The 124,426-nt window shown below is 35.2% G+C and overlaps 1 protein-coding gene across 5 annotated transcripts; it reads left to right on the forward strand.

Annotated features, from left to right (window-relative positions):
* Nucleotides 1–3,611: 3,611 nt before the first annotated feature.
* Nucleotides 3,612–113,435, forward strand: CNOT2 (CCR4-NOT transcription complex subunit 2). 5 transcript variants are annotated; one of them, XM_008004005.3, is made up of 17 exons: nucleotides 3,664–3,712; nucleotides 41,860–42,002; nucleotides 58,385–58,442; nucleotides 69,194–69,316; nucleotides 77,578–77,644; nucleotides 87,930–88,077; nucleotides 88,788–88,970; nucleotides 91,270–91,349; nucleotides 93,924–94,049; nucleotides 95,882–96,006; nucleotides 96,935–97,055; nucleotides 97,164–97,320; nucleotides 100,578–100,639; nucleotides 100,729–100,778; nucleotides 102,566–102,666; nucleotides 104,620–104,764; nucleotides 112,289–113,435. In XM_008004005.3, exons 3-17 carry the CDS (start codon nucleotides 58,422–58,424, stop codon nucleotides 112,373–112,375), a joined length of 1,596 nt encoding a protein of 531 aa, XP_008002196.1. In that variant the 5' UTR covers nucleotides 3,664–3,712; nucleotides 41,860–42,002; nucleotides 58,385–58,421; the 3' UTR covers nucleotides 112,376–113,435. The 5 variants fall into 5 exon arrangements, with proteins under 5 accessions (XP_008002194.1, XP_008002196.1, XP_008002195.1 ...); XM_008004003.3 differs by lacking the exon at nucleotides 58,385–58,442 and having other exon boundaries at nucleotides 3,612–3,712; XM_008004004.3 differs by lacking the exons at nucleotides 3,664–3,712; nucleotides 58,385–58,442 and adding an exon at nucleotides 3,974–4,542.
* Nucleotides 113,436–124,426: the final 10,991 nt, after the last annotated feature.

The following is a 124,426-nucleotide window of genomic DNA, read 5'->3' on the forward strand; positions in this document are numbered from 1 at the left end:
TTAACAGCACTTATCTAACGCCCACCATGTGTGAAGGATAAAGTAGTGAACAAAACAGGTGTAGTTTATATTTTTGTAGGGTGAAGGGAGGTATGAAATAAACAGTGAATAAAGAAGATAATGATAAATTATAAATGCTATTAGGAAAATAGAGGGGCACGTGATTGATAGACAATAAATGGGAATGGGAGCTATTTTAGATAGGGTGGTCATGGAAGGCCTGTCAGATACATTTGGGTTAACCTGAAGGAAGAGAATGAATGAGCCATATTCAAGACAGTAAAACCACATCCCAGGCTGAAAAAAAATAAATAAAAAATAAAAAGCAAGTGCAAAGTCCCTGAGACAGAGTATCAGGTAAGATTAAATTCAGTTGAGAACAAGAGACCCCAAAATAGTGGCTTTAATAATATAGACATTTACGAGTGCAGGGCTGGCATGGTGCTCTCATCCACAAAGTCCCCAGGGACCCTGGTTTCCACCAGTTTTGCCATCCCTAGAATGAGAGAACCTGCATCAGACACAAATTGGCAGCTAAAGTTCCAAGATCACATCTATAGTCCACGGTACAGGATAAAGGAAAAGCCGCATTGAAGGTGTACACCAACTATCTTTTAAAGATGGTTTTACAAGTGTGCCACATGATACAATGCTTATATCCCATCAGCCAGCACTATTACATGGCTACAAGAAAGGCTGCAAAATACAGTCTTTGTTCTGGGTAGCCATGTATCCATGTCTACTACTATGAAAAAAATGGAATTTTTGGGGACAACAGGCTCTGCTACGGACTACAAAGAGCTCAGCCCACGACAGAAAGGAGTCAGTAAGAAGGGTGAGAACAACTTCCCGTACTGCTTCCTGGGAAGATGGAGAAGTGGGCAGGAGCCAGATTATGCAGTCTAGAGCTATGGTAAGGAATTCCGATTTCATTCTGTGTGCATAAGGAAGCTACTGGAGGGTTTTAAACAAGGGAGTGACATAACCTAATAACATTTTTTAAATGATTGCTTTGGTTGGTATATACAGAATGGTTTGAATGGGAAAATTTTCATGAGGGTACAGATAGAAAGTGAAAGCAGCTAGTGTGGATATTGCTGTGGTCCAGCAAGAGATGATGGTGACTCCCAAGGGCTGTAGCGGTGGAGGTGATAAGCAGCTAAATTCAGAACATATTTGTTAGGCAGAATTGATAGTACTGTCTGATGAGCTGTATGAGTGTGAAGAATCACAGAAAATTCCAAGTTTTATTCTTGAGCAAATAAGTGAATGGTGGTACTATTTATGAAAATCAGGAATTCTAAAGGAGCAGGAGATTTAGGGAATGAACAAAGGGGATTCAAATGTTGTTTTAGACACATTAGAGAAGCCTGTGCTTTTTATCCCTTGCTATGGCAAAATTTTCAATACCATCCATACTTTTCTAAAAATGGGTGGCCTCCTTCTTCTACAAGTTACACACAAACTCATTCTTCCCTTAATAGGGTATTTTTTTCCCTCAAAGTCTGTAATTTTTAAATAAAGTGTACAGAGAATTTAACATAACACATATTTTGGAAATACACAAAACATGTACCTATTAGTATGGACTACTTTTCAGGTAAAAGAAAGAAATCTATTAAGATAGTCAAAAGAAAACCAAACTACCAAATGGGCAAACTTGATTAACATTACCAATAAAAATGAACTTTCTGATGCAACAGGATAATTAAAAAAATGTAGCATCTATTCTTATAGTAAGAATAGTAACTCTTATAGTAAGAATTCTTACTACACAAGCCTTTAACAAATAGCTAGGTCATTAAATACCTAGAGTACCCTCTAAGGTAGGTATTAAAATATTTTTAACAAATTTATAATAGATTTGGCACAAATAATAGGACAATGAAAGGCTTGTTCTTCAACATGGCTTAAAGTGAATTCATCCTAAACAAATAGTGTTCAGTGAGTCAAAGTAAGTAGTATCAAATATTGAGAGTAATAGTATCAGTGTATTTTCTCCTAACACTCCCTAACCCACACGTTTATTATAAAAATGTTTGTTGTTCTATCTCTTCCAGTAAAATACTCAAGGTAATAAAACTCTCAAATCAGACTTACACCCTCTGGAAGTCATTCTATAGAGGTATAACCAATCTTTTAACACACCATCTTATGGTTGAAGATGTTAACATGAGAGGAGGAGAAAGCAGAAAGAGGAAGGGACTATTTGTAGAAGACGGGGAGAAAAGAAGGAAAGACACCAATGTGTTGTTCCTCCTCGAATTTTCCTGAAGTGAAAAAAAAAAATGAAGTAGAATGTTTGATGAAATGAATAACCAAGCAAAACATTTTCTGTCTACACCAGTACCACTAGGAGTTGAAATAAATTCACACAATGTCTGTTATGTCAAAACACCTTACCTTCAAAAACATGAGTTACCTTTTATTTTATAGTATGTTGTGTTTCTTGCTATTTCTTAGTTTTGACCTTCAATGATAAATTTAAATCGGATTACAGTGATTCTTTTGTAAGGAAAAGGTGAATTTTTAAAAGAAACAACCAACTGAAGTAGAAATTTTATTTACTTCAAATTAACTAATTACTCAAATAGAAAAGGACAATTTTCACATTATGAAGCTACACAATTCCAAAACACACATGCAGAGGCTCTTTTTAAGAACGAAATGTCTAGTAATTACAAAAAAAGTGAAGAGTTTACAGACATACAAAGAAATAAAGGGGAATTATTGCAAAGAAAACAAGTTTAATTTCACTTTGAACGACAACGATTTTTCCGGAAAGCAGATACTTCACTCCTTTTAAGTTTCCACCCAAGCCACAATAATTTCAAATGGTCTTGCGGATGACCCAGCTGGTCACTCTTGTTTATGTGGAGACTGGGGGAATGAGAGTCAGAAAAAGTGCTATAAACCTAATTTGGCTAGAGCAAGTTCACACGACACGACCGTGCTTTAAAAACTTGCTCTCCATTATGTACTTCCTTCCACCAGGTTGGAAAAAAAAAAAAAAAAAAAAGGTGAGGATGGTGAGTAAATACACCAGTGGTTTCATCAGAGGGGAACTCACTACTCAGAAGGTGACGGTGACGTGGTGCCGGTCCCTGAAGTACGCGCACAAGCTCTGGAGGTTGCGGGAGCTAAGGGAGGAAACAGGGACACGGTTAAATTCGCCCAGGTGGCGGGAGTGAGGAGGGGAGGAGTGAGGAGGCGGACGTGCGGGGGCGGGGTGTCCAACACAAACACAAACACAAACACGAACACGCTCAGCATCCCCGGGGAGGGCGGACTGAAGCCACCTCACCATTCATCGCCCCTGGACCCTGCGGTCCCCCTCGGACTCAGGGCCAGAGCCCTCTGCGAAGCAACCTGGCCCCAGGAAAACGGTAGCGGCCGCAGAAGCCCCGCTCTCTGTAACGGCCGCGGAGGAGCAGCAAGCCTCCCTGTGAGTCGATGGGAGACAAGAGGGAGCAGCGGTGAGGGCCGTAGGGGAGTGAAGCGCCTCTCTCCACCTTAGAAGCGCGCTGGAAGCGGCCTACCCACCCCATCGCTGGGGCTTTGCAGTCGCCGCTCCCACCTTCCGCCGCCACCCGGAGGGAAGCCGGAGCGACGGGGGTCACGGCGGCGGTCAGAGGGTAAAGGTCTTGCTCCCAGCAGCCTCCGCGGTGGATACGTCGCCATCTTGGATCCGCGGGACAAGAAAATTCATGCGGTGAGTTTTTGGCAAATTTTCGGAAGTCTGGCAGCGGGGCGCGCGGCGGGGGCGGCGGATTCGGGGCCCCTGCAAGGCGGGGGAATGCCCCGGGGCCGGTCCGGCCGCGCCCGGGCTCCGCCGGTAGCGTCCCGGCCCGCCGCTTCCCGTTGCTTTTGTCTCGGCTCCAATCGAGAGAGGGAGAGCGGAGCGGGCGGGGAGGGGGGGTGGCGGCGGTGGAGGGAGGGAGGGGGTGTGTATGGGGGTGGTGGTGGACGGGACGTAAAGCGTCGCTGTACTCGGGCCGCTGCAGCAGCAGCTCCAGATCCTAGGCCCGGACCCATCCGCGAGTGGCGGGGCTTCCCCAGACTCCACTCCCCTAGGCTCCCGCCAGCGCGGAGGAGCCGCTACCGCCGCGCTGCTTCCTGGGGGAGAAGAGAAGGCGGCTGCGGCCGTGGCTGAGGAGCTCGAGCCCGCTTTAGACGGCTCTGCCGCCTTCCCAGCAGCTGGTGCTGTCTCTGGCTCCTTACATTCTCAATACACGTATATCATCTGCCAGTTATGTGTATTTCTGTTAGTGTGTGTGTAAGTGTCAGATGGGAGACACTGGACTGGCTAACGGGTGTCAGGAGCCTGCAGGCCCTGGGATACCGAAGGCTGTGCATGGTGGAGGGAGAAGGAATGCAACTGCGATGCTGCCTCTGCCACCGCACCAGGAAGGTGAAGCTTCCGTAGTGTCGTAGACTGAGTCCGGATGGTCCTGGGGCGGCGGAGGAACCACAGATGCTTCTGTCTGTGAAGTTGCAAGCCCTGGGTTTCTACTTCCGCAGAGGCCTCCACCTTTTGCTGTTGTAGGTCTCACTTAAAAGTTTCACAGAAGAAAAGAGTAGGGTTAAAAGAGGCCTTTGTAGTTCTTAATTGAGGCACTGTTGTCTGTCCGGGAGAAAGCTGATGACTCTTGGTGACTGTGGTCCTTAGCAAAAGTGAATTGTAGTTTTCTTTTATACAAAGTATTTCCAAGGTTTTAGACTTTATATTTATTCCAGGCCTGTAGGTACGGTATTACCACCACAAAAGTCTTACATAAGGGTACCACCCTCTCAGAAGGAACCTAAACATCAACTTCCTTCGAATCCTTGGAGACATCTTCACTTTTCAACATCCGGAAGACTGAGTGCAACATATTTTGTTTCATTTTCATAAAACTCTTGGTCAGAGAATCCCACTCTTTTTAAAATCGTTTGGGCAGTTCTTCGTAATTAAGTACACTGATTTGAACCCTTAGATTCTTGGCGAAATGGTAAAAAGTACTCAAAGTCAGTTCACGAGGGAGGCCAACTTGAATTTAAGGTTCCAAAGTTGAACATACTTCATGCTTGATATTAGGAATTTTTAGAGCTCGGAATCATAAGTGTGACTCTTGATTTCCATTTTGAAGCAAGATAAGTGGAAAGAATAAAGTATGGGGTGAGGGATGAGATAGAAATTTTAAAGTGTCCATATACATACAAGGTTTATGTTGAGTTTGGGAATGCTTGGCGTAATTGACAACAGTTCTTTCCAAACGCCAATGAATGTGTCTCTTACAATTTTGTAAGATTGCGAATTGATAGGGTTAAGAATCATAGTGGGCTGAAATGGTTAAGTGTCTATATTCAGAGCCCAGTTCATTGAAATGTTTTATAATGGACCAAGATAATTAGTAAGCTCTGTATGTTGTTTGTTTAGTTTGTAGTTCTTTTATAATGTTAAATCTAAAGAAAAAGAAACACAAAATACACTTAAAGACAAAACATGTTCCACTCTACTCACTTATTTCTTGACTTTGTAAGATCCTTATTGTAGAAAAGGTATCTTTCTCTCATATTTTCTGAGAGCTTGAATTGTAATAGCTTTTGTGAATACTTTGTATTTTAGAGAGGAAGTGAGAAACACTGCTAAAGTTTTTTTTTTGTATCTGAATTAGTGCTTCATCAATACAAATAAGTTAATGTAAACATTTGTTAGCAGGAATCTTTTTTTAAGTATACAATGTAGAGATATCTGTAACCTAATCTGATCTCAAGGAATGAGAATTGCCTGTTTAACCAAGCAACGAATACAGCCTATACAATTTTTCAGTTTCTATAATACTTTAATTTATATGGTGGAAAAGGAGGGCAAAATGCTTGTGTGTGAGTGATTTATATCCCCAAGTACCTGATCTTGAAGATAAAACTCAGAATGTGGCTTATCTTCTGATGCTGGGCAAAAAACAAAAACAAAAAAATTCAGAATGATACAACTTCCCATAAACCTCCCTACAAGGACTAATTACCTTTGTTTTTCCTTTATAACTTTGGGTGTTGCACTTTTTGATTTTTCAGAGATGCTTTACAGTTATTATAACCTGAAAATTATTTGTTCAAAAGTAAATAAAATTTTCAGGTGTATGAATAGATTTTATTAGAAGTGCTTCTAACCCAGTTCTCATTTGTATTCCTTTAGTAGATACTGGTATTAAAAGTACCTATATTTTGAAAGACCATTACAGAATTTTTTACAACCTGTATAAGTTATAGTTTTATGTTTTCTAGTGACAGACTTCATAAGATTTTCTGATAATATAAATAGAATGTATGCTTCACATGTATATGTGAAATAATGAGTAAGCATTAATAGACTAGTGAAAAACACTTAGCTTACAATTTATTTTTTTGCTCTTTAAAAGCAATGTTAAACAATAGCTGTTTTTTTGTTGTTAAAATTTGTTAAAATTTTCCTGAGATTTCAGGAAAATATACAACCAAACATTTATGATGTTATTTGTTACCTGGATCTGTAGGGGATTTTGTAACACAAAGAGGCAAAAGATCCAAGGTACCAGGTAGGGCAGTTTAGGGGCAGAGTTAATATGAGGTGTACTGTAATGTTTGAGTGGAATTACATACAGTGTTAATCAAGGGATGTAGTGGTATGGTAGAACTTATTCTGCTTGATGATACAGGTGACTGTTCTTCCTTACTAAGAACAGTTTCTACCTGTGATACTTAAAGGGATTGAATTTCACTGTGACTTATACCAGATATTTTGAAAAGAGCTGTGCTAAAGTTGATGTCGTTGTAGAAAGTTTGCCTTGAAGTGGAATGAAAGTTAGGGTTTTATTTCTTTAGTTTTTCTGTTTAACATCCTTTGATTTCTATTTTAGAATTCAACTGTTATGACTAATCATGCTGATGTGGCTTGTTCATTTATTTACTTTGTCTATACTATTAGGAATGTCCTGGAAATAGAATTCATAGTGTGTTTTCTGACAGCTTGTTCTCTGAAATACAGATGCAAATCTGTTGGTATCCGTTGGTATATCACTTGGGGGTGTGCTGCATTATAAAGTAATAAAACAGTTTACGATGTTTACTTTTTGTCAAGAGCCCATGACATGTAATATGGAAATACAAAAAATGAATTATTTAGGGAAAAATGGGAAATTTTTCGTTTTCTGGGCACTTTAGTGTTTTGTATGTGCTTAGACTCAGGATCTAAGTCCACTTAGATATATAGTTAGATATTTTGGACTATTTGCCACTTAACCCTGAACATTTTCCTTTCCTTATTCTTTTTTTTTCTTCTTCTTTGAGACGGAGTTTTGCTCCTCGCCCAGTCTGGAGTGCAATGGCGCGATCTTGGCTCACTACTACCTCCACCTCCCAGGTTCAAGTGATTCTCCTGCCTCAGCCTCCTGAGTAGCTAGGATTACAGGCATGCGCCCGGCTAATTTTGTATTTTTAGTAGAGACGGGGTTTCACCATGTTGGTCAGGCTTGCCTCAAACTCCTGACCTCAGACAACCTGCCTGCCTCAGCCTCTCAAAGTGCTGGGATTACAGGTGTGAGCCACCACACCCATCCTATTCTTTTTATTCATGTGTATGTTATTGCATGTATGTGGGGGGGGGGGAGGGTGGTGGTGCATATTTTATGTATCTTTCACTTCTCTGTTGTTTGATGAACTTCTTCCATACTCCTCTTTGGTATCACTTTCTTCATAAATCTTTCCTGACTCCCCAAATCTTTCTGCTGTATTGCTTTTTAGTCTTCAAACTTCTATTATAGAATGTCACACTGTATTGTAATTTACTGTCCATCTGGACTGGGAGCACCTGAGAGGTAGGGCTTTGATTTGTTTATGTTCATGTTTCGAATGCCTCTATAGTGCATAATACTTAGTAGGTTCTCAATACGTATCTATTAAACTGAACTGTTGCTAGATTGTCATTTGTCAGTATTGTTTCACAATCCACAGATCTGAAGCAACAGATTGGAAAAGTGGTGGGGAGAATGGCATCCTGTATTCCTTCACTTTCTTGAATCCTGTCTTACAGTTTTGCTTCTTAATTACATATGGAAAAATAGATAACTAGCTTCTTAGAGAACTGTGTGTTGAGTTAGTATGGAATTAGGGGAGGATGTTAGTAATAGAGTAATTAATACCCTGTTTTGCTTCTGGCAGGATGTTTAGGTCTGTATTTCTTGCTGTATTTTGTCTGGTTATGGCCATTATTTGAAGGAGATATTTTGTATTTGTCTTTACAAGGTAACCTGTTTACCAGTACTTACCCATGAACTCCTATTAGATTTGGGGCTTCTGAAGTTAGATTCTGTTTTTCTCACCTTTTTCCTCTTAATGCCTGGCCCATTGGTTAGTAGAAAGCAGGATTTCTCTAGTTTGAATAAAATTGCCCTTATGGAAATAAGGTGAGATGTGTCTTATTGGAGGTCCAAAATTTAAAAAACTCTGAAAGTTGATCATTTGTTTAGTTTTGTTTTGAATAAGCAAGGTGAGAAAATATCAACTGGAATTATAGCTGTGAATCTGATTATCATCTTTCTTAATCTGATTTTCCCACTTCTTCATATGGAAATGTTCACGTGTTTGACTGCAGGTGTTGCCATTGGCAGATGTTATGTCATATATGATACATACAACATTTTACCTTTCTCAAATCTGAAACGGCGATTTTGAGAAACATCTGGCCTTTACAGGTTTGTTTAAGAGCTTGTGAGCCAGTTTTGTGCCCATTTTAGAGATGTCGAAATCAAAACAGGATAGATGACTCCCAGAATATCATTTTAGTAGATATGCTAATATTGATAATGATTTTAGGAGTATTATGTCTTAATTGCCTGTATATGTTCCAGAGACCTTTTAGTGACTAAGAGCTGCTAAAGATACAGAGTATATATTTTTAAAAAGGGAATATGATCCAGTACTCAAGACACTAATCCTTTCTCTGCCTTTTCTGAATGGGAATGTCTTTCCTTATATGTGAGTAGATGAAAATGCACATTTAGTAAGTTTTTACTAAAACTTATCATTAGTAAAAACTAATGATAAAATGAGTGAGAGAAAATTATGTGTCTTGGCAATTTAGGTAACAGTGAGTAGACTTGCTTGTTTTTCAAACATATTGATATACTATTTTTCCATTTGTGTATTCAGATGTTGTAACAGCTCCAGTTTGTATTAGCATCTGGACAAAACGTAATGACTGATTATGTAATACAATGTGTTTGAGAGAGGAACATTTGGTTTTGTGTCTTATCTGGCAAGAATGTGCTTTTGTATTATTTTCTACTTTGTAAATTATAATGCCTATCCTGCATGTAAATTTTGTATTTAGTTTTCTGCTTGTAAGAATCTTTCATAGGTCAGTAAAATAAAATATTAGGTTTACTGTGCCATTCCAAGCACCTGACTACTTTTGGCTTTGCTACTTAATATTTTAAAAATGTTTTACAGCTTGCAGAGAGGACTTTCATTATCTTAATTTTATATATATTATTTAAAATAAGTTTAAAACTTAACATTTATGTTTATAAACAAGCTATTTTGGTCAATAAGAAAATTAGAAGTTGGGAATTATGAAGGCCATTTTCATCTTCAGATTGTACTCAGAGTCTAATTTCTTTCTCGTTTATTTTAACGCTACTTTATAGAGAAAATCATGATTTATTAAATAAAATAGGTGTTGATGGAAGATTTATTTTTGTTTGCATCTGATCATCTTGCAGATCCTAGATATTTAATCAAATTGATACAGAAGTTTGAAAGACAAGCAGCAGTAGGAAATTTTTGTTTCAAGCTTGACTTTCTGGCAATATACAACAGCTGCTCATTTTTAAAAATTACAAACATTCATTGAGAAACATTAAAAACTTGAAAGCAAATAGTTTGTTATAATGAGAATAGGTAATAACATATCATTGATGCTACATTTTACATACTATTGCACCATTATTCTGAGGTGGTCATATGCTGAACAGATTACTGGACAAAGTAATGCTTTAGGGGTGTAGTTTTTATGGGAGTGAACATGTCTGGCCTGAAATTAGACAAAAAATTGGAGCCATAATCTTTCTAATCTATGCTTAAGAGAAATTCTAGGTATATTTATAAGTATGTCAGGCCAAACTTTATTTAGTACAGCCAAACTGGTTAACCTGACATCTGAGATAGTCTTTAAACTGTTTAAGTTTGGTATACAATGCACTTGTGTGTGTATATCACTCATCCTAAAATGGATGTATGTGTGTAAAAAAATTGTAATCCAATGCTTAAATGAATTTGTGAAGCACAAATTAGTGAAACACTAAGGTGTTTCATATCATAGTTTGAAAATCTCTGTGCTTGATTGCCAAACTCACTTCCAACAGTAAAATTCTGTGTATTTTAAAAGTTCTTTTTCTATTCCCTGCACATGCGAAACTCATGTAATTTAGCTGTTTTTTAGTAGAGTTTGGGTAGAAATTGTTTATTAAATTAAATTTAAAGTTTAGGCTCTGCTGGTTATATGTTAGCACTCTAGATGTTTTCAAGTAAATCCTGTAGTAATTTAAGTGTTTAGTCTCTGCTCGACATTCTTATTGGATATATGATGGTGATTCAGACAAGTCTCCACCTTCATTAACCTAACATTCTGGAGGAGGAGACAGACAGTAAACAAATAAATATAATTTCAGCTAGTGGTAACTTAGGAAAAAATAAAGGGGGATAAAAGTACAGCGATTAGAAATGGAAAAAAAAGAGATTAAGTAGGGTGATGAGAGAAGACTTCTGTGGAGGTATCATTTGAGCAGAAACAGAGAAAGGAGTAAGCCATGCAGAAATGTGGTTGAATGCTTTTCCAGACAGAAGGACTAGAAGGCCCTGAGATAGGGTCAAGTTTTGCATGTTTGAAGATAAGAAATTTCATCAACAATTACTTAGTGCTTTCTGCATAAATGGGGGTAAGCTCTAAAGGGGAGAAGAGATGATTAAAGCATAATAATCTGTGTCTTTCAACTTCTGAAAATACCATGGTGGACCCAGTAATCTGTAATAAGTTTTATAAAGAGCAATAGGGAAGAGGGATTATTTTTTATTAAGGTGCCTTGAAATTGTTTTCTACATCAGATGAATTGTAGGGTTTGGGGGTGGTCTGTCTGGAGTACTGGAAAATGACATGAGAAAGCAAACTGAAAACTTTCCTTAATTCATGTGTTTATGTAGAATAATAAAACCTATACTTTTCTCAGAAATTAGTAATGATTTTCATGTTTAATTAGATTTCCTTGTACAGTCCAATAAATGTTACTATGTGCTGTGCACTATTATAGTTGCACTGCATAATTCCTCAAGTAGCCTGTAATCCCAGCACTGTGGGAGGCCGAGACGGGCGGATCACGAGGTCAGGAGATCGAGACCATCCTGGCTAACACGGTGAAACCCCGTCTCTACTAAAAATACAAAAAACTAGCCGGGCGAGGTGGCGGGCGCCTGTAGTCCCAGCTACTCCGGAGGCTGAGGCAGGAGAATGGCGTAAACCCGGGAGGCGGAGCTTGCAGTGAGCTGAGATCTGGCCACTGCACTCCAGCCTGGGCGACAGAGCGAGACTCCGTCTCAAAAAAAAAAAAAAAAAAAAAAAAAAAAAAAAAAAATTTTGTCATACTGTAGAAACATCCTAGAGTACAGTAACCTTGTTTCAGGGAGTTAATGAGTTGGATTCAAGGAGGTGGTAAGTGAACTGGGTTCTGAAGGGTGCTTTGTAGTTAACTAGGTGGAGGAGGGGAGGGTATCAGCCTTGTAAATGCACAAATCTTGGGAAAATATTCTGGATTTGGAGAATGGCGAGGTAATCCTCCATAGCCCTTGACAGAATTCTGGGACCTCATAGGAGAAGTTAGTTGAAGGAATGAAGTAGCCACAGTATGAGAGGTCTTTTATGTGATGAGGGAACCATTAACCCTTGGAAAAAAAAAAATAGCCAATGAGATTGATAAACAGATTTGTGTTTCAGGGGAAAGTTTAGATTCCATAGTTGATTTACAATTAAAATTATAGCTTAATGGTGTGTATTTGTGACATTTTTGAAAGATTATTTTCTCTCCATTAAACAAATTGAGTACTTTGTATTCATATAAGCAGGATTTTTATTTGTTAAGAACTGTATGACTTTGAAACTCTGTAGTTTCTTTTAGAGAACTTGTTTGTTATACATATAAATGAATGCCTACTGTTCAAGGTTTTTCCATTACTGGGATGGAATTTTTACAAACGTTTTGGGGCAGGCAAAGTTTGAGTATTATCATCTGATGTAATGTGTTAGACAGGAGGTTTAACATTCTTAGATAAATTGGAAAAATATGAAGAAAATCTAAATCAGTGATAAAATCCCTACATAGGAGCTGATATTTATATTACTAGAAGTGCTTATTTTATATATACTTGTTTGTGTGTTTCTCAAAATACTATACATAACACTTGGTTGTATTAGGTTGCTAGCATTATTTGTTAATTGACATGCAAAAACAAATCCTAAATTAATGTTTTTAAAGAAAAAGAATTGCTTCTCTGAGAATGTAGTTTCAGCAAATTATTAATTTTATTTTTATTTTTATTTTTGAGACAGGTCTCACTTTGTCACCCAGGCTGGAATGCAGCAGCATGATCACAGTGCACTGCAGCCTTGACCTCCTGGGCTTAATCAATCCTCCCACCTAAGCCTCCCGAGTAGCTGGGACTACAGACGCACGCCACCATGCCTGGCTAATTTTTGCATCTTTTGTAGAGACAGGGTTCCTCCATGTTGCCCAGGGTGGTCTTGAGTTCCTGCGCTCAAGCCATCTGCCTGCCTCGTCTTCCCAAAGTGCTGGGATTACTGACCTAAATTGCTGCTTTTATTGTATGCATTATATACTATTTTATCATAGCAAAAGTTAATGGTTCAACTATGGCATGTAGAGCTGCCCACGTAGCCTAATTGTCTATTTAGTTTACTTTTGACTGAATAAAATGGAGCTGATCTATCTGCTGTTAAAAAGAGTTATATTCTGAAATTTTACATGATGTCCATAATGTCTGGAACTAACCAGCCTGAAATGGAATCACCATTGTACTGTTTTCAATTGGCTATGTGACTTATCCTCCCTATAATTCAGTTTTCTCATTTGAAAAATGTAGGTTAAAAATAAATAAATAAAAACAAAGAAAAATGTAGATAAATAACAGTACTTACCCAGTAGGACTGATGTAAGGATTAAAGGTTTTTGTGAGTTTTTTGTTTGTTTTTGTTTTGGAGTGGGACTTGTTAGGTTAAAAAGGAGCTTCTGAGACGTGTGAGAATTAGCCACAATTTATTTCACAGAGTGCACTATACTCTTTTTTGTATCAGATTTGTAAATGTAAACAAGAATGCAGTCTTGCTTTTAGAGTCTAAACATGTTTTTCCTACCAGGAATTTTGTTTAAATGACCTTCTGTGAAGTAAGATGTGTAATATTTTGAGTAATGTAAATAAATCTTCACATTGTCTGCAGCACTTGGCAAAGCACAGGGCACATAATAGGCATTTAATAATTCCTTTGTTAAGTGGGATAAATCTAATGGGTTAGGATTCAGACAGACAGTGTCTACCTTTTACAACCTGAATAATGCACAGTTAGTTACCTGTAGCAGTTTTTCCTCTATGCCTGTTTTCTTCCTTAAAATTAATAAAATATCTTCTTCGCTTAAGTGTATTTAAGTGGGTTTTAATAAGATCCTGTAAAACTCCTGACAGTAGGTATTTAGTGGTGTTGGTTCCCATGCCATTTCCTTTATGTAGAGCAAATATTGCAAAAATTCTGAAAGTTCAGAAGAAATAGCACGTACCATTTATTTTTTTGAAAGTTGATAAATGTACCACTGAGTATGTGCTCATCTTTAATGAGCAGATAATACATTATTTTGGAAAGACTTCACACTCGGATTCAGATGATGGGTTCCAGTCTGGGCTCTATGAACTTACTAGCTGTGTGCCTGGACAAATCAATTAGTATTGAAGAGCCTCAGCTGTTTGATAATTTATACCTCCCAGTGTTGCTGATGACAACTCAGATAATGAAAGCAAAAGTGTTTAACTGTAGAGCATGTCAAAAAAGTATCATGATAATTATTCCTGATTATTAGTCATTGTAGTGAAACTAGCATAAACTAGTATAGTAGTCTCCCCTTAATTCAAGGGGAAATATGTTTTAAGACCCCAGTGGATGCCTGAAACTACGGATAGCACTGAACCTTATATGTACTATTCCCCCTGCATACATACCTATGATAAAGTTTAACTTGTACATTAGGTACAATAAGAGATGAGCAACAATAGCTAATAATAAAATAGGCCGGGCGCAGTGGCTCACGCCTGTAGTCCCTGCGCTTTGGGAGGCCAAGGTGGGTGGATCACAAGGTCAGGAGATCAAGACCATCCTGGCTAGCACGATGAAACCCCGCCTCTACTAAAATACAAAAATTAACCAGGATTGGTGGCACGCGCCTGTAGTCCCAGCTACTTGGGAGGCGGAGGCAGGAGAATCGCTTGAACCTGAGAGGCGGAGTTTGCAGTGAGCCGAGATCGAGCCACTGCACTCCAGCCTGGGGGACAGAGCGAGACTCTGTCTCAAAAAAAAAAAAAAAAATTATATACTGTAAAAAAGTTAAGCAAATGTGATCTGTCTCTCAAAACACCTCTTGTACTGTACTTGTACTTTTTGTGATCTGTCAGTCTGATAACCAAGATAGTTATTAACGTGACTAAGGGGTGGGTAGCATATGTAGCAAGGATATCATGTCCCAGGTGGTATGGAGCGGGATGTCACAAAATTTCATCACACTCCTCAGAATGGTGCCTAATTTAAAATATATGAATTATTTCTGGAATTTTCCATGTAATATTTTTGGACTGCGGTTCACCATGAATAACTGAAACTGAGGAAGAAGAAACCGCGGATAAGGGGAGAACTACTGTAGTTTCTTAAGTTGTATGATTGATTGAATGATTCATTCATTTTTATCTTGTGATGCTGCTGCATTTGGGTGCTTTGCCCTTTATGCATTTTTATTTAAGTAGATACCTGGCTTATTAGGCCAGGTGCAGTAGCTCATGCCTGTAATCCCAGCACTTTGGGAGGCCGAGGCAGGTGGATCTCTTAGGTCAGAAGTTCAAGATCAGCCTGGCCAAAATGGAAAACCCTGTCTCTACTAAAAATACCAAAAGTTAGCCAGGCGTGGTGGCACGCGTGTCTAATCCCAGATACTTGGGAGGCTGTGGCGAGAGAATCGCTTGAACCTGGGAGGCGGAGGTTGCAATGAGTTGACATCATGCCAGTGTGCACCAGCCTGGGTGACAGAGCTAGACTCCATCTCAGAAAAAAAGAAAAAGACAGCTGGCTTATTGGACTTTGGGAGAAAGGAGTTTGGAAAGATTGTGGGAGTGGTAAAGAATGATTCTGCTGTGTTCATCAGAGCAGGCCAGTTAATTGAATATTTTTGCATGCTGAGGTCCTGATGCTTTCTGTATGTATCTATAGCAGGAAATTTACTTCATCTTAATTCCTGTATCATTAGGGTAAAACATCATGATAATCTTTTGGGGTATTCCCATTTTTGTAACTGTATTTGTGTCCTTTATCATTGATAGCCAAGCATATTTTTCGTGAACATCATGTCTATTTTTTGAAAATCATTTGTAATTTATAATTAGAGCACTGAGAATGTCAGTGCAGTAGTTGGAAACTCTTGTGTATTCTTGTGCATATAATGTGTATGAATAACTTACACTGTTCTTTGTCCCTTAAATCTGTAAGATCTCTTGGGTACTGAGCCTTTTGAAACATTAAAAGTAAAGACCATATAAGGCAAGCAGAATAGTACTAAATAGCTGCAGTAGCAAAGCAAGGAAAGTGAATCACAGAGTAATGAATTTGGAAAATGACTGTTGTGCATTGTAGGAAAAGGCATTGCTTTTACTATCATCCTTGTAAAATCTAGTTACTGACATTAAATATTTGTTAGGTGTGCTGATTATTTAATCGTGTACCGTAATAAAGCCACTTACAAGCAAAATACTTTTTTCTTCTAAAAACATATATTAAAACTTTAGAAACTGGAATACAGCTACCCTAAATCCTCAGTTAGTTTGCTCTTCCATTCTTTCATATTAACTAAGGCAAATAATTTAAAATTGAGCAAAGGACTCATATCTAAAACTTATTTATAAAACTTATCCTTGTGATATAAAACATATGAACTTCTAGAAGATCTACAGATTCTGGTCAAGATATGCCCCCTTATAATTTTGATAGTTTTAATAATAATTGTCAGGCACAGCAAAATACACGGGCATCAGATACTCAGTTAACTGTTAGGTTTACTATTAGAAGATTATTACCACACTTTAGAATAAAGTTTTCAATATCTAAGGCTCTTTGCTTATTTCACTGGAATTAACTAAAAGTAGGGAATTCATTCCTCAGAATAATTTATATCCTAAGCTATATGATGAAGAAGGCTTTTATTTTTAATTATATATTCCGGCCTTGTACCAGAAATGTACATGCTAAAATATCAAGACAAGGCAAAGATTATTTTTGCTTTTCTGTCACTTAACACTATTTCAGAATAGTTTAGGATTTATCAATTGGCTCAGAAAAAGAGTATTTCCTTTGATTTTGAACATCTGATTCAAATTAATGATTTGAGAAGTTTTTATTTACTTTGGGAACTTCAACTTGGGATTCTGGGGTAAATTTTTTTAAAGAGAAGATTCTTTTGTAATAGAAAATTTCTCTATAACTTACCTATTTTATAATTTTGGATTCTTGTATATTGATATGTATTATTACAGCATACCAAGGAAGTAATACTGTTATTTACTGGTTTTTAAATTTTTATATGGAGTGAATTAAATGTGAGGTTCTGCTGAAGGAGACCTATGGTTTAAAAAAAAAAAAAAAGTAGTAATAGCATATGCTTTTTATAGAAAAAGTAGAAAGGAAAGATTAGTGAGAGAAGAAAATAAAAATCACTTCCCAGCCTACAACCTAGAGAACCATTGTTAACTGATGCAAACATTGTCATTTCCATTGTATACATGTGTTTGTAAGCTCTACAGTCTCTCATTTTTCTCTCTGATTATTAAGGTAATATAGGGGGATGTGAAAATACTGGGAAGTTGTAATAAAGAGGGGAGAAAAAGTCACTCAGAGATATCCACGAAAGTTTGCATTTTTGTGATGAAGAAATTGGAGTATACATGCTAATTTGGAACCTGTATTGAAAACAAAAAACAAAACTGACACCATAAGCATTTTCCAGTGTCATATATTTATCCAAAATAAGATTCTTAATGGCCAGAGCATAACTGATTTAATGATTGTGTATGATTGAACATTTTATTTTGACTTTTTACTTTTACAAATAGCACTGTGATGAACATTCTTGTACCTGAATCGTTTGTACATTTATTTCTTTAGAAGAAATTTCTGTAAGTACAATCATTTCAAAATATATGAATTTTGGAGGTAAGCAGGTCCAATGCTTAGCCAATTGCTGTGTCCTTAGTCAAATTACTTTTCAAGCCTTAGTATTCTTTCCGTAAGAACAGGTATAATAATGATACTTACCTCAGAGGTTGGAGGGAGTAAATGACAGCATATTTACAGCATTTAGCACATCCGATAGTATACAGGATACTTTCAGAGTCTTCCCCAACTACCTTTTTCTTAAGTAGACTCTTCTCACCTAGCATCTATTGTAATTAACTATTATGCTAAAAAATTTTGTCTTTCATTCCCCCACTAGATCATGAGTAGGGACAAGTTCAGTCTAGTTCATTAATGTATATTTGAAACCTCATACAGGGCCTAACAAATATAAATATGTTGGGTGTATGAAAGGTTATCTTCCAAAGCTTTTAATATTCAGTTGCTTTTTTTCTTACAGCAAAGCTGTGCCAGTTTACATTCTCTCCAACTCTGTGTGAATTGTGTTTTTTAATTTACTGTCACTGACACTGCGTATGGTTGTGTTTAAAAAAGTTCTAAATTTCAAAGTCATAAAGTGATAATTTTAAAACTTGTGTTTTTTGGCTTTTTCTCTGAAGAGGGAATATTTTATATTCACTTCTATTTTCACATTTTCTGTTTATGTTTTTCATTCTTACAATAAGCATAAAGACAAAATAAGAGTAATATGTTATAGTCCTGTCTGTGGTCCCCTCCCAAGCATTATTCCGTACTTCCTGGGAAAAAAAAGTAAATAGTATATCACACAATTATGAGACAGGGTTAATATACAGAAGTACCATATCAAAATTGATCTCCAAGAGGTTTAAACTGGATAAACTTACAGTGAAAAAGTTTAAAAGAATTTTTGCCTAATTTAATTTACTGTATCAACACTGAAAATGTAGGTTAAGACGTTATGTTAAATGCTAAAATCAGATTGTATTTTCAGTATTTTCTTAAGCTTATGTTTTCTGGAGGGCTTCAAAATCATTTTGATATCTGTGGATGTATTTGAAAATAGTATTTTGCTTGTGGGAAGTAGGCAAAGACAACATTTAGGTATTGTATTAGATACTTTCTTTATATTACTCATTTATTCATTAATTTGGCAAATATTTATTTAACTCCTACTGTGTGCCCCAAGTGCTATTCCAAAAGAATATAGCAGTGTACAAAATAAAATCTATATAGATACATATAGTCTGACAGATGGTGGTAAGGATAAGGAGGAAAAGAAACAAAGTGTGGAGTGTGTATGAGGTGCAGATTTAAATAAGCTGGTCAGGGAAGTCCTTTCCCACTGATTTTCCCTCAAGGAGTGAGCCTGTGGTGAGGGAGCAATCCTGCGCTTATTCAGGAGAAAGGGCTTTCAGGAAGGGACAACAACAAAGAAGAAAAAACCTGAGAGAGATGTATTCTTGATGTCCTTTTTTTTTTTTTTTTTTTTTTTGAGACGGAGTCTTGCTCTGCATCCCGGGCTGGACTGCAGTGGCCGGATCTCAGCTCACTGCAAGCTCCGCCTCCCGGGTTTACGCCATTCTCCGGCCTCAGCCTCCGGAGTAGCTGGGACTACAGGCGCCCGCCACCTCGCCCGGCTAGTTTTTTTGTATTTTTTTTAGTAGAGACGGGGTTTCACCGTGTTAGCCAGGATGGTCTCGATCTCCTGACCTCGTGATCCGCCCGTCTCGGCCTCCCAAAGTGCTGGGATTACAGGCTTGAGCCACCGCGCCCGGCCTCTTGATGTCTTATGATTAAAAAATTGCAAAGAAGTCTGTGTGCCTAGAATGTAGTGGGAAAGGAAGAGAATGGTAGATGAGTACAGAAAAGGTCAGAGACAAATGAGGCAAGACTTTGCTAAGCTACCGTAAGGACATTTTTACTTAGAGTAAAATATACCTTGTATATACTCTTCACAGTTGTTACATGAGGTTAGCTGAGTTTTTCCCATTTTACAGTTGAGTAAATAAGGTAGGTTCTACCACATAACTGGTAATTAAGTTCTTCCAGGTCATATAAGCTACCCAGTAAGATCCAGAGTCAGGTCTTTGACTTCATAACCTCCTGAATTTTTCGTTGTACTGTTCTTGTTCAAGCATACTTCTAGAGGCTTTCACTTTTATAGTGAAATTCAGACCGGGCTTAGTTTTTAGTGTTGATCTAGGGCAAGTTTTCATGCAGGGCTTATTATTTTTTAATATCCATAGGAACTAATTCCATTTTTATTTTTAAATCAACCTTGCCAAGGAAGTTTACACATAATACAAGGTACCTATTTAAGTGTCCTTTTTAAATGAGTTTTCACAAACTTACATACCCGTTTAACCATCACCATCATTCAGATACAGAACATTCCTGTCACCAGTGAAGTTCACTGATTGCAGGGAGACCCCAGTCATGGCCCTGGCAACCACAGATCTGCTTTCTGTCAGTATATTTGAGACTTTTTCTAGAGATTCGAACAAATGGATTTGTAGGTACTACATTGTTTTGTGTCTTCTTTTGCTCAACATAATTTTATGACTTATTTATGTTGCATGTATCAGTTGTTCATTTCAGTTGGATGTTGTTTTGTTGGCTAGTGCTTTTCTCACTGGTGCCTGAAACATGTTTGTTGAATGAATGCATGTAATAAATACCCTCTTCCCTCAGTTTTACTGCTTTCCTTTATGATGAGACTGCTAAAATCTCTCTAGATTTTGTATGTTGCTAGACTTAAATTTGTGTATAGAATATGTGAAGAGATAATAGTGGAAAATGTGCATGATTTGGAGCTCAGTATTTGTTAAAAAGACTGTTTTCTCTATTCATTTATCTTAGTACTCTTCTCTAAAATGAACTGACTGTATATACGAGGCTTTATTTCTGGACTCTCAATTCTGTTTCATTGATTGATATGCCTATCCTCATGCCAGTATCCCTTGATTACAGTCTGCAATTTTGAAAACAGGAATTTTTGAGAATCCTCCAACTCTATTCTTTTTCGAGATTATGTTATTAGTATGTGCTCCATGAATTTCCATATGAATTTTAGAATTAGCTTGCTAATTTCTCCAAAGAAGCCAGGGGGAATATTGATAGAATTGTGTTGAAACTGAACATGGGATATCTTTCTATTTATATAGTTATTTAATTTCTTTCTTTTTTTAAAATCAATTGAGGACCGGAATAGACTTTAATTTCTTTTAATTACGTTTTGTAGTTTTTATGGTATGTTTTGTATTACTTTTGTTAAACTTATACTTAAGAATTTTATTCTCTTGGATGCTTCAGAAATGGAGTTATTTTCTTAATTTCATTTTTGGATTGTTCATTGTTATTGTATAGAAATGCAATTAATTTTTGCATATTGATTTTGTACCCTGCAACTTTGTTGAACTTGTTTACTTATTATAAAACATTACTGTTAATAAAATCTTCAGTATTAAACTGCTATGTAAACTGTTTTATATTTTCGGGTCTCCTGTTGGCTTACCTTGTATCTAGTTGTTGGCATTCATTACTGACATGGAGTATTAAAAGTCTCCCAACCACTGTTGTTGAATTGGCTATTTCTCTCTTCAGTTGTCAGTTTTTGCTTCATTCATTTTGGTGCTCTCTTGTAAGGTTCATGTGTTTATGATAATCTTTTTAGTGGCTTCTTTAGGATTTTCTTATCTATGACATCAGGTAATCTGCAATTAGAGGTAGTTTCACTTCTTCTTTTCCAATCTGGATGCATTCTATTTTATTTTTTTTGCCTAATTGTTCTGGCTAGAATCTTCAGTACAGTATGAAATAGAAATGGCAGTTCTGTTTAGTGGACAACCTTGTATTATCCCTGATCTTATAAGGAAAGCATTCAGACTTTAATCTTTAAGTACATATCTGTGTGTGTTTTTTTTGTTTGTTTTTTTGTTTTTGTTTTTTTTCCCCCATGGATACCTTTTATCGGTTTGAGGATGTTCCCTTCTATTTCTAGTTTGTTGAGTGCTTTTATTATGAAAGGCTATTAGATTTTTTCAGATGCTTTTTTTGGTGCATCTTTTGAGATGATCATGTGGTTGTTTCTTCTAATATGTTGTATTACATTTTTTGTTTTTATGATATTGAACAGTTCTTGAATTTCTGGGATAAATCCACTGGTCATGTTGTATAATCCCTATTTTGCTGTATTTGTTTTCTGGTATTTTGTTGGGGGTCTTTGTGCCTATTTTCTTTTCTTTTATTATTTTTTGAGACGGAGTCTCGTTCAGTCGTCCAGGCTGGAGTGCAGTGGCACGATATTGGCTCACTGCAAGCTCCGCCTCCCAGGTTCACGCCATTCTCCTGCCTCACCCTCCCGAGTAGCTGGGGCTACAGGCACCCACCACCACTCCTGGCTAATTTTTTTGTATTTTTTAGTAGAAACGGGGTTTCACCGTCTTAGCCAGGATGGTCTCGATCTCCTGACGTCATGATCCTCCTGCCTCAGCCTCTCAAAGCTGGGATTACAGGCGTGAGCCACCATGCCTGACTAGGTTTTCTGCCTATTTTCATAAGATATATCAGTCTGTGGTTTTCATTTCTTGAGATTTCTTTGATGTTGTTATCTGGATAACAATGGTCTTGTAAAATGAGTCAGGAAATGCTCCAGGTTCCAAAACTCTTCTCTGTTTTGGAAGAGTTTGTGAAGAATGATATCAGCTTTTCTTATAATTGGTACAACTCACCAGTGAAGGCCTGAGATTTTTTTTTTTTTTTTTTAAAATGGGAAGTTTTAAAATTGCTAATGCAATCTCTTCACTTGTTATAGGTCTGTTCAGATTATCTGTTTCATCCTAAGTCAATTTTGATAGTCTGTGACTTTGTAAGAATTTGTCCCTTTCCTTTAGTTATTTAATTTGTTAGTATTCAGTTCACATTATTTCTTTATGATCCTTGCTATGCCTACCCTACAAAGTTGTAGTAATGTACTCTGTTTCTTTCCTGTTTTTAGTACTTTGAGTCTTCTTTTTCTTTTTTTTTTCTTTTCTTGGTCAGTTTAGCTCAAAGTTTGTCAATCTGTTTATCTTTTTAGATAATAAACTTTAAAAAGTATTTCTCATTTTTTTATTCTCTAGTTCACTTATATCAGCTCTTATCTTTATTATATCCATTGTTTGCTTTTGGTTTAGTTTGCTCATCTCTTTCTAGGTTTTGTTTTAGTTGTTGTTTGTTTGTTTTGAGACGGAGTCTCACTCTGTCACCAGGCTGGAGTGCAGTGGTGCCATCTCAGCTCACTGCAAGTTCCGCCTCTCGGGTTCACGCATTCTCCTGCCTGAGCCTCCCGAGTAGCTGGGACTACAGGCGCCAGCCACCGCGCCCAGCTAAGTTTTTTTTGTATTTTTAGTAGAGACGGGGTTTCACCATGTTAGCCAGGATGGTCTCCATCTCGTGGGTGTTAGCCAGGATGATCTCCATCTCGTGACCTCGTGATCCACCCGCCTCGGAGACGGAGTCTCGCTCTGTCACCCAGGCTGTAGTGCAGTGGCGCGATCTCGGCTCACTGCAAGCCCCGCCTCCTGGGTTCACGCCATTCTCCTGCCTCAGCCTCCTGTGGAGCTGGGACTACAGGCGCGTGCCACCACGCCCGGCTAATTTTTTTTGTATTTTTTAGTCGAGATTGGGTTTCACCGTGTTAGCCAGGATGGTCTCGATCTTCTGACCTCGTGATCCGCCTGCCTCAGCCTCCCAAAGTGCTGGGATTACAGGCGTGACCCACCGCACCCGGCCTTTTTTTTTTTTTTTTTCAAATGAGTGAAGTCTCACTGTGTTGCCCAGGCTGGAGTGTAGTGCCACAATCTCGGCTCACTGCAACCTCCGCCTCCCGAGTTGGAGCAGTTCTCCTGCCTCAGCCTCCCGGGTAGTTGGGACCACAGGTGTGTGCCACCACGTCCAGCTGATTTTTGAGTTTTTAGTAGAGATAGAGTTTCCACCTTGGACAGCCTGGTCTCGAACTCCTGACCTCAGGTGATCCACCCTCGTTGGCCTCCCAGAGCACTGGGATTATAGGTATGAGCCACCACACCGGCCCTTTTTCTAGTGTTTTTTTTTTTTTTTTTTTTTTTTTAAGGTGGAAGATTAGGTTATTGATTTGAGATCTGTTCTAAAATGTAGGCATTTACAGCTATAAATTTGCCCCCTAGCACTGTTTTCACTGTCACATAAGTTTTGGTATCTTGTATTTTTGAATTTATTCCTCCCAAAGTATTTTCTAGTTTCCTTTGTGATTTTTTTATTTTACCCATTACTTATTTAGAAGTGTTGTTTAATTTCTTTTCTTTTTTTTTTTTTTTTTGAGACGGAGTCTCGCTCTGTCGCCCAGGTTGGAGTGCAGTGGCGCGATCTCGGCTCACTGCAAGCTCCGCCTCCCGGGTTCACGCCATTCTCCTGCCTCAGCCTCCTGAGTAGCTGGGACTACAGGCGCCCGCCACCTCGCCCGGTTAGTTTTTTTTTTTTTTTTTTTTTTTTTTTGTATTTTTTAGTAGAGATGGGGTTTCACCATGTTAGCCAGGATGGTCTCCATCTCCTGACGTCGTGATCCGCCCGTCTCGGCCTCCCAAAGTGCTGGGATTACAGGCTTGAGCCACCGCGCCCGGCTGTGTACTTGTGAACTTCACAGATTTTATTTTGTCATTATCTCTAATTTCATTCCATTGTGTCAACAGAACATACTTTGTATTATTTCAGTTCTTTTAAATTAATGCTTGATTATGACCTAGCATATGGTCATCTTAGAGAATAGATGTCTGTCAGGTGTAGTTATTTTATATTTTCAAGTCTGTTGACTTACCTTGTATCTGGTTGTTGCATACATTATTGAAATGGGGTATTAAAGTCTCCCAACTACTGTTGTTGAATTGGCTATTTCTCTCTTCAGTTCTGTCAGGTTTTGCTTCATTTATTTTGGGGCTCTCGTTAGGTTCATGTGTTTATAATTGATGTATTTCTCTGATGATTGGCCAATTTATCATAGTAAGTTTTTTTCTCTTTATCTTTAATAATTATTTTAAAGTTTATTTTGTCTGATGTTATATTTGTATTTTTAAAGTGTGTCTCCTATAGTAGATTGTTGGATTTTTTTGTAGTTTGTCAGTCTCTGCCTTTCAATTGGATTATTTGATCATTTATATTTAATGTTGTTAATTATATAGTTGAATATATGTCTGCCATTTTGTTTCATTTTCTATATGTTTCATGTCTTTTTTGTTCTTCTCGTCTTTCTTTGCTCCTGTCTTTTGTATTAGTTGACTTTCTTGTAGTGTAACATTTTAATTCCTTTAATGATATTTTCACAATATATATATATTTTTTTCTTGTTAGTGCTTACTACTGCTTATTATACACACCTTACCTTATCAAAAGCTACTTTGGACTTGTACTAACTTAATTCTAGCTAGATACAGAAATCTCAGTCATATATAGGTCTGTTCCTTTTTCTTTCTTTTTGTGCTATTGTTGTTATACATATTGCAGTTATTATAGTTTACAAACCCAACAATGTATTGTTATTGTTACTACTTTACATAATTTTGTGTCATTTAACCCTTTTCCCATTTAGAAAAAAAAAAAGTGTAGCTTGCTGCCAGTGCTCATTTAATTTTACATAAATATAGTTTTTGAGGCTGAAGCAAATCTGACACATACTCAATGTGAAAATAAAATATTAAAAAACTGTTCTTGGAGTTCTGTTCTGTTCTTTTCTTTTTTTTTTTTTTTTGAGACAGAGTCTCGCTCTGTTGCCCAGGCTGGAGTACAGTGGCGCAATCTTGGCTCACTACAACCTCTGCCTCCCAGGTTCAAAGGATTCTCCTGCCTCAGCCTCACAAGTAGCTGGGATTACAGGCACCCGCCACCACGCTCAGCTAATTTTTGTACTTTTAATAGAGACAGGGTTTCACCATGTTGGCCAGGCTGGTCTCGAACCCCTGACCTCATGATCTGCCCACCTCAGCCTCCCATAGTGCTGCGATTACAGGCGTGAGCCACCACACCCGGCTCTTGGAGTTATTTCTAAACAAAACTAACATCAGAATCATCTGAATCATTTTTTCTGAAATATAATTATTTCAGAAAAATTGGATTCATCAAATGAATCTTTGGCCAACAGTTGTTTGAGAATGATGTTACCATCACATGTAGGAATGCCACATTTTCGAGGATTTGACATTTTCAGCAATCAAGAATTACTATAGTTTGTAAATGGAAATACTACCACTAAAAACAGATTGCTATAAATACAATGATGTCTTTTGTTTACAAAGTTGATGTGCTAGAGCAATACAAAAATAATAATAAAAGTGAAGTATTTCATGGCAAAGTTATCTTGGGGTAAATGCTGCAGCCACAAGTGCTGCCAGTGAGTATTCCTGGGGCAAAGGAGAAAAGGGTTAATGGAGCTGAGAGAAAGAAGGAGACCAAGTATAATTTTATAGAATTTCTTACATTAACTTTCTTATTTGATATTTCTGGTTCTCTCCAATTTTCCTGTGGACTTGGGTTACTATCAGGTTTCTTTCCCTTACTCCAAAATAGCTTACCTTTCAACAACCTTCTTTGTGCTATTATAGTCAAATATAGTACATTTCTATTTGTTATAGACCCAACAATACACTTATATACATATTGCTTGTGTGATTTCTTTTTATCATGTAAAAGGAGAGAAAATTTGTATTTATACTGTCTTTTATAATTACATAATTATTTTTATCAGGTTTGCTAGCAGTGAATTCTACCAATGTATCTTAATCTCCATGTTTATTTTGCCTTTTTGTTTTTGTTTTTTGTTATTTGTGTTTTTTGAGATGGAGTCTTTCTCTGTCACCCAGGCTGGAGTGCAGTGGTGTGATATCAGCTTACTGCAACCTCTGCCTCCTGGGTTCAAGCAATTCCCCTGCCTCAGCCTCCAGAGTACAGAGTCCTGGGATTACAGGTGCCTGCCCCCATGCTTGGCTAATTTTATGTATTTTTAGTAGAGATGGGGTTTCGCCATGTTGGCCAGGCTGGTCTTGAATTCCTGACCTCAGGTAATCTGTCTATCTCGGCCTCCCAAAGTGCTGGGATTACAGGCATGAGCCACCGCACCCGGCCTATTTTGCCTTTTTTGAAGGATAGTTTTGCTGGATATAAAATTCTTTATTGACAGTTTTTTCTTTCATCATTTTGAATATGTCATCCTGCATCATTCTGGCCACCATTATTTCTGATGAGAAGTTAGTTGTGACAAATCACTTTTCTCTTGCTGATTTCAAGAGTCTCTCTTTGTCATTGGCTTCCAGCATTTTGTGCTATGATGTTTCTGGGCATGAATTGTTTTGTTTATCCTAGTTGGAGTTCATTGAGCTTCTTGGATGTGTAGATTAGTGTTTTTCTTCAATTTCTGAGGTTTTCAGCCATTATTTCCTCAACTATTTTTCTGTTCTTTTCTCTTTCCTTTCTTCGTGCTCCCATTACACATGTGTCGATTCACTTAAGTGTCCTACACTTTTTTTTTCCCCTGAGGCTTTGTTCACATTTCTTCATTAATTTTTCTCTGAATTGCACAACCCTATCAGTCTGTCGTCAAATTTGCATTCTCCTTGTTCTCCTGGTTCACATATACTGTTGAGCCCCTCTTATTTTTGAGCCTCTGAATTTTTCAGTTCAGTCATTTTACTTGTTAACTACATAATATCTTTTTTTCTTATCTCTTTCTTAAAGATAAGACATTGTCATCATACCTTCCTTTACTTCTTTGATCGTGATTTCCTGAAATTATTGAATATATTTTTAATGACTACTTTGAAGTCTTACTAAGTCTGACATCGTGGCTCTTAAACAGGCAGTTTCTGTTGACTGCTTTTTGTACCCTGTGTATGAATTACTTCTCTTTATTTGTATGTCATAATTTGTGGGCGAGAGGCTGGACGTTTTACATAAACTTTGCAGCATCTCTGGACACTGATTCTTTCTATCCTTTGTGCTTATTGTTTGCTTGTTTAATGGCTTGGCTGGGCCATTAAACAAGTTTCAATGAAACAAATTTCAATGAAATAATTTCTGAAATATTTCAATGAAGTTTTGTATTTCTTGCAGTGTGAAGTGCCTGTTGTCACCCATTAGAGGGTACAGCCTTGGACATGGGCAGTTATATTGGGATGACAGTGATTTTAGTAGGACTGTTTACGATTGTCTCTTTCACTTATATGTATCTGTTAAAACCTCTGCTTCTGTTGGTGTCACACCCAGATGTGATAGTCTTTACTAACTGCTGGTGACTACTCTTTTGTTATTAATAGTTCTCCGGATCATAAATTTCTCCACAGTCAGATCAAATTAAATTTTGGCCCCTTTGTAGGGGCATTTTTTGAGGCTAGTCTTCAGTGTTTTTTATGAACCGAGGAGGTCTCTTCCTAGCTGTCTCTCTTCCCAGTTCTCTTTGGTACATTAGCTGACCTGTGGTTTAACTTGTTCTCCTGCCTTAGAGCTACCAGCTTCCTTTTAGTTGCTTACTGCCCAAATCTCCATATTTTTGAGGGTACCCTTGGACTTGAATCTGTTCCAAATAAAGTCTTTTCTTTTGGGGAGGCTTTTAGAGTTCTCTGCTCTTAGGTCTACACCTCTGCAGCAGAATCTCTGAGCCACTACCACTGGGCAGGGTGGTAACCTCTAGTCTTTTTGGCTTGCCTATGCCTGTGTGTAACCACTGTCTTAGGAATGAGATGGGTTGAAGGCAAATGAGGCCCCTGTGTTCTAGGCCTGTCATGTTTACGTTAGAGCCTCTGCCTGTGTTTTGAGGCTGGTGGCGGAAGTGAGGGAGTTGAGTATAAGAAATTCTGTTGGCTTGTGTGTCCTGGAAAGATACTTTAACCTTTGACTGGAAACTCAGCAGGGAGAGAGCCCTGTCCTGACTCCATCTGCCAGGAGTAGAAATTTCGTTATGCTGAGCTGGCAGAGGGAAGAAAGGGGCAGTGTGGCTCAGATACTATGGATTCTTGCTATTTCTATTGAGATTTAGTAGATTATTTAAAATAAAATAGTTTTTCATTTGCTGTATTCCCTTAGAACACTCCCCAGAGCACTGAGTTTTTGTCTTCTTTTCAAGTAGTTTTCTCCGATTATGTTTTTTTCATTGATTGAATTTTGACAATTAAGTCAGTCTTATTTTCTCTGGATAAACCTTACTTGTTCATAGATCTTTGGGCATTTTATTGAATTTGATTTGCTAATATTTTGTTGAGAATTTTTGCCTTTATATATATGAGGAATATTGGTCTTTAATTTTTTTTGTTTGTTATTGTTTTCTTGTTTTTAGTTTTGGTATCAGTAATGCCTCAAAAATGACTTAAGTGTTTTGTGTCCCATTTTCTGGAAAACGTTATGTCAAGTTGGTATTATTTCTTCTTTAAATGTTTTGGTAGAGTTGACTAGTAAAACTACCAAACCTGGAGAGTTTGTCTTTCTGTCTGCCTTTCCTTTCCTTTTCCTTTTCCTTTTCCTTTTCTTTTCTTTCCCTTTCCTTTACCTTTCCTTTCCTTTCTGTTTCTTTGTTTCAACTGTGAGTTCATTTTTTTCTGTAGGTATAAGACTTTTCAGATTTTTTGAGTTTTTTTCTGAGTTTTAGTAGTTTGAAGTTTTTGAGGAATAGGTGCATTTCATCTAAGTTGCTGAATTTATTTTTATAGAGTTATTCTGGTATTATTATCCTTTTAATGCCTGTGGGTTATATATTTTCTGTATTAATCCTGATACTGGTAGTTTCTGACTTTTTTCTTTGTCAGTCTGCCTTAAGAGGTGCATCAGTTTTGGTGATTTTCTTTTTAAAGAATTAGATTTTCTGTTTTCTTTACTTCTTTTTTTTCAATTTCTGTGTTTTTTGCTGTCATCTTTATTATTTTTGTTTACTTATGGCTTATTTTGTGCCGTTTTTCAAGGTTTTTGAGATGTAAGCTTAGGTGATTGACTTGAGATCTTTTCAAAGATAAGCACATGAAATTCTAAATTTCCCATTGAGTACTAATTTGGTTACATCCTACAAATTATATGTTTTATTTCCAATCAGTTCAAAATATTTCTAAATTTCCCTTTATAATACCTCTATGACCATGGATTACTTAGATATGCACAGTTCAATTTTTATGTATTTGGAGATACTTTCCAGTTTCTCATGTCATTTTCTAGTATAATTCTCTTATAGTCAGAGAATATCATTTGTATAAATTCAGTTATTTTAACTTCGTTTTTTTTTTTTTTCAAATGGTCTAAGATGCAATTAATTCGATGAATGTTTCATTTTCCCCTTTTAGGAATTTGTAATCTACTGTTGTTGATGATGTATTCTTTTTTTTTTTTTTTTTTTTTTTGAACCGGAGTTTCTCTCTTGTTGCCCAGGCTGGAGTGCTGTGGCACCATCTTGGCTCACCTCAACCTCCACCTCCCGAGTTCAGGCGGTTCTCCTGCCTCAACCTCCCCAGTAGCTAGAATTATAGGCATGCTCTGTCGCGCCCGGCTAATTTTGTATTTTTAGTAGACACAGGGTTTCTCCATGTTGGTCAGGCTTGCCTCAAATTCCTGACCTCAGGTGATCTGCCCGCCTTGGACTCCCAATGTGCTGGGATTACAGGTGTGAGCCACAGCGCCCAGCCGTTGAAATTGTATTCTATAAATGTCAATTAGATCTAGTTGGTTAATGATGGTGTTCTGTTTTTCTGTATCCTTGCTGACTTTTGTTTGCTTGCTTTATAATTAGTTAGAGGAGTATTGAAATTTCCAAATGTAGCGCTGGAATGGTTAATTTCTTTCAGTCTTATCAGTTTTTGCTATTTTTAACTTGAAGCTCTGTTGTAAGTGCATACACATTTAGGGGGTATTATGTCTTCCTGGTGAGTTGGCCTTTTTATCATTATTTAACATATGTTTCTTAGCCCTGGTAATATTTTTTATTGCTCTGAAATGTAATTATTCTGATGTTAAGGTAGCCACTCCAGCTTATCTTTGTTTACTTTTTGCATGGTATATCTTTTTTCACCTGTTTACTTACCTCTTATTCTATTTAAAGCATGTTTCCTGTAGACAGCATATCGTCTTTTTTTTTTTTTTTTTTAAACCATTTTGACAGTCTTACTCTTTTGGACTATGTCTAATACAATTGTTGATCTATGTGGATTTAGGTAAACCATTTGCAATTTTAAATTTTCTGTTTGCTCCATTTGCTTTTTCACTCATGTAATTGATGCTTCTTTCCTGCCATCTTTTGGATTATCTGACTACTTTTAATATTGCATTTTACTTATTGAATTTTTTAGTATATTCTTTGTGTAGTTTTTTAGATATTACTTTAGGGATTACAATGCACATTCTTAACTTTCCAGAATTTACTTATTATGTTAGTTTCCTAGAGCTCCTATAATAAATTGCCACAAACTGTGTAGCTTAAAATACCAGAAATTTATTCTCTCATAGTTCTGGAGGTTGGAAGCCCCAGATCTCAAGGTGTCATCAAGGCCATGAATCCTTTGAAGGGTATGGGGAAGAATCCTTCCTTCTAGTTTTGGTGATTGCCAGCAATCTTTCATGTTCCTTGGCTTATCCCTGCATCACTCCAGTCTATGCCTCTGTTTTCACATGGTCTTCTTTCTCTTCCCACCGTGTTTCTGTACTTAAATCGCTCCTTTGTTTTCTGAAGACACAAGTCATTGGATTTGGGCCTTCGTAAATCCGGTATGACTTCCTATTAATTTGGTGAGATTTGCAATGACTCTGTTGCCAAATAAGGTGAAATTCAGAGGTCCTGGGGGTTAAGACTTGAACACGTCTTTTTTGAGTACACAGCTCATTCCTTTGCACTTACATCACTTTAAGTGGAATGTGGAAACCTTGTCAGCATGTAGTTCCCTTTACTCATCCCCTTTTATGTTGTAGTTTCGTATGTATTACATTTGTATACTTCAGATACTCTTCACACAGTGAGGTCACTTGCTTTAAACTATCATGCATATTTTAAAGGATTTAAGAGGAAAAGAATAGTGTATCACAGGGATTGCAAACTATGACTGCAGGCCAAGTCTAGCCTAACGTCTGCTTTTTGTAAATAAAGTTTTGTTGGAATACAGCCACATTTGTTAGTTTATATATTGTCCCTGGCTGCTTTTGCACTACAGTGCAGAATTGATTAGTTACACTGGAGACTGTTAGGCTTGTGAAAGTTGAAATATATTCTGTCTGACCCTTTACATAGTATTTACTATCTGACCCTTTACAAAAAAGTTTGCCAACTCCTGGTCTAACATGTATACACGCATATTTTCCATTTTTTCCCCTTTCATTCATAAAACTCTAAGTTTTCTACTGGTATTATTTTCATTTTGTCCAAAGAATCTTCCTTTCTTTATAGCAGGTCTGCTAGCAATGAATTCTCTTAGTTTCTTTCATCTGAAAACATCTTTATTTCACCTTCATTTTTGAAGGATGCTTTTGATCCATATAGAATTCTGGGTGGACAGTTCTCTCGGTAGCAATTAGCTAGAGTAGAGTAGCAGCAACTACCTTCTTTAGGTGGTCTGTGGACTTTCTGGTTTGCCATAGTTTTTGCTACTTTCTCTTGTCTCTTTGACATTGATACCCACTGCCATTTGTTATTTACTATTGTGCCTATGTGGTGGTTTTTCTTATCAAAGGATCAGAAGGAAGTAAAATTTATTTGTTATTTTCTGAGACAGGGTCTTGTTCTTTTTCCCAGGCTGGAGTGCAGTGGTGCAATCAGAGCTCACTGCAGCCTTGAACTTCTGGGCCCAAGTGATCCTCCCAAGTAGGTGGGACTACAGGGTGCGTGTGCCACCACGCTCAGCTTATTTAAAAAAACAATTTTTTTTTGTAGTGATGGGGTCTCACTATGTTGCCTGGTCTGGCCTCGAACTCTGGGCTCAAGCGATTTTTCCTACCTTGGCTTCCCAAAGTGTTGGTATTACAGGTGTGAGTCACCACACCCAGCCACAAGTAAAATTTTTACTGTACTCGTGTTTCTATGTAGTGGGAAAACAAAATAATAAGTCCATGTTTCAAGAAATGTGGGAGAAGCAATAATTTTTAATGGCATTTGGAATGTTTATACATGTCTGGTATGCAAAAAGGATCATACCTGTTTTCAGACTAGTCTTTTTAAACATTTGAGTTGGCATCTTATGCTGTAACATGTATTTTCAAAATGCTTTAACATCTCACCCATCATTTTCTTTTTCAAACTAGCTCTTTTTCCTGTATAATTTATGTCTTTCCCTAATAACTTTTTGGCATGTATTTTCAGTATCTTTGCCCTGTCTTGCTTTCTTACAACCAAGTCACATCAAAGTTGACTTAGCCCTGGGTTGTGAATCAGAAATTCCAGATTCTGTTTTCTCTCACTCTGCCACTAATTAGATGTGTGTATGAGACCTTAAACAAGGTTAAGCCTACCAGACTACAATGTGTCTCTGAAACAAGGTGTTTCAACTCAATTTTGCTCTGAGGCTTAATTTTTTTTTTTTAAGCTCTTTACTGTTCTAAGTTACTCTCTGCCAACAACCTTGTTCATGCTGTGATATTCTCATCCAGAGGTTATTAATATTTTTTTGTTCCATGAACCTTTTTGGGTCTCTGGTAAAGAATGTAGATCCCTTCTCAAAAATATTTTACATGTGCAAAATTAAATACATATGCTTATGAGGGCACCAGTTATATTGAAGTACCGTTTTAAAAATATTGACTAAACAAACTCAGTATCATGCATATCAACAGGAAGTCTACTGGTATATGGTATTAATAACTTTTAGACTTGTGATGAATATAAATGATAATTTGAGATTTGAAGCAACTAAAGTGATACAAAAATATCTGTGGTTTCTAGTGGTAACAAAAATCATCACAGGTGCCTCTAGCACCACTGTGGCTTGTTACCTACATTTTAAATTAAGGAAACACTAAATTTCAGTTAGAGGTTTGTAAAATTAAAGATCTAACTTCTTTACCCCAGCCAAGTTTATGTACCCTCTGCATTCAGTCAGAAGACTGAAGATTTATGGAACCTGGTTAAGAATTCTGTCTTTTCCAGCCCACGAGACATTTAGCTTAGTGCCTACTATATATTAGGTGAACGTAAGTTATGTCTAGTATATAGGAAGTACATTCCTTAGTGAAAAAGTATTGCTAATAAAAGTTTGAATATTATTGCCATTTGTGACCTTGTGTTCATTATAATTAGTGCTTTATAAATCCATAGAGAACAATTGGCAAACACAGAGTTTTATTTACTACCTGGCATATAGTAAGGCTCAGTATTTTTGGAAGGAAGTTAGAAGAGTCTCTTGATTATTAATATCAATGATTTTTGACCATTTTATTATTAAATACTTGTTTCAAAATCTCTGGTAAATTTCTGTGTGAAACAATTTGTTTAGTTACTCTAGTATTTCTGAACAGGGAATACTGGTATCACCTATAAATGGCAAGCTGCTGTAGTTATCCTTAGTATAACACATGATAAACTGGAACATAGTTCTTAGTAAAGCAAACAATACCTTTGTCTGCACTGCCTGAAAATTTTGAATTGCACAATTTTTCAAATATTCTCAATTCAGTAGCAGTGAAACAACACATATTGAGGTAAAAGTTCTTTGCATTAATAGTATACTTCCACTGTTCTTAGAGTAGACTCATACCCCTACTTCTTTGATTCTAGGTTAACTCTAATTTTAATGTTTCTCCTGGAAATGTAAGTTCTAAGTTTTTATGGGGCTTTTTAGCTGCCTTCTTCCTCCTCATAGGAAAATACCCATTTGTTAAATAAAGATATTAATATATACAGAAATATGTTTGTAACCAGTATTCTTAAACCTACACTTAACTGACCTCTTTTAAACAAACCATTATTTTAGATTCTTAGTCCTGAGTATTCTGAACATTTATAGTTAGTAAACTACTCTCTAGTTTACCCTTGTACCCTTTTCTTCACCAGGTTAGTTATATACTTAACAAGAATCTGTTTTTATGCGAGTGTTAATGTAACTTTTACTTTAAATGTGATCTAAGTGAATAAAATATGAGCGTAGAAAAATAGAGCTGTTGTTTTAATGAAAAGCACGGTGAATGGTTTGGAAGGACTTTGTATAAAGTTCTTTACAGATTGCTAAAGGATTAGATGTGGATAAGCCCAGAGGTTTAGGAAGCTTTTGGTTCAACTGACTAAACAGTATGGAAATCTATTTTCTCACATATCTGGAGGAATGGAAGGTTTTGTGTGGTTGTTTAATAATTAATTTCAAGGTTAGATTCTTTTTGTTTGTTCTACCATTGTCAGAGTGTCAGCTTGTCCACAGGCTATCTCTCTTTATGGTTACAAGATGGATATAGTAGCTCTAGTTGTGCTGTTCTGATATAACAGCTATTGGGGAAAGACGGACTGTTTTTCTTCCTTTCCTAAAATCCTACCATCAGTTTTTCCCTTATGTCTCACCAGTCAGGATTGGTTCAAATGTCCTTTCATATATCAATTACTGACAAGGGGGATAGGATTACCATATTGACCTAGACTGATCGCATTTACGCTTTTTTTTTTTTTTTTTTTTTTTTTTTTTTTTTTTTTTTTGAGACAGGGTCTCTTGCCTAGGCTGGAGTGCAGTGGCACAATCTCAGCTCACTGCAACCTCCATCTCCCGGGTTCAAGCGATTCTATTGCTTCCGCCTCCTGAGCAGCTGTGATTGCAGGCGCCTACCATCAAGCCTGGCTAATTTTTGTATTTTTAGTAGAGATGGGGTTTTGCCATGTTGGCCAGGCTGGTCTTGAACTCCTGACCTCAGGTGATCTGCCTGCCTTGGCTCCCAAAGTGCTGGGATTACAGGCGTGAGCCACTGCGCCCACCCAGCATTTACTCTTGAACCATGTGGGAACGTTTGAATATTTGGACAACTATGGTGGTCACAGATAAAAGGACTTTTAGAATATCAACCATGAGTGTTTGCTATGCTGAGACAGCTATTAAAAAAGTAGAAAATGTTTGTAAAATTTCAGAAAGATTCTGCTATTTAGTTGTCTTTAAGGTCTTGTTCAACTTTAAACAAAATTGAAACTGGATTTCTTAAAAGATGCATTATAGAAGTGCATTATACAAAACATTGTGTGAAAAGTTAATTACTAATCCTACACTCAAAGAAAAAGCTTGTCCTACATCAGACTCTCAAGGGGGAATAAATGTACATTTATATTTTGAAAGTATTTGATTTGGTAGGAACTAACTTTTAAAATTAACCTTCTGGTTGCTGGTCTTTTTCTTACTAGACAAGATGCTTCTGCTGCAGTCCTTGTAAGGAAAATGATGTTTCCATAAAATTAAAGTTAATAAAGGATTTAGTTTATTTCTTGTGTTTCATTTATTCAGTAAAATGTATCTGTTATGTATCACTTATTGTAGGTACTTGGGATAACAGTGATAAGCTTAAAAGACAAGGTTCTTCTGCTTAAGGAACATAAGGGATACAAACAGAAAACAAATGAGAACAAAATTCAGACTGTTGGGTGTTCAGTGAAAGCCTTTCTGAAAAGAGATAGTCAAGCAGACATGTTAACCTCTTGGCATTTGGAGATTTGGGGTACGATCATTGAAAAGGAGCCTCAAATGTAAAGACCCTAAATTGAGAACTGACTGGATGTGTTTGAGAAACACGAAGAAAGGCAATATGGCTAGTACTTATTGAGATATTCTCACTTCTTTTCTTACTCTTTGTTTTCTTACCCATCGTTAGTAATCACTATATTGCTTATACCCTTAATTCTATTGCTTCTTTCATGCTTCTTAATACTCAAGACTTTTGGTTAAGTCTGCTTCTACCTATACTGTTCTTGCATGCCTGCAGTTGTGTGTGGCTGGAGAACACCAACCTCCCATGGGTCTTTAGTGATACTTGGCAATTCTACCTACTGTCGTTCCTCTAATCCCTTCAGTCTCCCTTTCTTAGAAGACCTTTTCCTCTCTCCTCAAACCTCTAACACTTCCTCCCATATTCTTAGGCTCACCCGATAACTTCATTTCTTATTTTACGAAGAAAACAGAAACAGCTGCATGAGAACTTCCATAGCTTTTATTACTATGGCCTACCTGAATCTATTCCTATTTACTATCTTTTTTTCTGTTTCTATTGATGATACATCTTTGTGCCTATCTAAGGCCACTCTCTCTTATTAATGCCATCCACATCTGCTCAAAGTCATCACTCCAGTAATTTCTCTCTCTCCATCTTGTATCATCTGCATTTTCCTCTGTGCCATAATTTTTCCTGTCTTTAAAAAAAGCCTTCTGTCAACGCTATATTTTTTCAGCTATTACCATTTTTCACTTTTATGGCAAAACTTCTTGAAAATGATGTCTGTACTTTGTCTCCAGTTTCTCTCTTCCTGTTCTCTTGTGAATCCAGTCTAGTTAGTACATTTATTTCACCAAAGCTATCTTGTGAAGTTTACCAAGTCGGTGATCTCCATGCTGCTAAATCCAAAGATTAATTCTCTCTTTTTTTTTTTTTATAATCAACAGCTTTTTGAAACAGTTGATTACATTCTTCCTTGAACCACTTATTCCAGTTAACTTTCAAGATATCTACCATACTCTCTTTGGTTTTCATCTCCCTCGCTGGCTGCTCCTTCTCTAAACCATGAACTAGACCATATTATTTTCATTTATAATAGGAGGAAATTAAATCAGACAGAAGCTAAGCAACTTGTGTAAACATACGTACATTTCGGGCAGCAGGAAGACTAGAAACAACCCCTATTGTCTGAATTTCAGACCCCAGTTTTATTTAAGCCCAAATCAAATGAAGAGCTTTTAATTTTCAAGCCTGTGGTTCAGAAATTATTGAACTTTTGTCATTTAAGATCAGTAGGATTCCCTTTATAGTATTCACTTCATTTGAAACTTTTAAGCGGCAGTAGAAGAAAATGTCTATGTCTCAAGATGGTGGGCCTTTTAGATAGACCTGACTCTCTACTTAGAGTAAATTCTGTGTATCAGATGTGTAGAATCCTCCCTGGAGTATGGATGAGAGAACTATACAGTTGGGTTAAAAGTAGTACCACTATAGAAAATGGAAGACACATACAACATGGTTATAGAGTATTATGACAACCAGAGAGCAAATTCATTTCAATAGAATATTGTTAAGTTGTATTTGTTTTTCTTTGTAGATATAGGCAACTTTTCATTTTACATGCTAATTATAGGTCTATGAAACCTATATTACTAAAATAGAGAAACTGTTCTTAGTTAATATGGCAATTTTCCTAGACCAGGTATGGTATTCTTGAGTTTTATTTATTTTTATTTTACTGAAATTCTTGAGTTTATATTTATTTCATCTGCCCATCAACTTAGAATTTTAAAAACATTTATCCATGTGATCAAGCAAAAAATTAGTTCATAAGGGCAAGGAAATATTTATGTGACTGCAGTCGACCTATTAAGAAAACGTTGCTTGACATAGTTCTAGAATTTGAGGAACCCTTATTTTAAAAATAATGGCTAAGTGCATTTACTGCACATTTTATTGAACTCCAGTGAAATTGGTCACATCTTGTAGTTTGTCCTAATTAATAGCCACACTAGAATGTAATGTCTTCTGTTAAAGAAAACCTGTTCAGCTGGTTCAGCTGTCTTAACCTGACGAAATTCATATTTTAACTTTGAGTGTGGTAATGACTACCAAATTACAGATATTTTAGATACTATTTTCAGCCTTTAAAATATTTGGCCATTGTTTAAATACTATTGAGTAATGAAGTGGGTTGAGGGGAACATGGAAAAAGTTTTTAAAAATCTTTAAAGAAAGGAAAAGTTAAGATTCATCTAAATCATTTTATTTTATAGCTTAGGAAACTAAGGCCAGAGAGAAGTAATTGGTCTATTTTTTGTGTTTATAATTTTGCCTTTTCCGCAGTGTCATATTAATGGAATTGTTCAACTTGTGGCCTTTGGGATCTGGTTTCTTTCCTGTAGCAAAAATGCACTTAAGATTCATCCATCTTGCATGAATTAACAGCTTCTTCCGTTTTGTTGTTGAGAGTATTCTGTTGTGTAGATAGCCTTCTGTTTATCCGTTCACCTATTAAAGGACATCACATCTTCACTGAAATGAAGATACATGTACTGGTTTTGGTGTGAACATACATACATCTTCATACATGTACTGGTTTTGGTGTGAACCTGTTTTCAGTTTGTAATGGTAAATACTTAGGGGCATAGTTGCTGAGTTGTATGGTAAGTTTTTGTTTACCTTTATAAGAAATTGCCTAACCTCCTCCTAACATGGCTATACTTACCTTCATTTTTGAAAGATATTTTAGCTGGGCTTAGAATTCTTTGTTGATAGTTTTCTTTTTTCTATACTTTGAATATATTGAACCACTGTCCTCTGATTTGCATTGTTTCTGATGAGAAGTCTGATGTCATTCCTACCTTTGTTACTCTATGTATTTTTCCCCTGCTTTAAGATTCTTGTTTATTGCTGTTTTGTAGCAGTTTTACTCTGAGATGTTATGATCATGTGGTTTTGTGTTGTTATTCTCTTTAGAGGTGGTGAATTTGGATCTGTGGGTTTATAGTGCTCATAAAATATATTAAAAAGAATTAGTTCTAGTTTCCCCTCCTTGTGCTTCAGCCTCAAAACTCTACAGGCAGTGAGCTGGGTGCACTATATTTGTTCCTTTTTCTTGATGATCTCTGTCCTGAGAAGATTGTTGTGTGATGTCTGGAAACCATTGTTTCATATATTTTGTCTAGTTTTCTGTTTATTTAAGGTAGAAGGGTAAACATAGCCTCTTTTTTAATCATGAAATACACCCTTGCCTTATAGAAAATTTCATTGTAGTTTTGCAAATATTTGTCTTTTCTGAATTCTTGAATATTTATAGGACTTAGTGGGAGAACAGTGTATAAACCTTAATAAATTTTGGCACCTAGGGTGCATGCTGTCTCTCATGTTTGTTCCTTTTCACAGGCTGTCTCTTTGACTTATTGTACATCCTTTCATTTCCAATATGAAGGTTATCAACATAATTTATTGCTGAATATTTTTATTTAATATAGTACGATGAAGATAGTGGTGATAGATGTTAACTTTTCATGTTTATTTGGAAGAAAATACAGTGTCTTCAGTTATTTTTCTCTGTATTAAAAGGAGATAATGATTCTTATTTCAGTATAGAATATTAGCTCCCACATTGATTAGAGTATGGTGGCTATGGATTGAAACTCCAGGCCATGAAATATTTCCAATTATCCCCAGAAGAGGAAACAAAGCAAATAATAAACAGATTTTCCCTTTATACGAAAATCCATAATTCTTCAGAGTGAACTTTTATCTGATAAATTCTTACAGATTAAATATTAATATGTATTGTTATGGTATTAGCATATAAAATCCAGTCCTTATCTTTGGTATATAATTAGGTTATGTTAAAGATGTATACAGCATTAGTGTATTGAAAATTACCTTACCTGATTGTAGATTTCCAACATTCTTTTGCTGACATTAATATAATTGAAGGTAATTCATAGACCCTAAATATTATATAAGAAGGAAAACATTTTATTCTGTAAGTACTGACTGAAATTTTGCGTTATTATCCACTGAATTCAGAGTCACCATGTATGTATTAATGGTAAAGCAAGTACTACTTTACAATTTAATATTATAAAACACTAATATTAAAACAGTTAATATGTAGGAGATGCATAATAAAATAATCTTGCTCTCTTTTTGTGACAATCGTGAAAATTTGAGTTGGAACCAAATGTGCATCATTTAACAATTCCTGAATATCCAATTCACTTGGTAACTTTTCCTTATGAAAACCTCATTGCTTGCTAAATGATAAAGATTACATTTATAGTAGTAAATATGCTTTTAAAACTTTACTCCTTTGTTGTTTTTGAAAGAGACATATTTAACTCCAAAGGTACTTATAAATTTGGTAATCAGCAATTACAATTTTGTCATACAGCCTGACATCTTGAAGTATTTCAGCTAAACGTACACTGTAAGATAGTCAGACTTACGTAAAAATACACCTCCCACTACCTTTGTGATCAAACATAAAAGAGGAGCCAGAAGATAGGTTTTTGTCACCTTGGTTCGTTTTAAAACTTAAATTTAGTAATATTCATTTTTAATGATTTGTTTTTTTAAAAAAAAAATGTTCTGCCCGTATAGATTGCTTTTTAGAGGTACTCCATATATATATGTACATGCATGTTTGTTGGTTTTAATAATACTGATTCACTCTCCTTATAAATTATAGATTATATGTTACCTCTTCACAAAATATGTTTGTTGATATTAAATAATTGTTCTGAATTTGAATATAATCTTTAGTGGCTAGCAAGATTATTAGTTCAGTAGGTATAGATACTACTTCCTTAGGGAGAATGTTTAACCAAACTTAGCTAAGAGATGTCTGTCTTGAAAATGCATATTTACAAATTGTTTGTATACCCACCTTTGAATAATTGAACTCTCATTTTCAATATTCATTTTAAAGATAGCATTTCTTGTGGCTGTCATCTCAGCTTCAGTGATTTTTTTGGTTTTTTTTTTTTTGGTGGGAGGTGGTACCTCGAGTGCAAGTCATTTTGAACTTATTTATATCTCTGCAGTTTAATAAATTAGCCCCATCATTTTTTCGCCCAGTGTAAAAAAAGTGAATTCCCTATTGGAGTATGCGTGAAATTGGAAGACTGAAAGACAGAAGCATCAATGGAAGTTGACATTTTTTGCTCTTCTTTTTGGAGTAAAGCTTAGTAGAATATTGAGTTAGGTTTGTATCTTTTGAATATATGTTACATTCCCATTTTGTTGTATGGGAATAAACCTACACAGAATGAATCAGTAGCTGTGTGAGTAACTTACATTTTCTATCACCATATATATAATCATTTGGAGGGGAAGGATTTGTTGTTAAATGATGTAATATGAATTGTATGTTTTTGAGATAACTGGAGAAGATACATGTAAAAGAAAAAAATATCAGTTGTGGGAGGGGTAAACTTTTTTGTCGATTTCATTTTTTATTCCCTGTAAATTTCTCCCTTGTGTATGATGTCTGGCAGACAGTCTTAATTGAAGAAAGTAGAAGTGGGTAGGAAGAATGTTTCATATTTAATAATTTCTGTTGCAAATAAAGTATGCTAGTCTAGCCCATGAAAATGATTACGAGGAAGACTGGTTGGAGTATAGAACAATTACTTTTTTTTGTTTTCTATGTATCATGTTGAATATTTTTGCTGCTGTTGATATATTTATGTGTTAGTAATTTTGACGGCTTTTGGATAATTCCACTCTAGAGGGAGAAGTGGTGGGCGGTCCTTCCTGTGACACGACCCTTGAGTGACAGTTCTATTTGATTGCCTCCGGTACTGTGAGGAAAGGACACGACTCTATGGTGAGGACTGATGGACATACATTATCTGAGAAAAGAAACTACCAGGTAAGACCAGTCTTTTTTCTTTTTTCTCTATTGGTCTTGTAGCTATTTTGAAACTGTTTAAATGTGTTATATGTAATTGGAACCAGCAAATTCGATACACCTCAATTTGAAAATTTGGGTTTATAATTTTAAATTAAGTATTGGATTTGATAGTTGAAACAGTTGGGAACACTTTTCAAAATAAAGCATATTCATAATGTATATTCTTTTAGTGTGTCAAATCAGATTTTCTGAGATGTTTGTCAAAACTTAGATTATATGATATACAAGTTATGACTTCATGACTGGATTCAAAGCTAGTAAAAACGAAAGTGTTGATTGCTTTTACGTATACTATTCCTGGAAGACTAAACCCTAAGTCTTGTGCTATATTTTGGATAACAAAGTATATGTCACAGAAATGTAGACAAAAGTGAGTAGAGTATAGAAGAAATAGAAATGAGAAACCCAGGGTGCTCAGAGACCCAAATTCTGTTGAATTTGTTGTTAGCTTGCTGTCCTTAAAATGCTAGATTCTTGTTTTCTCATTTAATAAGGTGGTTAATCACATCCATTCCTTATTCAGTGTGTAGGAAGGCTGAAAGAATAGTGGAAATGTAACGTTGCTATTTCTGAACTTTGAAAAGAAGGTGAATTTTAAAGATTGTGCTGTTAAACAGTGATTTAAAGAAAACCAACATATTTGAATTTAGTTTTTTAAAGGAAATATCCTTTATTCATTTGATAGTGATCTGTTATCACATTTATTTAGTTATCCGGAATACAGAATACTTTAAAGCTTGAGTACAAATAAACTTTTAGGCTTCCTGCGCAGATATGTGTCCAACCTCTTGACCTCCCACACTTCCTTTCACTCATCAGTTCATTCCCTCTAGGTTGTGAAGGCAACTAGTATGATAGCAGCAGCTTTGGTTAACCGTTTATCTGCTAACCATTTATTTTAGCCCAGCTAATCTTTCCTTCCCTCAAATTGGAAAAGTGAGCAGTGGAGCAAATTGTAAATTAGTCTTTTTGGTGTATTGTGTAACAAAGAGCCTTTGACTATAAGATCTGGGTTCTGGTTTAGGCACTGTTCCTAATTAAAAATAATGTCATATTTAACCTTTCTAGAATTTTTTTCTAACTTGGTGTCTAAAGTTTCTTGCCAGATCTTTGTGATTTTAATAAGCCAGAGAAAACTGAGGCTATGCTGAATCAGTTTTCTCCGTAAGCTTTCTTCTGAGTTGTCCTCATAGACTTGACCAACATAGCCTTTGCTAATTATTTGTACTCAGGTGTAGCTCCTGCTTCCCAACCGCTTCCAATTACCTTGACTCATAAGATTTTAATTGGTCACACTTCTTGGACTTCTGCATCTTTTGATAGGTTCTGCCAAATTATTTTAAGAATTTTGAGATTCTCAATTACGTAGCTTTTCAGTGCTCATAATCCAGTTTGTAAAGTGTGAATGTAGAATTTTTATGTAATTACACACTGTAGTTAATTTGTCTCATGGAACCATATTAATATAGAATTCCAAAATGTATAGTTAAGAAAGAAAACAGAATTAGGTTTTATACATGAAGACATCTGCTTATTCTTGCTCATTCTACACTAAAAATACTCCATTGTTCCAGTCACATTATTTACAAATAATCCAGGTTTTTTAGCATACCTGGAAAACGCATTTTTGGTTATGGTTTTGCTGCCTCAAAATGTTGTCCCTTTTCTCTCTTCGTTTATTGATACATAGTTGTACATATTTATGAGGTACGTGTGGTATTTTGTCACATGTATAGAATGTGTATATAAGAATGTATGGGAAATTCAAAGGAATGTTCATCACTAAAGTAACATTTGTATTTGTACTGGTAGTCTAAGAATTTTTATATTCTTAATATATTCATCACAATACCTAACAGGAAATTCTGTTTCTATACATGTGCTTTTCAGAGTAGGGTTCAAAAATAAAATAATTTTACAATCCAGCTTTAAACAGATGTTTCCAAGGATACTTCAATATGCATTTAGCATCACTAAGTAAAAACAAAAGAGAAAAGGGACATAGAGGGATAAATTCTAGTGTTCCATAGCAGAGTAGGGTGACTATAATTAACAAGGTATTGTATATTTCAAAATAGCTAGAAGAGAGAACTTAAATCTTCCGAATTGATAAAAATGATTTTGGATTTTTAAATATTCTATTTTGGAGGAAATTTATTTATTTTCCAAGGATAAAGTAGAATTTTTTTGTGTCTATGTTTATAACCATTTTCGTTTATCTCTGAGGGCTTTTGCTTTTGAGAGATACTTTGTATTTATTCGAACATTTTGATAATAGGCTAATACTCCAGAGTTTAACAAGAATTTTTGTAACATTTCTCCAGGTCTCATTTCCTTACGGACCTGATTAAAGCCTTAGGAATTTAGTTTAGGAAGGTACATTCCCTCGGCTCTGTGCTAAAGACAGTGACTTTTAAATGGGCATGGTTTGAAGTATTGATTTTTATGGTGGTATCTACTTTGTGTGTTTCCTTTCTTACTATAAATTTAAGCCCAGTTAGGTATTCGGAGTTTGAATACAGTAGTTGAAGTTTATTTGCAGAGATAGACTTGCATATTAGTTCAGATAAAACAATTTATTTATATGGCTCACGGTTCATTTTTGGATTGTCAAGGTTTTTCCAAGGAAATGCACCTTCAGTTTTTGTAAGCATTTTCTTATCTTCCTCTAATTTAGACTAACTTACCCTAACTATGAGCATGTGCATGCACAAATATAAACCATCTTAATTACCAATTTAACTAATCAATGGCTTTCCCTTTTTTGTTTTTTTTTTTTTTTGGAGGGGGGGGTTTGTTGTTACTGTTTTGAGACGGACTCTCACTCTGTTGCCCAGGCTGGAGTGCAGTGGTGCAGTCACTGCAACCTCCGCCTCCTGGGTTCAGGCGATTCTCCTGCCTCAGCCTCCTGAGTAGCTGGATTACAGGTGCGCGCCACCACGCCCAGCTAATTTTTGTATTTTTAGTAGAGATGGAGTTTCACCATGTTGGTCAGGCTGGCTTCGAACTCCTGACCTCGTAATCTGTCCGCCTCGGCCTCTGGAAGTGCTGGGATTACAGGAGTGAGCCACCGTGCCCGACCCTGCTTTCCCTTTGTTATATAGCATATTCAAGCTTCTAAACATTACATTTAGACTTCCCACATTCTGGCCTTCTTAACATACATTTACCTTTCCAGTATCTGTCCTGTTACTCTTTGTAGTAGATTTTCCCATTTAGTAATACAACACTACTTTTAATCTCCCTGCCATGCAGTTTTAAATCCACAAGGGTTTACTTATATTGGTTATTTTCATGTAATGCCTCACCTTTGTTCACATGATTCAAGAATTAAGTGTCAGTTTTTCCAGACGTCACCCTATGGTAGACTCAGTGTTCCTTTCCCTTTCTTTCATAGCCTTTAACATACTTCTAGTTTAGAGTTTACCATAATACATTGTAGTTGTGGTTATTTGTCCTTGTCTTCCTGTAGACTTGTGCAGTCCAGTGCCATAGGCACTAGTCACAAGTAGCTATTTAAATTTAAACTCATTTAAATTAAATAAACTTGAAAGTTCAGTGGTCACATTAACCACATTTCAAATGCTCAGTGGCTACATGCTGCTAATGGCTACTGTATTGAACAGTGCAGGTACAGAACATTTCCATCATTGCAGAAAATCGAATTCGATAATACTGCTCTATCTAATAAGCTTCTTGAAAACTGGGACCGTATCTATTTTGGTACTGCCAATACCTAGCTTGGTGCCTGATATGTAGATAGGTGTTCAGTGCATGTTGTTCCAATAAAATTAAACAAAACAGTGAAAGAAGGGAAAGGAAGAAATGGAAAGTATACTGGGTAACATACCATTGTAAGTGGTATGGAAAAATAGAGGTATTTTCAAGATATTTAGATGTTACTTTGAGTGGAACTTTTCAATATGAGGTCATTGGTCACATCATATGCTAGCTCATTCAATGCATTATCTACAAACTGGGTCTAGTGCATCCTAGTCCATAGGTTTCTGAAGAATGATTCATAACCTAAAACGCTGTATTTTTGTGGAATATAGTATGTCAGAGAACTGTAACAATGATTGTATTGCCGTTTTCTTCCCCAACATTAAATACCTTACTTCCTTTTTATTAACTTTAAAAATCACAGATGCCCATTACCAAAACGTTGAAGAAAAATACGGAATATAAAATAACAATGAGAAAGTTTGCCTTGACAACTTTACTCTGAAGAGTTTGTTGTGTACCTTTTCAGATCTTTACTAGTGACTATATAGTGTAGCTGTGATTCATCGTCTTTGTCTTTAACAAATGTGTATTTTCCTGCATTGTACTTAATGGAGCTGTTTCTGTTTCCCATTCTTTCCTCTGCCCTCTTCCCCAGAAGTAATCAGCAGTTTTAATTTTGTGTTTCATTCTTTATATTTTTATAACTTTATTACATATATGTGTTTCAGTATATTGAGGTACATCTCTTTTATGTATTGTGTGGCAATTTTTTGGAAAGTGGTGCCCCATATTTTATTATTTTGAGTAGGAAAAATCATAATGAATTTTCAGCCCACTCAGGACCCTAAACAATTTCCTAGATATAGCTAAAGTACTCAACACCTACTTGACAATTCACCAAGGATTTCTCCATAATACAGAGTATTTAAAATACAAGCTACTTAATATAAACAGAATCAAATGAATCACTAAGTATATTTCCATTTAGTATATGCTGTATTCAGATCATAATTTTTCTTTTATACTGCAATAAAAATGTAATTGTAAATAAACAATTAAATGTATTTCCTTTCTTTTATTGTGAGTGGCACATTATTGAACATTTTTTTCTCCCTGAAGTTCAGGATGCATCTTACACCTTATGGTGACTTCGAGTCATGGTTGTGACAAACAGTACCAGCACCAAAGCATCTTAGAATCTATGATATATAGTATATTAGAGATATATAATGAATATAAAGAACACTTAATGAAATAAAATCATAGCTGAGTGTAGTGCTGTGCACCTGTAGTCCTAGCTACTGGAGAGGGTGATGTGGGAGAATAGCTTGAGCCCCAGAGTTTGAGGCTGCAGTGAGCTATCATCACACCACTGCACTCCAGCCTGTGTGACAGAGCAAGACCTTCTCAGTCAGTTGGTCGATCGATCAGTCGATTGATGGATCGATAGATGGATATAATTTTATTAAATTAATACTTAATTGAAAATTTGTCAGATCTGGTACCCAGAGAAGAAAAATTGAGTTTTTAGTTATTACTGTGGCTTGGTGTTGGGTGAAGATGAATAAGAGCAACCTAATGACAGAATGAGTTTTAAAAAAAGGAAAAAAGCCTGAATCCAGTGAATTGGTTCAGTTTTCTCTTCTTTGCTCTTGAAAGTCTTGCAACCAGATGGCTGTGATATGTTATCACCAGAGAAAGGGATAGAAAAAACTCACATGGATGACTTTTTATGTGCCCTTTACTTGCATTTGTACAGCTGCTTAAGATGAAGTTGCTCTTATAATTAAATTTTTGATTGTGAAAGCTCTGTTCATGTCGTGATCACATGATTAGCAACAGAAGTCACTTTGACTCCGTGATGTAAAAATTTTTTTTTTTTTTTTTGAAATGGAGTTTCTCTCTTGTTGCTCAGGCTGGAGTGCAATGGCGTGATCACTTGAGTGCTCACCGCAACCTCTGCCTCCCAGGTTCAAGTGATTCTCCTGCCTCAGCCTCCTGAGTAGCTGGGATTACAGGCACGTGCCACCACGCCCGGCTAATTTTGCATTTTTTTTTTTTTTTTTAGTAGAGACAGGGTTTCTCCATGTTGGTCAGGCTGGTCTTGAACTCCTGACCTCAGGGGATCCATCTGCCTCGGCCTCCCAAATTGCTGGGACTACAGGTATGAGCCACTGCACCCAACCTTTTTTTTTTTTTTTTTTTTTTTTTGAGACAGGGTCTCTGTCACCCAGGCTGGAGTGCAGTGGCACCGTCTTCACTCACTGCAGCCCCTGCCACCTGAGTTCAAGCAATTTTCATGCCTTAACCTCCCAAGTAGTTAGAACTACCTACACGCACCACTACATCCGACTAATTTTTGTATTTTCAGTAGATACAGGATTTCACCATGTTGGCCACACTAGTCTTGAACTCCTGACCTCAGGTGATCTGCCTGTCTTGGCCTCCCCAAAGTGTTGGGATTATAGGCATGAGCCACTGTACTGGCCTAATCTAAATTTTTTAATTTGACCTTTTTTTTTTTCCTGGTGTTCATAGCTTCTCTTTGTCCTCGTTCTCAGGCCAACCAGTAATGTCAAATCAAGTTAAATGAATTCCCAAGTTCCTCATTGGTTGGCTCATTGCTGTGTGATGCTAAGTGTTAACCTTTCTTTGAATTTATTATATATTCTGATACTTTTTTATCATCATCTGAAATCATCAAATAAGGTGACATTTGTTTTCTAAAACGTAAACAAGACACCTGGTTTATGGCACCCTTAGTGAATTGGTAATTTTTTCATAGTGCCCTTGGGCCAAAAGAAACTCTGCTAAGTAAGTAATTAGGTCCAAGTCACTTATATTCACATGATTATCTGATAGATATTGCTGTATTTCCTAAGAAGATATAAAATATCTAGTAGCACCCCTGTGTGTTCACTCTGGTGTTCCTTTTGGCAATGTATGCCCTAGACTTTGTGTATGAAATATGAAATGTTCTCTTTCAAAAAAATATATTTAAGTGGTTTGCCTTAATCGTGAATATGAAATGTGTACTCATTAAATCAGAAGTTAAGACATTAATGCCGATGTTTCTGTGAATCAGAGAAAATACAGAAGCAAGCAAAGTTATCTTTTTTTTTTTTTTTTGAGACGGAGTCTCGCTCTGTTGCCCAGGCTAGAGTGCAGTGGCCGGATCTCAGCTCACTGCAAGCTCCGCCTCCCGGGTTTACGCCATTCTCCTGCCTCAGCCTCCCGAGTAGCTGGGACTACAGGCGCCCGCCACCTCTCCCGGCTAGCTTTTTGTATTTTTTTTAGTAGAGACGGGGTTTCACCATGTTCGCCAGGATGGTCTCGATCTCCTGAGACGGGTGATCCACCCGTCTCAGCCTCCCAAAGTGCTGGGATTATAGGCTTGAGCCACCGCGCCCGGCCGCAAAGTTATCTTTTAAGAGGTAATTCTTAGGTCTTGTGTGGAGTCTAGGATGATAGCATTGATGCTGGCAGGTTTAGTTTTTTTGTTTTTTTTTAAATCTTTCTGAATTTCCACATAAAAATAGAAACCAACTAGACAGCAAAACTAAAACTCATGAAAACATTTATAACAAAACTTGTTGACTAAGTGTCCCCATGAACCCCAATACAAGCAGGTGAGAACTAAGAAAAACACCTCCAGTTACCAGTTTTTATGTATAAAAAAGAGAGACATTGGGATGTCTGATGGACCTGAGAATGGAAGCACCCAAAGTAGTCAACAAGTATTCACTGGTAAGTACGATTAGCCAGTTTGAAATTGGGAGAGATTTTGTCAGCTTCATAAGGTGAGTGTGAGGGACCCATGGTAAGGCTAGTGATTGGAGCAGCTTAGCTCTGTGACCTCCTGAGAATGACCCATCAGTGTGTCCTTCTAGGATTCCACTGAGGAGAGGAATTAAAATTGTGCAGGAAGGGGACAACAGAGACATTGGAAAGAGAAGGTCCAGACAAAAATGGGAGAGGGGAACAGAACCAGGAAATCTCAGTAAATAAGCGATCGTATTTTCAAACACTATGTGAAAATAACAGAAGAGATAACTTTATGAAGTTAGAGGAGTTTATCTGAACAAAGCAGTATTCTAAAAATTCAGGAAGATTCAATTCCTAAGAGGTCTTCTAGAAATAGATTTGGGAGTGTTTATACCAATTTTGAACCTCCTCAGTACTCATATTCATCTGACATTTGATAATTTCTGAATTAAAATTTTTTCCATCTGTTGAGGTTGTGTTTGAGATATATTGAGATACTCTTCTTCATAGTCTTTTAAAAAAGATTTTTTGTTTTGTCTTCCATATTTAGTCTACCTGAAATTGATTTTTGTACATGGTGTTAGGAGTACAGTTTCCTTTCCCCTGCACCTAAATTATCATATTAGCATTGTGTACCAATTTGTTCTACCCTCCTTAACTATTCAGCAGTGCTAGCTCTGTTGTAAATCAAGTTTCTCTTTATATGCATGGATTTCTTATATTTCTGTTACCTTGATGTGTTTGTCTGTGCCTGTACCAATATCATGTTTTCTTAAATACTAAAGCTTTGTGTTAAATCTTCGTGTCTGTCTGTCTACCCTTTTCTTCATAAGAGTCTTGACTTGGTCTTTTACTCTATGACAAATTTAAAATATTCATGAAAATGCTCCCCTCCAACAACAAAAAGAAGTATTGAGTTTGTAAGTGGAATTGCATTGACCTTAGTTTTCTTTGCGGAAGAATTGATAAGTATATGATATTCTTCCTAAACCGGAATTTATATATTGAGTTCTTTCGTATTTTCTCTCAAAGCTTTATATTTTTTTCATAAGGGACTTAGAAATCTTTAGTCTGATTTATGACTACTTTTGTTGCTTTTCTTGGTTGTAAATTTAAAAAATATTTTTAGTTATAGGTGTTACTGAAATATAGTTGACTTTTAAAATTGATTTTTGTATCAATGTTGCTAAACATTTTAATTTTTATAATTTATGTGTAGGCTTTGGGGGGGGGTTCATGTAAGTAAACACATCATTAGGAAATGACAGTTTTGAAATTGTCACCGGTTTTGAAGTTGTCATCATTAAATAATGTTTGATACAGGATTTTTTTAATAGATATACTTTGTCAGGGTAAATAAATTGTTCATGATGCTACCTTATATATTTTTTCCTCTGTAGCATCTTTTTTCTTCTTAAGGTTGTTTACTATGTGCCTTTTCCCCTTATTTGGTCAGACTTGCTAGTGATTTGTCAGTTTTACTAGGAGTCAAATTTTAGCCTTTTTTATTTCTAAAATTTAGTTTTGTTTTTTATTCATCAGTGTTCTTTAATGTTTTCCTTTCACTTCTTAGAGTTTGTTATACTGTTCTTTAATCTTATGTTTTTAATTTTCTGGGTAATTAACTTACCAGGTTCATCTAGTTATCTTTTTGTTGCTGGTTTCTCATGTTAATTTCATTTTGGTTCAAGAACGTGGTCTGTATGATACAATTATTTGTTTATGTGTTTAAACAAAATGTATATTAACCAAATTGTCAGGTGTATTGCTTTGCTTCTCTGAATTAGATCAACTTTGTTAATCTTATTATGTATATCTTATGTATCCATATAATCATTTATCCCTTTGTTTAGATCTGGATTCCAATATATCTTATTTCTTTAATTATTTTATACATTTTTGTGTTTAGCGTGTGATAAATCCAACAATTGGAAGTTGTCACAGATTATGCTAATGTTTTTGTTTCCGCTGGTTCTCATTGTGCTTTGTTTCCTTGTGTGTGTATTAAGCTATCATTTCATGTTTCTTAGAACTCTGGGAATTCTTTGAGGACTAGGTAGAAGGGGACATTTCTCCCAAGGGGATTTTCACTTGTTTTTGCTAAGCCCCTAAGGCACTACCAATCCAGAACCAATTCCAAATAAAATATTAGCTTGAGGTTGCAGTCCACATAGGTAATGTGAATTCATGCTTGCTTGTGGCTATAAATTTTCAGAGCATTCCGTCACCACTTTTTGCTTGCCATAAATACCAGGAACATCAAGATTTTTGCTGTATTCTTTACTAAGGGGTTATTACAATTACGGTGTAGCTCTTTTTTTTTTTTTTTTTTTTTTTTTTGAGGTAGAGTTTCACTCTTGTCGGCCAGGCTGGAGTGCAATGGTGCAGTCTTGGCTCACTGCAACCTCTGCCTCCCTGGTTGAAGTGATTCTCCTGCCTCAGCCGCCCAAGTAGCTGGGATTACAGGCGCCTGCCACCACATCCGGCTAATTTTTTTTTGTATTTTTAGTATAGATGGGGTTTCACCACATTGGCCAGGCTAGTCTCGAACTCCTGACCTCAGGTGATCCATCCACCTCGGCCTGGGATTACAGTGCTGGGATTACAGGCATGAGCCACTGCTCCCAGCCATGGTGTAACATTTTAAGGTACCTGATTTATAAAAAGATTTTTTAAATAGCTTCTCCTTTAGCGATATAAGCTTGTGGCTTCTCTGGAATTCTAGCTTTTACTCGTTTCAGGGTGCTGAATTTCCCTTCCTCCCTTCCAGGTTCAGCTGTACACTTAAAAATGTAACCTCTGTTAGTGTTTATTTTGTTCATTACTATATCCTCGCCTGAGAATAGTGTCTGGCATGTAGTAAGTATTGTTGATTGGATAAAGTTAATATTTTATGGAGCAATTTTTGTTGTTATTTAGTGGAGCGTTCTGGGTTCTTAGTAGTACTACCAAACAACATCTATTTTAATTATTCTTTAGATCTCAGCTGAAATCTCACTTTCTAAGGGAAACATTTTCTGCTTAGACTTCTGTTATATTTTCTTGTGGTTCACGGTAATTTTAGGGGTGGTGGTAATGTTATTTCTGCTTTTTATTATCATTCATAATTGAATAGGTTTGTTGACTCATTTTCTTCCCATCTTTTCCTTTCTCTTTTTACTTCTTATCCCTTTCTTCTCTCCTTTCCCTTCTTTTGTTTAATTCCCTCCCTTGCCCTGCTTTCTTTATTTTCTTGCTCACTTCTCTTCCTTTTTTCTTCCCTTCCTCATAATATTTTTCTTCTGCCTAAAGGATTAAAAATTTTTTTCCTAAGGCATTTCTAGTGGTAATGAATTCTTTTGGGTTTTGTTTGAAAAGTCTTTATTTCACCTTTATTTGTAAATATACTTTCACTGAGTCTGAAGTTCAAAATTGACAGATTTTTTGCTTTTAGAATTTTTTAAATGGTGCTTCACTATCTTATTTCCCATGAAAAGTCTGCTGTCATTCTTATCTTTAGTCTTTTGTATATAATATACCTTTTTCTCTCTGGCTAATACTAAGATTTTTAAATTTGTCACTTATTTTACACAGCTTTGTTAAGGTCTGTGTCGGTATAATTTTTTCATGAGTCTTATGCATGGGATTTGTTGAGCATCTTGAATTTGTATGTTTATACAAATTTAGGAATTTTTTTCATCCATTATTTATTTGAATATATTATCTGTCTTCACTGCCCTTTGAGGACTCCAATTACACATATATCAACTTGCCTGGAGTTGTCCCATAGCTTACTGATGCTTTGTTCATTTTTTTTTCTTTTTTTCTCACCGTGTTTTAGTTAGGATAAAATATTACTATGTTTTTAAGTTTGCTGATCTTTTCTTCGGCATGCCAATTATTCTGCCTTCTTTTACATACAAAATGTAATTATAACTCTTTGAATATCATTGTCTACTAATTCTATTACTCATGTTTACTAGTAGAAACTATGTCTGTTTCTACTGCGTGTTGGTTTTTTTCCCCTCCTCATTGCCTGTTCTGTTTTACTGCTTCTTTGTATGGCTGGTGATTTTTGCTTAGATGCCAGTCTTTGGAAACTTTATCTTGTTGAGTGCTATATAATATTTGTATTTGTGTTAATATTCCTTAGATTTCTTGTGGTTGCAGTTACTAATAATAGAAACTATTTGATCTTTGAGACATCCTTTTCTTTTTTTTTTTTTTTTTTAGGTCTTGTTTAACAGAACCAGAGTAGTCTTTAGGGTTAATTTTCTTTCAACTACTTAAACAATTCTTTTCTGAATTATGTAAATTATGTTTTTCTACTCTGGCTGGTAGGAAAATAAATGATTCCCAGCCCTGTCTGGGCCGTGGGGATTGTTTTCTGTTTCTTTCAGGTGGCTTTTTTTCTTTTTTTTTTTAGTTTTTGGTAGTTTCCTTACATGAATGTGCTAATCAGTACTTAGCTGAAGACTCAGAGGGCCCCTCTGCATATTTTCAGAACTCTTTCTCTGTGCCACTCTCTCTCGTCTAGTGTCCCAGCCTGTTCATTCTGGCTGCCTTTAATTACCCGACTCTCTTCTCCACTTCCTCAGTTCACAAAGATTGCTGGGCTCCACCAATCTGGAATCCTTCTCCCTTACTGCAGACTGAAAACTCTTCCGGTCTTATAAGCAAGGGTAGTTGTTGAGCCTTCATTGATTCTTTCTCTTGTCTCAGGGATTGTTGTCCTGCACAGCCTAATATCCTGTGTCTAAAATCCATTGTTTAATATATTTTGTCCGTTTTCAAGTTGTTTTAGGTGGGCTACTGCTACAACTAGTACTACCACTACTCTCTCTTGGTTGGAAGTGAAAATCTTAATGTTTCATTTTTTTGAAGTATTTTTTCTTATTAAAAATTTTTTTACAGAGACAAGGTCTCACTATATCTTAAATTTTTTATAGAGACAAGGTCTCACTATGTCAGACTTGTCTTAAATTCCTGGTGTCAAGTGATCCTCCCACCTTAGCCTCTCAAGATGCTAGGATTACAGGTGTGAGCCACTGCACCCATATTTCATTTTTAAAAACTGTATTTTGGTTGAGAAGATGAATGAAAACCATTCCTGATAAAGAGAATAAGCTTTTGTGTCAATATTCTGACAAGGCTTGGAAACTTTCTGTTGTATAAAATACTATATAGTGTGCAATATACACAAATTTCGGACCGTTTCTCAGCACTTAAGGTCATTTAGAAAGAAATATAAAACAGTACAGGTCAGTAAATGAATTCCAGTTCTTACGTAGAATTGTCACAGTCCTGATTCAATTTAACTTAAAAGTTGAACTGTTTGCCCTGAATTTCCTGATTCCCTTAAGAATCCAGGAGGCTCATAGATACAGTGGTCATTCATTTTCTCAGCTGTGAGGTAAAAATTTTTACTAATTAGCGTTTCTTTAAAAAATCTGTGTTGTATAGCATAAAATAGTATATTATCTCTGTATTATTTTATCTGGATCAGTAAATTAAAGACAGTATAATAAATGTGCTAATTTTTATGTGATTTTTGAAGATGTTTTCAAGGATTTTTGAAAATTTGAAATTTTCAAAATTCAAGGATTTTCAAAAATTGAAGATGTTTTCAAGGAAAAAGAAAACACCTTTATTAGGGCCAAAAATGCTAAGAGCACATGGAATTTTACACCTATTCTTTTCTACCAAGGCACTTTTCTAAAGGCACTGTGATAAAGCTAAAACAAATGTGCTTGGTGGAGTGAAGAGCCTTTAGTTTGAGCCACTAGCCTTTACCTTCTACAGGAATCACTTGGGTCCATTTATGTAAAGTCTTTGACACTGTGGGCATAGTTAACAGTGAAATCTTTAAAAGATTTGGTTTGCTTTGTTAAAGCATTTCTGTTAAATAGAGAAGGAAAGTAGAAAATTACCATTAGAGGCCGGGTGCGGTGGCTCAAGCCTGTAATCCCAGCACTTTGGGAGGCCGAGATGGGCGGATCACAAGGTCAGGAGATCGAGACCATCCTGGCTAATCCGGTGAAACCCCGTCTCTACTAAAAAATACAAAAAACTAGCCGGGCGAGGTAGTGGGCGCCTGTAGTCCCAGCTACTCCGGAGGCTGAGGCAGGAGAATGGCGTGAACCCGGGAGGCGGAGCTTGCAGTGAGCTGAGATCCGGCCACTGCACTCCAGCCGGGGCGACAGAGTGAGACTCCGTCTCAAAAAAAAAAAAAAAAAAAGAAAAGAAAATTACCATTAGAACACCACGGTAGGCCTGGCACGGTGGCTCATGCCTGTAATTCCAGCACTTTGGGAGGCTGAGGCGGGCAGATCACAATGTCAGGAGATTGAGACTAGCCTGGCTAACATGGTGAAACCCCATCTCTACTAAAAATACAAAAAATTAGCTGGGTGTGGTGGCGGGCACCTGTAGTCCCAGCTACTCAGGAGGCTGAGGCAGGAGAATGGCGTGAACCCGGGAGGCAGAGTTTGCAGTGAGCCGAGATCGTGCCACTGCACTCCAGCCTGGGCGACAAGCAAGACTCCGTCTCCAAAAAAAAAAACAAAAACAAACAAACCACGGAATAGTTACTGCAAGCAATATTCATGGATGAATGCTATAATGAGTGGACAGAAATGTAAGGACAGACAGGGATTTGCATGTTCTCACAGTACTTCTCCAAAACATTTCTTATTTAAAAAGAGAAAACTAGTAGTTTACAGTGGAGAAAACTTCCAGATATACCACGTTAACCATGATCAAGGTTGAATTCACCTGTAATAAGACATATTAACATCATATGCGCTCATATATTGGAATACATGCATTACATATGATACACTTGAGAAGACTACATCACCTCTGTGGTGATGTGGCTTTCAGAATGCACAGCTTCAATCTAATTATGAGAAGATATCTGACAAACCCAAATTGTGGGACATTCTGCAGTGTGTGTGATATAACATCAATATTGGGAAAGATGAGAGGAAAGACTGGAATAAGTCTCGGATTGGAGAAGACTAAGGAAATGTAAAACTAAATGTAAGGAGTGGGGGGACAAAGCATTGTTAATTTTAAATAGACAAGGAATTCCTTACTGAGATGACTTCATAGCTGAAGTAGGTGAATAGGAAGCCATCTGGATTTCTAGAGAAAGAGCATTCCTGGAGGATAACAAATGCAAGGGCTTAGAGACAGGAGTATGTCTGATGTGTTTGAGGAATAGCAAGGAGGCCAGTATGGCAGGAGCACATGAAGAGACGGGGAGAATGCTAACAGAGGAGACTAGAGATAACAGAGTAAGGCCATGAAGGCCTTGGAGGCCTTGGTATTGGTGCAGGAGTCCATTGTAAATGTGTTTCACCTCTGTTCCCTTTGATTTCTGACGTTCTTTTATTCTGAGCATGAAGGGGATAAAGTATATGAGTATAAAATGTAATACCTAACATCTAGCACTGGGTGTAGTAGATGCTCACTCAATGATTATTGAATTAGTGTACATGGCGAGATGTTTAGAAGCATTTTAAAGATCATGTCTTCCGTTGCTAAAGGAATACTTTTCATTTTTAATTACTTCCTATAACATAAATTAGGATTCTGATACCTCTTTATATTTTTAAAATGTAAAGGTTTTAAAATAATTCGTCACCTTCAGTAGTACCTATTTATGCTATTGAATAGATGTCTTAAGCTTCTATTTTTATTCGTTTTAGAGTCTGTTTTTCTCTAATAACTCACTTTTTATATTTTCAAAGATTCAACATTTTTGTAAAAGTGAATCAATTTCGTATCTTTTTCTTTTCCTTTTTTTTTTTTCAAGATGGAGTTTTGCTCTTATTGCCCAGGCTGGAGTGCAGTGGTGCGATCTTAACTCACTACACCCTCTGCCTCCTGGGTTCAAGCGATTCTGCTGCCTCAGCCTCCCGAGTAGTTGGGGTTACAGGCATGCGCCACCATGCCTGGCTAATTTTGTATTTTTAGTAGAGACAGGGTTTCTCCTTGTTGGTCATGCTGTTCTCGAACTCGCAACCTCAGGTGATGTGCCCACCTCAGCCTCCCAAAGTGCTGGGGTTATAGGCATGAGCCACTGTGTCTGGCCTGGATTTCATATCTTATTTAAATCCTATATTCAGATTGTTTTGTTTTAAAATCTTAAAATTTTTCTCTTTGTTATCTTGTTTGGTTAAAGTGCCAAGTTTTTTTTTTTTAAATGCAGGGGTCCTTATTTGTTTTTATCAGCATGGAACAGTTAAGAAATTCACTTTTTCCCAAGGAATGTACTTATATCACAGTTATGTGTAGTTTTTACAAGTTCACTGGCCCACCTTTAGGAATTTTAAGTACATCCATATAGTGCAACTTTAATTCTGCTTGTTGATGATGTTAATGTGTATGAGAACCTTAGATTTAATGTTGAGTACTCGAGAGAGCAAGAGAGTGTACAAGGAGTGGATAGGCACAAAGTATTTGAACACATTGTCTTACATGTTTTCATGATGGCCAGGTAAGCTCTGTCTTTGCATTTTCTGGAAAAGTGTGTAAGGTTATAATGAGCACTGCTTTTTTTTTTGTAAACTTAGTACTTTGAATTAGTCTGAAAGATGAACCTGGGTTTCAGGAATAATGAAGAGGTGAACAGGGAGTCATAATGTTGAAACTGAACATTCAGAACTTTCTAGCATGATTTCCTTATTTTTCAAAGAGCGGAAGAATCCCGTCGTTTATCATGTTCTGGTTGGACTCCTTTCTTACTGTTTGCTGGAGTTGAACTTAAGAGCTATGGTGTCAACCCTCCTGTAATATCTCAGGGGAGCTCCTAGTGTGGGGCTGGTACCATGGCTCACCCTCCAACCTTTCCTTCTTCACTTCAGCCTCCAGCTCTGAGCTTTCCAATCCCCAGAGTAGAAAATGTTGAAAGAAGTTGCACAGGTAAGTATTTGGTGGGGAAAGCCGGGGGAAAAATGGTACTGTCATCAGTATTTTGAGGGTGGATGTTGGGCCATTTTATCAATGAGTCATTTTGTAAGTTTAGAAATACAAAGTTTGTTATAAATTATTTTTCTCATAAAACTCATAAATTGTTTAAAAAATAGTGTAGAAGAAATAATTTTAATTCTTGTTAGATGTGAAATAGGAAAAAACCTTAATAAACTATTAATATTATAATGCAAAGGAAGGTTCTTAAATTTTTTTAAACTTTATATTCTCCACAGTTTATATAACAGGTCCAGAAAACCCATGTTCAAAAAAGAAGCTAAAAAAAAAAGTTGGGCAAGGCGTAAGTCCATAGGCTATTAATTTTGCCGTATGTAACTTGGTCTCAGAAGGAGGCAAGTTTTGGTTTTCTTCCACTAGCGTTAGATGTGCTATTTTTTCCCGAAGTATTAGGCAGGTAGCTATGTTTTTAATCTTTACAAAAATACAAACTTCAAACATCTTCTTCCTTGAAGTCTTGACAGGAGGACTGGAACATTTCTACCAATCTCTAGGTTTGAAGTTAACAAAAATAAGTATAGATACCTGGTACATAATTCAGCAAATATTTGTTGAACGAATGAATAAACTCATCACATCCTGTGTCCTGTGCGTGCGTGTGTGTGTGTGTGTGTGTGTGAGAGAGAGAGAGAGAGAGAGAGAGAGAGAGAGGGAGAGGTCAACACTCGTGGCATTTTCTCCTTCTCTGCCTTGCACTGGAAATCATGATCTAAACATTACAGATTTAATTTTGTAAGGATGTAGCTCTGGGTCTTCACTACCATACTTTGAGCTTCTTCTCAGAAAGCTTTCAAAACTTGTTTCTTTTGTTCTCCTACATCTATCCCATATAATTCATGTTCATGTGATTTATAGATTTTTGCACATACAAGACATTCACATTAAGCCCAAGAAAAACGGACTCTTAAGATGGCCTATGGTTGCTAAATTTCTTGAGAGAAAGTATGTGAGGGTTAAAAGAGATTGGGGTACTAGTGTATTTGGTATTTCAGATCTCAAAACAAGTCTTCAAAATACAGACTTCTCAGCAATTTATCTCCCTTTTTTTCTTGAGTTTTTTTAGATAACTGGGAGCTCTATACAAACACATCTCCCTCAGCAAAGTACATCCCGTATTTTCCTCAATATATAGTCATATTCCCTTCCTTCCTCCCTCTTTATCAGACCCATCTTTGCCTACCCTCTTTTAAGGATTTAAAATATTCTCATTAGAAGATTTTCCTTCTTTATGCATAGAGGATTTGTTTTGTATTCTAAATGTAGAAATTTTCTACTGTTATATGTCATTCCATTTGTATTTTATAGTTTTACATCCTAATATTTAAAGATAAAGTACTGCTTTAATTTCAGGCTCTATTGTGTGAGTTCTCAACTCTTTTTTTTTTTTTTTTTTTTATATGGAGTCTTGCTCTGTCACCCAGGCTGGAGTGCAGTGGCATGATCTCCGCTCACTGCAAGCTCCGCCGCCTCCTGGATTAACGCCATTCTCCTGCCTCAGCCTCCCTAGAAGCTGGAACTACAGGCACCTGCCACCGTGCCCGGCTAATTTTTCTGTATTTTCAGTAGAGACGGGGTTTCCCCGTGTTTGCCAGGATGGTCTCGATCTCCTGACCTCGTGATCCGCCCGCCTTGGCCTCCCAAAGTGCTGGGATTACAGGCGTGAGCCACCGTGCCGGCCGAGTTCTCAACTTTTAACTTATTGCTCATAAGAGGTACCAATTATATTTAGTTTTTTAGTTTGGTATATGTGTACTTTTTTCCTGTGGATTAGCACTTTTTGAATAATTAGAATTTTGGTTTTAGGATGATGCACTTAGCTTTTAAAGCTTATGTATTGATTGTTCAAGTGTGAATCTATATAAAGCATATTGGTGCAGCACATTTTAAGATTCTAGAAAACCACAAAGTCAGTTTATTCATGTTGAAACATACAGAACTTATTCTGTCTAGATCAGGGTCAAACTTGTGGAGGCATTTGTAGCATTTTGGTAACACTCCCTAGAGAATTTGCAGACTTTGGGAGTGCATATTAAGGGATAACGTACATGGCTTTTCGGATTATTTTCTGAATAATCAGCTTCAGACACCAGATTCTAGTTTTCGGATTGGGAAAGAGCGATGTGTTTTTCCACCCTCCCCTCTCCCCACCAACACACACACACACACCCTCCCCATCTTTCAGATATAGGCCATCTTGTTTTATTGGATGAGCCCCCCAAAAATACACAGAAATAATGCTAAATATTTCTGTAAACCTTGGAAAAGACTCTGGCAGGATATTTATCTACTCTCCCAAATAATGATTGTGGAAATGTTTGTATAGGTCCATAGTTTTCTACTAAAGCCTGTTTCCAACCAGTCATAGATTTTTGTGTGAGTTTCTACATGTTAACCATCTTTGGTATTCATTAAGGCCTTTACTGCTTCTTCATCGTCATTCTGCATTGGCTAAAAATATGAAATGAGTTGCTCTTATTTGTTTCCATGCTATTGATTTGATGATTTGTAATTCTAGACTTTAAAATTTATCTGAATCTTCGCTTTTCTTAGATCCATCCTAAGCAAATTCATGAACTTTTCATTATGCATATATCATATTAAAAATATGAAACCACAGTATTCTAGAACTAGGAGGACTTGAATTTGTTTCTCACGTGAAGAGAGAGTTTTGTTTTGTTTTGTTTTGGTAAAGATTTCCAGGTATTAATGTCTTTGTTCTTTAAGAAGCTAGAATTTTTTTGTGCAGTGTAGGTGCCTTTCTGTCCTTTATTTAAGCACTCCCCTTTTTAAAATTCTTTTTCAAGAATTAAATAAAATTAGAATTATTTATAGTGGTTGTGAAGCAGGATAAGCAGTTTAAAATCCTATCGCGAAAAATACTACTAAAACAAAAATATCTTTCTTAACAAATATTTCCAGGTTGTAACAATATAATATTTGATATAGGAATATTCTACTTCCATAGAATTTGGGCAGTCTGTGAGATTTTTACCTATCATGTTTTCCCTCTAAAGGGCAATTATAAAAACACCAGATTGTCTTCAGGTATTAGGACTCCTCATGAATGGTTTCAGATGTTAATTGGCTGTACCTTGATAAAAGGCAGCTGAGTGTTAATGGCAGTTGGCTGTGATTTTCTATTAAGTTTCTGCCTATTTTATAGACAAGAACTTGTGCATATTTGTATATTGTTTGTTGATACTGAATATGGAATTCAGAGAGAAAGAAAGAAGGCAAATTCTAAATTACTCAGATCTCCATTAGGAAAACAGTGCCTGAGAAAGGAACACTTTTTCCCTGTTCTCAGGTACTGTATATCTTGCAGTTAGCACTCTTCATCTTGTATAATGCAAAACGAGTACAAACTCTGCAACTGGGAGTGAAAATGTGGTACTCAGTATGAAGCAGTGAAGGAGACAATTGATTTTACCATGTGACACCTGTATCAACATGTTAGCAGTAAAACTCCTCTCTACATTAGAGAATCTACAATAAAAAGTTGCTACTAGGGAATTGTTTTTGTTTTAACACAAGTTCTAAATGTGTCCTCTATATGTAATGCTATAATGTCTACATTAGACCTTTTATAATGAAATTAAGAGTTTGGTTATAATTATCCTAATTCCTTGAAGGGTTAAATTGTGTTCACTGTACTTAAGTACCTAAAAATGTTAGTTCTTTGGGAACATAGAAACCAGGTATATATAACTCTTAATAGTTATTTCTACTTATCTGAAGCCCTCCTTGGATTTTTATTTGAGACGTGGTCTCACTCTGTCACCCAGGCTGGAGTGCAGTGGCATCATCTTGGCTCACTGCAACCTCCACCTCCCGGGTTCAAGTGATTCTCCTGCCTCGGCCTCCAAGTAGCTGGGACTACAGGTGTGCACCACCACTCGCAGCTAATTTTTATATTTTTAGTAGAGATGGGGTTTCACCATGTTGGCCAGGCTGGTCTTGAATTCCTGACCTCAGGTGATCCACCCACCTCAACCTCCCAAAGTGTTGGGATTACAGGCATGAGCCACTGCACCTGGCGGATAATAATTTTTAATTGGTATAATAGTATTTCTTTTAAGTGTAACTTCATTCTCAAATTAATGCAACTTTCTGTAAAATACATGTGATTAGTCTTGTAGAGACTGGCTTTTGTCTCACATGTCTATTGTCAGTCATAATCAGTCCATTCTTGTTCTCGTGCTAAAGTGATCTTTTTGACACACATAAATATTCGAATTGCGGTATACCCTACTTACCATTGTTCACAGCATAAGGACCTCCCTCCTCCAGCCAACTTTTTATTTGTTCCTTACCTTTTTTCCCTTTACAAATTCAAGAACAAAACACGCATTAAGCTATTGTATATTTGGGAGTCAGTGTACTATCATGGTTAAAAAGGGGGACTCGAGCAAATTGATCTGGGTTCAAAACCCATCTCCACGTTTATCAGATATATAACCATAGGAAGTTAACCTAACTTCTCTGGTCCTTAGCTACAAAACAGGGATAGTTAATGTTTCTTACTTTATAGCATTATCTTGATAATTACATAAAAAAAATAAAATTTAAAGCACTTAAAATATTGCCTGGTGCAATAATTTATTATTTTATAGTTACAGTTATGATAAAGTGTTTTCAGTGACTGTATAAAACAAGAGTCCTAACTTAGTGTGAAAGTTTCAAAGAATGGGAGAAAGGGCATTTTAAGTAGCCGTATCAGCATATGCAAAGACCGTGACATGGAAACTACCTTGTGTTCTGAGTAACTGAAGGTATGGCAAGGGTTTGTGGTGTCAGGGGACTTAGGAGAGAAGTCAGAGGTTGCAAACATCTTATAAGTCTTGTTGATTTGGGAGTGCTGTTGAGGAATTTTTATCAGCAAGTCCCCGAAGATAAGAAATTTTTACCTTAAAAAATCACTTTGATATGGGAGAGTAGAATTGAGGGGAAGAAGAATAGATTAATAACGACCTGTTTGGAGGCTATTGGAGTGGCTTGTTCTAGTGTATTAGTCTGTTCTCATGCTGCTAATATAGACATACCCGAGACTGGGTAATTTATAAAGGAAAGAGTTTTAATTGACTCACATGGCTGGGGAGGTCTCACAGTCGTGGCAGAAGGCAAATGAGGAGCAGTCACGTCTTACATGGTGGCAGGCAAGAGTGAACGTGTGCAGGGGAACCCTCCTGTATAAAACCATCAGATCTTATGAGACTTATTCACTATAATGAGAACAGCACAGGAAAAACCCGCCTTCATGATTCAGTCACCTCCCACGGGGTTCCTCCCGAGACACGTGGGGATTATTACAGTTCAAGGTGATATTTGGGTTTGGACACAGAGCCAAACCGTATCAGCTAGGAAATGACAGTAGAGATGAAAAGATACTGATGATATAAATAATTTCAATAAATAGGTAAGATTGGTTTGATCAACCTGAATTTTAATTGTGAAGATCACAAATGTTACAGACAGCATTTTTCAGAGTTAAAGTGACCTTTTTCAGAGATTATCGTGAACAGTAACAACTGTGAATCGCGAAAATTAAGCTGAAACATAAGATTTGTGTTGGGTTCTAAGATAACTAGTGCTGCAAAGTCATGTTGAGGTGATGATCTCAGGGATTTTGAGCTGTATCCTCTATGTAGCTTCAGGCCTTGCCTCTTACTTCGTGCGTTCCCTAATTGCCATTCATCCTGCCTGTATCACGGACCACTTTACTGTCTTCTCTAAAGTTCTTGGTTAGATTATCTGAAGTTTGTGGGTTTTTTGGTAAATTTCTATGATTATTCTGATTTACCACATTTGGCTTTGAAATACTGTATTTAAATGTTGAGAATGTCATGCCTTAGGAATTCATAGCTATTCTAAACTAAATAATGGAGGAGGAATATACTGGAAAAATCCAGCCAACTTAAGTGCCTCCATTACATCTTCCAGTTTAATTCTTTCTCTGTTACTTTCTGAGGCCAGTTCTTTTTGGGGATTCGCTTTGGTATAGAAGATTAGCTTATTTATCTCTGTATTTTTAATTTTATTTTAAATGCGTAGTCTCGCAGTGTCAGCCAGGCTAGAGTACAGTGGCACAATGATCTTGGCTCACTGTAGCCTCCACCTCCACCTCCTGGGTTCAAGCAATTCTCCTACCTCAGCTTCCTGAGTAGCTGGGATTACAGGTGCACACCACCATGCCTGGCTAATTTTTTTGTATTTTTAGTAGAGACAGGGTTTCACGATGTTGACCAGACTGGTCTTGAACTCCTGACCTCAAGTGAACCGCCTGCCTTGGCCTCCCAAAGTGCTGAGATTACAGGCACGAGCCACCATTCCTGACCTCTGTGTACTTTTTAGAATGTGCTGCTTAGTTCTTATGAAATCAAAGGAAAGATTAAATGTCTTGATTAAATGTTTTAGATCTGTGTTCAAAAAACGTTTAAGGAACTTTGATTTTGCTACATGCATATATTCTTTCTTGGTAAAATCTCAATTTGTACTGCTGCTTGTTCTTAGAAAGTCTGGTGTGAGTGTCAAGTAAAAACGTGGTCACTTAACAAAGTAGATACAAGCACTTGACTTGTTTGCTTGAATAAAGCTGACAAATTGTACACACTAAAGATTCTAATGCTGTATATCTAATATATGATGAAGTCTGATGAAATTTTAAACTACAGCTGTATGTCACTTAACAATGGGAGTACATTCTGAGAAATGCGTCAGGCAATTTTGCGAATGTGGACCATACTTACACAAACCTGGGTGATATAACCTCTTGCTCCTAGGCTGTAAACCTGTACAGCATATTACTATACGCATTCTGTAGACAGTTGTAACACATTGGTATTTGTGTATCTAAACATACCTAAACACAGAAAGGACACAGTGAAATTAAGATAGAAAACATTTTTTAAAAAAGGTTACACCTATATAGGGCACTTATCATAAATGGAGCTTGCAGAACTGAAAGTTGTTCTGGGTAATTCAGTAAGTGGTGTGTGAATGTAAAGGCTTAGGACATTACAGTATACTACTGTGGACATTGGAAACACTGACACTTAAGCTACACTAAATTTATTTAAAATTTTTCATTCCTGAATAATGAATTAAGCTTAGCTTACTGTAACTTTTTTATTTAATCTTTTGGACTCTTAACACTTGACTTAAACATGTACAGCTGTACAAAAATATTTTCTTCCCTTATATTCATACTTAGCTTTTTTCTATTTGAATTTTTTTGTTTTTTTACTTTTTAAATGTTTTGGTTTTGTTAAAAACTGATATACACACTCTTATATTTGCTTAGTCTATTAAGACATCACTAGGCAATAGGAATTTTTCAGCTTGTTTATAATCTTGTGGAACCACCGTCATATATATGGTCCATCATTGACTGAAATGTCATGTAGCACATGACTGTCGTTTATTAAAATTTTTGTTTACCAAATTAACTTTTTAGCATACGTTATAACCAGTAATTTCAATGTATTTTGATACAATATCGACATATCCTCTTTGAAATGTATAGAAATTGATTTCTATGTACGCTAACTTCTCTTCCAGGGAGAAGATGGGTATAGTTTAACCCTTTCATATCATCCATCCATCCATTCATACTATTTCTGCCTCAGAGTATATCCTTTGTCCAACTACTACTCACCACCCTATTTTCCTGCTTTCGTTTTGTACCCTCTTTAGCCCATTCCTCATGGAGTAGCTAGGACCTTTAAAAAAAAAAAAAAAATTAAGTTACTCTTAAGCTTCCCCTAAATCCTCTCTTGATTTCCCATCTGACAAAGAATAAAATCCAGAGTTTCTCAGGCTTGCAAGGTGCACTATATGGTCTAGCCACAACCAGCCTCTCTTAACATCAGTTCCTACCCTTCGCCACCTAAGTTCATGCTGCTTGAGCCATACCAGTGAGGGGCTTACGGACCCTGTGAACTGACTGCTTTTCCTTCAAGCATTTGCCTGGTCAGTTACTTCTCTGCTTGTTTTCATCGCAGTCTTATGTTCCCTGATTATTTTAAAATACTTCTACCTTGTTCCATCATTCTATGTAGAATAAAGGACAGGCACTTTAAATAAATCTAGCTTTATGAATAATCTGTGTTGTCTTTTCCCTTGTGATTTTGCCATGGATTAGAATTCTTTGTCTCATACCAGTACCCATCTCTGGATGGGGCCTTGCATTCGTGGGGGAGAAGTAAAACACCCTTACTTCTCCCTCCCTCCATCCGTCTCTCTCTCTGTCTCTCTCTTGTTTTGTTTTGTTTTTTAATTATTTGCCAAAGTCATGTAAAAATAATTAGTATTGTCACTGATGTGTAATTTCTGTGCCAAGGCACACAAAACGGAAATTAAGTTTAGCGTATTTTCTTTCTCTCTCTCTCTCTAACTCACACGCGCGTACACATGCGCCTACACACAGTGACTCTTGAGAAAATCTGCTATTGATGGAAAAGGAACATTTCTTCATTTTCTTTCATCTGGAACATATGTTTAATTTTGCCTTCAAACCTTTTTGCAAGGTATTAAGCATAAAAGTTAATTCTATACAATTAACTTCAATTTGAGAATTCTAGGAGTCTATAATGGTCTTGATGATAAGTGTTATACAAGCAGTGTCAAAAGAAGAGTTTATCAATTTGAGCTTATTTATGTGTGTAAAATTTGATGAGAGAGGCCTTGACATTCACCTGAAACTTTATTGAATTATGTACGTTTTATGCATTTTCCATGTTTATTCTTTCTTAGAATTAGAGCTCAGTAGTAAAAGTTCTGTAAAGATAATTAAATGTATCTTCAACTTTCACAAAACAAACTTCTAAAATCTTATGTGTATTGAATCTTAATTTGCAAGCTCTAAAGTGATTTTTTGCCACTGTTTGCTTTTTGAAATTACTCACTAAGAAACATCTATTTTCCCTCTAGCAGGGGCTACTTAGGGAGCTGGTGGATAGGCATGTGGGATCCTAGTCTGAAATAACAGAGTTACAGAATAGCATTCTGTAATTCACCAGGAGTCTGCTTCCCAAAAAAAGATTAAGTACCTGTGTTCTAATAAATTGTTAGACCCTTAAAAAATATATTTGTTTATTTCACACCTCCAGCAGTTACTCACCTAAAAGCATATAGCAAAGTACTTTATTTATCCCTGACTGAATAGGTTTTCAGACTTTGTTAGGATGAGGTCAGTCAAATAATTAAATTTCCTACATATTTAACAGGGAACTTAAAATATATAACAAATGTTACACATCATAGGTGCTTTCAACAGAGTTAAATGTTAAGTTTGGCCTTTAAAGTCTGCAACATAGTTCACCACGTCTACTGATATATAATAGTGACTACAGCATTTTTTGAAATAAGACATGGAAATTGTTCACTTATTTATAATGGAAGAAAATATTCTTTGTCATAATGAATGTACAAGACAGATACCAAATTTGAGATGAGTTTTCCCCAAAAATGTACTTGTGAAAAGACATAGTCACCTTGTATTCAAGTCTTTAAAATCTCTCCTCTCATTAACATTGGTTTACCTTGATTTTCAAAGTACTGTTAGGAGAAAGACACATTGACTTTCAATAACTTTAGTCAGTTAATAGTTTTGGTAATTTTATAGAGGTCACATTTTAAAAATGATTAAAAATAAAAATTAGCACAGAGTTTAATAATTACAGTTGGCCGTTCATACCCATGGGTTCTGCATCTGTGGGTCAACCAGCCGCAGATTGAAAATATTTGGGGAAAAATAATGGATGGTTGTGTCTCTACTGAACGTGTACAGTCTGTTTTTTCCTGTAATTTTTCCCTGAACAATACAATGACTATTTATATAGCATTTACATTGTATTAGATATTATAAGTAATCTAGAGATGATTTAAAGTATATGAAATGATGTGTGTAGGTTATATGGAAATATTATAAGCCATTTTATGTGAGAGACTTGAGCATCCGTGGATTTTTTTAATACATGAGGGAAGAGGTCCTAGAACCATTTCTCCACAGATAACAAACAACAACAATTTATGTTGGTGTGAGCTCAAAATTGCTAACATTGGATGTTACAAAGACTGGAAAAGCAAACAAATACACAGGTTATATCATTGAAATAATTTTACACCAGTATGATCAATGAAAGATTGTACTCCAGTTATGTTAGTGGGTACTTGCTTGAGATAAAATTCTAGTATGCCACTATATATACACTGATTCAAAAAATGGTATATTTCAATAAACTTAGATTGTAAGGAAAGATGAATGCTAGGGAAAACAGATAACTGTGAAAATAAGGTGATGGCAAATACACAAAGGTGGAAGATGCATGTGAAGATTTTGAATAATTAAACCTAAACTTAATTTTTAAAAAAATCTATGTATGGGAAAATGATATTTGGGGTTGCCATTTTTGAAGAGTAAGTGATACTTAGTTTTTTTAAAGGAAGTGGAATTGTTAACATAGGCTTTATGTGATTCTCCTACTTTTAGGGTCTAGAAATAAACATCTAACACTTTATTGTTATAATCAGATTTATGACTTTATCACATGCCCCACTAGCCATTAGTTGATCAATTTCTGTACCTTAACAATGCTCCCTTCATGTTCTGTTTTCCATGTAGGAGTAAGGTAAAACTGAACATTTTCCAAACTATTACCCTTGATAAAAGTAATATTTTTGTTTAGGTGACAAACAGCATGTTTGGTGCTTCAAGAAAGAAGTTTGTAGAGGGGGTCGACAGTGACTACCATGACGAAAACATGTACTACAGCCAGTCTTCTATGTTTCCACATCGGTCAGAAAAAGATGTAAGTTAATCAGTTGTGTTGTATTTTTTCAGCAATGTAAGTCTGTGTCTGAGTTCCTGAAAAACAGCGTATCAAGCACAGAATACTGTCTGTGGTTGAGTGACAATTCTTTTCGGCACAGTGCTAGTCCCTTTGGTGCTTGTATCCTGTTGGGATACAAAGACAATGAACTTGTATTCTAATGGGGAAAATAAATATCCCATGATTCTCAAGTTGGGATATGGTGATACTGTGGTAGAAGTACTCAAAGACATGGAGTAAACATGGTATAACTTCTAGATCACTGATTTTTTTTTTTGTTTGTTCAATATGGGAAATAATTTGTTTGATATTAAAACAAATGCAGATATAGAACAGAAAGCAGATTTATGCAGACTTGAAGATACAATGGCAAGCTGCAATAAAACTTTATGCTTACTGTGTCATCTAGCTGTAATTCTAGACCTCAGGTGTATCTCTCTGTTCAGCCATAAGGATACTATAGTAGCAAAAATTTGGAAGAACTGTATTCAAAATGTGATGGATGATATAGAGATATGAATTAAATGCTTTAGAAGGCTAATAGTTCAATAATCCCATTTGAGATAAAAGGATTTAGAATGTAACCAAGTCATAATTAGCAAATTTATAAAATTTTAAAATGAATGTAATTATTAAAATTCTGTTAAGCTACTATATACACTATACACTCTAGTCACACCAGTTGCGTTCTTATACTTGGTACACCTGCCCAACTTTTTTACCTTTCACACCTTTGTAAACTTGCTATGTCTAATTTCCTTATGTATAAAACAATCTACTGTAGTTATTAACCTAATGAGATTTTTACTGATGTTTGAAGTATTTATAAAGTTCTAAGATATGTAACAAATGCCCTTGTTTTTCTTTGAAGTTGATCATTAGTAAATCACTTCCTTTGTCTTTGCAGAATTTCGCAAATTGGCTTAACCTACTAGGTTTATGCTAGGACATTTATTATTCTGTTTTGGTATTTTCCTTTTTTATTTTGATTTGAACATTTTTGTGTCATTTTGGAAACAAACTATCAATGGCATTATTGGGCTTTTTTCAACTAATGTGTGTTGTGGCTTTGTTCATAATTAGTGTGTAGTTTAACAGCTTGTGGAATAACGCCATCTAATTTTCTGTTATCTTACTGCCCTTTTAGCTATGGGCTATGTAAGTTATAATTGAATTATTATTTACACAGGTTTCTATTTTAAGTGTTGACTTTGTAAATAAAGAATTTGGGATATATTTTTGAAAGTACAACTACAAAAACAAAAACCTACAATTTGTGTGTATTGCTGTGATTATATAATGAAAGTTAAGTTTGCTTGGAAAATGTTAATGAAATATTTATTACTGATGAATGCATTTATTCTAATTAGGAAGATAGGAAGCTTTCAGATTGAAATCTAAAATAAAGTATATAAAGAGAATGAATGACAAAGAGATATATGTCTTCTCAAAAGCAGAAATACTGTATGTCTGAATTTTAAAATCAGAATTAGTATATATACTTACATACTCACAAATGTTGGCCACCATTCTGATCCAGTTGGTTGTCACAGAAGTAACAGAATGGTTTGCTCCACAAAACCTTTTTTAAATAAACATTAATTAACAACGTAGTATGGCATAGGAATTAAGAACTTGGACTCTAAAGCAATACAAATATGTGTGTTTGGATCCTGACTTTGCCTGTTGGCAAGAACTTCTCCAAGTCTCAGTTTCCTTTTCTGTAAAAATGGGAGTAATAATATATTAACTACCTCATAAATTGGCTGCTGTTGCAGTTACTTTTGTAAAATTACAAAATAGCACAGGGAAATTATACAAATTTTAAAAAAATACACTTGAAGAAAAATTACCTATAATGCTCTCAGAAATAATTGCTAAAATTCTGATTTTATGCTTAAAATATTTTTATTGAAAAATACACGATTATTTAAATCTTCTGGGTCATACAGACATATTTTCCGTCAAAAAGTTTGTACCAGTTTTTATTCTAATCACCACTCTCCATGCCAACAAGAATACCAGCAATTACATTTAAGTCTTTGCTAATAGAAGGCTTATTGTTTTCATGTACATTCCGTAAAACATCATTAATTTTACACACATACACAATGTGATGTGTCTTTTCCACATAGTTATTGGTCATTTGTATTTCTTCCTTTGTGTACCTTTTTTGTGCCATTTTCTATTTCTCTGTTGAGATCGTAAGTCTTACTCGTTTGCATTCTCCATGTATTGAGGATAATAACCTCTTGTCATTCATTACAAATATTTTCCCAGTTTTTTACCTTTAATTAATGGTATTTATAGTATACGTATATTTATCATTTTAATTAAATGTGATCCACCAGTCTTATTTTTAAATGGCTTCTGTTTTTGAGATCATACTTAGGAAGACATTTCCCAATTACTTTCTTATCATACTTTGTTCTTCACATATAATTTATGTCCGTTAGAAATGTGTTTTGGTTTAACCTGTGAATTGCAGGGTTCTCAATACTTTTTTTTCTACAAGCTTATCCAATTGCCCCGACAGCATTTATGCTTTAAATCATGGGTCAGAAAACTTTCCCTTAAAGAACCAAATAGTAACTATTTTAGGCTTTGTGGACCAAGAAGCAAAATCAAGGATATACATAAAATCATAACCTATTTTGTATAATAGGTCTTTATATAACTGTCTGTAATGTAAAAACTTTTCTTAGTCCACGTATCTTACAAAAACAGGCAGTGTGCTGAATTTGTCCTGCAGACAATAATTTGCCCACTCCTGGGTTAGATCATTCATTTATGGCTAATTAAAATATCCCTTTATTATATGTGCTAGTGTCTCATACATTCTTAGGCCTGTTTCTAAGATCTTGTTCTGTTTACCATACTGATTCTGTGTCAGAACTACGTCATTGAATTGCCATAGCTTTGTGGACCATTTTAACGTCTTGGGTAAGAATCTTCCACATCCTTTTTTAAAAAAAATGGTTTTTGGTTATTGCACATTAATACCAATGTAGATGGCTTTTCAGAAGGATATTTCTCCCTTTAATCTTGTTCTTTATGCCTTTTAATAGGGTTTTACAGTTGCCATTTTCATTGCATTTTTCAGATTGATTTTTACTGACCTATGGAATACTTTGTGCATTTATTTTATAACAAACTGCCATGTAAAACTCTTTTATTAGTTTTTGGTGATTGAGAATGTAGGCCCTGGAAATCCTACTGTATGAATTTTTATGTCAGCTACCTGATTTGCTAGCTATGTGTCTTAGGACATCTGTGTCTGTGTGTCTCAGTTTTCTCATCTGTAAAATAGGAACAATAGTACATAGCTTATGGAGGATTTTTTTTTAAGTGGGAGAATAGTTAGTGTTTGTGAGGGGGGGCACTGAAGTGACTGCGGTAATTAAGACAGACTGTAGAAAATAGGTTAGCAGTGAATATTAAAAACCTTTAAAATGTAAACATTCCTTGAGTCAGTCATATGTCTTTCTGTAAATTTGTACTTCAGCTCTAACCTGACATTCAGACAATATAATATAATGCCATACTTCTTTTTTAAATAAAAAATTTGAGTCTCAAGTGTTTAACACTAAGGAATTAACTACATTGAGTATTACACTATTTTTCAAATGTTCCTTATGTAAGCTTAAGAATAGTTTAATGAAAATTGTTTGAAATACCTAGTTAGAGGCATATCGTCAGTTATCTGATTTGTAAGCTACCCTGTTCTGTGACTTAATGACTGTTTTGTTTTACCGCCTGCCTCCTCCCTTGCCCCTTTTCTCTTTTGTTCTTTTTTGTTTGTTTGTTTGTTTTGGGGGATTTTTTGAGTCAGAGTTTCTCTCTTGTTGCCTAGGCTGGAGTGCAATGGCACGATCTTGGCTCACTGCTACCTCCGCCTCCTGGGTTCAAGGGATTCTCCTGCTTCAGCCTCCCAAGTAGCTGGGATTACAGGCGTGTGCCAACACGCCCAGCTAATTTTTGTATTTTTAGTAGAAACAGGGTTTCTCCTTGTTGGTCAGGCTGGTCACGAACTCCCGACCTCAGGGGATCTGCCCGCCTCAGCCTCCCAAAGGGCTGGGATTACAGGCATGAGCCACCGTGCCCGGCCTTGTTCTTTTTAATGTATTACCTTCTCATAGTGTTTCCTTTTTTTGTGCCTGTTTGCTACATTTCATTAGTTTCATGTTTTAAGTCATTCGTTTTCCAATTTTAAAGGTTCTTTAGCTTCTCTCTAGATCTGGAACTCTATGTGTGTGCATGCATATGCTTTCTTCCTTTTTCTTTGTCTCTTTTTCTCTTTGTGGATATGATACAGTTAAAAAGTCATAATTCATTTGTGGTTTTTGTCCTGGAATAATAACATAGTGCTAGGAATTATGTTATCACCATAATTTTGAGTATATTATACAGTCTTTTAAAAATAATATTTTAAAACTTAAATATTATTTTTTAATTGCTGTCATGGTCAGGGAATTTTTATGTAACAAAATTTTTTTGTATTTCCTTGCAACAATTTGTGGATTTCTTTGACATTCTGTGTATTAAAGGATAAAGAAGCTCTGTGATGGGTTAGGGAAATAACCAGAATCACATTACTATTTCTTCTAGTTGCTCCCTGGTTTTTATTGCTGTTTTACTGCTGTGTGCATTATAGATTTCTGAGAGATTTGGAAGACCTGATTATTTTGATGATTTTAGAGTGTACTGTAACTTGTTGTTTTCAGCATTCTATTAATCTTTTTCTACCTTTTGCCACTCTTGAGAACACAAGTTCTATGCCTTATTTTACCTAGAATTTGTGAAGATAAACTTTTCTTTAGCACCCTGGGCAAAAAGTTATATAAATTAAGGGTATTATTTAATAAATTTCTCAGAGTCTCAATACCCGCCCTCACTCCTGTTAATGATAGTTCTGCAACTGAGGGGAAGATTAGATTATTAGCAGCTGCTGCTACCATTTATTGAGCACATACTATATGCCGTATTTTATTTCATTTAACCTTCACTTCAGCTCTGTGAGGTAGGTAGTCATTTTCATTTTATAGGAGAAACTGAGTATTGGCTGTTCCATAGGTAAGTGGCAGAACCAGGATTCAAACCCAGATTATTTCTGACTCCAAAACTAGGCTCTTTCTATTTGTGCTGCATCCCCTACTGTAATGTGTTTCTTGATCTAAAGTTTTATACTTTTCTAAGAAATTTACCTATATATTATTAACTTTCAGAATTTAAAAAATGTATAAATTTTGTTTTCTGTTAATAGTACTTACTGTTCTGTCAGTATATTTCTTGTGTGTTTTCTATACTCTCATAAAAAGCATTTCTGTGACATTCACATTTCTTCACTGTGTGTTAAATCCATTTTTAGCACCAATTTATTTCATGAAATATTGCCTTCAGAATTTAAAAGTACAGATTCTTAGGGATAGACTTTATAAGAAATTAGATATTTGCATTTTTGAAACATTTTGAGGCAGTAATTTTAACATATGTCTGTATAGCTGATCGATGCCTATTTTACATGAATGTGTTGAAGGTTATAAACTCTTAAATTTAACGTTAAACTACTTTTATTATTCCCGTAAAGCTGTGTTTACTAACCGCTTTCATCTAGTGGCACATAGAGAAAATTATATTTAATATTACACACTATGGTAAGTGAATCACCCTACCGCTCTCGATGTCAAGTAGTTGGCCTGGGGACCCACCGCCTCTTTACCTTCATGCTCTGCTTCCCCTCCCTACTTACTCCCTCCTCCCATTTTGAGAGGGCAGATACTCAGGCATACTTGTAACTCATGGATGTATAATCAGTGTGAGAAAGTAGACTAAAATGTGTGTTGTCTAGAGTTAACTATTCAATAAACATAAATATCTGATGAAAAATGTTTTAAGTGTTTTGACAATATTCACATTATGGATTGTTTTAAGTCATGCATTTATGTTGGCCAACACCTTATATTTGCAGCCTTTAGAAACAACTATACTTTTTCATTTATAGCTTATAATGATAGAAAATCATGATTCTTATGAATTTTATATAAATCTTTTACCTCCCTTTTTTGATGGTTGATTTGTATTACTATTAGGAAAACCAGATTTTAAGATATCAAGCATTATTTGGAATAAAGAAGGCCACTACATAATCATAAAATAAAACTTACTAAAAAGGATAAAACTTCCTTTCTTTTTTTTTTTTTTTTTTTTTAAATTTTACTTTAAGTTCTAGGATATATGCACAGAACGTGCAGGTTTGTTAGATGGGTATACATGTGCCATAAACCTTTTCCCTTGTGTGATCAACTAAAGCTTTATTATATGTTCTTGTTCTTGCAATTTAGAAATGAACTTTTAATACACTTAACAAAATATTTTCAGTTAATGCAGTAACAGTAATCTATAATACCTAAGAGAAGAACTTATTAGGCATCTTTTGATCTGTTGGGTTATACTTGGGAAAGAATATACAGTTTAGTTGTATAGATAAAGAATGTTAGTTTAATTGGATTTGGGAGGGAATATTTGTAAGGTTTGATGCTTTTTTTTTTTTTTTAGAATAATCACTACTGTCTTATTAATATTACTGCTTTTTTTTTTTTTTTTTTTTTTTAGAGTGGTGTATAACTCAGCCCTACCTCAGGAGTGTCTGATGTTTATCATTGGTCTAAAACTATAGTTGTATAAAAAATTTTGCAAACTTTAGTATAATTAAAACAACTTAGAATTTTGACATGAAAAAAGTATGAAATGTGTATTGTAAAACCTCTACCATTTAAATGTTTCACCTCGCAGCACCACAAGACAGGATGAGAAAATAGAAAAAACAAACAAAAATACTTGTTTCACTTCTTGGTTTTTCTAACTGTGTCAGTGTCAGCATGATTTCCCATCCCTAGAAACCACACATCAGCCTCTGATAGTTCTCTCTTTTATGAGTCTCCATTCTCCTCCTTTTCCGATTATACCCCAGCTAGTCAACAGGACATAAAATAACTCTTACTTCTACCACCAGAATGCCTCTTACTTTTAGTTCCACTTCTGCTGTTGTCATTTAGCATCTCAACATAACCCATTTCTGCTATTAGAGTTATCTTCCCAAACCCCATTTTGATTGCCACTTTCTTACTTAATACTATTTTTCTTTTTATTGCTATAGTTGGTAGCCATTCTTGTATGGCATTTATTTTGCAGTCTTCTATGCCCTAACATGGGTGAGCTTTATCTCCAAATAGAGGTGAACTTTATCTCCTTTCATAGTTATCCTGTCACCACTGTTTATGTTCTCTAATAATATTACAAACCTTTATTTATTTATTTATTTTTTAACAACTGGATACTGGGTTTTTGTGTTCAATTTTTAAATTTTTGTTCAATTTTTTTGAATTTCAGTAGTTTTGGGGGTACAGGTGGTTTCTGGTTACATTACTAACCTTTATTACACTTGTTACACTGCATATTCTTGAGGGAAGACCCCTTCATTGTATGTACCTAAATGTTACCACTCTGTATATTCCTGATACCTTTGTGTAGCTCCAGTGATGTTTCATGTTTCCTTTAGAGCATTTACCACACTGTGCCTTAAAATATAATGAGTTGTATAATTCATTCTCTTTCCCCACTAGATTGTAAGCCCCTTGATGACATGGCTCATGTCTTATTTAATTAGGATGTTTTGATGGTTGTCTAATATAAGACAGGAAATACACAAATATGCACACACACATATTTTCATTTACTCAGCTTCAGTATTTACTTTGAGTATATAGCACTGCTACCTTCATTTCTATGAGGAATATAAAATGAATGTATGTTCTGTGAACATAATATATCTTCAAATAATTTACATCTACAAGGAAAAAAAATTGATGAAGTAAATTCAAAGGCATTGTACAAGTGCCATAAAGTTCATATCACAAATATATAAATTATATACCATATCTATATAATTTTATTTTTTTAACTTGCTAAGTGAAATAGTAGTGTTGCTATAGCTGAAGTTAGTGTGACTTTTAGAAAACTTACAGTATTAAATATTAATTTCATTTGCACAGTTTGGTTTTATCCAATTGTGATATTCTCTTAAGAAACATGGAATCATTATACAATGTTTGTTTTATGTTTTTCTGAAGAATGAGAAAAAGTGTTAGATTTTCACATTTATGGTATGATTCACAGATTTCTAGAGTATAATTGCAATGCTCTGTTTTCTTTATGCTCTAATATAATTAATTTGTTTCTAGATGCTGGCATCACCATCTACATCAGGTCAGCTGTCTCAGTTTGGGGCAAGTTTATACGGGCAACAAAGTAAGAATTTTGTGTTTATTCTGGGATACTTTATTCAAAGAGAAAAATAAGTAACTACCAAATAAAGAACAACCAGTATTTCCTTTGTGGATTTATTGTATGATTTAAAAGGAAAAATGTTTAATTTTCAGAGTTTTATTTTACTTACATAGCAAAATCTCATTATTTCAGACCTTATTGATCCTAAGGTTGCTATTACTTTGGATATAGCATAGAATGAAATTTATTTCAACATCTTTTATATCTAATTTTTTTGCAGTAGTTTTGAAGAATTTGCTAAACAAATTAAAAATAGACATTCTCTGTTTTCAATTAAAGAAAGTTAAAAGCTTTTTTTAGTTTATTTGATTGGCTACTCTGTGTGTGTGTGTGTGTGTGTGTGTGTGCGCGCGCGCGAGTACACTCATTACTTAGTGGTTTGTAAAATGTTCTTTGTTTCACAAATATTTCTGAAATATTTCTTCTTTTGCTTTAGCTCACTCTGGATATAGAATCTAGATTTTTGACTCAAACAGTTTAATGCTTGTTCCATTTTGCAGGCTTCTATTTCTTTTAAAGCGTTGTAATACTTTTAAAGCGCTTAGCACAGAACCTAGTGCATAGTAAGTGCTCAATAAATGTTAGCTATTATCACATAAAATTTTTATAAAACTAAACAATAAAATATCTTTATATTTTCTCAAATTAACTTCCCAAATTGTTAAATATTAGTATGATTTTATCTCTGTTAATGTCAGATCTGTTGATCTCCCATTTCTGTTAATGTAATCTCTGTTAATAGAAGGGAATTAAAAGTGTTATAAATTCCCATCAGACATTATAGGATAACTGAATAACTGAAGAAGACATCTGATGACTGACTATCTTAACCAGTTTCAAATAAAAATCAATAATTTGATTTGGAACTCTCCCAGTATAATGAAAAGCAAAGTTTTGATAGGTATCAGAATAGTCTGTCATACCACTTTACCTTTGAAATTGATTCGAAGTGGGAGTATGAAACTTATTTTGTATACAAGCATGGTTTCCATTTACTTTTTCTGTCTATCTTTTGTGGCTTTTCTCTTTTTTTGCTATGGAAGACAATTTTGTTAATGTAGAATTAGTAGATAAAAGTTATTCTGTATTAACAGTTTTTCTCCAGTCAAACCAAGAAACATTTTCATAGCTTATTACATAAAAAATATTGTTGTTTATCTATAAATATTTATCCTAGTTGTTGAAGGACTATTATTAGCTAGTAATTTATTCTGCTTACCCTGTGTTTTAGTATGATTTTCACCCTTCTGGTAACCCTTACTATAGAAATATCTAACTATTTTAAAGCTACCTTTTATTTCTTTAGAGCAACTGCAAGGAACTTACTTTATCTTTTGGAAGACCACCGTTTATCACAGCAGAAAGTAGATATGGATTGGAGAAAAATTGTATTTGAGAAACTAAGGTTATTTTGTAAAGGATAATGGCAGTTACTATAGTTATAATTAGCTATCTGGATTTTTTAAAATTCTAATCTAATTTTTTTAACCTACAAATGTGAAATTGTAACTGGGCTAAGATATGGAATGGGTTAGGTTTGAAATGCAGTTATGTCATTGGTATGATAGACGTTTATGTTTTTGTTTTTAAGGACATACAAAGATTAATACATGAGCAAATTTATTTTCATTAGAAAAAGAATTTTAAGGTACTTATTAGTTTAAAAAGAAGCCATGTATGGCAAACATTTTCCATTGGAGTTCAGTATATTAAATCACTATATTCCTGTCACATTGGTGAAGCAACATTTTGAATGTATGGCTTACTCTTTTAAAATGACATTTTAAATGTTAGATAGAGTACAGGAAAATTGAACCTTAGATCAACTTTCTAAGATGTCAAGCTAGAAGCTATAACTAGTGGAGAAAGAAAGAGTCTAGGTTGCCAATTTCTGTCTGTTAGGACAGACCCAGGAAGGCCAAATAGGTCATTCAGCTGGTAGGTAATCTGAACAAACACCTTGTCAGACAGCAGAACACAAGCTACCATGTGGGGCTTGAGGGTTAAGGTTTTAATAATTTAAGTCAGAATGACAAAACTTAAGGGACTGACTTGAATGAAAGATGGAGAGATAAGGAATTAGTAGGTGAGTGTAGATTAGAGATATTATTCTTTTTTTTTTTTCTTTTTTTTTTTTTTGAGATGGAGTCTAACTCTGTTGCCCAGGCTGGAATGCAGTGGCCGGATCTCGGCTCACTGCAAGCTCTGCCTCCCGGGTTTACGCCATTCTCCTGCCTCAGCCTCCCGAGTAGCTGGGACTACAGGCGCCCGCCACCTCACCCGGCTAGTTTTTTTGTATTTTTTAGTAGAGACGGGATTTCACCATGTTAGCCAGGATGGTCTCAATCTCCTGACCTCATGATCCGCCGTCCTGGGCCTCCCAAAGTGCTAGGATTACAGGCTTGAGCCACCGCGCCCGGCCTAGAGATGTTATTCTTATGGCAACTTATTGTAATTGCACATTGACATTGGTGTAACTAAAAGTTCTTTTGTTTCCCAAGTGCATTGAGTACCACTATTAATTCTATTCAGTTGGCAAACTTTAATTGTAATTCGTGCCATTAAAATGTGAGATCTACTATCTATTGTGTGTTCTTGATGGTTAGAAAGGTTAGCAGTGGAAGAGATACAGAAGGAAGAGTGCCCTCTCTAGAAGTAAGAGTCACTGAGATTAAACAAGAAAGGGAGTTCATCTTGGAATAGATACAGAAGTGCTTAAACGTGGATTTGGCTAGATTTGGGTGGAAGTGATTATGCAGTGCCATGCGGTAGCCAGAGAATGCTGGAACAGAGACTCGTATGGTCTTCGGTTCTAGTATAGTATGATGGTATCCAAATATGTAAGAGACTTTTCATCCAAGAATTCATGTGAATACTGTGCATGGAATGATAACTATAGAAACCAATGGGCATACTCTTGTATTCAAGTTGCATAATGTTTCCTATTTGTTATATTTGAGTGTGTGATAAGCTTTTAGTTGAATTAAGTCCTCACTTAACATTTGTAAGTTTTTTGAAACTGCGACTTGAAGCAAAACTACATATAACAAAACCAAATTTTTGTTCTCATCATCATTACAATGGAATGATGTTGAATGAAACAACATTGTTCAAGGACCTGCTGTATGTTTTTTTGCCTAAAATCACAGTTTGCAAGAACGGTGAATGGCATTAAGTGAGGACTTCCTGTACACCTTACAGGCTTCAAGACCCATGAGCTCCCTTAAGCTGTCTCCTAGATTAGAATCAACAGGGAACCAGGAATTAATTTCTCCTGGATAGTCAAAGCATTGGAATTAAGTGGTTGATAGTTGCATTTACCTTTTCTTAGTTACCAACAGGATCTAGGGCCTTGTAAGATTGGAGAAAAAGGAAACTGTCATTTACTGAGTGCTTTCTATGTGCATATTATCTTATAGGAACATAGCTTAGCAAAATATCTGGGTGAATTCATTATATAAATTTGTGTCTGAATTCTCAGAGGACCCAGGTGTTTAGTTGGAAGAGGAACTAAATCTGTCTTTCTACGTTCTGGACTCCTAGCTTGAGAACAATGACATAGTCTCATGCTTCCAGCAGACATTTCTTTAGCCTCCTGCTTTAAGAACACCTATGTGAAAGCTGTTTGCTTCATAGAGAACCCAGAGCACAGGTGGGGTGGTTCAGAAGTGATGCTATCAGCTATTTAAATAGGTGCATGACATATTTTGGTTGCTTTAGGAAATTGTAGGACCATTGAACAGATACTAAATGCTTAGTAATAAGTACGGAGTGCTCTGGGATTTCTTGCTCTCTCGAACACGTGTTTTATAGTTGGGGAAGATAGGACATATATGTAAAATATTAAATAACCGCCTATCATGCTAACACATAGATTAAAGATACCATGTGCAGAATGGTGTAGACAGACTTTTAGGTAGCAAAGTCTGTCTATACCATTCTCCTTGAGGAGAACCAAAAAAACAAAAAAGTTATCTATAGTGGTATGGAAAAGCTTCAAAACGGTGGTAGGAACTAAAGTTGACAAATACTTATTGGGTCCCTACCATACATGTTCTGCCATGCTAGATACTGCAGATGTGTGGTAGAAGAGATCATCTCATTTATGCCATCTCTGCCTAGTGTACTTACTGCTGTGGTGTTGCTGCATTATTTATTGCATGTCTTCATTGCCTTTGTATCCTCAGTACTTTGCATATGACAAGCACTCAGTAAATGTTGAATGCATGATCAACAAGAGGCAGTCTCATATAATCTAGTAGGATAAGTACACAAATGATTTTACTATGCAGTAGAGTAAGAAGTTCAGGGTTATTTGGATATTTCAGATGAGATAGGGCGCATTCAGGATGGTACAGCTGTAGACTATTTGGATATTTCAAAGGCAGGAGTAATCACGTATCTTGGAAAATGATTAGGAAAAGAATTTACTGATGAGATTATATTTGAGATTAGCATTGAACACACTGTGAGTAAACTTATTTTAGCAGTGGGAATAACATCCACAGCATGGGATAGATTTAGGAATGGCCTACTATATCAAGACAGGAGAAACCTGTTAGGCTGTTAATATTGATTTCAGCAAGAAGTACAGTCTTCACATTTCTGAGAGATTTATTTCAAGATCATTGCTACTTTCCAAGTTTAAGAACACAGCTATAGAATAACATTTTCCACCATAAAACATCTGTTTTTGGTTTTTTGGCGAAAACTATGACTTCTTTAGACTATCTTATTTTATCTTCACTTTTGGTACCACCTGTTGGCTTTCTTTCCATAGGTATGTCTCATACACAGAGAGAGCTAATATTTATTGAGTATTATTTACTGTGTATCAGATGCAATTTTAAGTATTTATGTGAATTAACTCATTTAACCTTCACAACAGCTCTATAAGAGGTTAAGGAATTTGCTCAGGGTTACACAGATAGTAAGTAGTAGAGCCAGGATTATATTCTTTGTAAGAGTAACTATGTGAACATGAGCTGAAAACATCAGTTTCTTTGAAACCTGAATGCCATGACCCTAGAAAGCCATTTGTACGTAGTGGAAGCTACCAGTGTTAAATCCACAGATGCCAAGAATCTATTGAATTAAGACGTTGTGATAGAATGTATTCATTCTAATAATTATATGTTTATTGGGTGCCTACAATGAATGAGGTATTATTTCAAGATATAAGTAAGAATATGGCAAATAACAAATGTCCTGTTTTTATGGAGCGAGAGAGAGAGGGAATGTTACTACTACTGCAGTAGTCCAGGAAAAAAAAAAAATAGGATGACTTGGACTAGTGGAGGTGTTGAGAAGTGATCAGATTTGGGACATTTTGTAGATAGAGCTAATGGGACTGGATGATGTAGGAGTGAAAGAAAGGGATCAAGAATGATTTCTAAGCTTTCAGACCTGCAAACCTTTGTGAATGAGTGCCACTAATCTAGAGCAGAAATTTAGGTTGAGGAATGTAGAACGTACTTGGGAGATCCACACAGCTGTTCCACAGGTAAAGATTCTGTGGCACTCCTCTAAAGATCCAGCCAGATGTTGAGACTCTCAGCTGATTTCAGCACAGCAGCCACTTCTCATAGTTGTTGAAGCCACTTAGCTCCATCCATGTTTCTTGTCTCATGCATTCTTAGCACATAGAAGGCAAAGCGTGTTCCTCCTTCAGGTGTATAACTTGTCCTTATTTTCATATATCTTGTCATTCTCTCAGACAGAACTATTGTAACATTTATATCCACCTGACTCCCCACCACTGCCACCACCAGACACCTGGCTAAGTCTCATACGTTGTTTAATTTATATACTATCTTCTATCCCCTCCAGGAAAATTTTTCTGCTCCCAGACTCACTCTATTCCCAAGTCTGAGTTAGTTCTTATAAGCACTCAAACACTTTGTGTCTACTGCATGTAAACACCTTGGTCATAGCACTTATTTATTTTTAAGTAGTCTTTTGTATCTCTAGAACAAGAGAAGGGAAAGTATTCTTGGTGAGGAGTTAGATATGAGTAGTAAAGGACAGATTTGAGGAAAGGAATAGAGAAAGAAGAAAGAAGATTATAAATCAGATATGTAGTATGTAAACAGTGAAATGTCCGTTAAGGTTAGAAAACATCTTTGGGTCTTGACAGAATTTTAATACTATAGAACAGTGGTTCTCAACCCTGACTGCACCCATAGAAACACCTAGGGAATTTTTTAAATTTCACTGCCATGATTGCCCAAAATCACAATGGCTGGAGGGGAGACCCAGACATAAAAGTTCCCTGGGTGATGCAAACATTATTAACTACCATTGAAAAATGGAAAATGATATTGGTTGCAGAAAGGACATTGAAATAGGAGTCAAGAAATTGGATCATTGTCTTTATGCCTCATTACTTGTGATCTTGAGCAAGTCACTTAATGCCTAGAGTGAGTTCTTTATCTGTAACCTACTTGGATAATCTCTGGAGTCTTTTCTATTCTAAAATACTTTCAATTTAATGAAGAAAATTGCATAAGGAAATCATTTTACAAGGATCATTAACCAGCTAAGTGCAAGACAGGTTGAAGGTAAGAAGCCATTGAGATAGAGCACCATTTAGAACTGTTGCCCTTTTTAGTATGGGCATGCCAGTGAGTTCCTAGAGGAAGCTGGCTGCTTTGCAAATGGAAAAGGGGACACTTTGAGGCATCAGTTAAGGACTACTCTCTGCTACCCCCATAAAGATTTTAGAGGACTTTAAGTATGAATATTCAGGGATTTGGTTGCTATGATTTTATTTTTTTCATGTAACTTAGTATTTTTTGTTTCTAGTAAAATATTGAATAAAGAATGACATATTTTGCCATAAGTGTTTAAGGGATGTACTGTTAATCAGTTTGTGCAGTGAAAATAATTAATGGAATAATTTCTTAGATCATATTCTTTAAGAGTTTCTGAAAAATGATCAATAAAGAATTTGTTTTGACTGTCTAACACCCTGCCAGATAAGAGGCAGGAATCTATTTAGAAAGTGTTTGTATAGTCCTCCTAATATTGTATTATTTGTAATTATCAGTTGTTAGATTGAAAGAAAAATTTGACTCAGAATTATAACCTTTTAAACTTTTTTAAAAAATTTGTTCTTTTATTCTTTGTAAAAAGGTGATAACCCTCTTTATAAGATGATTATATGAAGGACGTAAGATGAAGTAGTATAGTGCTTTGTTGAGAAGTGCCCGATAAATTTTAATTTTACTGTCCCCCTAGTCACCTGCTCATACAGAACTCATACATATTTTTGCTTGTTTTCGTTTTTTTATGCCAAGAAACTCCTTGCGTTCTTCCTATTTTTCTTTTTTTCAGCTGTATGTCCTATTCTTGGCATAATATTTTAGAGATGATTTTCTGTGATTGTTTCTAATTATACTAGTGAGAGGTTAGATTTTTTTTTTTCCCCTTGATCCTGTTCAGTTGTGATAGTTTGACTCAAGCATCTCAAAGTTAATGACTTTGTATATTTAGTTTCCCAAAACCAAATCTTTATATATACCTATCCAGTGCCATTAATTCTTTATGTTTTAAAGAAATTCAGTTTTAAAAATAAATTTAAAGTAACAATTATTGAGTATTCAGGGGTTGATGATCCAATTTGAAGTGATGTACTCTTTTTTGATCTTTTTGTACTACTTCAACAGAATGAAACTTAGACTTTTTGAAATTGTTAGCTGTTTTTGTGAAGATTAATTTTCGAAAGCTAAAATTAAACACTGAAAGTAAGTTACTTTATTCCATACGGTCTCTGTCCAGTTTTAGCACTAAAATCAATTCAACGATGCCGATCCCTAATTGACCAAATAGCCTTACCATTCTTGTTTTCTTCTCCAGATTTTTTTTGCTGATGTTCAGATAACTTCCAATCTCTAAAATATTCCTGAAATTATAAATTTTTATGATACAGCATAGAATAATATATATGTGGAGACTTGAAGGAGTCAAATCTCAGTGAGCCTTTTGTAGGGCTCAATGATTATTAAAAGGGGGCCAAAGGGGCACTAGATTTTTGAAAAATGTATGTTTGTTTATGGTGGTGAATGTGTAGAGAGGGTGAAAAGTAAAGGAAAAGTAAAACAAGAAAGAAAACTGATAGGTATGAAGATGAGAGAGAAAGAAAATGGAGGGAAGAGAGCAAGACGTGAAGATTTAGAAAAAAGGTTGAAAGCAGTGAGAAGGTACATTAGAGGTGTTGCAATTAGTAGGCACTCACAGGGGTGCTAATCAAGAGTTCTGTTGGGCTCCCATAGTGCTGCTATTTAAGGAGCTAAGAGATCTAAATTCTAGTCCTAGTTCTTTGTGTTGCCATGGAGAAGTCAGTTAACTTATATGAGGCTCAGTTTCCTTATCTGTCTGGGAAATGGGAACTAGGTGATCTTTAAGATCTCTTCCGGCTCTAAAATTGTTTGACATTATCTTGGTGGTCAGTAACTGTGAGAAACACATTCCTGAGGAAAATTTGCAGCTATAGCTGACTTCAGGACAGCATGTTTAGGGAGTAGGATGTAAGCTCCCTGAGGGTAGGGGCCTTTCTGTTGTGTTCACTGCTGTATCCCCAGCAGCTAGCACAATGCTTGTTACATAGTAGGCATTCATTAAATGTTTGTTGAATGAATGATGTGAAAAGTATCATGTTGATGGTTATGAGCACACCTAGAAAGCCTTAAAGAAAAATGGTGTGCTTTAGGGAGGGAATAAAACAGATTTCTTCAGAAGAAATCTTAAGCAGGCTGATTTTTAATCTCTTATTCTTCCTTATTTTGTCCCAGATTCAGAGAAAGTGGCTACAGCTAGTGGCATTCTCATAGTCACAAAACTTATGGTGATTGTGGACATACATAACAGTGTACATGTAATCTAGGCCAGTTCCCTTAAAGTATCTTACAGAAAGGCAGAACCAAGCTTGGGTCTTCATGAAACTTGAGTGAAAAGTATATACGTAGAATATATTAGCTATATTGAATTAGATTGATTGGATTCATTCAGTTGAGAGGCAAAGTTAGGCTACAAGCTGAGATACAGGCTGCCAAATTTAAGATAACAATCAGTGAGATACTCACTAACCACTCCTATCCCTAGGTTAGAAGGTGAAACATTATTATGCCAAAAGATAAAATCACCTTAAGTCCCTAGCACTGAAGTCATCTATTTACTGATTAGCTCTCACTCTGTCTTATCCCTTTTATTTAATCTCTAGTTCAGAATAAGTTTGGTTGATGAAGCAGACTAGAAATAGAAAGCACTAAAAAGTGTAGGTCAGAAAGATAGAGGAAAGGAGGAGGAATTCGTAGACAGATATGACAGCGTAAGTGATAGCTGTACTTTTTGACTTTGAAGCATAAAAGGAAACAAAATAAACATGCTGTCTGTGATAATTATCCTGGATTATTAAAAAAATATAATTCCTATAAGCTGAATGAAAACTCAGGAAATATACATTTTTTAAAAAAAAATTTATCCAAAGTGTTTTGTTTTGTTTTGTTTTGTTTTGGAATGATAAAACTCTTAGTAGTCTTTAAAAAAATAAATAAACCTATCAGAATGTATAGTCCATCACCACACCTGGCTCCAGGGGTACTAGATAAATATAGGGCCATTATATTTTGACATCTTTTTATATGTTTTAAAATTTTGTCTTTTATAGCTATATCAGTTTGAGTTTTTTAACAGTTGCTGGCATTTTATGTTGGGGTTGTAAAAATAGTAATGTTGAGAAATATGTATAAATAGTAAACTGGCTTTTTCTAAAATATATTTTTAAAGGATCACATAAAATTAAAACTACTTCAGCAAAGTGGGGTTAAATGTCTTTCTGTATACATCAGTTGTGAATAAAGACATAAAAACACATGATTGCAAAATTTCATGATGGCCTCTTTGTATATACACATGTACATATGTGCACATAGGCCTTTAAGAAAATTTTAGAGCAATATCTATTCATAATATTGTAACTTGTTAGTCATTGATATACTTTATAATGAAATTGAAATATGAAAAATAGGAATATGAAAGAAATATCCATTCATAATATTAAATTTCAGACTAGAACATATTTTTTTGTTAAAATCAGAGTTTATTTGGAATGAATCAAATATATCCATTTAAAATTTGCGTACTATGTTAGGTCATTAAAAGTGTCTTAAATTGCCAACTCCAGAAGATGGATAACAATTTCATTCCTGATGGCAATGAATTTCCTTCTTCTGAATTTTTTTATTAGGTGCACTAGGCCTTCCAATGAGGGGGATGAGCAACAATACCCCTCAGTTAAATCGCAGCTTATCACAAGGCACTCAGTTACCGAGCCACGTCACGCCAACAACAGGGGTACCAACAATGTCACTTCACACGCCTCCATCTCCAAGCAGGTATTTATTAATGGACCAGAATATTTTTCAAAATGTATCTTGGTAGAGTAAGCAAACTTTTAATTTTTTAATAAGGTAATTAATTATTTGATTTTCTGGTTCAGTGCCTTTCACTGAGGAAGAAAATACCTATGCTCTTTTTATTTCAGTGCAAATTGTTAAGTACAATACAAGTGGTTTTTATACTGCAGCTCTCATACTGGTTGTCAGTGGGGTGGATATCAAGGGTTAATAACTTCCTGGGGAGCTTTTTCAAAAGGCATCTGTCTTCCTCAAAGAAATATGTGCAATTTAAAATTCCTCCCCAGATGATTGTGATCATTGCTCCCTCACCACGCATCCATTGCTCTAATGAGCGTAAAGTAAAACAGATGACATAGACTATACATTTAGTATGCAGAGGATAAAACGATATGCCTTTGAAATGAAATTATTCTAAATATGTGTGTGAAATACGTTTATATTTTATGTCACAGTCACACCAGTAGTTCTCTCATCTTAGATACCATGTCAGTTGCACTATAATTTGCCCTTTCTTGTTTATTTACTTTTTCTTTTCAAAGAGCTAGAATGACTAAAGAATTAATAAAAATTAGAACTGCAATTTGAAAGTATATTTGAGATTCTACGGTTGGACCAACTGATTATTTATAGAGAATTTTAATGAGTGATGTAGAGAGCTTATTTAGTATAATGGACTTCTTTTTCAGGGGTATTTTGCCTATGAATCCTAGGAATATGATGAACCACTCCCAGGTTGGTCAGGGCATTGGAATTCCTAGCAGGACAAATAGCATGAGCAGTTCAGGGTTAGGTAGCCCCAACAGAAGCTCGCCAAGCATAATATGTATGCCAAAGCAGCAGCCTTCTCGACAGCCTTTTACTGTGAACAGGTAAGATGTTTATTGATACTGTGTATAATTGTCTTTCTGGGTATACTCAGATTTGCCTTTTCATATTTTCACTTTGTTCTTGAGGTGTGGCTTCTCTTTAATAAGTGTGTTTCATCATGCATTTACGTCCAAAGATTCTGTTACCCATCACAAAACAATACGTTTTCTTGAAAATCAGGTTGATTTTGGAAAGCACATTAAAACTTTTTGTTGTTGTTGTTGTTGTTAGAAAAGGATTGTTCTTGAATTCGCCACCAGGCAAATTTTAGTTGATATGTCCTCTCTTTATAAAATAAGTTGATTACCTGTGTGGTAAGAGTTCTAGGCTTATGAATAGAACTGGAGACATGTGTGACTGTTACTACTTTGCTTTAGTTATACTTTGAATACCTTCTCAAGTAAGATTTGGTTTTGTGCATTGGAGACTTACCAACCAAAGACTTTTTAAGATCACATCTATAGTATTTGAAAACCGTATCATGTTTAGGGATTCAAAACAAAAAGATGGGTTTTTGTACTTTTTCACTTCTCTTTGCATAGTCTGTTGCATATACTTTGCAAATAAGAGGAGTTACTCGTTTTGTTAGGATTTTCAAGCTGTTTGGGTAATTTGTATGAGAATTATGTCTGAAATACAACACTTTCTTGCAAAAGTGGTATTTAAGCTTGATTGCCTACATGTATATGTGTATTTTTTAAATGGAGAAATGTAGGGGCAAAATGACCTTGATCTAGTTGTTATTATCATACCTATTTGGTTCACTTTCTTCTGTCTAGTAAAATCTGAATTAAAATAGGTTTAGCACATTTACTGTTTAATCTTCATTCCGTAAACTCCGGGTTTTGCTTTTATTTAGATATCTATAATTTTACTGCTCTTTTAAATTTTAAAAAAGTTATTTGTGAAGGGTTATCAAAATTCTCATCTCCTTGATAGCTTTCTAACCTTATATCTTTATCATAACTTTATCCTATCTTTGTGCATTCTCATAGTATTGGGCATTGAATGTATATTTAAAATTTTACCTTTCAGTATTTTTTCACATTCTGTTTTTAAAATATACTTTGCTTAAATTGTCAATGTAACATGGATCTCTAAAACCCTGCTTATTTCTACTATTGGCAGATTGTATTTATTATAAATTGTTTTCATCTCTGAGCACTTATTCCATGTTTGATGGTACCTGTAATAGCATCAGCAATTCTAATATGCTATTAAACAAAAATTTCCATTGACTTTCTGGCTCTTCTCTAGAGTGTCTGTTGTTTTGTCAGCTGCATGTTTTATCCAAAAATTGTTTCGTTATAGGTTTATAGATTTAGTCAAAACCCAAAAACCCCTGTCATCTTCATACAGATTAACCCCACTTACAACATTGATACACTAAGTGCCTTTTATCAGAAGAATATATGACGTTAAAGACGTGGTTTAACTATAGAATCTGCATTAACAATTCCTATTGACACTCTTAATTATTTGGCCTTGCTCTAAGTTCAGCCTTATTTTTTTTTTCTTCACATGCTTAGTCTTTTACAAAAAAGGGAGGGAGGCATTTGTAACTATTTACGAAATACCAGTTGTGCGTTAATTTAAAATTGGGGACACCATAGACTGTGTTTTCTTTTAAGTATATGAAAGATAAAACTATATTTAGATAAGAATGATGTATTTTTGAGCACTGAATTCAGTTTTGAAACGCACCATTCAGTTCAGGTCAACTATATATTTATTGAATGTCTGTTATGTCTTCCTGAACACTAAAGGGCAGAGGACGCAGGGAGGAGTTTGACATGGGAGGAGTATGACATAAACTCTGTCCATGAGGAGTTTATATTCTAGTTGGGAAAGATGGATACTGTATGAGAGAAGATCTATTATGAAAAGTAATAATTGCAAGCTTTTACCAATAAAGAAGAAAAACAACTATTTAGCAAGAATAATCTTAACACTAACCTGCATATTTTTGAGGTTAGGTAATTCAGGTATCCAGTAAGTTGACTCTTCAAGTACACAAAATGTGCCCTGAATCTGTTTTCCTCAAGGTTCATATATAAATTCTTGAGATTTTGTTTTTTAACTAATCTGCCTAAAATGTTCTGGTTCTCATTTGTTCATGGAAGGACTTTAGAGAAGTTTTCAAGTAAAGATAAAGAATAGATTCAGAAAAATAATACTAGTGTTGGTTTTGAAACATATTGTTATTTTATATGAAGAGACCAAAAATATACACTTCTGTTTTTCTTCATCTGAAAGTTAGTGTTCTTACTGTATATCTAAAACTATTTTCTATGTACCCAGTATGTCTGGATTTGGAATGAACAGGAATCAGGCATTTGGAATGAATAACTCCTTATCAAGTAACATTTTTAATGGAACAGGTAAGCGTATTCTGGAGCTAGTACCCTACAAAAAATATGATAGATTTATGAAATATAAAACAATTCAACACACTGGTCTTTAAATACTGTAGGATTTTTTTATTGTGCTAGATGGTAGATTTTAATTCAGTGAGAAATAGGAATAGAATTCAATACAGTGAATAGTTGAGAGATATGTAAATATATATGTTTTTTACTTGGCATGGTAACATAGTAATTTGTGTTATAACATCAGGATTATTTCCTTAACACCTAGAGAGCGCCTACACATTAACTTAGTTCGTATTTATGCCTCAGAATATTTTGCTTCATAGCTTTTACTGTCCTCAGCCCTGCAACTGTGAGAACTATAGCTTAGACTACGTTGAGTGGTATGATATTCTGGCTATGGAGATCCAAATTGAAGAGAACCTTTAAAATTGTATAGAACACTTACATTTTTTCTTAATAGTTTTAATAATACTAATGTTGGCATTTAACCTTTATGAATTGTTGATCCAGTTTTATATATAAAATTTAGTTACATGGAAAACCAACTCTGATTTTGACAGTAAAAAATTCCTGCAGTCTTTTGGTTTATTTCTTTTATCAACTGCTTCAGATAGAAGAGAACAGGAAGCTTTGTTGCTATTTTGCTTTAGGTTTTACCCTCTCCACCCTACTGACCCTTTCCTGAGAAAGGAAATAAAGGATGTTATGATCATAGGAGCAAAAATGAACAGCATAATTGGGAGAGAATTAAGTGTAAAGGAAGTGAAAGGTAAAAGAATGCTCACTGAAATGGAGCGTTTGCAGAGGCGAGAGAAGATTTAATAAGGAAATGTCATTTGTAGCTATGAGCTTTTAATTTCTAAATGTTAATGTATGCTCAGCAGCACAGATTAATCACACAAGATTAAAAGCTTTGAAAAAAGATTCCAAATTTTAGCATTTGTAAGTGGTAGCTTGTGTTCAAGATGTAGAATGAAATAGTACATTCCATTGTTTCTAAAATGTACATTTCTTCATACTTTAATGTCTTTGAAATCAGGCTGCATCGTAATTTAGTTGTAGTTTTTTTTTCCTAAATGTGACGTAAAGTAACAAGTAAAGATGTCTGACAGTGCCATCTTAGATTCTGCATTATGGTTTTATACAGTGCTGTAAAATGAGAATTATTTTTTAAATTCTGTTTTAACTAAGCGTATTTTATGCTAGGAAAATGCCCAGTTCTTTCCTAAAAATATAGATTGGGGGTTGATTAACTTTTTTAGGTTAAAACATAGTCTCAAATAATATATGGCAAATTTAAATTCCATCTTGGAGGACCTAAAGATATGTATTAAAAGTTAATATATATTCAAAATGTATGATTAATTTATAATCAAAGAATTTGAGAAATTATAAATTGAAGCAGGATATAAATTGTTAATTTCTGTTGTCTTAATGATAATTTTTTAATTCAAAGTTCTTAAACTGCAGAAATAAATTTATAAACTGCAGTTTTTGTAAACAGCAGGTATGAATGATTTATCCTTTACCCTTGTAATTTGAAATTGTCACCTGTCTTTGAATGTTAATAAATTAATGGTGTCTGTTGTTTTTCTGTCAACAAAGTAATCTTGAGATAACATTTGCTGTTTGAGATTCTTACAATTGTGAAATTTGGAGAAAACTAAAAATTAATTGGGAAATGGCAAAATAAACTGAAAATGGTGAAACAAAAATTAAAGAAAAGCTATAGCGCAGGCTAAGAGGAAGGTAGAAAGTTTTCTTCAAAAATTAAGAACACAAGGTTATAAGAATACTAAAAAGTTAAGAAGTTGAGATGATTAAAATAGACAAAGTAGAGAAGTTGGTTTAAATTTTAATTTTTAAAGGAAGCCAGCTGATTGTTTTAACTTAAAATGAGCAAAAATACATTTAATTTATTCTATATATATTTATTGAGCGCCTACTGTGTAATAGGTAATAAAAACTTCTGGGCTTTGTATCATATTTCTATATTTCCAACCCATTTACCATATATGGGAACCCTACTGCTACCCTTTTGTACCGCACCCGTGTGCACACACATTTGTATATGAACGCAATCAATTACAGGTGGAAGTCCTCAGGGCTTCTGCGTCACTGCCTGTGTCTCAGCTATCTTTCTGGCCATTTGCAGGAGGCACTATCATTGTCACCATTTGTGTGTAACTGAAACTTCAAGCATTCTAGATATAACCTCCATCTGAGCATAATGAAAAGACCAGTTATATCGTAACAATCTCCCTCTTGTTAGCTCACAAGCTATAATTTTAGGTTACCATCTTCCACGGGGGAAATATATGCTTTTTCTTCTCTTTGTTATATCTCTAAGATTTGGGGGTTTTTATTATGCTGGTTGCGTATTGCTTTGCTAAATTGTTCATGAACTTCTTTGACATGAAATCAATCTGCAAGTATCTTTTGAGCAGCTACATACACCTAGTACAGTGCCGTGCATTATTTAGGAAGAAATCACAATCATTTCTAATTATATTATAGTTGGTTTTTATAGTCTCTTAAAAATATTTGTAGAATCAGTAACCAGTGTTCTTTCTTATTATTTAGACGGAAGTGAAAATGTGACAGGATTGGACCTTTCAGATTTCCCAGCATTAGCAGACCGAAACAGAAGGGAAGGAAGTGGTAACCCAACTCCATTAATAAACCCCTTGGCTGGAAGAGCTCCTTATGGTAATTAAGCTTTTTAATGATGACCAGTGGGAAGTTTCCATTGTATGTGCACACACACGTGCATTTACGTATATATATACATATGTTTGTGTGTGTATACACATATGTTTGCATTTTCTAATCAGGTTAGTGTAATTTTTTCAGAATTGATATATGTAAAGTGATTTTTCTTCCCAGAGTACCATGGTAGCAAAGTTAATTGGGAAAACTTTGTACAAAAACCCAAGAGGAAGTCCTCATTGGTATTCAGAAGTTATTTTCTTCTGTTATCCCTGCCTTAGTTTACCTTAGGTGATTTATGTTTGTGGTCTGCCTTTTCTCTCCTTAATTGATCACACATTTTTTCAAAAGAATATATTCCTGGTGATTAATAATGACTGACTGTACATTGAAGATGTTTTTCTGAGCCAAGGTTTCTCAACCTCCACACTGTTGACATTTGGGCCAGGTAATTCTTTGTAGAGAGGAGATGTGGGGGGCTGTGGTGTTTATATAGAATGCTAAGCAACATTCCTGGCCTTGGCCTACAAGATGCCAGTAGCACTCTCTGTTTCCAACCCCCACAGCCTCTATTGTGACAGACACAAATGTTTTCAGACATTGGCAGATGTCACCTGGGGAAAAAAAATTGTCCCCTGTTGAAAACCATTGCTCATGGGTCATGTATAGCTTATGCAGACTCTTGGTCTCCATTAATATCCTTCATCACCCTTTTTCACTGTCTCTAATAGATAAGAGATTTGGCTAATCAGGGATAAACAGAAATAAAGGAGGGGAAACATATGCAATAACAGTGTAACAATTTGGGCATGAAAATTCTGTGACAGCAATGTGGCTATACTGTTTTTATCACATAGTTTTTTTCTTTTGGGAAAACCTGATAGAGACCAGTAACAAAACGGTGAATTTAAAAGAATCAGTTCATCCATTATTTTAAGATAGAATTAATATTTGATCACATTTTCAACCAAGAAGGATTTCTGTGCCATTCAGATATGAATACAAATAACAGTATATGAAGAAGGGAAAAATGTATTGTTTATATTCTAAAGTTTCCAAATTAGTCTCCCCAAAATAAAAAAAAAAAATGATCTGCCCTGGAAGTTGAGTACCTAGCTACTTGATTCTCAGTTCAGACTCTAATGTTTTTAACCTTTCCTCATAGGTCCATTTTTTCATCCCTTTAATCATTCCCGTTGCTCTCCTTGGACCATCTCTAGTTTCTCCATATCGTTCTTGAATTGTGGAGCCCCAAACTGGATATTGTTCTCCAATAAGGGCCCGACTAATGCCAAGTATAGTGGGAGGATTATTTCCCAGTTCTTGCATGTTTTACATCTATAACATGGAGTCCAAGAAAATCTGAAATAATATGGAGTTGTTTTATAATTGATTGCAATTTGCTCACTCTGTAAGTCGCTTTCAAGTAGAATACTGACATATTCTTTTAAATTTTATTTTGTTCATTTGTATTTGACAGTTAACTGGTATTTATATCTAGTCAAATATTTAAATAAAACAAGCTTTTAAACCAAAATTGTTAATAATTAATCCAATATCAAATTAAATTTTTAAGCACCTACGCATGACAGTAGATGTACAGGATTACTATTGATTTCCCTTGTATTATTTTGTATGTTGAGTTATTAATCAGTAAATGAAAATTTAGTTCTTCATTGTTACCCTGGATACTAATTTTTTGAAGTACGCTTTCATAGCATTAAAAAAAAGAAAACTTTTGGTGTATTATCATGAGGAAAGTTAACTTTATAATCTGTAGCAAAATATCATAAGTATCAATTGCAATTCTCTGGATTATTTTCATTACATAGTTGGAATGGTAACAAAACCAGCAAATGAACAATCCCAGGACTTCTCAATACACAATGAAGATTTTCCAGCATTACCAGGCTCCAGCTATAAAGATCCAACATCAAGTAATGATGACAGTAAATCTGTAAGTAACTGAGAACTATGTGAGTGAGTGATGTAGTTTTTCCCTTCAGATTTCTCTTATATTAACAGTTACTTACTAAATACTATTACAAAACTGTTTTATCTTGATATCTGTAATAATCTAACTTCTGAAGAATGTGGAAAAGCTTTATAACTTAGAAGATAGCCTATTTTTTTCCTATTTCATATAGGTTTGCAAATTTCTGTTGAACTTCTCAGAGTTAATTTAGACTTTTATTGTAGTCCCTGTCAGCTGGATCCCATGAAGTTTGATAATATAGCCTTCTAAGGAGCTGTGTTTTTCTTGAGTAAGTTTTCTCCTTGAAGAATTTATACACATTTTTATACCTGTGTTGATTCAGCCAACTCAGCTTCTTCTTTCTGACTTAACAAATATGTTTATTTCTTCCACATTTCACTGAAAATAGCTTTTCTGTGTGTGTGATGGGAGTTTATATATTATTAAAATAATTGATAAAGAAGATTGGTAAGAATTAGAATAAGTACAAAGTTTTAAAGCTTATATGTTCTAACTTATCTTCGAGGTAGCTTTGGTGATTTTAGGTAATGTAGTATATTTAGTTTCTCTTTTACATGAAAGCATTGAGGAGTGTAACTTCAAGTGTATCCCAAAGCATAAAGACCTGAGAAAGAGATAGATTTTTTTTTCTGTGACTGAAGATCTGAGATAAATAAGAATATTTTCCCTTGATTTCTTTTTCTTTAAATACTTAAATGTGGATGATATAGGATTTATTTGTATGCCATGGAACAATGATGGAAACAATTTTCTATAGAACTTGAAAAACAGGTAATAATTTGCTACCAATTTAAATATAATAAAGAATGAATAGCAAGGTATTAATATGTGAACTTTAATTTGTATACTTAACAAATTTTAATGTCACATTTAATTTTTTTCATGCTAGAATTTGAATACATCTGGCAAGACAACTTCAAGTACAGATGGACCCAAATTCCCTGGAGATAAAAGTTCAACAACACAAAATAATAACCAGCAGAAAAAAGGGATCCAGGTGTTACCTGATGGTGGGACTCTAGAAATCTATGTCAAAGATGTTATAGAATGCTTTTTTTTTTTTTTTTTTTTTTTAACTTTTCTTTGAAAATAAAAGCAACTGTGTTTTTTCTACCCAGGTCGGGTTACTAACATTCCTCAAGGGATGGTGACGGACCAATTTGGAATGATTGGCCTGTTAACATTTATCAGGGCAGCAGAGACAGACCCAGGAATGGTACATCTTGCATTAGGAAGTGACTTAACAACATTAGGCCTCAATCTGAACTCTCCTGAGTAAGTTTTTTCTGTTTTTCCATGTCTGTATATAATACCTCTTCAGACTTCCAGTTTTCAATATCATGTCGTCAAATTATCTCACCTACTGCTACTCATTGTAATCTGTTTTTTCTCTGGGTCATTCCCTTTCATATTAGCTCTTAGATCACTGGCACTCTGCAGTATTCCTTTTATAATTTGGCATTTTATATGTCTGTGTGTGTGTGTGCATGTGCGTGCGTGTGCAAGTATTTGTATGTGTGTGTGTATGTATGTGTATATATATACACACACCTTCCACAATCCTGAAATCTCAGCTCCTTGAATTTCTTTCCTCCAGGAATTTTTGTCCTGTAGTATACTTCAGCCACTCCTTTAGTTATCCCTTTGACCTAGTCATTGTTAGTAACTGCAGTCTCTCAATTTTAAAATCTGTGCTCACATGCTTTCTGACTTCCACTTTCTATTTTCTGTTTATCTTCTTCTGGTACTGTAATTCCTGTAATCATTTCACTCCACTGGGGCCTTCAATCAATATTGATTCTTCTGTGTTTTAACTGTTCTTCCATATCCCTGTCTCTTTTCCTCTGTAATCAACTCCCTTCTTACCCATGAAATTCTGTGGTCAGTCGTAATTGTTCATTTACATATCCCGTGACTACTTTGCCATTTTCTCATGTCGTTATACTCGCATGGCCAAAGCTACAGTACTGGTTGTTTCTGCCTATTTCATTCCTGACCTGTGCTACTGAGCCCTGCTAGAGAAAAACACATGGTATCATTGCCTGGGCTTCCTTTATTTTCGTACCCAGGAACCTCAAAAGTAGGCTCTTAATTCTACCAGGGATAATTATACCTTGCATGCTTAGTCCATTTACTCTTTTCTCTCTTACGCAATTACGTACACTTCTGCATGCCCCTAATACCTTTTCTCCTTGTTCTTACTATCAAATGATGACCTTGCTTTTTACTTTTACTGTACTAAGAAAGTTGGAAGCAATTAGAAGAGCACATGTAGCACAATCTAGCCACCAAATCTGACTACCTACAGCCATCTACATCTACGTTATTCTTGTCTTCCACCCTATTACTGCAATTGACCCATGCGTTCTACTTAACAACAGATTTTCACACTTTGTTGGGTCATTTTCATCAACACAGAAATACATTGTTACTTCTCTCATCTTAAAATCTTCCTTTGATCCAATCTCCTCTGTAAGTTACTTTCCCATTTCTTTATTTCCCTTTGAAGCAAAACTTTTCAAAGAATCATCTCAATTCCTCCAACTTGGTCTTCTCCATTCTCTGGTAAGCCCATTTCAGTCAGGATTTTGTCCCTGCCACTTCAATAAAGCTGCTTTTATTCAGGTCACCAAATGACCTCTATGTTATTAAATGCAGTGATCACTTGGAGGAACTCTTGCTCCTTAATACACATTCTCGTCCTTGAATTTGAGAGCACCATTTTTTACCTCATCCTCACTGGTTGGTCTTTTTCAGTTTCCTTTGCTGGTACCTCCTCCTTTTCTTCTTGACCTCTTTGTGTCATTCCTCTTCTCTGCATTTATATCCTTGATGGTCTTTTCTAGTCTTATTGTTTTAAATACCATATATATTAAGGAATCCCAAACATATATTTCCATTCCATACTTCTGAGTGTGAGATTTCTACATTCAATTGCTAATTAAGTATTTCTTGAATTATCACCCCCCAACTTACTCTGTCTACAGCCTTTCCAATCTCAGTCATGGTAACTCTGTACTTCCAGAAGCTTGACATTATTCTTAACTCCTCTTTCTTTTATACCCCATAATCAGGCTTTTGCCAAAATATATACAGAACCTGACCAAAGTTCACTACTTTTTAACTGCTACCACCCTTGTTTGAATCATTCTCTCCTGCCTGAATACTCCATTAGCCAGTCCCTGGGGGTCCCTGATTGTCCTTATCCCCCTTCTCATACAATCTCTTCATATAACAGCCAAGAGAGTCCTTTTTAAATAAATTACTCCTCTGCTCAACACCCAGAAAAAGTTTGTGGTTTCGTTATGATTAAAAACCCCAAATCTTTTTTTTTTTTTTGAGACAGGGTCTTGCTCTTGTTGTCCAGGCTGGAGTACAGTGGTTCTATCTTGGCTTACTACAGCCTCTGCCTCCCAGGTCCAAGCGATTCTCCTGCCTCAGCCTCCTGAGTAGCTGGGATTACAGTCATGTGCCATCATGCCCAGTTAATTTTTGTATTTTTGGTAGAGACAGGGTTTCACTGTGTTGGCTAGGCTGGTCTCAAACTCCTCACTTCAAGTGATCTGCCCACCTTGGCCTTCCAAAGTGTTGGAATTACAGGTGTGAACCACTGCACCTGACCAGAATCCCCAAATCTTTACAGGCCTACAAGGTCTTACATGATTGTTGTTTGTCCCCTAACCCCACCTCAACAGCTTTTCCCTTTGTTCACTGTATTCCAGCTTCACTGGCCACCTTGTATCTCAGACATGTCAGTCATGTCCCTGCCTTAGTTGCTTTAGCAGTTCCCTCAGACTAGAAGAGTCTTCTGCCAGATAATTAATATGATTATCTCCCTCATAGCCTTCAAATCTTCAGATGTGACCACCTTAATGAAACCTAATTGACCACCCTATTTAATAATTATGTGTCCAGTCTCCCCTCCCAGTTCCCTCTAACATGGGCCATTGTTTATTTATTCTGTTAATTGATTTTTGTCTGCCTCCCTCCAATCCACCATTCCTCAACCAGAAAGTAAGTTTCATGTTGTCAGTGATCTTGTTTTGTTCACTGACGTGTCATAAGCTCCTGGAACAGTGCCAGGCATATAATAGGCACTCAGTAAATATTTGATGAATTTAAACTTTTACAAATACTCATTTTTCTTCTTGCCACATAAATAAGTGGGAAAGTAATTTAAATTGGGAGCATGGTATTGAAGAATTTAAAGCATCTTGAGTTGAAGTCAAGTAAAAGTAGAAAATTTTTAATCATATGTTTTGTATATTGTGATATGTTGTGTTATTTATACTGTGTTGCAAGAATACTGAGGGAAGGAGTCTTATCATATTTTACACACACACATACACCTCCCCCCCCCACACACACACGCATTCTTCGTTTGCTTCTGTATAAGTCAGTAAACCCAAGTAAGGGAATTAGAAGTAAAGATGGTCATTTTACATTTGGAGTCTTTGTTTTTCCTGAAATAAAATTAGAAATCTGTTTTTCTGCTTTGGATTTCAAAATGTTTTCTTTTCCTCCTTATTCAGAAATCTCTACCCCAAATTTGCATCACCCTGGGCATCTTCACCTTGTCGACCTCAAGACATAGGTAGGAGAATCTATTTGTGTTTAGGCGTTTTAAAAAGAAATTTACAACTGAGAATCAGTTAATAAGGCTTTTTTCATTTTATTATCCAGACTTCCATGTTCCATCTGAGTACTTAACGAACATTCACATTAGGGATAAGGTGAGTGTAGTTTATTATTCTACTCAGTCAGCATGAATTTATCTATTTTTCACGTGTTTTTCAGTTCAGGCAGCATACTATTTTTGAAATAATTAGTAATGGTCTCAGGGATATGCTTTCATATGTCCATGTTAACTTGTTAAATGGTAAATGTTAGGACTGGTAAAAAATAAAAATTCTTATATTTAACAACAGGTTACAACCATAACCACAGTTGATGGAAATAAACTAGATTGGAACATTTAATAAATAGCCTTCTGATAATCTTATTTTATGATCTTAGCAGTAAAAAGATTTTCTTTACAAGTATTACAGATACAGTGTTTTTAATGAGATGATGTGTATCTTTAAAAACTATTTATGACCTTGACTCTTCTCTGTATTTTTTCATTTCCATTTTTTTAATCACCTAAAATTCTAATTCTAAAGTAATTATTAACAACAGATTACAGCTTAATCTCTCTTTTTTCAATCTAAGAAAGAAAATGGTGGCACTTTTTGCTTTAGAACTGAGTGTTTCTATTACCAAAAAAATTCACAATGATATCTAAATTTTAGCCTTGGGAAACAACAATTTAGTGAAAAAATAATACATTTTTGTTATATATTTGTGTATAAATATGTATGTGTATGTATATATATATATATATATGACAGCATTCTGAGGGTGCCTTACAGTTCTGTGGTCAAGTGGATGGTGATGTTGTGGCCAGGCAAGTAAAAGGGATACCTTTCTCAATGTCTTTTAATACTTCAGTAGATGGAAGGCAAGTATGAGATGGAGAGGTCTCCTATTTTCTATTTGTGGATTGTGTGATTTGCTCTCACCCCCACTATAGAGCTCTTTCGCTCCAGTTACCTAAGTGTTCCAGAACCTTTTCTTATTGCCAATTCGAGAAATACTAATTTAGGAGAATTTGTCACATAGGGGCTGCTGCCTGAATAGGGATAGCATAAATGGAGAGAAAAATTACATTCAGATAATCTGTAATAGCCAAATAAGTATTTAGATATAGGATCAAATAACAAGGTAAAAATGTTGTTTTGGTACACTTTTAAGGTTTATTTAAATGTGAAAATTTCTTGGTAGGCAGTTAGTTTCTACCTTGTGGGGAGAAATGTAAAGCAGTTATCTTTCAGGCATCTATTTAAACAAACTAAAAAGTCATTTCTTTATGGTTTTTATATTCATCATCTGTGATTTGCTGGAAGCATACAACTGACTTGTGAATCACTGTCAGATATAGATTCAGTTAACATTTTTTATAAGCCTTCTATATATTTGGTACTCTACAAGGTGCTTTCATGTACCTTCACTCATTTTATTTACTTTCTTAGTAACTCTCATAGGTGTCATTGTCCACATTTGACAAGTAAAGCTAAGAGGTGTTAAATAACTGGGACACAGTCATATTAATGAATAATAAAACCAGGACTTGAATACAAGTCCTAGATCTCTGAGCACAATGCTATTGTTAGCATCATTTCCCCAGTGGGTATTAAATCCTTGTAGTGGATCTTGCTTGGAAGTTTTTATTGAGCTTTTCTTCCAATCAGCATATCAAATAGATGTATCAGAAATAATTGTTTAAATGACTTGAGTCATTTAAATGAGGAAATTGCCTTTTAGAGTCATAACTACCTATCTGTGTAATCATGTAATAACAGTTAACTACAAAGTGGGGAGTTTCTGTTTATCTCTCCATTTTTACTTCAGTAGTAGCAACTATATGTTAGGATTTGCAGATTTGTTTTATATTTCAGAATAAGTTATTTTTCTTTTTCAGCTGGCTGCGATAAAACTTGGCCGATATGGTGAAGACCTTCTCTTCTATCTCTATTACATGAATGGAGGAGACGTATTACAACTTTTAGCAGCAGTGGAGCTGTATGTTCAAAGTATTTTAATCACTTTTGTATTATAGTGGATCTTGACTATGCCGAAAACGTCTTTCTTTAAGTGATGATGGCTATCTCTAAATGGAACTATTTCTCCATCAAGAAATTTATTTTTACATTCATTAAAGTGAATTTAATTTAGATTAAAACCATATCTTACCATGGCTTCATAATCTATATACATAAAAATAATTTCAAACTTAATGCTGAAACTAGGTGCAGTGGCTCACACTTGTAATCCCAGCACTTTGGGAGGCTGAGGTGGACAGATCACTTGAGGCCAGAAGTTAGGGACAGCCTGGGGAGCATAGGAAGACCACATCTCTACAAAAAATAAAGAAAAATATTAGCAAGATGTGGTGGCACACATCTATATAATCCTAGCTACTTGGGAGGCTACAACAGAAGGATTGCTTGAGCCCAGGAGTTTGAGGTTTCAGTGAGCTGTGATTGTGCCATTGCACTCTCTCTAGTGTGGCTGATGGTGCAAGACCCTGTCTCTAAAAATAATTAATAAATGCCAGATTTGTAAGAACACAGAATTGACATAACTCATGGGTTTGGTGAATCTAATTTTTGTAAACATGTGAGTTATACGATATGATTCAAGACTATAGTTTTTACTCCTTGTGGAAACATATGTATAAATAGATACTGAATTTCATCATTTCATAAACATTATTACTTATAAGCAAGGCATTGCATATTTGTTGTATGTTTTGAAGTGCTGATTAAATAAAGTACACATTTTCATTATCAGTAGCCTATTGGCCAATATAAACAAATATTAATGTAAAGAAATTGGTTCACTGATAACTTTTTCCCTGAGCAATTCTGTATTTACCTGATGCTCTAAAAATAAGTTTTCTGTCATTACTCATACATATAGTTGGTAACACATTTTGTTATCAATAGACAATTCTGTTTATCATGTTTACTGTAAATTATTAGTAATTATTTATGACCTTATGATTGGGAGAACTTTTCTCAAATTTAAGTATTTTATAGCATTTCTAATAACATTTATATAAATGGCTTTCGATCAAATAGTGTAAAGTATAAAATTCACTATGTTGATAATGAATTGTTTCATTTCACAACTGAGAGGATTTTTCCTTTATGTTTTTCCTTCATTTTTGTGAGAATAGAGATTATTACTTGTTCCTTTTCATTGTTCATGAGTAAATAAATACATTCAGGCACTCATTCATCTATCACTGGCAGTTCTGTTTTCATATTTATGTCTTAAAAACTACCTCATTATGTTGGTAGGAAAGCATTTCTTTACATGGAGGTTTATTTTGTGGGATATTACCTCCTTTGGATGCTACTTCCTCAGTTTACAAGTAGTGTAAATTCTCATTGACTCTTGTATGAATTGTAATGGATTTTCTCTTAGTTTTTGAGAATTTAGAATCTGAAATTTGAATTAAATATATTCAGTATAATTTTTCAAAATACTCTATTTTCAAGTTACTTAAAAAATTATGTGGAATTTACATAGTTAATTCAGATATACTTTGTATTTAGTTTCTTATCAAATAATGCGAATAGTTGGAGATACCTCAATTTCTTTTGAGTGTTAAGAAGAGCAAGAAAGGAGTGAAGTTTTTGTAACATTGTGTCTTTATTTGGTCTGCCTATGTTTTTATCACATTGCTTATAAAACTTTTAAAATCCTTGTTTGTATAAAAAGTTTTAGTTAAATAAAGGTGTGTGTATTAATTAGTGTGCCTTCTGGACAAATTAAGAAATAATTTTTCTGTATTTCAATAGGGTTGTATTTAATAACATAATAAATGAATAGGAAGCATTCATATTTATTTATTTTATGTGTAATTTTTTTTTTCTTTTTCCCCTGAGGAAAGCTTTACAAAATGTAGAACATGTTTGATGTAAGCCACAGGAAAAAGTTAATTATCTTTTCTTTTAAAAATTGAAGTTTTAACCGTGATTGGAGATACCACAAAGAAGAACGAGTATGGATTACCAGGGCACCAGGCATGGAGCCAACAATGAAAACCAATACCTATGAGAGGGGAACATATTACTTCTTTGACTGTCTTAACTGGAGGAAAGTAGCTAAGGTATATTTTTTTCCATGTGCAAATGTATAAATCTAAACTTGAAAAAAGAAGCATCCTCTTTTATCTCTTTGTAAGTACCAATACATCCAATTCCAATAATGTGCCACATATTTGCCAACTCTTTCGCTCCATCTCCTTGGCTTGACACTCTTAGAAGAGTGTCCCAAAACAGTTCATTTCACTGATAGTTCCATTATTGAATTTGGTAAGAGATTTTGTAATTTTGCACAAGCCTTGGTAACATTCGAAATATTTTTTGTGTCTACTGCATTGTAAAATAAAGATACTCTCTTGCAACCCCAGTCATATATTTTTATATTTTTGTAACTTTAAGCAAGGATGAGATTTTTCTAAAAGCAGTATATAAACAGGCTTTTTACACTTGGACTAATTGCAGGAAATACATCTGAATGTTTATTTGCGAGTAATTTTAAGAAAGAAAATTACAGGCTTAAAGTTAACCATGACTGTTTCTGTGACTGTTTTGCTAAATATTGGGGAGAAATCAGCTATAGAGAAATGTTGATTATTTTATTTTGGTTTTGCAACTTTTCCTCACTTAAACACCTTTCTAACTGTCCCATGTGCAAAATTTTCATCAGTGTCAATTCATGTTTCATATTTGTGTTTATTTAGTACCTTGTGTTTATTTAGTCTGCCTAGTAGAGAATATAACCCACATTATCTGATTTCACAACTCCATAATTTTTCTGATACATTTTCCATCAATGATTCTTAGGATTATAAATTAAAGAGTTAAATTTGTTTGTTTTAAATAAATTTAAACAGAAGAAAAATGTTTCTGACAATTCTTTGGACAATTTTTTAGTTGTCGATTTGTTTTTTTGTTTGTAGTTTTGAATCTGCTTTACTAAAATTATTATAAAAAAAGATAAAACATTTTAAGAAGACAGTGTAAAATGCTTACCAGAGATACTTATCGCAAAAATTTTTACATCCCAAGAGTTCATGTAAAACTCAAAAAAAGGCCGGGCGCGGTGGCTCACACCTGTAATCCCAGCACTTTGGGAGGCCGAGGCGGGTGGATCACGGGGTCAGGAGATCAAGACCATCCTGGCTAACATGGTGAAACCCCGTCTCTACTGAAAATACAAAAAAAATCAGCTGGACATGGTGGAGGCTGCCTGTAGTCCCAGCTACTCAGGAGGCTGAGGCGAGAATGGCGTGAACCCGGGAGGCGGAGCTTGCAGTGAACCGAGTTCACACCACTGCCTGGGTGACAGAGTGAGACTCTGTCTCAAAAAAAAAAAAACTCAAAAAAAGAAATAAAAACAGATGTCCCCTAACAGACAACACCAAATAAGATCCACATAAGAAATTAAATCTTTCATTTTTTTTTCAGATGTGTCTCAGTAGTAAATGTCTTTACTTCTCAGACCAAGTCCACATACTGTATTTTATATTTGAATTATTCTGACAGTTCCAATTTATGTGAATATTGTGTTTTCAAAAAGCATATTTATGAGTTAACCTTTCAGTTAAATAATCACATTAATTAAAAATAGTGCCTGAGATATTATATATGTTACCTGCTTTTTAAGATATATAGTATATAGTAGAAAGCTATAGCCTTTATATCATGGATTTGAATTTAACTCCTGTTGCTGTTATTTATGCTTTGACCTTCTACAATTTTCTTTTTCATGCCTGTTTCCTCTTTTGTAAAATTGAGGTGAGATTTTGCTCTAAGTTTTTATGAAGATTAAATGAAATTTCATATATATTTATATACACACACACATACTGAGTACAGTGCTTGGCACATGTTGGGTATCTGATACATCTTGGTAGTTGTAGAAGTTTACTGCTATTGTTTTTATCATCGTGATTTGTAGCTACTGTTTTTGCAAGGATGAAAAAATTAGAGCTGATTGTTAATTAGGTTAAGTCATTGGTTCTCAGACTATAGCTTGTATCAGAATTACCTGGAAAACTTGTTAAAACACAGATTTCTGGACCATACCTCCATCGTTTATGATTTAGTGAGTCTGTGGGTGAGGCCTGAGAAATGCATTTCTAAGAAGCTCCTAAGTGACACCAGTGATGACATGCTGGTCCTGGTCCAGAACTATATTTAAAGAACCTGTGGATTAGGTGATGCTACAGGAGTCAAAAACATCTTTGGAAGAAGAAAAAAAATTTATTAGGAAATAACTGAAGTTTTCTCCATTCAATTTGAACATTTTTGCTCAATATTATTGTAAATTATTCCAAACTTACATATGTAAAAAGGGGTGGATATTTGCAGTAAATAGCTACCTAATTTTAGTTAAATTTTAGTTAGATATATGTGTGAGGAAATCAACTTGTGAGAAAGTCAGCTTTCCAGAATTAAGTTCTCCTCATAAAGTTAAATATTTAGAAAACAATGTTAACATTAATGTAGGACCCCTTTAATTTCCCGCAAAAGCAATTTCTCAATCAGGTTAATGTCATTTTAAAGAAAATTATATCTATCTAAATGGATTTACATATTTTATATACATTATATATAAAACATAATTTAGCTCAGTTTTATCTATCTCATGTACAATTAAGCTTTTGTCTTTTTAAATGTTTTAACTGTGAAAAATGTGAGAAATAATATCATCAAGTTACTCCCTCAGAAATCTCTTTCAAGGTAATAGTTTGTTGGTCCCTTGCACGACACGCTTTAAAATTATTTTCATAGTAATGAAAACAGGCAGAATTGTTGGTATTAAGATATTAATAAGCAGCTCACTCTTGGTTATATTAAAATACAAATTCAGGCACTTAAAATTTTGAAGTTACATTATATTCACAGAATAGATTTTTCAAAAATTTTTTTAAAGGATGTGTTCAGTGCTTTCCCAGAATATTGATTAGGAATTAAGAAATCTGGGACCTGTTCATGAGTATATTTATTAACAGCCTTCATCAAATTATAGAAAATCCATTAATATGTCATGTCCAAATTAACTTGAGTCCCCATCTGTAAAGTGGGTGTGCCTTACTATTCACAGTTAAAGAATGTATATTAAATAACCTCAATTCATTGTAAGAAGTCTACAGTATGAATTAATATTTTAATAATAGCTGATATTATGGTGTTCTTGAAAGGTACTGAACTGCTCTACACCATAATCCTGGAGTCTGTTCATAATACTTTATGTCCATTCATAATATTTTGTATGAGCATTTTCCCCAAATCACTTACTATTTTCAGATAATTGTAATATTTATTAAGGGAATAGATAATCTAAACCAGAACTATTTCTTATCCTCTAAAAATTTTGTGACCCTGAGTTCTAGAATCCAATCCATTATTTATTTATAGAATTTCCTGTAAATCAATAATATATACATTAAAATGTTGATATTGGGTGGGCATGGTGGCTCATGCCTGTAATGCCAGCACTTTGGGAGAATGAGGCAGGACCATCACTTGAGACCGGGAGTTCAAGATCAGACTGGGCAACATAGCAAGACTCTGTCTCTACAAAAAAGAGAGAGAGAGAGAGAGCCACATAGCCAGGTGTAGTAGTGTGCTCCTGTAGTCCTAGCTACTTGGGAGGCTGAGGTGGGAGGATTGCTTGAGCCCAGGAGTTCAAGGTTGCAGTGAGCTGTGATTGCATCACTATACTCCAGCTAGGTGACAGAGCCAGATCCTATCTCTATTTTTTTTTTTTAATTTAACATTGTATTTTGCTTATTCTTTCCTTTTAGATACTCATAACTTTTTAGCAGGCCATGTTCTCCTGTGTCATTTTACTGGAATTACTCATATTTCACTAATTTTAAATTTGCAGTAATTCAGATAGTATATATAATCTTCATGCATAATTTTTTTTAAATAATTTCTTCTACAGTGAATTTTTAGGTGATAGAGGCTGCCTTATTATTAGTTGCTTTCTCAAAGACTTAAAATTTAAGAATTCTTTTGGCCTAATTTGACCTCGTAGATCTATCAGAATTTCTAACAATTAAGATTTTTTATGTCAGTCTGATATAAATGTGATTTTTCATTAATTTCACTGTTACATATTAGTACATCCTTATACTTAAGTATTGTGTACTTTTCTTCAAAGATTGTTTCTAATAACTATTTAAGATAGTATGCTGCTTCCTAAAATTTAAGTTAATGTGGATTTATTATACAGGTTTAGCATTCTGATTAAAAAATCTAAAACCTGAATACTCCAAAATCTGTAACTTCTGAACACTAACATGGTGTCACAAGTGGAAAATTCCATACCCTACACCTTTGCTTTCTGATGGTTCAGTGTACAGTGTAAACAAACCTCATTTTATGTACAAAATATTAGTAACATTGTATAAAATTGCCCTCAGGCTATGTGAATAAAGTATATATAAAACAAATTAATTTCATGTTTAGACTTGGGTCCCATCCCCAAGATATCTCATTTTATATGTATAAATATTCCAAAATTCCAAACACTTCTGTGCCCAGAATAAGCAAAATCTCGGATAAGAGATACTCAACATGTAGGTAAGAGAAAGCTAACATTTCATGAGAATTTGGGAAAACACTTCTGTGGTGTATGTTTCTCTACATAAGTAGATCAGTGATTACATTAATGTTTTTATAATATTTGACTATATGAATCCATTGCATTCAGTTTTGCTTGAATTGAACAAGTAATGTTTGGAGAACACATAACCTAATTTTATTAATAGAAGAACTAAGGTATTAAAAAGTTGTCTAAAAAGTATTTGGAACTCTTTCTAGCCTTTGCAATCATTGTATTATAATCTAGAAATCCTTTTTTTCCACTAAAAGCAAATAGAGAATAGACCCTCTAATGTATCGTTTGATAATATTAGAAAAATTAAATGTTTTGTTTCTAAAACAAAGAAAGCTTGTGTTTATTAATTCATCATATGTTAATTACACACCTGCTATGGGCTTGGCACTATTCCAAGTTGTAGGTAGTAGTATACAAAGTAGATAGACACTTGATCCTACAGAATGTAGGAGGATGTGCATGTGTGTAGTGTGTGTGTGTGTGTATAACATAAGCATGCAAATGGCGTTACCAGTAATCAAGTGAAATAAAGTAACTTTTATGTATTTTAAGAAGAATAAAAATACGTGGAAAACAAGATTTTAAAATTTGGAAGGCAAAATTTGACCTATATAATTTCTAAATCTCTGATACACTAGAGTCTTTGAAGATTTTTAAAAATTATATCAAAATTATTTATGCTCCTTATGTTTAAACTATATTTTTCTAGGGGAAAATGTACATTGATAAAGTTAATCTAGTTGGAATTCCTAGTAATACATTGTAGTTCACCAATGTGAAAAATTTTGGTTAACTTATTCAGTGTAACTTACCACATTGTGGAAGTTACAGTTAGACTTTTTTTCCCTGTAACTACACATTTTGAAAACAAAAATGCCAATTTTAATTTCAGAAGAATAATAAGAATAAATTTTCTTCTTCATGAATTCAGATACTCAACTTGAACCAAGCAATAAAATTATTTTAATTCCTAGCTAGGGCTGGGAGAGGGAGAGTAGTAGCTACACAGTGCATTAGGGCAGGATGTCGTGGTTGTGGTGATTCTGGTGTTTGCTAATTTTTACTGATAAGCAGATAACCTCTGTGCCTGTACCAGTCACATGAAGTCAGTCTTTTCAGGCTAAAGTCACCAAGGTGTACCTTCTTTATAAACTTCTGTCAGGAGACTGAATTTTTTTTTTTTTTTTTTCCTTTTTCTTCACTTTATACCAATAGAGAAGGGGACTGAATTTTTCCAGCATTTCTGGATTGCCGTGTAATGAAGTAAATGAATATGTTTTGGATCTTGGACTGAAACTATTAAAAACGATGTGTTACACTACAAAAGACACAGGCTTTTTGTCACATGGCTCTGGATCCTAATGCTATGTGTGTCACTTACTGTATGACTTGGCCAAGTTACTTGTAAGCCTCATTTTCTTCGGGCACAAAATGAAAATAATGATATCTGCTTTACAGAATTATTATAAAGATTAGAATAAAATTAGCTGTGTCTCTAATTCTAGCACGTATTAGGCTTTCAATAAATTCTGCTGTTAGGTCTGTAATATCTTTAAATTTATTTAAATGTAATGTAATATCTTTAAATTTTAAATACTTGGTGTTCCATCTTAAAATTTGATCATTATAGTCTAGGTTTTCATTTTAATTTAATAATGGAAATACTCATCATGGAATCAGTTTGAAACCAGACAGATAAGGTAAAATATGTTAACCCATGGTAGCTAATGTCACTTGTTGGCTTAATCTTTAATACATAATACATATTAAGCTTCATAATTCTTTAAGTTGAATTGTGCAGTAATTTGTGCTAATTCAGATTGTAGAATTGGTAAGAGGCTTTTAGAGCCTCTTGCTTTTTGGGGTTGCAGAGGTATGTTTTGTGGTTTGCATTTTTTTTCTAATATACATAGCTATTCTGCGTCTCTATCTTGATTTTGGGTGGGAAGTATGAAGAAATTAATTTCACCATTCTTAAATGTTAAAACTCATGAAGTTAATATAGTATTTTGAAAGTTCGATTAAAATGACCTGGTATCTAGTTAGTCTTCAAATGTTCCTACAGCAGAACCATTGTCTAGTTTTCGGTGGCAGTTGATTTATATTTCAGTCAGGGTTTTGGATTTGTGAAATGAAAATCTAGCGATGTGTGAGTTTTAAGTTCGTTGTTTTCCCTAGATTTTAATGAGGTTAGAATAATTTTATGTTTGCTTTTTTAAAAAATTTATTTTATTTTATTTTATTTTATTTTTGAGATGGAGTCTCGCTCTATTATCTGGGCTGGAGTGCAGTGGCGCAATCTCAGCTCACTGCAACCTCCACCTCCCGGGTTCAAGCGATTATCCTGCCTCAGCCTTCTGAGTAGCTGGGACTACAGGCGTGCACCAGTACGCCCAGCTAGTTTTTGTATTTTTAGTACAGACGGGGTTTCACCATGTTGATTGGCGAGGATGGTCTCGATCTCTTGACCTCGTGATCTACCCGCCTCGGCCTCCCAGAGTGCTGGGATTACAAACGTGAGCCACCTCACCCGGCCCTGCTTATTTTTTAATGTAAATATAATAAAGACAAATTGGAAAATTATTTCTAAACTTTTTTCATGGACAAAATAAATCATTAGGTTTTTATACTTCATTGAAGGGGGCGTTATTTTAAATATCCTGTAATTTCCAGTGATTTAGAGATATAGTAATTGCCCCGCTCTTTTTTTAAGTTAAAAACAATACACAACATTTCAGTGTCAAATGTTCCATTAGTAGTCTCTTGACTTACACACAGAGAGCCTGTCTGTATTTTTGTACTCATCGGTTAGAAACTACAGCACATTATTTTTCTTCAAGCTGTATTTTATGTACAGGAAAAAGAGTTGGTATATCTATGTTGACGTTGATTCATATATATTGGGTATTTTATTTATGCGTATAGTAAATATATTTTGACAATAATTTAAGATGAAAAGGGGAAGATATCTAAATTCTTGAATTTGTTTTTATAGGAGTTCCATCTGGAATATGACAAATTAGAAGAACGGCCTCACCTGCCATCCACCTTCAACTACAACCCTGCTCAGCAAGCCTTCTAAAAAAAAAAGACTTCCCTTTTCTTGGGGTATGGCTGTCTCAGCACAATACTCAACATAACTGCAGAACTGATGTGGCTCAGGCACCCTGGTTTTAATTCCTTGAGGATCTGGCAATTGGCTTACGCAAAGGGTCACCATTTGAGGTCCTGCCTTACTAATTATGTGCTGCCCAACAACTAAATTTGTAATTTGTTTTTCTCTAGTTTGAGCAGGGTCTGAATTTTTTCATTTATTTCCTTTTTTGCCAGCAGACAGACTTGAGTCTGTAAAGACAAGCAAATACACTGACAGAAGTTTACCATAGTTTCTAAAATGTAAAAAAGAAAACCCACAAAAGACTCAACAAAATTAGACCACAAATTTTGCATTGTTCATTGTAGCACTATTGGTAATAAAATAACAAATGTTTGTGCATTTTTATGTGAGGATCCTTCTCGTATTTCATTTGGAAAGATGAGCAAGGTCTGCTTCCTTCATTTTACTTCCCCTTCTGTTTTTGAAAGGCAGTTTCGCCAAGCTTAATGCAAGAATATCTGACTGTTTAGAAGAAAGATATTGCCACAATCTCTGGATGGTGTTCCAGGGTTGTGTTATTACTGAGCTTCATCTTTCCAGAATGAGCAAAACACTGTCCAGTCTTTGTTACGATTTTGTAATAAATGTGTACATTTTTTTTAAATTTTTGGACATCACATGAATAAAGGTATGTATGTACGAATGTGTATATATTATATATATGACATCTATTTTGGAAAATGTTTGCCCTGCTGTACCTCATTTTTAGGAGGTGTGCATGGATGCAATATATGAAAATGGGACATTCTGGAACTGCTGGTCAGGGGACTTTGTCGCCCTGTGCACTAAAAGGGCCAGATTTTCAGCAGCCAAGGACATCCATACCCAAGTGAATGTGATGGGACTTAAAGAAGTGAACTGAGACAATTCACTCTGGCTGTTTGAACAGCAGCGTTTCATAGGAAGAGAAAAAAAGATCAATCTTGTATTTTCTGACCACATAAAGGCTTCTTCTCTTTGTAATAAAGTAGAAAAGCTCTCCTCACTGCAGTGTTGGCTTTGATTTGAAATTGCGAAATTATTTCTCGAACATGAAAAATAGAGGAAACAAACTGAAGTTTTACAGATATCAAACTGAATGGTGTGACTCAAATGTCTTTTTCAGCTTCAAACAAGTAATTTAATGGAAATGTAGTGAACCATTTCACTTGTAGGTTAAAAATGTAGACAGTATTAATAAGAGAAAACTATTTTTTTAAATGGATTGTGGCAGCATTAGAAATAAAACATTCTAAATGCTCTTGGAACCCAACCAAAGTACTTCTGTGAAAAATTTATTAGAAATTTCTTGATAGACCTTTAAATTTATCTCTAAGAAGTAATGTGCAAATTAAGGTAAGCCATAAGGTGGGAATGGGTAGACTTTACCTTCAGTTTGCTGGCCTAGATACCTCATATTTACAAGTTAATGGATTCTTTTCCCATCTATATACAAATACTGCATTTAAAAACTCTGAAGATTGAAGCTACCAAAAGCAGAACTAGAGAGCAGAAAAAAAGGCAATGAGTTTTGATCCTTTAAATTTTCATTTTTAACCTATTTTTCTATGAAGAATAAAAGTCTTTTGGCATTAACCAAATCTTTTGAAAATGAAACATTTATAACATTGTTGTGTTTGTGTACCAGGAATATAAAGTGGCTAAAATTTACCTTTTTGTATGCATTTTGAGATATGAGAAACATTTAAAAAAACAGGATTTTCTGTTTTTCAGAATTAAACCAAAGCATCTCCTCAGTAAGATAGCACTATGTAATTATCATTTTATCTATTGTACAAAAACCTTCACAGAACACCATACCTAATTGGACATAAACCAGAGTCAAAACATAGAAATGAGTCTTAAAAAAAAAGAGAGTAGATTTTTTCCTAGTAATTCACTTTGTAAAATAAAATGTAACTTTTCCTACATAACCACAAAAAAACAAGTAGGAAGAAAAATGTGGAAGGGGATCTTTATTCTGATGAATATAAACAACAATATAGATTGAAGTCTCAACTGAAGCGTGATCATGACTGGTACTGATGAATGACTCAGAAAAGTAAGATAGCTGGTATCAAGTGGTTTGTTGTCTTGGCTCTAATCTTTTTTCTCTTTTTTTGTTAACTGCCATATACAGAGTTTTAAATGCACACTTTTCCATTTTTCTGAGTTATTTTTATCCTGAATTACCAAAATGAAGAAACTCTTGCATGTTAGCCAACTTTTTATAACTTGTTAATATCAGAAATTACCATGCTATGGACTTCAAAATACAAGTTACTCTATTTGAAATATTTAAAACACTACTTTAAACTTTTTAAATATAACAGTTATAATACTCCTTGATTTTATAACTTGTGGTTATACATGTACTGACCCCAACTAATTATATTTCACATTTTCTTTCAAAGCTTTAATTCTGTTAATTTCCCCTTATATAATTAGTGAAATAGATGTGTACACTATGTTAAATAAAATTTTTAGATTAAACTATGATTGGCTTTCTGGGAATAAAAGGTATTTAATTGTAAAGGGAAATCCTTTATTTGGTTTCAAATATAATTCTTTAAGTGGTACTATAATTTATATGCTAAAGCTCTATTTTTAGAGACTTAACAAATAGTTTTCCTTAGATATAATACATTTTAAGAACTGAAAGTTTATCTAAATTCTTAAAGTATATATAAAGCCAGCCACTTAACTAGTCTGTTTCTTTTTGACACTGAAATTGGGACAAAGCAGGTGCTTGATAAATAGTTGATCGAATGATAAAAGTTGATATTTCAATTTGAAAATAAAGTGTATAATTTAAAGCATTGGGCTTTGAGATAGTTTACTCAATTATCATTTGCTATAATTTCATTTTCACAAGAATCTTTTTAAGCATTTTCAATAACTTTTAAATCTTTCAAATTTTTCCAGTCTGTAGCCTCTCTAGTTGATAAATCCTTTTCTATTCACAAGCCATAGATCTACCACTTTGGTACATCCATTGCTCATAAAATACATGGCATCTGAGTATGGCTATACAGTAGGACTCATTTAACTTAGATTTAATAGCTCAATTTTGCAAAAAGTTGCTGAAAACCTAAACGTGTGTGGAAACAGGATTGTATAATACGTTAACCATGGTTTGTCTATGTAGTTAATAAGATCTAGAAATATCTACTAGGTTCCATTAAGACAGTCTCTGGAGAATGAACTCAGCCAGACATTGAGATGCCTTTACTTTCTAAAAGTTGGATCCTAATGGCAGGTCACAAGGTTGTCTCCTTGCCACTGGCATTACCAGTGACTTTGATTATACCATGAATACGTGACAGATGTGGAAGATGAAGCAAATAAACACATTGAAGGTTAAAATCGGGACCTAAATCTAACCCAGGAGTTTGGTGTGGAGAGTTGAATCAAGATACATTCAATCAGGAAAATTACTTAGTTTTGCACTTTGGTTCTTAATAAAGGATGGTGGAATATATCATAATGATTTGAATGGTTCATATATAGATCAACAAGAACTGTGATCCTGTTGCCAAAAATACTAATGTAATCTTAAGCTACATTAAGGAAAATATAGCACTCAGGAAAAGATAGGAAGCCCACTGTACCAGAAGTAATCACGCATCTGAAATGTCACGTTCTGTTTGAATGCCATATAAGAGCTACCATGCCTGGGGAAGGAGAAGGGGAGGGAGAAGTAGCATGCTTTCTAGCTGCCCAGCAAATGCTGTGTGTTTTTATATACATTGTTGTATCTTGTTTGAAGAATAGCATCATGAGGTGAAATTTAGTATTCCCATTTTAGAGTAGATTTTAAGTATACAAAACAACAAATAGGAATAAAATTTTGGAAACATGATATTTGTCTTCAGGTATCAAATTCAAGAGCTGTCAATGAAAGGCAGTTAAGCTCATTCTTGTGACTGGAAGAGAAGAACTAGGACAAATAATAGATTTCAGTGCAATATTAAAAAGTAACTGAGTTAATTAAGATTTTCAAATCAGTTGTTTTGTAAAACATTAAATTTAACCTCATAGAACATAACCTAGGAGAGACAAGCTGGACAGTGTTCTGTGCATAGGGTAAGGAGTTGAATGTCTTAATGTTCCGGTGGCTCATGGAAAAAGTGTTAAAGTAGGTGAGATAATTACTGTATTTCAGAAATCTAATTGCCATCAATTGTAAGGTACACCATTTTATGTACCACTAAGAAAAAAAAAGCTCCAACTATGACGAGCCACCAATTACAAAATGTATCTATTATGTGAGGAAAGAACATGCACCTAAGAATTGATGAGATGTAGGGCTTGGAGAAGAGACAACTAAAAAATACTAAGGGGAGGCATGACAGTTGTCATCAAACACAGGAAGAACTGGAACAGAGCAAGTCTCAAACGAATAGGGAGAAGTTGAATGAAACAGACTTTTTCAATATTAAGGTGCTACACAGTACTAGCTGCTTCATGAAGTAAAGGTTCAGTCAATGTGCAAACAGAAACTGAATGACTCAATTGACAGGACTGCCTTTTTAAATAAAAAGTCGAATGTGATTACTTCCAGGCCTCTCTTCAGCTCTTTAAGGGGCTGATACCCTTTTCTTGATTTGAAGTTGGAGACTATGATGTCATCAGGGCTAAAAGGTATATAATTAAAGCATTGACCTTTAAGTACATAAGAATATGCTGTTCTGTGAATCATGGATAAGGTATACTTAAAATCACTGCTGTATCTTTGGAAAGAAATTTAAATAAAAAAAATTACAAAAGGCAACCCTATCAAACTTACCTGTAGAGTTGCTTTCTTAGGAATAGGAATGTGAAACATTAATAAAGTACAACAAATAGTAATCATATATATGTGTGTGTATTCACCAGATTTATTTATGTGTATATTTTAGTCCTACATTTGAAAGAGGAAAAACAGTTTTTAAGTTTTGTCGTAAATGTTTAGTCTGAAATTGTACGTATGTTGCATTAGTGTGCAATCTCCTGTGTACAAGTACTAAGTAGAATAAAATCTTAAATTTCTGATGAAATCCCACAAAATCTTGTAATCCCTGTGTATCAGGGGCATTCATTTACTTTTTCCTATAATATCCAGTGTTCTAGGGCAGAAACCATGTTACTACAATAGTATTTGTTAGCAGAACAGGAGGAAAGTTGAATCCATACATAAATACAAAACAGCAAAAGTGCTTTTATCTCAGTTATTTCCTGGGAATATTTCTGCTGATCTTAAGATTTCCTCTTCAGTTTGTATGTATAAAAACTGGTAATGGGAATTACATGCATTATCAGTTACATGTGCATTAATTGAAGGTTTTTTTAATCCAGTTAAACAGTTGTATAAACACTGTGACAAGATATTAGTGACATGTCTCTTTATCATAAGAACTCAAGATTTTTAAGGCTTTTTAAAAAGCTAGTCATTTCCATGTTTATTATACAGTTTTCTCTCAGTTATTTAAATGACTTCTTGAAAGTGTCACAATTCACAAGGTCATAATTGTCATAATTCCCTATCTTGAAAATCCAGATTATTGCATAGTCAAATAGCATATGATAACCAGTTGACATGAGCTAAAATACTTCAGTTAAACTATCTTCTACATAGCAAAGCCGATTTTTCATTCTTTTTGAGATTTATCTTAGTTTTCATTTCTAGGCCTGAAAGGCCATACCATACCACAAAAATGTTTTGACATCTTTCTTAGAGAAGATGAAATAAAACTGGCTTTATACCAAAAGTGTTAGTTCTTTTAGACAATAATTGAGGGCATTAGCTGAGGAAAACAAATCTTTACTATCCGAGCTGGTCTCTAATTTGTATGTGTTTCCTGAAATGTAATGTTTTTGTGATTTGCATTTATTTTTGGCCTAAGTGACATTTTGACCACATAATTTACTTTTAAAATTTACAATAAATGCTTTTTTCTTCCAGACCAAACTATTTCCTAGTGCATAATGAAGATAATTTTGATGATAATACATGAGTTCTTCAAACATTTTGGAAGAAATGCTTCAAATTTCAAGGGTGGTATGATGTCCACAAATCGCTGAGTCTGCTTGATTCTTTTTAGAATCAGGCCTCTTGATACTAATTTATAATGAGAAAACTATTTTAAATTAAACATTTATTCTTCAAAATTATACATCTGAATGAGAAAACATTACATGAGAGAATGATATAAATAGTTTCATCTTCTTATGTATAAAAATAAAGATTTGGGGCAGCCAGAATGTTTCAAAGCTACCTTTAAATCTGTTACATACTGAACATTTATTTTAAGATGGAGTTTTAATTACCATATGTAACAGTGCATGAAAAATGGGCTGTCTTTGAGTTGTTAAATATTTCCCCTTTTAAGAGAAAGATATATTTGTTTATTTTTAATGTTTTAATTTATTGTCTTCAAGTGGTTAATATTCTTCAAATATAACATGCTCTCTATTGCATGAGTTATATCTCGGTTTTAAAAAATGCAAGTCATGTTACTCCTCTGCTCAAAAAGTTATTTCCAGATTTCCCTTTTTTATCTAAAGTTTTGTGTAATTTTTTTCAGTTCAATCTAAATGATTTAATATAGGTCTAAAATTTGAATATTAGTTGACTTGTATCACTTATGAATCTAAATTCTCTCTACATTTGCAATGACACTGTCATTGAACAACAAAATCCGTTATCCTAGAAGTGTTTGTAAATTGGATATCATGGAATAGCAAAGTTCAGACTTTCAAATGTTAAAGTGGGGCATCTTTTCCAACTTTGACTTACCATTCTTAGCATTTTGGACTAAGGGTAAAACCTTAGTTTCCTAAATCATATCCAAAGAGAATCTGAAGAAACTGGAAGATGTGCATAACAAAAGGCTTAGGAGGGACAAATGGCTGTCTTCTCAAATCTGAGGTAGAGTCATTTGTAAGGCTTTATTCTTTTTGTTTGTTTTTTGCGTTTTTTGAGACGGAGTCTCCCTGTGTCGCCCAGGCTGGAATGCAGTGGCGCAATCTTGGCTCACTGCAAGCTCTGCCTCCCGGGTTCACACCATTCTCCTGCCTCTTGTAAGGCTTTATTCTTAAAAATATGTTTATCCTACATAATGCCAGAGGGCAGAATAAGGACCATTACATGGCTGTTATGGCAAGGCAAATTTCCATCTACAGTAATAAAGTACCACTTTATAATTTTTCAAAAGCTCCAGAAATCATTAGGAGTGAATGATCTTTCCATCACTGGAAGTGTCCAAGCAAAGGCAAAAAAAAAAAAAGAAAGCTATTATTAGAAGTATTCGATGCTTTTCAGTCTGCAGAGGATAGGATTTCCATCTGCCTTATAACTATTGCACATCTAATTATTCCCTGTATTTATTTCTACCTTGAATTTACCTTGAATTTTTAGCAAGCCACTAGAAACCTAACTTAATCTCTCTGTTCCACATAAAACAGTACTACTACTATTTGCTAAGGATCTGAAGAGGCTATTTTCAACACAAATGTGATTCAGAGTAAAATTAATCAGGGGGACCAGATTAAATTATTAATTCCTTCAGCCTCTACTCACTGTCCCCTTCATAATCAGGTTTCACAGGAGAGATTTTGATTAAGCCTAACTACTTAAATGTAAGTATAGGAACACATTTTAAATCCATTTGTAAATGCTTTTGTATTATCTACACTTCATTTTTGTGAAATAACAAATTTCTTAGAAGTGGCATAGTATAGTAGAAAAATTGTTTTAAGTAATTTATTATCTTTGGTTATTATTTCTTAAATATATGATACTACATAAAATGCAAATATAAAATCCCCTGGCCCTGTCACAATATGTGTGCAGCCTTGCAAAAATTACCTGATCTCTGAATGTTTTTCCCTCTTCTTGTGGGAAGGTTAAATGAGGGCATTTGTAAATAACCTAGCTTACATTAAGGTGTTACATCGACGTAGGTCCATTTCTCGAAAGACAAACACTCTTCCTATTAGCCGTCATGCTAGGACATGCTCTCCATGTTTTGGGATTCTGTTAAAGACCTTTTAACTTCACTAGATACTGTTATGTAGCAATACCCAATTTTCTAAAGTGCATAGCAAAACAAAAATGGGGAATTAGATACTGGAATACTAAAACTGTCTTCTAGACCAACCCTTTTGTATGACAAGGAGGAAGCTAATACTAAATTATTGCTATGGTTTAAGTGTCCCCCAAATTTAATGTGTTAGAACGTATTCCCCAAATTCATATTTTTGATGGTATTTGGTGATGGGGCCTTTGGGAGATAATTAGGATTAAATAAGGTCATCAGGGTGTGGGGCCTGATGGGTTATATGGACGGGGTTCTAAGTTAATAGGCACTCTTGCTCTCTTGCTATGCAACTGCCTTCTGCCATGTTATGGCACACAAGAACCTGACGAGATGCTACTGTCATGCTCTTGGACCTCCCAGCATCTAGAATTGTTAAGAAATAAGTTTCTTTATAAATAACCCAGTCTCAGGTATTCAGTTATAGCAACAGAAAATAGACTAAGAGGATTATTTACCTTATGTCAAATTAGTTACTATTAAGGCTGGGACCAAAACTTCTTGGCCTCTATGTTTCAAGTTCCAAAGCTGATTTCCCTTTTATTACATACCTGTGTATCTCTCTCCCATAGAGATTTACTGCAGTTAACATGAAAGACTCAACAGTTGGTGAGATTTTAGGAACTCTAGAGCACTACCAGTATGGTATGAAAAATTTGCTAATCCAGAATGTAAATTTTAATGGGAAAAAATGTGAATTAGCTGTGTTTTGCTTTCCTCAATTGCAAACATAAAGGCTATACACAAACATAAATTTGAGCTTTTAAAAAATATTTTAAATAATTACTATTACAAGCAAAATGCAAAGTCTGGGAGCTTCTTCATTAATGTTGAACTAGGCAATGGTTAAAACCCCTTCCTGTTCTAATTTACTGTGATTAGAAATAGAAATGTAAGTAGTGTTCTTAGTAATAATTATATGCTCATTTTAATAGGTGAAGTTTATGGCCAGGAAAAAAAAATCAGAAAAAATAGTGACCACATAGGAAATGTATTTTGAATTTAAAATTCTGAGGCTAATAACAAATATTTAACACTCATGATGGAGCATGGCAAGAAAATTAATTTTTTGGTATTGGCAAGCTGGAACTCAATTTCCTATGACATTAACAAAATCTATAATTATAGCTGCTGAATCGAGAAGAGAATATAAAATTGTTTTATATGGTTTTCTTTGTTGGATCACTCATACTTTCATCATGTTTAATATCTAATTAGTTAAAAAGGTCTAAACTCTAGAATGTAAATTTTAATAGAAAAGGTGATTATACATGATTTTCGTATGTACTTTAGCTTTTCAAGTGTTTAGTGGCAGTTATCAAAAAACTTCATAATGTGCCTATTTTTGAAAAAAATTTCCCACCTGCTCTAAATTCCCTTCTATTCCTAGGATACAAAAGCCTGCCTTATAATTCTTTTTAGAATCTTTTAATAAAAATATATATGATATGATATCATATGTTGCAACTTTAGCATCAGCCACAGGACTTTTTGAATATTGATCATGAGAACAAATTATAAATAACATAGCTTTAAATGCCCTTGTTTAGATAGGCTTTTTCTTTTAAATTGAACTTTATCAAGACCTGGCCATGACCGTACTGGAAAAACTACTGCAGATGATGTACATCAAATAAGTCAGTCGTTCTTAATAATACATTTTTAGGCCGGGCGCGGTGGCTCAAGCCTGTAATCCCAGCACTTTGGGAGGCCGAGACGGGCGGATCACGAGGTCAGGAGATCGAGACCATCCTGGCTAACATGGTGAAACCCCATCTCTACTAAAAATACAAAAAACTAGCCGGGCGAGGTGGCGGGCGCCTGTAGTCCCAGCTACTCGGGAGGCTGAGGCAGGAGAATGGCGTGAACCTGGGAGGCGGAGCTTGCAGTGAGCTGAGATCCGGCCACTGCACTCCAGCCTGGGCGACAGAGCGAGACTCCGTCTCAAAAAAAAAAAAAAAAAAAGAATAAAATAGAAATTGATTTAATTTGTGAAGTCTTAATACGTTTGACTTTCAATAAAGATGTGAAGATAATGTGTTCAGAGAAAACAAGCTAAATTAAAAACAGGAAACAGGAGAAAAATGTCTAAAAAACAGAAGACACAAGTTTCTTCAAATACTTTACGAATAATTGCCAGGAAAGAAATTGACTAAATGCAGAACTAAAAGAAAATGGATTTTAAAATTTCAAGAATTTCAGTTAAAATAAGATAGAATTTTCTGATTTTGTTCCCTAGACTTAGACGACCATACTTCAGTTTTGAGGCAGAGGTTTCATTCACAGAAGACTTTGAGCTCTGGAATCATTGAAAAATGAATCATATTCATTTAATTATTGGTAGTCCCCCAACTGCTATGCATTAATAGGAATTAATTCTGCCTCAAGTTTCAGTTCCTCATCATACTGAGCTAGAATAATTGGATCTTATTTGTTCATCATTGTTTCAGATCTTAGACATGGCTTTTGCTTTCTTGGAAAAGAAGATTATAACAACAGAAAAAAAATTTCCTATTTTTTTAATTTTTCCTGCAATAGGAAAAATATTCAGATTGAAGATTTGTGATTTTGGGTTATGCTATTTCAACTATTAAACTCGCTTTTAAGTAATGTAATCACAATTGTCTTTAATTAATTAAGCTAACAGAAAAAGAATACAATTCTTACATTTAAATTAAAAAAAGAAAAGTTCTCTCAAAACCTAAAAGGTATTAGAGAACAAAGCATCTTCCTAATTTGGAAGTTTTTCAAACCCTACATCTTCTTAATTTATTGAGAAAAAGACACTTAGGATCTTCCTGTAACTAATTTGCCCATTGCTGGGAAATACTTGTTACCTATCATAATGTAGTGCTTCCAAATAACGTATCAGAACTGCAGTCGAAAGGTACTCAATACCAGTTAAGTAACATTTGAAGTCCAGGAAAGAGAAATCAAGAATTCCATGATTCCATGTTTCCGTATTCATCAGGAACATAATTAAGTTTATTCATTTGCGACTTACAAACAAAAAAAGTTTATGTAGTTTGCAAGGAAGTCAATATTCTGATTTTATTCTTCAAAATGTAGATATAAATAGGTCTCAAGTTTGATTTTATGATAAAAGTGTGGTTTGGGAAAAGGTAATTCCAACTTTTAAAAGGTCGCGAAAAGAATAGAGGCTGAAGCATAGTTGGGGTGGAGGTAATTGGGGGTGGAGGTAATTGGGGTTGGAGGGAGCAACGGCAAGTATTAAGAGCAGAACACAGGTCTAGAAACAGTACCTGTCTCAAAGTGGTCTGCCTGCTGCTGTCGCTTTAAACAGCGCTCCTGGAAAGCTTATCTACAAATCCTGGGGCGGGTCAGGGGTGGCAAGACTCCTAAGGAGGGAAACCACAGAAACGATTCTGTTCTTGGGAGCTCCGAAGCAAGTTCTGATGGGAAAAGTGGTATTTCTTTCCAGGCTGCAAAGCTCTCCACCTGTTTCCTTTGGTCTCAGTCAGCCCCAGCCATGGGGGCAAATCAAGTTGGGGTCGACCCGGCTGCCAGAGACGTAAGTTGCCACAAGGGTCACTGAGGACCTGAGCAGCAAGTTTCTTTAGTCCAGCCTCCTGCCCCCACGCACGTTGCCTCCACAGCAAACTCCACCTGACTCAGCCTGTTTAACTCCAATCCTGCAACCCTCCCGGGCGCAGCAGGGTCAGGGGGCGCGAGTCTGCACCAAGACGGTTAGGAGGCCCAGGTCCTGGGACTGGACGGTTACCGCGCTCCCTGGGGCGGCGGCGCTGGCGGCGTGGGCACGGCTGGGTCACGCCTCTGGCGCCGCCGCGCGCCAGCCCGCCCGTGGCATGGGAACCTGCGGTTGAGTAGTCCCCGGGGACCTCCCAGCGCACACCGCTAGCCTGGGGCTTTCACCTCGATGCGCCCGGCCCGGGCGGCC

This window comes from Chlorocebus sabaeus, chromosome 11 (genome assembly GCF_047675955.1).
Source record: "Chlorocebus sabaeus isolate Y175 chromosome 11, mChlSab1.0.hap1, whole genome shotgun sequence".
In the NCBI taxonomy this organism is placed as follows: Eukaryota; Metazoa; Chordata; class Mammalia; order Primates; family Cercopithecidae; genus Chlorocebus; species Chlorocebus sabaeus.

Excerpts from the sequence above, each read along its gene's own strand:
- CNOT2 (XM_008004003.3), top strand. The coding sequence starts at position 41,955 with ATGGTGAGGACTGATGGACATACATTATCTGAGAAAAGAAACTACCAG. Across the intron at positions 42,003-69,193 it reads CTGAGAAAAGAAACTACCAG|GTGACAAACAGCATGTTTGG; the intron begins GTAAGACCAGTC and ends ATTTTTGTTTAG. Across the intron at positions 94,050-95,881 it reads GGCTGGAAGAGCTCCTTATG|TTGGAATGGTAACAAAACCA; the intron begins GTAATTAAGCTT and ends TTCATTACATAG.